The sequence below is a fragment of the Acomys minous genome (assembly GCF_964271855.1).
Source record: "Acomys minous genome assembly, chromosome: 16".
NCBI lineage: Eukaryota > Metazoa > Chordata > Mammalia > Rodentia > Muridae > Acomys > Acomys minous.
Genome location: NC_140498.1, coordinates 36,932,633 through 37,054,528, shown reverse-complemented (window position 1 = coordinate 37,054,528; position 121,896 = coordinate 36,932,633). Strand labels below are relative to the sequence as shown.

The window sequence follows — 121,896 nt, the reverse complement described above, 5'->3', positions numbered from 1 at the left end:
AGAGGAAAAACAAACAAACAAACAAACTTGGAATAAACTTAACCAAGGAAGTGAAAGACCTCTGTAATAAAACTTCGGTTAGCGGAAAAAAAACCAACAACAAACAAACCTAGAGGGGAAAAAATTGAAAAACACATTGAAAGACAGACCTCCTGTTCCATGAACACTGATTAGAATTATTAATATTTTGAAACCAGGAGAGGCAGAGGCAGAGGCAGGTGGATCTCTGTGAGTTTGAGGCTGGCCTGGTCTACAAAGTGAGTCCTGGGACAGCCAGGGTAACACAGAGAAACCCTGTCTTGAAAAACAAACAAACAAACAAACAAACAAACAAACAAACCCAAAAAAGTGTTTCCTGTTGTGCTTTGTGATCTTTGTATTTTACTTTGCTATGTAAGTACAGATTCTTGTTGGTATGTACCTTTCCCCCGCCCCCGCCCCCTAGACATGGTTTCTCCAGAGCGCTGGGATCACAGACGTGTGCCACAACACCCGGCTCTTCTGAGAGCTCTTACTCTCAAGTTTACTTCCCGCAGAGTCCAGCACACTGTGTCTGCCATCTTCCATTCCTCTGTGAGATAATCTCTCCTTTATTTCTTCTACTTTTGGCCTAGAGACTACATTAATCAGACACAACCATAGCCACCCATGCTTGCTTTTGTCTTCCATACGTATGTGAATTTCAAAATTACATTTATTTATCTGTGTGTGTGTTCCAGTGTGCGTTTCTCTTGTGATAAAGCATTTGGACCTGAATCAACTTGATGAAGAAAGTGTTTATTCCACTTACAGATTACAGTCCGTCATCAAAGAAGGCCCAGGTGGGAACTCAAAGCAGGAACCTGCAGGCAGGAACTGAAGGAGAAGCCATGGAAAAACACTGCTTACTGGCTTGCTCTTCGTGGCGTGTTTAGCCCACTTCTTTTTAAAAAATATGTATGTATGTATGTATGTATGTATGTATGTATGTATGTATGTATGATGTATACAGTGCTCTGCCTGCATGGCAGAAGAGGGCATTAGATCACATTATAGATGGTTGTGAGGCACCATGTAGTTGCTGAGAATTGAACTCGGGACCTCTGGAAGAACAATCAGTGCTCTTAACTGCTGAGCCATCTCTCCAGCCTCTTAGCCCACGGCCCACTTTCTTATTCAATCCAGAACCAGTGCCATCCAGGACCTGAGATGGCACTGCCCACAGTGGGCTGCACCTGCCCACATCAACTATTCATTAAGAAAATACCCCCCATAGACTTGCCTACGTGCCAATCTGATGGAGGCAGATCTTCTATTGCGGTTCCCTTTCCCTAGGTGACTATAGTTTGTGTTAACAAAACTGTCACTGTGTGTGTGTGTGTGTGTGTGTGTGTGTGCGCGCGCGCGCGTGTTACAGCTCAGATGTTGAGGTCAGAGGACAGTTTTCAGGAGTAGATTCTCTCCTTCTATTATGTGGGTCCCAAGGATTGAACTCAGGTCATCAATCTTGGTTGCAAGTGCTTTTACACACTGAGTCATCTTGCCAGGTCTGAATTGATAATTATTATTTTTTAAAAGCCATTGATGACTTAGAGGTAGGTCTTGCCAGGTCTGAATTGATAATTATTATTTTTTAAAAGCCATTGATGACTTAGAGGTAGGTTTGCAAATCTCTGTTGGGACTTTGGTCATCTCCGTATTCTCAGAGTTGGTAGCTGCTCAGTTACCATGTCTGGGAGGTGGCATTGTGTGGTCTCTTTCTGGTGTCCGTGTTCATTCTGTGTTCTGTTGTTTTGGGAATCTCCCTCCATTGTATCTGGTGACCTCACTGAAAAGCCTTCTTTTGAGGGGGCTAAATCTCCAGGAACAGTCAGAGAAGGAAAAGCAAACTACTCTAACAGCAATAACACCCAACACAATCAGCTACAGAAATGCAAGCAATTGTTGTCAGTTGACGACAATGAATGATTGTAGGTCAGAAAATGGCAAAAAGAATGTGGTGTGTGCTACAGACACACACACACACACACACACACACACACACACACACACACACACTGCTAGTTATCAGAATCAAGTTTACAGCCAGGCATGGTGGTGCACGCCTTTAATCCCAGCACTTGGGAGGCAGAGGCAGGTGGATAGCTGTGAGTTAGAGGCCAGCCTGGTCTACAAAGCAAGTCCAGGACAGCCAAGGCTACACAGAGAAACCCTATCTCAAACAAAAACAACACAACAAAAAGAAAGAAAATCAATCTAGTTACTAGAATAAAATATAGAAAAATACTACTATATAAAAAAGGAAAGAAGCTGGGCATGGTGTGGCACGCCTTTAATCCCAGAACTCCGGAGGCAGAGGCAGGTGGATCTCTGTGAGTTCAAGGCCAGCCTGGTCTACAAAGCGAGTCTAGGACAGCCAAGGCTACACAGAGAAACCCTATCTCAAACAAAAACAACACAACAAAAAGAAAGAAAATCAATCTAGTTACTAGAATAAAATATAGAAAAATACTACTATATAAAAAAGGAAAGAAGCTGGGCATGGTGTGGCACGCCTTTAATCCCAGAACTCCGGAGGCAGAGGCAGGTGGATCTCTGTGAGTTCAAGGCCAGCCTGGTCTACAAAGCGAGTCTAGGACAGCCAGGGCTACACAGAGAAACCCTGTCTGGGAAAAAAAAAAAAGACAAAAAAGGAAAGAAAAAAAGAGAAGGGGAATGAAAAAAATCCAATTAGAGATTTAAAAAGCAGATGAGAAAGAGTAAGAGAAAGTGGCTGGAAGGTTAGCTCAGCGGTGAAGAGCACAGGCTGCCTGGCTACTCTTACAGAAGACCTGGCTTTGTTTCTGGCACTCTCAGCTTCTCACAATCATCTGTAGCTCCTGTTCCAGAGGATCTGGCATTCTCTTTTGGCCTCTGGGGGCACTCCACATACCATACGTAGATGCAGGGAAACACTTATGCACATAAATCATCCCTCCCTCCTCCAACAGGGTTTCTCTGTGTAGCCTTGGCTGTTCTGGACTCACTTTGTAGACCAGGCTGGCCTCAAACTCACAGCAATTCACCAGCCTCTGCCTCCCTGAGTGCTGGGATTACAGGCATGGGCCACTGTGCCCAGCTAATTAATCTTAAAAAAGAAATGGAGAAAAAGGTTCAGTGAAAGATTTTAAAAAGAGAAGTTGAGAGATTGGAGAGATGGCTCAGTGGTTAAGAGCACTGTCTGCTCTTCTAGAGGTCCTGAGTTCAATTCCCAGCAACCACATGGTGGCTCACAGCCATCTATAATGTGATCTGATGCCCTTTTCTAGCCTGCAGGTGTATATGCAGGCAGAGCATTTGTATACATAATAAATAAAAAGAGAAATTCAGAGGATTAAAAATTAAACATTAAAAGATGAGGCAATCCAGGACAGCCAGGGCTACACAGAGAGAAGCCCTGTCCAAAAAACAAAGATGTAAAAGAAAAAAAAAAGTCTAATTATTTAACCAAACAGGTGTAGCATTTTTGTTGGTTTGTTTTCAAGACAGGCTTTCTGTGTAGCCTCAACCGTCTTGGATTTGCTTTGTAAGCCAGGCTGGCCTTGAGTGTTCAGGAATCCACGCACTTCTCCTCCCCAAGTGTTGGGCCTACAGATGTGCTCGACCATGCCTGGCTGAGGAATGGTCTTTTATTATTATTTTTTTGACATGATTCAAATCCTTTTATTATTTATTTATTAATTAAATTTTATTAATTTATTCGGATTACATCTCAGTTGTTATCCCATCCCTTGTATCCTCCCATTCCTCCCTCCCTCCCGCTTTCACCCTACTCCCCTCCCCTAGGTCTATGACCGAGGGGGACCTCCTCCCCCACTTTATGATCATAGGCTCTCAAGTCTCCTCTTGGTAGTCTGCTTATCCTTTCTCTGAGTGCCATCAGGCCTCCCCACCACAGGGAAGTGGTCAAATATGGGGCACCAGAATTCATGTCAGAGTCAGTCCTTGCTCTCTACTTGACTGTGGAGAATGTCCTGTCCATTGGCTAGATCTGGGTAGGGGTTCAATGTTTACTGCATGTGTTGTCCTTGGTTGGTGCAGTAGTTTGAGGGGAAGCCCTGGGCCCAGATCTACCTGTTATGATGTTCTTCTTGTAGGTTTCTAGGACCCTCTGGATCCTTCTATTTCCCCATTCTCCCATACTTCTCTCACCTAGAGTCCCAGTAGGATGTCCTCACATCTATCCCAATCTTCTGGTAAGTAAAGACTTTCATGGGACATCCCTTTTGGGCTAGTGCCCAATTGTGAGTATATACCATGTGAGTCTTTCTGCTTCTGGGTTAACTCACTCAGTATGATGATTTCTAGTTCCATCCGTTCCTCATTTTTAATAGCTGAGTAGTATTCCATAGTGTAAATGTACCACAGTTTCTTTATCCATTTTTCAACTGAGGGACACCTAGGCTGTTTCCAGGTTCTGGCTATTATGAATAAGGTCGATATGAACATGGTTGAGCATATGTCCTTGTTGTGTGCTGGAGCATCTTCTGGGTATATTCCAAGGAGTGGAATAGCTGGGTCTTGAGGAAGCCCTATTCCCAGGTTTCTGAGATACGCCAGATAGATTTCCAAAGTGGTTGTACAAGTTTGCAAGGAAAGGGCTTTTTAAGATGGCTCCTGGACACTACACTTGGTTACTTACTTGCTGGGAAGAGCAAACGTCCCTGGCACCGCGAACTGTGCAGATTCGGGGCCCTTGTCTCGTTAGGCTGCATTTCAGCGTGGTGCTGAGACTTGTGCTGTTCTGTCTCTCCCCATTCCTTTTGCTTGCACTGCTGAGCTGTGCTGCGCCATGCTGTGTGCTTGGCACTGGCTCACTCGCTTACACTCCGTTCCTTTCACCAAAGGCTTTTGAGTTTTTCTCAGGTCTGTTTTTACAAGTAAACTTCAGTACCTACTCATCTCATCTATCTAAATCTTTTTGCGTGCGTGTGTGCATGAGTGTGTGTGCATGTGTGTGTGTGTGCATGGTGTGTGCATGCATATGTGTGTGTGCATGGTGTGTGTGTGTGCATGCATATATGTGTGTGTGTGACAGAATCTCTCTACGTAACCCTGGCAGTCCTAGAACTTGTTAAATAGACCAGGCTTGCCTGGGGCTTACAGAGATCTATCTGCTTCTGCCTTCTAAGCGCTGCAATTAAAGGTGTGTACAACCACACCTGGCTAAATCATTTTTTTCTCCAACTCCGTATTTTTCTGCAAAGAATTTCATCCTATTTTTTTTCTTACATCAAGTACACTGAGACAAAACTATTATATATTTCTTGTTTCAAAGTCTTTTTTTTTTTGTTTTTTTTGAGACAGGGTTTCTCTGTGTAGCCTTGGCTATCCTGGACTCACTTTGTAGACCAGGCTGGCCTCGAACTCACAGCGATCCACCTGCCTCTGCCTCCCGAGTGCTGGGATTAAAGGTGTGCGCCACCACGCCTGGCTATGTCTTTTTTTTTTTTTTATTACCACCTCATCACACTTCTCTCCTGAGTGTTGCCATACTTCTTACCTTGTATATGATCATAGACTTTAAGAGAACCTTCTGGATTAAAGTGTGAATACAATTATTAAACACAATTGGTCAAATAAGCACATTAATATCTGAAGTACAGATTTTACTACAATTACATCTTTTAAATACATAATTTGTTAAGCTTATTTGCATAACATTTCTGCACATGAATGTCACTTGCTGCTGCTGCTAGAATTTACATTATTTTTTTTTCTGTTAATAGTAAGAAAACCTGTTCACACATGAGTGTAATTTGTCTCACAGCCATATTATGAGACCTCTTGGAATTTTTTTTTTTCTTTTTTCAGGCTGACACAGGTTTCTCTGTGTAACAGCCCTGCCTGACCTGTTCTCACTTTGTAGACCAGGCTGGCCTTGAACTCACAGAGAACTACCTGTCTCTGCCTCCCAAGTGCTGGGATTAAAGGCATGTGCCACCACGCCCACCTGTGTGTGATGATTTTGTGTGTGTGTGTGTGATGATTTTTAAAACAATGAAAATAGTGCTGTAGGCTAAAAAACCACATGGGAGGTTCATATTCATCATGTGACACCCTACACGCTATACCTATTTGACAGGGGCTGGGATCTTCCAGGTCTTAGCTGGCTGTTACACTGGGGAACTCCAATGAACTAGTAGTTCAGTATTCACAGAACTTCCCACACTCACTATGAGCTTTGACATATGACTTGCTTTGGCCAATGGGGCAATCAGAGCTTTTGCGAGCCACCCTCCAGAGGCTTGATAAGTAGCCAGTGGAAAAGGGAGGCCCCAGAGGATAAGAAATCATTATCATTCTGAATGTGTTCCCAGCTGATTACAGCCCCATGTGTAACCTCAGCTTAGCTTAGCTTACATCACATTAGTCTGGATGAACTTGGTTAACTTACACAATTGTAAAAACAAATACATAAATAATAAACCATTGTTATTTTACTCCACCAAGCTTTGGAACAGTTTGTTACGTTGCAATAGGTGACTGAAACAGAAGTTATTTAACCTAACCTCCTCAGTATATTACTGACTGGGAAGAGAGTCTGGCGAACCCCAGACAGCAAGGTGATGGCAGTAACTCTAATGCTGGGCTTTCCCCAGCTGCTCTTCTTTCAGTCTTTTGGTGAAAAGCCACCAGTTAAAGAACATAACATTTCAAACTCTAACTGCTGGGGATTTCTACTGTGATTTGGATGGCTACAGATTACTGTAACACGTTGATCTTTGGAAACGGAAAGAGTTCTAAGTCTTGGGACAGAGAATTGAAGAAGACCTGAGAAGCAGGCTCTGACACTGTGAAGGGAGCCATGTACAACCAGCCAGGCCCTTGAGATACTTGCTAATAGCCAGAGCCTGGCCCTCACAGCCAGGTGTCCCGTCAAACACAAACAGCTGCACAGGCCATCAACAGCCGACGAGGCCATTCTGGGGCAGTATCTTATGGATCAAGGAAAAAGCAAGTCCACCCCATAATCATTTGTGAACACAGATAAACACATGAGCACTGGCCAAGCCACACGCACAGCTACAAGACTAAAGGCTTGAAGCTGGCTAGGATGAGGGGCTGCCACTGAACAGTGCATTAGCTGCAATCCGATACAACTTCCTAGAGTTAAGTCCGAGGCGTTCGACCTTATTACTCCCCCACTTCCTGACAGTACCCGCTCCACAGCCTCTTCAAATCCTTTTCTACATTATCTACAAGGTCTCTTACTGAGATGCCCATGATTCGTCATGATGTATGTTCTCTTCCGCTTCAGCTAGAAATAAACGCATCTTGTTCAACTATCAGCGTGTTCCTGGGGGATTTTGGTTGGAGGGTACTGACAGCCTCGGAGGTCACAGAGGCGGAATTCACTGGAAGTCTCCAGGTGTGTTCCTTCATAGTATCTCTAACTCTCGGTTAATGTCTGCGGTCTTTCCATTAGAATTAAGCTTCACGAGAACAGAAATCTCGCCTGTCATGTTCGAAGTTGATTCCCAGTGCTTAGGGGCAGTACTTAGTAAAAAACTGAATGCTTAAAAAAAAATGTCCTCAGAATGAACAGCTTCTTTGGCTCGGCTCCTCCCAGTCAGTGTAGCAGATCTCCATCCTCCTGTTTCCAACTCAGTCTCCAAACTCTTCCTCTTGAGATGTCCATCTTTCCTTGGCTGGGTCCTGGGGCTCGCGGGGCCCCCCTCCCACACCTGCCAGTGCACTTGGGACCCATCTGTCTCAACCGTTCGTCCCTACCAAACGCAACACACACGGAGGAGCGGCTCAGCCACCTAGCCGACAAGTGGGCACTGCAGACACCCACTGCGCATGTGCGGAAGTCGGTCGTACCCGCAAAGATCTCAGAGGAGTGAGGAGTTGCCTCGGAGTTTCCGTCCGGGTCTGGGAAGCCCCGGGCTGCCAGGAAGTCAGGAACGACTAGCCGGAAAGAGACCTCGCGCGCGAGGATTTCTGGGACAAGTAGTCGCGGCACTCTCTAGGCTCTGCTCCGAGCAAGCCCTAGATTCTCCAGGTCTGCACGTCCCGCACGCCCAGCCCTGCGCTCCTCTAGGCGCACTGTCCAGCGGCGGGCCCCAGACAGGAGTGGGCCGGGTGGCTTCTTGCTCCCACAAGGCCGAGCGGGCCGCGGCGGCTACCGGGAGTTGTAGTTCCCGCTGTGCGTCCTGCGTCCGCCGTGGGGGAGGGCGGAGCTGCCGGCGGCCCGGGCGGGCTGGCAGCTAGAGTGGGTGCGAGAGCTGCCTCCACCGCCGCCGCTGCCACCGCCTCCTCCGCCCGGGCCGTTCGCTGCTGTGCGGGGAGAGCGAGGCGGGGCCGCCGGGGCCGCCATGGAGCCCGACTCGGTGATTGAAGACAAGACCATCGAGCTTATGGTGAGTGAGGCCCGCTGGCTCTCGGTTCTTCCGGCCGGCCGGTGGCCCGGGGGCCTGCCCACCTCGGCGTCCGCGCCAGGCCGGCCCTTGCTCCCCGCCGCCCGAGCCCGGCCGGTCCCCTGCTATGGCTCGTTGCTGACGCCTCGCGCTCTTGGACCGGCCCGGCCTCCGCTCCACCTCCCCCCCCCCCATCTTAACCCCCCCTCCCCGAGGTCCGGCCAGTCTCCGGCGCCCCTGCCTCGCTCCTCCCGGAGCCTCTGCTCACTCTCGCCTTGCCTTCGCACTCTCATTTTGGAAAGGGATTTCTTTTCACTTCCCTGGATTCCTCTGGCCAGGGCCGCAACGCGCTTCCCAGCCGCGCTCGAGCTGAGGCTGATGGTGGTGGGAGGGAGTCCGAGACCAGTTGGGGCTTCTTCGGCCTCCGTAACCTGGCGCGGGGGAGTGGGGGTGGGTCTCAGCACCCTCTACCCAAGCCATGGCTGTGTGGATTGCCGGATAGGCCCCACAGGGCTGGCATGTTGGGGGTGCCCTCGAGTCTGAGGCTGTGCGGGATAAGGGGCCTCTTTTCCGGGCCCCTGTGGTGTCAGGCTTCTTGGACAAAGGGTTTCCTACCCTGCAGTGAAGGATGTTTGTATACCAAGGCCCTAGGTACTCTGAATTCCATCCCCCAGGAGAGGGAAACCATAACTTTATCATTTGGGAAATGAGAAGGGAGGGGGAAAAGGTCGCCCTCATCACTGCCACCGCTCTTTTAGTAATAATAATAATGATAATAATGATGATGATGATGATAGTAATAATAATAGTTTGTGCGTAAGGGGAATTCTTTGCTCACGGAGAAGTAGCGATCCCTTTACTGTTAAAAACCATTGGTAGGTTTCCCCGGACACCCCTAACCCGTTTCTGACCTTCGATTTGGTGCTAGAAGGGTTTTTGGGAACGAGACTGTGAGTGAGTGGCTGGGAAAGTGAAGACTTTGCTCATTGGTGGAAGAAATAAGATATGGTTGGTATTACCTACCTGCCAGTGCAAACGTGAGGCAAATCTAGCTGGGCCTAGGAGAGTTCGGAGGAAATCAGCCTCTGCGAATGGACATAGAAAGGGCTTCTTCCTGTGAAAACCTTGACAGTTTCTTTGTATCTCTGCTTATACAGTAACAACTAGTATCTGCTCCACCGTATGGAGGCAACTACCTGACTTAGCTAAGCGTTTTCCTCGTCAGATTTTCTCCAGTGTGAAGTGCTTAATTGAGTCAGTGATTCCGCTGGGTAGGGTTGGTGACATCAGAGCCGCTTCCCCCATTTAATGCTATAAATAATAAATGGTGATACTGAAAGTCTGTTGGATAGTCTCATGGTTTCTGTGGATGATGTTATCCAGGGAGTTGAGGTCCATGTCTTCAGATGGAAGTATACTAGCATCAAACAGATACAGAGTAGTCTCATGTCTGCTGGCCTCTGACTGGACTTGTTGAAAATTAGTGGCAAAAACCTTCTGGTAGAGAGAGAGAGAGTGTGTGTGTGTGTGTGTGTGTGTGTGTTTTCAAAGGATTCTGTCATTTGATCTTGAGGTACTGAGGCATTTTTCCTTTTCAGCATTAAATTGTTGGCTATGATAGTTTGGGAAACTTCCATAGTGGTTTATTTTAACAAGCTATCTTTAAACAATTGTTATTTATGTATTATTCTGAATGAGCACAAGCACCACAGTGGGCATGTGGAGGTCAGAGGACGACTTTGTAGAGTCATTTCTCTCTTGTCTTTACCGGGGTTCTGGGAGTTGAACTCATGTTGTCAGGCTTATAAAGTCAAGTGCTTTTGGCTGAGCCATCTTGCTCTGTTTTGATAGTGTCTTCATATAAGGTCCATCTTCTTAAAGATAAACAATGTGTCTGCTTTCATTGTGACTAGTGCTTCATACTGAAACACATTCATTTAAAACAACCAAAATGTCTTCTTTTTCAAAAGAGAAGAAATTCAGTGTAACTAACCCCAGGCTGGTCTTTTATTATATGACTAAGGAAAGATTCTGGCCCACATTTACTGGTTTTCTAAGCTTATTACTAAAAAAAGTTTTGTTTTGAGTGCTGGGGTGCACCTCAGCGGGAGAGCACATGAAGAGCACTTGTGCTCTTTAGACTCTGTGTGATAGTGTTTGCTATTAAGCTGAAGAGATGTCAGTCAACTAAAACATAAGTTGGGGTTTAATGTAGGATTCTTTGTTTTTTGTTTCTTTCTTTGATTTTTGTTTTGTTTGTTTGTTTTTTTGAGACAGGGTTTCTCTGTGTAACCTTCGCTGTCTTGGACTCTCTTTGTAGACCAGCCTGGTCTTGAACTCTCAGAGATTCACTTGCCTCTGCCCCCCAAGTGCTGGGATTAAAGATGTGCACCACCATGCTCGGCTAATGTAGGATTCTTAGAAATGTAATAATAAAGGGCTGGAGAAGTGTTTGCCTTGCATATGTGAGGCCATAGGTTCAATCCCCAGCAGTGTTAAAAAAAAAAAAATTACCAAGACATACATTTTTGCTGGGTGAGGTGGCACATGCCTTTAATCCCAGCACTTGGGAGGCAGAGGCAGGTGGATCTCTGAATTCAAGCCCATCTTGGCCTACAAAGTGAGTCCAGGACAGCCAAGGCTACACAGAGAAACCCTATCTTGAAAAACCAAAACCAAAACCAAACCAAACCAAAAAGTAATAATAAAAAAAATGGCAGTCATGGTGGCACATGCCTTTTATCCCAGTACTTGGGAAGCAGAGACAGGTGAATCTCTGTAAGCTTGAGGCCAGCCTGGTCTACAAAATGAGTTCTAAGGCCAGCTAGGGCTCCACAGAAAAAACCCTGTCTCAAAAAAACCTAAAAAACAAACAAACGAACAAACAAATTATAGTGATTAGTCTTGTATTCTAGATCTGATTTATGTGTCTGTGCCTAGATCCTGTTACTTGAGACATTTATAAACTCTGTAGCTACAGTTTTTCCAAATAGTTGATATCTGCTTTTCTTTTCTTTTTTTTTCTGAGACAGGGTCTCTCTGTGTAGCCTTGGCTGTCCTAGACTCACTTTGTAGACCAGGCAGGCCTGGAACTCACAGCAGTCCACCCGCCTCCGCCTCTCGAGTGCTGGGATTAAAGGCATGCGCCACCACGCCCGACTGATATCTGCTTTTCTTTATGATCTGTTTCATTTATAATCAAGATACCTCTTTGTTGCATATTTTCTGTTTTGTTTTTTGTTTTTGTTTTTTTGAGACAGGGTTTCTCCATGGAATAGCCCTGGCTGTTCTGGAACTTGCTCTGTAGACCAGGCAGGCCTGGAACTCACAGTGATCCACCTGCCTCTGCCTCCTGAGTGCTGGGATTAAAGGCGTGTGCCACCATTGCCCCTATTGTTGCACATTTTAAAATACTACTTTGAGAATGACTTTGTATTTGTTGTGGAATACCAATAGTGGAGACCACACCTGTAGTTCATTACAGCACGCACTTTGCTTGAGTTCGTCCCACCTGACCTGGGGGATGATGGTTGGAGGAGGAAGATGGTGGTAGCAGAATAGTTAAGGTTTAAGATTCAGATCCCTCCTGTGTGGCTAACTGAGGCCCAGGTGAGCCACAGGTCCTTCGTGGGACTCTGACTTTCCTAGAGACCTCATAAGTACTCTCCCCCGCCCCCCCTCCACTCTCTTCTCTTTTCTCTCTCTCTCCTCACTCCTCTCTTTACTCCTCCCTCTTCTTACCCATCTCCCTCCTCTCTTCTTAATGCACTCTCCCTTTCTCCAGATCCCTATCATTTTCTAGGGTCTCATGGAACCCAGGCTGGCCTAGAACTTTGTAGCTGAAGGTGGCCTTGAACTCCCAATCTTCTTGTTTCTACCTTGCAAGTGTTGGGGTTATGGGCTTGTGGCACCATCCTTGACAAGGTGGTAAATGAACTTTTTGTTTTTCAAGACTGGATTTGTAGACCAGGCTGGCCTCAAACTCACAGTGATCCACCTGCTTCTGCCTCCCAAGTGCTGGGATTAAAGGTGTTCGCCACCACACCCGGCTGGTAAATGAACTCTTGATTGAGACAATGATTTTATATCTGCTGATAGTGAACAATTTAATTGCCATGTGACTTTCATGGCTTTATATTGGCACAGTGCTAGGCCAGCTTTATGGACCTGTTTTCTAGACTTCTTTGTAACAATCAGCTTTATTATGATGAGATATAACAGCAGTGATCCATTTTAGAAACATTCAGAGTTCACCATGCTGTGTGTCTGGTTTGGTGGATTTCACTGGAAAGAAAGCAAACTGCATTATGCATCACACTGAGTTGGTAGTATGAGGTGATGATGTGAAGGCATTCCTTAGGAAGCACTCAAGAGCTGCAGATTGACGGATGGCTGTTCCTCCCGTGAAAAGATAGCAAAATGCTGCTAACACTTTAAGGATACAGGCCAACAGGCAAGGAAACCAGCCACCAAGACTGACTACCTAAACTTCATTCCCTAGGACTCACATAGATGAAGAAGAGAAGAAATCTCTGGAAATTCCTCCCACCCTTACCTTGGCATGCACTTTTTTTTTCTTTCTTTCTCTCTTTCTTTTTTTTTTTTTTTCAAGACAGGGTTTCTCTGTGTAACAGCCTTGGCTGTCCTAGACTCACTTTGCAGACCAGGCTGGTCTTGATCTCACAGCAATCCGTCTGCCTCCACCTCCCAAGTGCTGGAATTAAAGGCATGTGCCACCATGCCCAGCTAGCATGTAATTTTAAAGAAGTTTAAGGATGCCAGGCTGTTCGTGGTGGCACGCTCCTTTAATCCCAGCACTCAGGAGATAGAGGCAGGTGGATTGCTGTGAGTTTGAGGCCAGCCTCGTCTACAAAGTGAGTCAAGGACAGCCAAGGCTACACAGAGAAACCCTGTTTAAGGATGATAATTCTGTCTCATGGGTGTGAACAAAACTAGCTAGTTACACTTCTACTGAGTTATTAGTTCCTGAAAGATTCCCCTCTGCTAAATGACCTTAAGTGAGTCATTTCCTTTAATCTCTTAAGTGGATGAAGTAATAAAGACTAAAATATAGTGGTCCTTATTAAGGAGGTGCAATATAAATGTTATTTTTAGAGCTATTGAGGTATAGGCAGGCTGCGGAACTAAGGAGATGAAAGAAACTGTTAAGGTAAATGATTGGTTTCCCCTCCTCCCTTCCTGTCTTTGGCTTAGAGAAGCAAGTAGGATTGTGTAGTGAATCTGTCAAGAAGTTGATGTCTGCACCCATCCCCTCATCGCTCTCTGGTGGCTCTAACTCACTAACTGTGCATAAATAGATGCGGGTTTCAGCAGGGCCCAAATAAAATAAACCACATGTGTTTATAGACTCTGACCTGTTTAAAGAGGCCATGGCTCAAATATGTAATCTGTGTGAGAATTTGCAGTAGGCTGGATGTCCTTCAGATTGGACAAGGATGGCCCTGACTGCTCTGGACTGTCCATTAAGTAGAGAACTAACTCAGAATACTCACCAGGTCAGTGACCCAGAGTCTTAGACCCACACATGCATGTTTTTTGGCTGTGCTGTGGGAGCTGTGAGGTGCAGTGCTCTTCGTACGCACCCTGCCATCCTGGGGAGGAAGCGTGTCCCGGCCTTCTGGCTCTGCGTCCCATTCCTCTTCAGTCTCTTTCTGCCCTGCACTTCTTTGTCCCTTTTGAATCTGCCTTTCTTTGCCCTCTGCTCCTGCTTTCTTCTCTTGTGTCCTCCAGTGGAGTTGGGGATCATGGGCCTGCATGCTTTGCTCACACTGTTCCCGGTGTCAGCAGGGGTATAAACTGCCTCGAGGACATTTATTGGAGACGGCTGTTTACTAAAGGTCTTCATCCGTGAGCAGCCTCTGGCTACATTGGCCTTCATTGCCTCCCAGCAATCTTCTCTTTCTCTTCTGCCCAGGAAACATAATAGAGGCCACGTGTTTGCTGTCAGTTTGGGTGGTGGTGGTGGATATCTTCTTTACTTGCATAGCACTACCTCTGTGAACAACCCTTAAATGAATCCCGACATTTGAATTATCTAGTACTTAGCAGAGTCTGTGCTTATGCTGTAGTTACCTGTTTGTGCCCCCCATTAAGGGCGAAGGTCTTCATAGGAGTCTTCACCTTCTTCCCTTCCTCTGGCCACAGCTCCTTCACACAGCAAGTGGCTCCTGTAATAGCGCTTTACTTAGTGGTGGACTACTCTCTGTATCTCAGCCATCTTCTTGTCTGGGAAACTTTACCTGTTCCCGAGTCTCATAGTCGTAACTTTATGGAGTCTTAGCGTCATTGCAGAGTTGCAGTTGTGTCTAAACACCTGCACCAGAAGCTGCAGCTAGTGCTCTGTTTACTGCTTCACCATGTGCGAAGTGTGTGGTAGCCCTGGCTGGCCTGGAATTCGCTCCGTAGATGGCCAGGCTGGCCTTGAACTCAGAGATCTGCCTGCTTCTGCTTCCAAGTGCTGGGATTAAAGGCACGCACCACTTCTGCCTGAGATTGTTTTTTAAAACTGCCGTGATACCTTTTAAGTCTTTTTTTTTTTTTTTTTTGGTTTTTCGAGACAGGGTCTCTCTGTGTAGCTTTACTGCCCTGGACTCACTTTGTAGACCAGGCTGGCCTCGACCTCACAGCGATCCACCAGCCTCTGCCTCCGAGTGCTGGGATTAAAGGTGTGCGCCACCACACCCGGCCTTTTAAATAACTTTAACACAAAGGTGTATATAGAAGAAAAAGACTGATGAGAGAAAATGGAAGGTGGTGTGTGGCACTCATGCTATGCATAGACATGTAACCATCTTTACAGATGTGCATAGGTACAGAGTGATTTATGCATCCTAGACCATCCATTAGCCAAGAACTGAGGAAGCCCCTTTCCTTTTATATCTGTTGCTGAGAATAGTTAGTTAAGCTGCAAGCATTTAGGGAGTGTGACTTAACTAGCAGAAAGGGCGTGGGCTGGAGGGCAAAACACCTGGTTTTTATCAAAGCTCTGCAACTCTGCAATGATGCTAAGACTCCATAAAGTTACGATTATGAGACTCGGGAACAGGTGAAGTTTCCCAGACAGGAAGATGGCTGAGATACAGAGAGTAGTCCACCACTAAGTAAAGCGCTATTACAGGAGCCACTTGCTGTGTGACCTTAAAGGAAGCCTAATAAGGCATGTAGAAACCTGGTTATCCTTCTGAGTTAATGGGAAGGTTTCAAGAGACATGTACTTGAAAGGGCTTTACAGAGGGGGCAGCCTTACTAATGGTACCCGAAAGCCAGGCACCCCTTTTTTATTTTAATGTTTGAGACCGTTGCTAAGTTGTCCAGGCTGTGTCAGTCTCCCCGCCTCCGTGCTAGAGTTACAGGCATAAACAGGCATGGCTGATGCTTTTTTAAAGAAAACACTTTATTATTGTGTGTGCATGTGCGTGACTTGTGTGTATGTGAGTGTTTGTGTTTGTGTGTTGTGAGTGCCATGGGTGTTCATGTGGACTGGTCAAGTTGTGGAGACAATCTGTTCACACTTCGTGGGTTCCAGGAGCTGACCTTGCATTGCATGGCAATCTTATTTACCCTCGGGGCCATCTTGCAGACCTAGCTCTTTTTTGTTTAACTTTAGAAACATTTAAAGTGGTTTAAAAATTTTGAGACAGGTTTCACTTCGTAACCCAGGTTAGCCTTGAACTTGTTAGCTTAGGCTGGCCTTAAACTCATGTCTTCTTGCCTCACCCTCCCATGTGGCTAGGACAGGTGTGTGCTACCATGACAAGCCTTTGGGGGCCTGCATTTCTTTATTGTTATTATTTATTTATTTGGTTTTCTTGAGGCAGAGTTTCTCTCTGTAGCCTTTGCTGTCCTGGGCTTGCTTTGTAGACCAGGCTGGCCTTGAACTCACACATCGATCTGCTTCCCCAAGTGCTGGGATTACAGGCATGTGCCACTGCTCCCAGCTCTAGACCTGCGTTTTATAAAGCAAAATCAGGACAGATGGTGTGGGAAAAGTTAAACTTTTTTCCCCCATGAGTTGTGCATGTGTTTATTTGTAAAGCTATTTGCATGTATATGCATTTATTTTTAGAGGCCTAACATTTAGTTGCTTTTAGTCCATAGATATAGTGAGTCATTCTGAGGGAAATGATACATTTACAGTATCCACAATGGTTTGGAAAATATGGGAGGTACATGATGTTTAGTGGGAACTATCAGTTATTCTGATCAGACCTGTGTAGCGCAGAGAGAAACGCCTACCTCCACCCCTGCTTGTGTTGGGCAGGAGACTGGCCATTAGTGTGTGTGAGCATTGACTGTGCTGACTAAGGTTTCACTGGTTTAGGGTGTTCTGTGCAGTGAAGGTTTTTGATTCTTGGCAGAGCTGGTGATTCTGGCCACTATTTGAATAAGCTGCGTTTCCTTCCAGGTTGAATTGTTGTTAATTGAATTAGTTGACAATAGGGGAAAACCTGTTGGTCAAGAAGAGCTCCCTTCTGTTAAGTTTCTGCTTGATCACAATTGCTTAACAGGAAGTTTGTCTTTCTAGGCAAATGAGAGACAGACTGGGAGGACCTGACAATCCAGTTGCTGTGTCTAACCTTGGCCTTACTGTTTTAGCAAATGTTAACTTTTTTTTTTTAAAGATTTATTTATTTATTTATTTAGCTTGGCAGTGGTGGCGCACGCCTTTAATCCCAGCACTCGGGAGGCAGAGGCAGGCAATCTCTATAAATTCTAGGCCAGCCTGGTCTACAAAGTGAGTCCAGGACAGCTGCAGTTACACAGAGAAACCCTGTTTTGAAAAACAAAAAACAAACAAATAAACGAAACCTCCAAAAAACCAAAACAAAAAAAGAGATTTATTTATTTGTTATTATTATACAGTGCTCTGCCTGTGTGCACATCTGCAGGCCAGAAGGGGGCATGAGATCACTTTGTAGATGGTTGTGAGCCACCATGTGGCTGCTGAGAATTGAACTCAGGACCTCCGGAAGAGCATACAGTGCTCTCAACCTCTGAGCCATCTCTCCAGCCCCAAATGTTAACTTTTGTATAGAGTTTTGTGATGTCAGCAGGAAAATTGTTTAGAAAATTCCTTCTTATGGTTAGGCAACATAAAAGCCTTCACAGGCCAGAGTGCTGTGAGGTAGAAATTAATAAGACATTAACAAGAAAAATGGAGGAGAAAAGGGAAAATGCTCGCTTGTGAGTAGAGAAGTGAGCAGATATAATGTGGGAACTGGTTTCCAGGAGAAAGACCCTGCTTTACAGAAGGGAAAGCCAAGTGTGGGCTCTACACAACACCTTTTTAACTTTTTAGAAATTAAGCCGAGAACTTTTAGCAACTTGAAAGAACTGACTGCTCTTTTCAAAGGACCTGAGTTCACTTCCCACAACCACATGGTGGCTCACAACCATCTATAATGTGATCTGGGGTCCTCTTCTGTCTTGTAGGTGCACATGCAGGCAGACTACTGTATACATAATAATAAATAATAAATCTTAAAAAAAAAAAAGAAATGATAATACAACTAGGCATGGTGGAGCACACCTATAATCCCAGCACTCAGGGAGGCAGAGGCAGGTGGATCTCTGTGAGTTCGAGGCCAACTTGGTCTACAAGTGAGTCCAGGACAGCCAAGGCCACACAGAGAAACCCTGTTTTGAAAAACCAGAATAAAGGGCTGGAGAGATGGCTCAGAGGTTAAGAGCACTGGTTGCTCTTCCAGAGGTCCTGAGTTAATTGAGTTCAATTCCCAGCACCACATGGTGGCTCATAACTATAGTGGGATCTGGTGCCCTCTTCTGATGGGCAAGCACATGTGCAGGCAGAATATTGTATACATAATAAATAAATCTTTAAAAAAAAAAGTGATAATACCTGAGAGGCAGAAGCTGGTGGATCTCTATGAGTTTGAGGCCAACCTGGTCTACTGTGCAAGTTCCAGGACAGCCAAGGCTACACAGAGAAAACCCTGTCTCAATGCCCCCCACCTTCACCCCACCCCCAAATGATAAAATATACTTTGGTTGTCTGCAAAGAGACAAGGATAACTCAGTCCTCACTCTCTTAGCCGTCACTTGTTAATCTTCTGCAGAGCTCGCCACCAGTTAGGCATTGTCCAGAGACTTCTTTGAAGGAAGGGTGAAAAATTAACTCACCAGGACAGGCAAAGGCCAGAGAGGATTCGGCAGTATGAGAATAGAGTTGGCTGTTTGCTGTGTCCTGTCTTGCAGTTTGGTTGTAAGTTGAACTTTGAAAAAGCAGAGTATGTTCTTTTAGCAACTAGCTACAGTGTCGTTCACTGGATACTTTGTCACACCTGGATTTCCAGTCTAATTAATTAATTAAGACAGGTTTCATGTATCCTAGGCTGGCTTTGAATTTGCTGTGTAGCCACAGATGCCCTTGAACTTCTGATCCTCCTGCTCCCACCTCCAGAGTCCTGGGCTTACAAGGATCTGCACCTGGTTAATGCAGTGCCAAGGACAGACCCTGGGACTTTGAATTCTAGGCAAACCCTCTGCAACTGAGCCACATCCTCAGTTGGCATTCTGACTTAGTGACATCAGCTAGTGAGGAACAGCTTGGCCTTTTTTTCTTTTGCTGTGGTGCTTTACTTGCATGCTTTCTTCAAGTTGTGAGGACTGTGGTGTTTGCATCTGGTCAACTGTGGTACAGTTACTCAGAGACAGGGCATTCAGTGCCCAGAGTGTGAAAATCAGTACATCCGTCATCATCACCGGCACTGTTGCTGCATCTGAGAAGTTAGGTCACTTGAGTTGAGAAGGGAACGTAATTTGCTACTAGCACAGAAGAGGACTCCGCTCTGCTATGACATTAGTGCTTGGGACCTTGGAAGTGCATGTCTCTTTGGTAATGGGGTGCCTTTTAATGTGGAATAATTTGTGGAGTTTGCACTCTTTCTGTCACCAGGCTGAAATTCTCACCCTTGTGTAATTTTGTAGTTCTTATTAACTTAGGGCCTTTTGAAATTATTTATTTCTTCTGTCCTGAGAATAATGCGTTTTCTGACCCTTGTACTTAAGAAGCAGCTGTGCTTTGAAAACGGTGTGAGCTTTACCTCCTTTAGATGGGGGACTTGAGAAGTTCTTGTGAATTAGTATGGGTTCTCGTGCGTGTGCCCCTTCCCTCCCTCCCTCCCTCCCTCCCTCCCTCCCTCCCTCCCTCCCTCCCTCTCTCTCTCTCTCTCTCTCTCTCTCTCTCTCTCTCTCTCTCTCGTTTCTCTGTGTAGCCCTGGCTGTCCTGGAACTCATTCTGTAGATCAGGCTGGCTTGAGCTCAGATCTACCTGCCTCTACCTCTGAGCTGGGATCAAAGGCGTGCGCCACTACCTGTTTTAAAAATGGTCATTAATGTACAAGGCTTGGCTCATCAGCAGCCTTAGGTATTTAATACTGCAGGAACACTTTGGCAGTAGTGTGACAAGTAAATTCAGTCTTCATTTTCTTGCTGGTCGTCTGTCCTATTTAGTGTCTTTTCTCTTTTTCTTATAGTTTGTTAGAATTTGCAGTCTATGTTAATAGGATTTGTATTGACTGTAATGTTTATAAATTTACAAATTTAAGTTTGTAAATTATTGATTTAGTGTTCTTTATTGTTTCTTTGGTTTACTTGATTAGCTATTGTGGGGTATTGGCCTTTTTGAACTGTAAATTCACACTTATATTGTCATATATTTAAGAATGTTCTGTTTTTCAGCTGAACATCAATGTTTGAGTAACATAATATAGGTTTGATGTCTTTTCAGCAGCAAACCAAATGATTTCCTTGCTAGATATGTCAGTAAATATTGGGAGATATTTAAACCCTCCCTTATTTTCATTTTGGCTGGCAAAATGCTTTTGTAATGGCGGAAGAGCTGTCCTAGAAACCTGACAGGAGGTTCATTGTATTGAATGATCAGGGACAGTTTATGTGGACCGTTGAGTGAGTTTTTAGTTGCTCTCATTTGTAGATTGTTTGGTATTTATCATGAGTAAATACTAACATTAGCCGCATTCGTTATTTGTCATGTAGAGTCCTTCTGTCTGCTGAGGTGAGGGGTACTGCTCCAGGCCCTCATGTCCTTCTGTCTGCTGAGGTGAGGGGTACTGCTCCAGGCCCCTCATGTCCTTCTGTCTGCTGAGGTGAGGGGTACTGTTCCAGGCCCCTCATGTCCTTCTGTCTGCTGAGGTGAGGGGTACTGCTCCAGGCCCTCATGTCCTTCTGTCTGCTGAGGTGAGGGGTACTGTTCCAGGCCCCTCATGTCCTTCTGTCTGCTGAGGTGAGGGGTACTGCTCCAGGCCCTCATGTCCTTCTGTCTGCTGAGGTGAGGGGTACTGCTCCAGGCCCTCATGTCCTTCTGTCTGCTGAGGTGAGGGGTACTGCTCCAGGCCCTCATGTCCTTCTGTCTGCTGAGGTGAGGGGTACTGCTCCAGGCCCTCATGTCCTTCTGTCTGCTGAGGTGAGGGGTACTGCTCCAGGCCCTCATGTCCTTCTGTCTGCTGAGGTGAGGGGTACTGCTCCAGGCCCCTCATGTCCTTCTGTCTGCTGAGGTGAGGGGTACTGCTCCAGGCCCCTCATGTCCTTCTGTCTGCTGAGGTGAGGGGTACTGCTCCAGGCCCCTCATGTCCTTCTGTCTGCTGAGGTGAGGGGTACTGTTCCAGGCCCCTCATGTCCTTCTGTCTGCTGAGGTGAGGGGTACTGCTCCAGGCCCTCATGTCCTTCTGTCTGCTGAGGTGAGGGGTACTGCTCCAGGCCCCTCATGTCCGAGGCCCGGGCCTCAGATCCACCATCCCATCGGCCCATGTTTCCATTCTTGGTGGCTGTCATTTGCCGCTGGTGCCATGGTGGGTGTATGGATTGCTCTCTGTCTTCCAACAGTTGCCGAAGTGCATGTTTGGGATTTTGTTGAAGAAAGCTGGATACAATAAACGGAAAGGATCTTGGAAGATGCTTGACTGCTGTCTTTTCTCAGACTAGTCTGAAAGGGAGTGCCCCATTCATTCAGTGGTGGATCTGAAGTGCAAAATGCTTCCCAGGTAAGCCATTGCCCGTGTTGCTTTGTTTTGTGGAACTCACCTCACTGAAAGAAACTTTAAAAAAATATTTTCAAAGGTGGATATTGTGGCTCACACCTGTAATCCCAGTCTTTGGGGGGGTCAGGCAGGAGGAGGATTGCTATAGGTTGGAGGCCAGCCTGGGCTACAGAGTGAGACTGGTGTTTCAAACAACAACAAACCTTTTCTTTTCCCCCATTGCTAGGAAAGACATATTGGATATCCTAGAAAGACATTGGATATTTGTGCTTAGTGTCGTGTGTGTGTGTGTGTGTGTGTGTGTGTGTGTGTGTATGTATGTATGTGAGTGTGTGTGTGTGTATGTGAGTGTGTGTGTGTGTGTGAGTGTGTGTGTGAATGTGAGTGTGTGTATGTGAGTGTGTGTGTGTGTGTTTGTGTGTGTGTGTGTGTGTGTGTGAGAGAGAGAGAGAGAGAGAGAGAGAGAGAGAGAGAGAGAGAGAGAGAGAAGGCACTATGGCAGAATTACCCAAAAAAACCCAAAAAAACAAAAACCCTGCATAAATGTAAGAAGTACAGTTATGGGCTTAAATATCTTCTAGTCAGAATCTCAAGAGAGACTATTGTAAAGAGGACTTTGGGGTATCAGAGAGGGTAGCGTCTAAAACAGTGGCCGTTTTCCTGAGTGATTAATTGTTGCTACCGAGCCAGATTATTTTTGTAGATGCCATGTGAAGTGGTGGTCTGTCGTGAGGACTCCTGCTCTAGAGGGTCTTGTCAGGAGCAGGCACTCTCTGCAGCAGCTGTTGAGAGCATTGCTAACCTGGCACGTTTATTTAGACTGGATTTCACACAGTGGGGTGACATGCAGATGTTCTGAGGAAGGAAGAGCAGGCTACCTAGTGCATACACTAGTAAATGGCAGAGCCACATTCTGCCCTGGATCTTTATGTTCAGTGAAGTTTGTACATAAGCCTTTTGGATTTTCATTTTTCTTTTTCTTTTCTTTTTTTGTTTTTTTTTAAAACAAATGTGTGTGTGTGTGTGTGTGTGTGTGTGTGTGTGTGTGTAGGTGCTCATTGTGTCTTTTTCTGGGGTGAGGGTTGAATATGAAGGCCAGGTTGATGGCAATTGTCTTTCTCCTTTTTTGTTTTGTTTTGTTTGTGTTGTTTTTCAAGACAGGGTTTCTCTGTGTAGCCTTGGTTGTCCTGGTCTCCCTTTGTAGACCAGGCTAGCCTCGAACTCACAGAGATCTGCTTGCCTCTGCCTCCCTGAGTGCTGGGATTACAGGCGTGCACCACCACATCTGGCTCTCTTCATTTTTTTTTCTTTTTAAAATTATTTTTATGTGCATTGGTGTTTATCCACATGTTTGTGTGATACAGTATGTCTGTGTGCAGGTGTCAGATCCCATGGAACTGGAGTTACAACCAGTTGTAAGCTGCCATGTGGGTGCTAGGAATTGGATCTGGGTCCTCTGGAAGAACAGCCAGTGTTCTTAACCACTGCTCCAGCCCCGAGTGTCTTTCTCAATAGCTCTTTTTCTCCCTTGAGACAGATTTCTCTGTGTAGCCTTGACTGTCCTGGACTGGCTTTGTAGACCAGGCTGGCCTCCAACTCACAAGACCCACCTACCTCTGCCTCCCGAGTGCTGGGATTACAGGAGTGCATGGCTGTGCCTGGCTGGTCTCAATAGCTCTTCTACCTTAGTTTTGAGATAGGGTCTCCTGATGAACCCAAGCTCACTGGTTTTGCTATGCTGGTCAGGAGACCAGTGCTCAGATAGTATGTGTCACCGCGGGCTTTGAGGTGATTTTTATTTATTTTTGTTGTTTTAATTTATGTGGGTAAGGATCAAATCAGGTCCTCATGCTTGTGCCACAAGTACTCTATTGACTGGGTCATCTCCAGCCCCTCACAGTGGGTTTTCACTTGGAGAACACATGCTAGCTCATTGTCTGGCATGATATTTGTCCTAGTCAGGGTTACCATTGCTATGATGAAACATCATGACCAAAAGCTATTTGCTTTCACACCACTGTTCATCATTGAAGGAAACAAGACAGGATCTCAAACAGGGTAGGAGCCTGTGCAGAGGCCACGGAGGAGTGCTGCTTACTGACTTGCTGCTCATGGCTTGCTCACCCTGCTTTATTATAGAACCCAGGACCACCAGGGTGGCCCCACTTACAAAGGGCCAAGCCCTCCACCATCAGTCACTAATTAAGAAAATGCCTTCCTTATCGGCTTGCCTATAGCCCAATCTTCTGGATGCATTTTCTCAGTGGAACCTCTCTCCTGTCTAGTGACTCCAACTTGTGTCAAGTTGACATAAACCTAGCAACACAGTATTTTGGTAAGTTCTGGTGTTCTGCTTCCTTTGTGAAAATTCAGCAGATCTTAAGTCAGTTCTTCGGGTGAATATGAAAGTAATTAAGGAACACAAGAGAGGCACAGTACATTAAAATGCAGTGTGTTACGTACAGGGAACTCCAGTGAATTCAACTCATTCCTTTTTGGTATTTATTGCTTTACTCAGTTTACAGCTCACATGCATACACTTCTTTTGACCTGTCATCTGTCAGCCTGACAGGATAGGTCAAGTGATTCTTGAAAACACAACTTTTTCATTATTTAACATTCCTTCTAGATTGTTCACACCCTATACTGTTTTAAAACTTTCTGTTATAGACTGACATTCTGACTTCTTTGAATTGGATTTCTTTTCATTTGGTAATATTCTAGGTAAGCATTTCCCATCCCACCTTAAGAGCTGTGGTTGTCGGCTGGTGTAGTGGAGAGAAGAGCAGGTAATAGTCACTGGGCACTTATTCTCTATAAAGATTAGTCTAGTAGTTTTTTTTTCCTGCACACTCCCCCCCTTTTGTTTTAGTCTAGTTACTTTTTACATATAAACTCATTGTATCTTTACAATAACCTGGTAAGGTAAGAGCCCTTGGTGTTTCATTGCTGAGGGAACCAGTGGATAGAGTGGTTAAATACTGTGCTCAAGAGCAGAGGTGAGAGAGGAATCCAGGCAGCATGATTCAGAGAATGCACCGCTATCCTCTGTGCTCTTGTTTAGAGCATTAGCTCGTCATGAGTACACAGGCCAAAATCTTGTCTAACACTGTATACAGTTTTCTTACTTTTAGAAATAATTGAAGCTGGGTGTGGCAGCTCCTGCACCTGTAATCCCAGATGGGAGGCTGGTTGTGAGTTCCTAAGCCAGCCTGGGCTATAGAGAATGATACTGTCTCAATAAAAAACAAGAGGAGACAGCTGGTAAATGTTTTACCCTTGGAAAAGTTTAGCTCTCAGGTTCCATTAACCATCTAGGCTCTCAAGTCTTTCCCAAGAAAACCCTAATAGTGTGAGTTTGAGATCGTTTTTCAGAACAGTGCTGTGTCGTTAACCGTCTGCCATGATCAAGATGTTTGAAATCTGTGCTGGCAATTAGCAATTGTCAAAGTGTTTGCTTTCTGCTTTTTGTTTTTGAGACTGGGTCTTGCCTCATAGCCCTGGCTACATTGAGCTTGTGATCCTTCTGTGTAGTCATCTGGAGTGCTAGAATTACAGGTGTGTGTCAGCGTGTTGGCATATGTAACAATTTTGAAATGTAACTAAATTTATGTTTAAATAGCCACATGTAAATTTAGAATTTGTCGTCATTCAAGATGATGTCTTTAGCACCCTCTGATCCTGTTAGTGTGCTCAAAGTGTGTCTTTATCCTAGGGATGGGTAACAGCAGCAGCTTTACAACACTGTGTAAGGCCAGAACTAACTTACAAGTTCACAGTGATTGCATGTATGTTGGCATGATCAGTATATTCTTTTCTTTCCTCTTTTGAGACAGAGTCTCATGCAGCTAGCTCTCAGGCTGGCTTTGCACCCACCACATAGCTGAGGACGGCCTTGAGCTTGTTTGTGATGTTTCTGCATCCACTTGCAAGTGCTGAGAATTACTGGCTTGTACAACTGTACGGTTTTATGTGATGGTGGGCACCAAACCCAGGGCTTCTGTACATGCTAGGCAAGCACTCTACCATTAGCCCAAGTATTCTCTCAAGAAAGATTTGCTTGATGCTAATTTATATGCTAATTTAATTCTGAGGGGCCTATAGACTGCACCCAATATGACTACAGCATTCTCTTTCTGTAGGTAAACTACCTAGCACAATGGTTCTCAGCTATGAGTCTCAGCCCTTTGGTGCGGGTGGTGAACAGCCTTTTCACAGGGTTCCTGTGGCAGCTGTCCTGCATATCAGACAGTTCCTTTGCCATTCATAACAGTAGCAAAATTGCAGTTATGAAGTAGCAACAAAAATAATTTTATGGTTGGAGTTTACCACAACATTAGAATCTGTATTAAAGGGTCACAGCAGTAGGAAAGTTGAGAATCACTGGCCTAGCAGGCCATATCATGGGCCCAATCTGTTAGTCTGCTAAGGAAGATATCTGCTGGATGGGTAGAGACAACCTCCCCCCCCCCCTTTTCCACTTTCCAAATTACTTTCTAATTAAGGCATTCAGGGTTTTGCGTTTTCCTCCCCTCCCCCACCTTAATTTTTGGTTTTGGTTAGGATTTTGTATGTAACCCAGGCTGGGCAGGAACTCCTTCACCATCCTCGGTGCTGCATTTAAGCTGCTACAGAGCAACTGGGGCTTTTAACATATTCGGCTTGAATGTACTTTTTGACTTAGAAGTCTTAGAAGTCCTCTCTCTCTCTCTCTCTCTCTCTCTCTCTCTCTCTTTCTTTCTTTCTTTCTTTCTTTCATGTGTATGTGTGTTAAACATTCACATGTATATCCGTGTATATCTGTGTGTGTGTGTGTGTGTGTGTGTGCGCGCGTGCGCGCATGTGTGTTCATGCAGAGGCCGGAAGTTGATGTCAGATGTCTTTCTCTGTTACTTTCCACTTTATATACTTAAGTTCTCATTACTGTAAGTTTCTCTGAATCCAGAATGCATGGATTGGCTAGTCTAGTTAGCTAGCTTGTTCCAGGGACCTGGTTTCCATTCACCCGTGCTGGGATGCAGACTCCTCTCTTCCAGCTTGGAGGAAAAGAGGTGCCCCCCACCCCCAGCCATTTTTCCGCCTCTGGCCCCTGATTTTGCATCGAGTTCCTTTGTCACTGCTGTGACCCATTTTCTGTCCACTTTCCACTCGTACGGAGATCGTTGACTTACTAAGCTTATGTAACTTGGTCCTATAGTGTGCTGTAAATAGGAACATACTCAGAGGACCACACACCCAGTGGTACGTTCTCTCTGCATTACAGCGGACTGTTCAGTGCAGCTTGCTTTCAGCCTACTGAGTCATTACTTTTCATTTTTTCCCCTTCTGTTCTTGAAGTGGAAAAGGTAACACAGTGAATTGGTATTTCAGGAAGTTACCTTGGCAAGTGGATGCAGGATGAGAGACTAAAAGCCAAGACTTGGGCTTAGTGAGCCGTGCTAAAAGTGAGCCGGAGGGCTTATATACAGGCTGTGGCTTTGTGAAAATTGTAGGCGACGGGTCTACAGAGGGGTCGGTTGTTGTTGTTTTAATGTATTTTTACTTCATGTGCACTGGTGTTCTGCCTGCATGTGTGTGTGTGTGTGTGTGTGTGAGAGAGAGAGAGAGAGGGTGTCGGAGCCTCTGGAACTAGACTTACAGACAGCTGTGAGCTGACGTGTGGGTCTGAGAATTGAACCCAGGGCCTCTAGAAGAGCGGCCAGTGCTCTCAGCCACTAAGCCATCTCCAGCCCAGGGATTGGTTTTAGTAGCAGGGCAACTGAGAAGGAATATCATGAGTTTTTTCTTTTGCCTTGAGCCCTTGGATAGATGTTTGCTTTCTTCCTCAGGATGGGTAATACTGTAATAAAATATGAGATTAGGGGAGAAGAAAGAATGAGTTTATGTTGGGCAAGATTACTAATGAGTTGGATTCACCCATAGCGGTATGTATGCAATATTGGTCTGAGCTCACCATATAGTGAAATTTCAGAGCCTTTGCCTTCATGTAGTAACTTTTTTATTTGTTTTTTTTGTTTGTTTGTTTGTTTTTTTGTTTTTTTGAGACAGAGTTTCTCTATGTAGCCTTGGTTATCCTAGACTCGCTTTGTAGACCAGACTGGCCTTCAGCTCACGGCGATCTTCCTGCCTCTGCCTCCCAAGTGTTGGGATTAAAGGCGTGTGCCACCACAGGGTTTTCTCTTTGTAACCTTGGCTGTCCTGTACTTGCTTTGTAGACTAGGTTGGCCTCGAACTCACAGCGATCCACCAGCCTCTGCCTCCCTAGTGCTGGGATTAAAGGCGTGCGCCACCACCACTCGGCCAACTTTTTAAGTAGAATTATGAGGTTACTCAAACACAGCATACAGGAATGGGCTGTGATGTTGACCAGCAGGTGTGGTCACACTTCTCTCTCATCCGGATTTCCCAACAGCCCTCTCATTCCTGTTTCCAGTTCACTGATGAGATCATCACACTTAGTTGGGACTTTCTCACGCCAACTGGCTAATCAATAGAGGCTCAGTTTTTTTTTTTTTAAAAGATTTATTTATTATGTATACAGTGCTCATCAGATCATATTATAGGTGGTTGTGAGACACCATGTGGTTGCTGGGAATTGAACTCAGGACCTCAATTTTATTTTATTTTATTTTTTGGTTTTTCAAGACAGGGGTTTTCTGTGTAACAGCTCTGGCTGTCCTGAAACTGGCTCTGTAGACCAGGCTGGCCTCGAACTCACAGAGAGCCACCTGCCTCTCCCTCCCAAGTGCTGAGATTAAAGACATGCGCCACCACTGCCCGGCTCATTCACTCAATTTTAATTCTGTATCTGGTTACTAAAACAAGAGAAAAATAACCTGAGAAAAGATGGCAAAGAGATATCTGCCCTCCTAGATAGCCTCAATTCTGAGTGTTTTTCACCTAGCTCTGGTGAGTGCAACTATAGTATTTTAAAAGACATTTTAAACATCACAACATGAAGCCTAAATACAAGTCAGCTATTTTATCTACTTGTCAGTTAAAGAAACAGCTGTTCGAGTTCTGGAGCCAAAATTAGCTGTGTGGGACTAACTGAGAAGCTATGTTGGCCTCTGGTGTAGCACTTCCTTCAGGGAGTTAATTTTGAGACACAGTCTCCCTGTGTAGTTCATGCTGACCTCACATTTCACCACTAAGTGGTGGTTTTCAACCTTCCTAATGCAGTGACGCTTCAATACAGTTCCTTATGGTGAGGTGACCCCGCCACCATTACATCGTTCTGTTGCCACTTCATGTCCATAATTGGGCTACTGTAATAAAGGGCGATGGAAATATCTGATGTGCAGCCCCTTGATCCACAAGTTGAGAACCACTGCTTTAGGGGATTAAAAAAAAAAAAGGAGAGATTTATTTGTTTTTATGTTATGTGTATGGGTGTTTTTGCCTGTATGTATGTGTACCACATGTGTGCAGTGCCCACAGAGGCCAGAAGAGGAGGTAGAGATGGTTATGAGCTGCCATGTGGGATCTGGGAACTGAACCTGGGTAAGAGCATCAAGTGCTCCCAACTGCTGAGTTCTCACACCCTCCTTAAGGGACTCCTCCCACCCCCCAGACAGGGTCTCTCTGCGTAGCCTTGGCTGTTCCTGCACTTGCTTTGTAGACCCGGCTGGCCTTGAACTCACAGAGATCCCCCTACCTCTGCCTCCCAGAGTGCTGGGACTACAGACGTGTGCTACCACACCCGGCTCTCCTTAAGGGACTTTAAAAAATTATTATTATAGTTCTTTTTTTAAGACATGCACATTTATTTTATTACACATAAATAAAATAAACTACATACAGCAGAAAGAACCACAAAGCAATCAGGAATTATATACATGTTACTTTTATAGTGATTTAGCTATTTGTATTTGGCAAACTTGAAATAAACATTTCCTATCTTGATGAGTTTAAAATTCTGGATGAAAATCACTATCTACTATATCTCATCTCTATCAACTTAAAACAGCTATCTAGACCTAAAAACATCTTAACCCCTAAGCAACTAAGCTTAATTGTAAGACTAAACTATCTGGTCTTCAACCCCATCAGAGACTTAAGAAGGAATAAAACTTAATTAGCTGAGTGAACTGGAAGTTCAGGTTAGCAGCTTCCAAATTGAAAAAAATGACAGATACAATTTACTGCCTGAAAAGCCACCCAAAACTCTCTATTACATTGGAGCATCCTCTTCTGCCTTGGGGCCCAGTATATCTGACAGACATATTTGGGAGGCAGGCACTATTGAGTATTGAGGACTTGCTTACCCTGTCTTGGCAGACTTTCGCCGCCAACTCTACCTGCATCCAAGCTTGCCCATTTTTAGGCAGAATTCTGTCAGTGGCAGAAACAAGGACATTTTTCCTAGTGGCTGGTTTGCCACATTTGAAGCCATCTCCATAAGGAGGTTCTTTGATGCTCATCATCTTCTTTGAGGAAGGCTAAGTGTTGCCAGGAGTTAACCTGTCTTGTCAAAGAATTTTTAGAATAATAAAAACATCTTTAAATGTCATATTCTGTAGGTCTCTGAAGGTTTTGAAGACCTTTCCTTAAGGGACTTTAACACAATTCTTTTTACTACATGTTAATTCTACCTTAATCCTTAAGACTGTTGGAGATGGCCATCAATACTTGACACATTTTAAAGTAAATTATATATATCTGTGGCATGAGCCATAAAGTACACAATGTAAAAGAAAATGCAAGGCTCTTATTCTGTACTCACATATAACCTGTTTCTATATATGTATGTATACTTTTTATTAGTAGTAATGTTTTTATTATTGTTGTTATTTTGAGATGAAGGTCTCATTATGCAGTCCTGGCTAGCTTGCAACTTGCCATGTAGGCCAGGCTGGCCTTGAACACTAAGCTCTGCCTGCTCTTGCCTCTTGAGTGCTAGGATTAAAGGCATGCTCTGTCATGCATGGCCTGAACCTTATTGTTTGTTTGCCTGCACACATTTCTGTGTACCACGCTTATGTGCATGGTAATTGAGGTCAGAAGAGGGCATTAGATTCCCCCAGAAGTGTAGTTGCAGACAGTTGTCAGTCACTATGGAGGTGCTGGGAATTGAACCCAGGTCCCTGTGAGCCATCTGTTCAGCCCCTGAATCTTACCTATTTTAATGTAAAATATGATGTGATCATCTTACCTATCAATTCCCAAAGGGCTCTCGTTATCACATAAATAAGCTGTAATTTGTGTAACTAGTCTGGACTGATGGATGGTATGTGGATCATTTTCAGTCTTTTGCTATAACTTAGAGTGCTGTAAGATAACTTTGTACATATGCCATTTCACATATGAAGTAGTATATCTTTAGGGCAGATTCTGAGGAGGGGTGGGGTAAATAGGCACACTGAGAGGTGTGGCCTTGGGCCAGGGTTTATCTCAGTGGCTTGCCTAACGTGTACAGGGACTTGTGTTTGATCCTCAGTGTTGTACCTCACACAGGCTTTGCCTCGGACTGCATTTATTTCCTGTTCTCTAATGGTGTTAAGTGAACTTCAAACTGGAAGTTAAAAAAGTTGTTGTCCTCCTGTCCAGCCCCCAAGCCCAGGGCCTTCTGCTTTTTGGGTAGTTGGTCTAGCACCAAGGTGAAGCCCCTTGACTTTGCCTGAAGACAGCTTATGTACATAGAGCTGGGGCTCAAACAGGCAGAAGGAAGCATTCTTTTCACCTGGGCTTATCAATTGTCATGGGCCACTTTGGCATCTCCTCTGTGTTATTTCTCTCCCTTATTTTCCTCCCTACCCTAACCCCTCCCTTTTTTTCTTACCCTGATAACAAATCTTTTCTTTGTTGCAAAAATTTTTGAAAGTCCATTGCAAACATTTTGATATTGTTTCCCTTAAATTTGTACTTCTCTGTCTCTCTGCTGTTTTAGTTTAGAACAAGCTATTTATCTTTTCTTCTTTTCCCCCACTGATTTCTCGGAAGAGCCCAGTTTAGTTAGTTGCCTTATACATGTGCAGTGGTGTGTGACATTCCACATTCATTTGAGTATTTCCTGAAGCTTTGGTGAGCTGCATCCAAGTTCAGCTTTCTGGTAGGAATGCTTCATCATAGGAGAAATGTTCCTCACACTGAATCACAGCACGAGGCATCAGGAACTGTGCTACCATGTCCCTTGGTTATGCTGACAGTAGCCAGATCTCTGTTAGAATTGCAGTTTTCACCTCTGCTCTTGGCAAGGTTGTCTGCAGGGCACTGTTTGACACCTTGTAACAGTCTGTTACAACTCCTCACCTGCAGGCTCAGAGCTTCCCAACCCTGAGGTCTTATTATATAGTATGGTTACAAAATTGTGGTCTAGTTGTCATTCTCCTGTTTATTAGCTAGTACTCACAGAGCTAGCTTGTTTCTCCACCTCTCTATCTGTGCCACTGTACTCTCATGGGCTTTTGTTTATTTGGCATGTTAACAGTCAATTACCATCCTTACTGATTCTCAGTGTCCCAGATTTGGCTAATGAGAGCCTCTTCCAGTAGCTCTCACTTTCTTTTGATGTGTCTTCACCAGTCTTTGTGTGTTTCCTGGCTTTGGGGATCAGATTCTCCCAGGTCTATGTTGTGTGACACTATGGCTTTTTATGAGGGGCATTTCTAGAAACTATTTGTTGTCATTGTTGTAGGTCCTTGTGGCAGACAGGGTTAAGAAATATCTTTAAAAGGAACCATGAGTTCATCTTATTTTTGATTCAAATTTAATATTACAGTTTTTCCTGTCTGATCTTGGTAATCTTAATGTTGCAAAAATCTAAGGGATCTTGTTAACATAATGACCATCAAATTGGGGTGCACATTGCTACATAAGTAGGTAAGTAGTGTATTCATTCATTATTGAGCATGTCCTCTTTGGTATTATGGGGAATAAAGAATAGAATCAGATGTGTATGTTGTTTCCAGTAGTTTGCAGTCTTATATGGAAATTAATTTTGTTTGGTGTTGCAAGAGTTAGAAAGGAGACAGTTTTATAAGGAATACTTTATTTGCTTATTTTGTTTGTGAGTATTGTTTATATGTATGGGGTGTGTACATCCATATATATATGTGTGTACAGGAGGTCTGAGGAAGGTGATGGGTGTCTTTCTCTTCACTCTCCACCTTGCTGCTTTAAGGCAGGGTCTCTCAGTGGGCCTGGAGCCTGTTCCCTTTGGGCTATGTTATGCTGTGGTTAAAAGCACATGCAGGGCACACCCAGTTTTTATATGGTTGCTGGAATCTGAACTCCCAACTTTATGCTTACACAACAAGACTGAGCCATCCCTCCAGCTCCATAAGGCACACTTTAAAAGCTCTTCTTTGAGGCTTGGTATAAATTAGAAATGGACATAGATGGACTGGGAAGGTGGGGGCGGGGGTGTGTGTGTCCTGACATAGCACAATGGCTGAAATGATGTCTATCTTTTTTTTTTTAATAATATTTTTTTTTTTTAGATTTTATATATTTATTTTATGTGTATAAGTGTTTTGTCTGCATGCGTGCATGTGCGCCTGGTGCCCATGAAGGTCAGAAAATGGCTTCTGATTGCCTAGAACTGGAGTTACAGATGGATGTGAAGCACCGTGTGGGTGCTGGGATCTGAACCTGGTCCTCTGCAAGAGCAGCAAGTACTCTTAAACACTGAGCTGTTTCTCCATCCCCCTTTAATTTTCAATTATGTGCCTGTGAATGCAGGTGCATGCTGTCTCTCAACATTCTTATGAGGCAGAGTCTAGCTATGTAGCCTGGGCTGGCCTTGAACGTAGGACAGTCTTCTGTCTTGGCCTTGAGGTGTGGGATTACAGGTGTGTGTCACCCATGCCTGGCAAAGGGTGTGTGGTTTCTGTCAGGAGGGAGGAGTAAGGAGTCCCATGGATTGCTTAATACAGCTTGACTGAACAACCGAGGTATATGAATTTGCAAAGGTATATAACTAAATTTTGGACTTTATTAGGTCACAAGGTACAGGCTAATTTACATATAGGCAGGAACCCCACAGATAGTTTTATTTCCTCTGCATAGTTTTTTTTTTTTTCAAAGGATTGGGACCTTGCATATCAAAACCCCCATTTCTGGTTTTGTGTGAAAACTGGAATGTGGTGGTTACTGGCCTTTTGAAGCAGAGCTGTGCTTCCTGCCTACCCTTGCCCGTCTTGCACACTTCATGTTACCTGCTGATGCATTTGAGCTTGCGATTCTTGTGACTAGAAGATGAGTGCAGCGGATGTGCATTATGGAAGTTTTAGCAGCATGTGTGCTTTACAAAGATGATTTTTGGCAGTCAGTTTGGAGGCTGCATTGAAACAAGAGAAATTGGAGCAGTTAATAGACAAACTAGTAACAGATGGTGGAAGAGGAGGACATGAGTCATGTTAGCTATAGAGTGGATAGAGTGTACTGTAGATGTGAGCATGATGTGCCTAGGGATTGACAGCAGAATGTCATTCTTATGGAAAAAGAAAAAGGCTTACTGTTTGTGTCTGTGCGAGCAGAAGTGCATATCCATGCTGTGGCCGGAAGTCAGGCTGACGCTCATCTCACCACAGGAGTGATGGGATTGCAACTATAGATTTCCACTTTTCTGTGTTCTTTCTTTTTTTTTTAAACATAGTTTCAAGGATTGAACTTGGGCCCTCAGGGTCACATGGGAAGTGCAAGTGCTTTTTACCCACTGAGCCATCTTGCCAGACCTGTAAGTCCTTTTTTTCTTTTTGATTTTTTGATTTTTTTTTTTTTTTGAGACAGGGTTTCTTTGTATAACAGCCCTCACTGTCTTAGACTTGCTTTCTAGACTAGGCTGGCCTTGAACACACAGAGGACGTCTAAGTTCTTAAAACTTTAAAACACAAAGTCCTAAGGATGAAGATTTAGCTCAATAGTAGTGCCAGCCCTTGACACTAAGTGGATAAGGTTCTGAGTTTGGTTCTCAGGACTGCAAACAAAATGAAAACAGCTTAAAAATGCTTTTAAAAGCTAAGATACTTATATTCACCAACCACATTCTCAAAATTGGTTATTTGCTATTTCTAGTGTGTTGGTTGATTTGTTGTCACTGTGTAAAGTTAATTGTGTTACTAGGTGGCAAAATACATAGCTTCATCAATGCCGAGGCCTGTAGTTCAGTGGTAGCTATCGTGCCTAGAATGCCCATGGCCTTGCATTTGAGTTCTAACACTGCATTAGGAAAAATGTAATTTTTACATGGTTTGTACTTTTGAAAGTTGTACATACATATTTATCTTTTTATTGTTTTATGTGACATCCCTTTAACTGTGTTAAAATTTTAAACAAATATCCTAGTAGTTCTGTGTAGCTCTTAAAAAATAACTTATCTATATTTAAATTTCTTAAGTCTGTTACATATACTAAAAAAAAAACCCCAAAACATCTTAAGACTATTTGTATTGTTAGTATTTGTCAGAAGTCCTCCCTGTTGGCTTGGGGTCAGACTGGAGCCAACTCACTGCCATTTCAGACACTCTGAGGCACAGCCTTGGGAAACACAGTTGCAGGAAGTGACAATAGTAGATAAAAGCATTTGTGTGTGTGCATGTGTGTGATTACTAACACTGAGAGTATATAGCTTTTATACGATAAATAACAACTATACAGCTCAGTGACTTCTCATTAAGTGTATAACACATAGTATGGCTGCTACTCAGGACATGACTCAGACCAAATCTCTTGAAGAGTTGCCACTGCCAGCCCACTCTCCCAAAGATATTTATAGGTTAGCTGTGTTTCTTTTACAATTATATGTTCATGTCCTCTGCCCATACTTATGTCTGTGAAGCTCTCACTTTGTGCATCTGTAGTGCTTGCCCCGCTGCATTTTCCATTTCTAGTTCATTGCTCTTTTTACTAGGTGGCTTGAATGGCCTGAACAACTGGGTTGCTGAGTACCTGGCTGCTGGTGTTAACTAATGGAGTTGCTTCCAATTTTTGGCTGGTCCTGTGGATAACGCTTGCTTCTTTGTTTGCTTGTTTTTTTAAGATGACTTCTCTGGGTTGACCTGGCTGTCCTCGAACTCAGAGCTTCACCTGCCTCAGCCTCCAGAGTACTGGGATTAAAGGCTTGTGCCACCATACCCGGCCTGATGACACTTCTAAGTAGACAGAATCCCATGTTTCTGTTGGGTATACAGCTCTGAGATGGAAGAGATGGGCTGGGTGGGCATATTGGGAACTTAGACAAGACAGCTCCAATGTCCTCTGAGCTGATTGCAGGGGCTAGTCAGTTTATGCTTCCGTTGCTAAGGTAGAGTTCCATGTAATCCATCATCTGATGGCTTACCAGTCCTTGTCAGTCAGTTTAATGGGTGTGTGCTGGTATTTTTATTGTAGCCTTTATTTTCTTTTTATTTAATTATCTTAGTAGAGTTGATGTTCAGTTAAATGTACTACTTATCTTTAGTGTAGTGTTTGCATTTTCAGAAATACATCTGCTCATATAACCACCACCATCATCAACACATGGTTCATTTTTTATGCTTTCAAAAAGCCTTCCTCACTTCCCTTTGCAGTCATTATCCTTTTCCCACACTGTCCCCAGTGTCCTGCTTTCCGTAACTGTTGGTTAGTTCAGTCTCTTCTGGAATTTCACATGGATAGAGTCATATAACATTGTATACACTGTATACTCAGCTATGTTCGGTTTGGTTTGCTCAGCATGGTTTTAAGACTCATTCATTCTTAAGAAGAAGAAAAAAAGTAGTGTATGTTTGTTGTGTTGTGTGCATATCTGCACATGTACAGATGTGTACCTGGAGGCTAGAAGGAGGAGTTTGATCACTTGGTGTTGGAGTTATGGGCATTTGTGGGTTGCCGGGTTTATTATGTGGGTGCTGAAAGTGGAGCTCTGGTCCTCATGGTTATGCAGTCAGTGCATTTTCCCTATTGAGAGCCATCTCTCCAGCTCCAAGACTTGTTCTTGTTCTAATCCTTTTTATTGCTACATTGTTTGTATTATTTGCTTTTTGGGAATAAAGAGAGAAAGCTTGTATATAGATTTTTGAGCACATTTGTTTTCAGGTGGATTTACTAAGAGTGGAATTATCGGCACAGTGCAAATTCAAAGAGGAAAAAAAAAGTTTCAACACTGGCAAGGAGTGGTGGTGCACGCCTTTAATCCCAGCACTTGGGAGGCAGAGGCTGGCAGATCGCTGTGAGTTTGAGGCCAGCCTGGTCTACAAAGTGCGTCTAGGACAGCCAAGACTACAGAGAGAAACCCTGTCTTGAAAAACCAATTATGACGGGTGGATCTGGGTCCCAGGGTCCTGCTCAAACTATGGCCAAGGAAAATACAGGCAGTAAACTTCGAACCCCTACCCAGACCTAGCCGATAGACAGGACATTCTCCACCGTTGAGTGGAGAGTGAGGTCTGGCTTTCATACAAACTCGTTGATTTATTTTTGACCACATCCCCTTGATGGAGAGGCCTGGTGGTACTCAGAGGAAGGATAATAGGTCACCAAGAAGAGACTCTATGCGCATATATAGGGGGAGGAGGTCCCCCTCAGTCACAGACATAGGGGAGGGGAGTAGGGGGGAAGTGGGAGGGATGAATGGGAGGATACAAGGGATGGGCTAACAATTGAGATGTAATATGATTAAATTAATAAAATATTAAAAAAAAAAAAAGAAAACCCAACCCCCCCCTCAAAAAAAAAAGCCGTGACACTGACTGTTTGGGCTCTCTATAGCAGCTCTCCAGTTCTTTGCATATTCCTGCTGGACATCCTGGCATTAGTTCCAGTGATACCTGGGATTTGTGTTAGATCCCAGATTGCCCCTACTTCAGGCAGCCATTACCAGTCCTGTGTTGTGACCTACTTACATCATGGGAGTTTCCATGACACTCTTCCTCATGGATAGTAATGTGCTACAATGCAGCAGAGAATTCAGGGAGTACTTTACTTAGGGTTACTAGTTTTATGAAAGGATATTATAGGATTTATTTTTATTTATCAAGTATTGAGTGTTCTGCCTGCATGTGTGTAGTGCCTGAGGTGGCCAGAAGAGGGTATGAGATCCCTGAGGCTGGAGGTAACAGACAGCAGTGGGCTGCTATGTGAGTGCTGGAGACTGCAGCTGCTGCCCTCAACCCCTGAGCCATAGCTTCAGCCCTTGCATGGATCTTATAAAGATACAAAAGAACTATCAGACCAAGAGGTGCCACATGTGGCTGTTCTGGCAACTCCTGTGTCCTTCCTAAGAGTTACCTTACATAAGCTCAGGTCTGGTTCAGAGGGCTGCTTAGAGATAGCCCTTGCACTCAAGGAGTCCCAAGTTTTAGAAACCATTGTTCTTGGAAGGGGGCAGAGGGCACAGCAGAGAATCAGGGATGAAATGTGTATTTATTATACCACAAGGGGTACCTGTAGCTAGAAAAATAAATCTTGACTCTTCTCTAAAGCAGTAAGATGCTTTTATTTTCGCTGGCAATATATGAACATTTCATTTGCTTTGCATTCATGTGAGAATTTGCTGTTGTCCTCTTTCATTTTGGTTTAACCTTGTGGTTTCACCTACAGAGTGACTGTTGATGTCACTTGGCTTCTCTGCTTGCTGGCTACTCATACCTGTAAGGGATGTGCCAGTTTCCATCTTTAATGCTAGTGTTTGGGAGCCAGAAGCAGGTGGTTTCTAAGTTCCAGGACAGCCTGGTCTACAGAGATAATTCCACAACAGCCTGGGCTATGTAGTGAGACCCTGTCTTGAAAAACTAAACAAACCTTGAGTGTGTGAAAGGGCAAAGTTCCACCAGCCTAACTCTGTGTTTCTAGAACCAGGTGTCTCTTTGCTGCACCCGTTGCACACATTGCAGACTCATAGTATGGAGTGAAAGGGGAGGAGGTTTGTTTCATTGTGAGAAGGCTGAAACAATTGATTGTGTCAGAGTTGCTTCCTTGTGGGCAGCGAGATGAATAATAGAAAAACAACTGGTGTGTTAATGCCAGGTCATTTCAAGTTACATTAGGGATAGAGGATTAACGATTGGACCAGAGGGACCTTCTTTGTCATGGCATTTGGCCTATTTGGGAAGCTTGTCTGTTGCTTTCCCCACAACCTGGGAAGGTAAGATAGCATAATTTGGTGACATGGAATGCTAGCATGGGTAACTCCATATTGACTTTAGTCTGATCTGATGTGGCGCAGTGCAGGAGTTTAGTTCCTTAAACATACTGTAGCCCAGGCTGGTCCGGAAAGTATGGTGATCCTGTCTTCTGAGTGTTGGGGTTAGAGGTGTGAGCCCCAAGCCCATTTCAGCTTTCCTTTTTAAGCACTAATTCATTGCTTGTAGAGTCAGGAGTCTTGTTAGATGTTGTAAGTGAGCGGCAGTTTTCCAGTGGATCTACAAAAGATTTTTCAAATACCAACTAATTTTAGTACTATGGAGACAGTGATGGGGTTTGTGTACAGCATTTTGCACTGTAGGAATTAGCCACATGTCTTCCTTTAGTAAACTGAGAAATTATATAGCTTTATCTACAGAAATAATTTCTGATATCAGAATATTTGGTTTTGCAGTTTCTTAAAATATTTGCTGAAGCATTTGCACCTTTAGCCTATACAGCAAATATTTTTGAATAAATAACAGCTTAAACTGAAAAAGTTAATTGTTCTCAGGCTATATTCCTGAAATAGTTATCTCTTCCTAGAAAAAAATGAGAATATTTATCATATGTGAAAAAGGTTTTGACTAACCATATGTTCTGTTGTTCTATATAAAACATGATAAAATTGCACTCTCTTGCATGAAAACTTGGTATGCTAAAAGGCAGTAGAATTTTACGCACACATTTTCAAAGACTAGTGAAGTTTTTTGGCTTGTGAGGTAAAAGGACCTGGAGTGGATGAAGCTGCACCTGTGCCTGTGATGGTATATTAATCCATTTTCTGTTGTGAGAAAGATATATAACACTGGTAGGTAGGCATCTTACAAAGAGGAGAGGTTTATGTAGGATAACAGTGTTGGAGGCTGACAGTGCAGGATCTGCTGCTCTATCTGTTTGGTTGCTGATGAGGATCTTGTGACAGGACAGATGTGGCTATAAAGCAAGAATGCATTCAGAAGAGATCACATAGACTAGGATAACATCCTGTCTTGGGAACTCGACTACATGGGAACCCCAGAAACTACATTATTCTCAGTGTGACAGTGTTCCCATGACCTAACCACCTTCTGGGCCCCACTTAAAGGCCCAGCACCTCACAGTGCTGCCAGGCTGGTTAGCAAGCCTTCAGCACACAGGAACCCTGAGGGCACAAGCCCATGGAGCTATAACCAGTGGGAAGAAAGGAAGCACGCAGCCAATGAGGGCTTGTCTCTGCTGCTTGTCCTATCATGTGGAAGTCCTTCTGGTGTAGTGCATGGTAGGGTGTGGGTGTGGGCTGCCGCAGTCAAGTTCACTTCAGTAAGGTTCCTCTTAGATGGCAAGTCACTGGCTTTCTGACCGAACTCAGCTATCTGGTAGCCATAGAAGTGGAAATGAAGCTACAGTAAGTAGTGTCTTGACCAAACTCTGATGGCTGTTTTGGCCCCATTTGCTTCATTGAAGGTCAGGGGACAAGTTGCTATGATCAGATCCCTGAGTAAGGATACAAAGACCAATGTTTTATATGAAGTGTTCTCAGGACGTAGGATCCAGAAGCCTGGATATTGTATGTCCAGCTGTATGTGGCCGACTGAGAGATTCAAATAGAAATAATTGCATCATATTCTGGGTATTTTATATGTATTAAAATGGAGCCGTAACTGCAGCCCTGATTTATTGCCTTTATTCAGTTAAAGCTTCTTGAATTACTTCAGTGTGTTGGATTTTTTTTTTTTTATGTCTATCTAGGTTATGAATAGGCTCTACTGGATAGTCCTATGTGCCAGGCACATCATGCTTTTCCTGTGGGTAGTCCATAACTTACTGTTTGGTCCTTGTTGCGTGGGTTTCTTTGCTATTGTGAATAATGATCTGATCTGATGAATGCCTTTGCTTTTCCTCTTACTATAATATTTTCCTTGTAAATTGAGTCAATGATACACAAGCTTTTCAACCTTTGAATCCATGTGTGTTGTTGCACCTCAGGCTATGTCTGCTTCCCAGTTACACTCCATCAGGACTGTGATTTGAGCAATAGGCTGATAAAATTTGAATTAACCAGGCAGATGCACCACTTAGGAGAGTTTAATTTTAAACAGAATAATAGATGATGTAAATTAGAAAAGGAAGCAGGGACTTTGGAGTCCGATAGAATTATAATTCCACTTTTTTTTTTTTAAAGAGGCTTTTACATACCCGAGGCTGGACTAGAACTCACTCCATAGTAGAGGATGGCCCTCATCCTCTTGCTTCTACTGCATTAATGTAGTTCATGGTTGTGGGGGTAGGGGGTACAGGGGGTGCAGGCAAGAGACATTTTCTTTTTTGCTTTCTAGAGAGGGTTTCTCTGTATCCTTGGCTGTCCTGGGCTCACTTTGTAGACCAGCCTGGCCTCGAACTCACAAAGATTGCCTGCTCTGCTTCCCAAGTGCTGCTGTTAAAGGTGTGCACCACTACACCTGGCTCAGGAGATATTTTCTTTCTTTCTTTCTTTCTTTCTTTCTTTCTTTCTTTTCTTATTATTTATTTAATATATAGAATGCTTTGTCTGCATGTATACCTGCATGCCAGAAGAGGGCACCAGACCACATTATAGATGGTTGTGAGCCACCATGTGGTTGCTGGGAATTGAACTCACGACCTCTGGAAGAGCAGCCAGTGCTCTTAACCTCTGAGCCATCTTTCCAACCCCAAGACATTTTCTTTTTTTTAATGTAATTTTATTAATTTATTCATATTACATCTCAGTGGTTATCCCCAAGACATTTTATTAAGTGGTGTAGCCACAGACAGTTTAGTTGCACATGCTCCTGTAGCAACCTTAGCTAAACTGTGTGCTACTCATGATACATAAAGAAAGGCTGGGACTTTGCTGGCACGTGTAAGGCTTGGATTCACATTCTAGCACCATAAAGTGAACAAACAAACAAATAACAGAGAAAAGGGGGAATGGAAACGAAATTATCCTTTATCCTTCTTCTGGAGGTGCCCATGCAGATCATGACGGCTTGCTGAGGTTCTGGATCATCACTCAAGATAAAGTCACTGAACAGTAAAGAACTGAGAGGACAGTGTATAAGGATAAGTTGGGCTCTGACTTTCAGCTCTGATTCTATCAAGTTGCTATCATTGTTTGGCCTTGTTTGAGTCTCTGAAACTCAGCAGATCATAAATTTCCTTTTTCTGCCCACTTTTTCCTCTTGCCCTTTTCTTCTCTTATTGAGTATCTCAGCCAGAGAATGTTCTGCTATAATATCACTGACAAGTAAGTATGCACTTCTAAAGTACAATTGCTAAGAATTAAATAGGAACTGTCATGGTCATATGACACGTGTTTATTGTCCAATTCTGTCTTAACAAAGTGCCATTCTGTTTGAAAGATTGTTACACATGAAGGTATGGATCAGTATTGTATTTTTTTAAAAATATGTATGTAAAATGTAATTAAATTGTGAATTAACTTGAGAGAGACAGAGAGAGAGACACACAGAGAGGGACAGAGAGAGAGACAGAGAGAGAGACAGAGACGGAAACATGATGTGACTGGTAGGTAGTCAAAAGACAGCTTTGGCGGGAGTGGGTTCTCTCCTTCCCCTTGTGCAGCCTGGGTTTGAACTCAGGTATTATTTTAAAACTAAGAGTTGCTTTGTTGATGTTTGCTGTGTCTTACAGATCACTATTTAACATTAGAGGTCTAGGTTCTAAGTCTTCCCAGATTTGGAACAGCATTATGTTTTTTTGCCATCACAGACACTGTTGCTTCTTGACAAGTGACAGGTCAGGTAATTAGACACAATAGCATGGTTCCTAATTTTGATTAATTTTAATGCTTGTTCTGCTTATTTGAGGTGAGTGCAGTCTTACAGAGAGATTTCTGTGGGTCCTGCTAGATCTTACACCTAGGTTTAGAGAGCTGACCGCTGGCTGAAGGTTTTCAGTGGAGAGCATGTTACCAGCCACATGCCAGTTACTCCTGTGTCTAGTGTCCCCAGTACGTTACCACGCCACCCTTGGCTTTCCATCTCATAAGGAGGGCATAATGGTGGAAGTCTTATGGGGAAGAAAAGGCCTCGGACTATGAGTGTTGGTAAGTTCTGGCTCCTCATGCACTGAGCGAAGTTTGCAGTGTGTAAGCCAAAACTAAAAGTGGCTTGAAGATGCCTGAGACAGCCTTTTTGCTTTTCCTCACACTGTGCTTTTTCTCTAGCTGCCGAGACTCATTTCTCTGCTTAAACTAGTTGAATACCTCCTATCATTTCTCACCAATGGTTTGTTAAATTAAAACTCTTGTATATACAGTATGTATGGGTGTCTGTATGTGGAGGCAGTATCATCCTCCGTGCTCTCTACCTCAGCTTTTGAGACAGTCTGCCATCAAACTTGGAGCTCAGTGATGAGCTAGATGTGCTGACCAAGGAGAACTCCAGGGCTCCCCTGCTGCCTCCCCAGGTGTGTACCACCACATTCAGCTTTTATACATGCTGGGGATCTGAGCATGGATCTTTATGTATACTTGCTCTGTTGAGCCGTCTTTCCCTGCCCCTGGTTATTAAGTTTTGTAAATTCTTCCTTAACAGAACTAAATGATCTGAGCACTCATATTTATTGAGCTTTAACAAAACTTACAGTAATCTATTAAAGACACCTATGGTTTTGTACTATTTACCTGTTATCCTGTTCTTTTTGAATAGATTTTCATCTTATGTGTTTACTACATATTCTAGAACACAGGCCTTTCTTTGAAGCTGGCTATGGATTGATAGTGTACTCCATCTCCTAATTGTTGGGCTTCGAATCCATGGCCTGGGCTGGAGAGATGGCTCAGAGGTTAAGAGCACATGGCTCACAACCATCTAGAATGAGATCTGGTGCCCTCTTGTGGTGTTCAGGCACACATGTGGGCAGAACACCATATTTAAAAAAAAAAAAAAAAAAGAACCCATGACCCATTAAAATTTTTTTTTTATTATTTTAGATCGTGTGTGTGTGTGTGTGTGTGTGTGTGTGTGTGTGTGTGTGTTGTGATGGGGGTGGGGGGGTGCTATGTGCACAAAAGTGTCAGTGCCCATGGAGGCCAGAGGTATCAGATCTCTCTGGAGTTGGAGTTAACTGGTGATTATGGGCCCTAATATGGGTGCTGGGAATTGAACTCCGATGCTGAGTCTTCTCTGTGACCTTACATATAAGGGTTAATACCCAGCTAGCTTTTGCCCTTACTGTGCTATTTCAGCATTGCTTATGCTTTTTATTCTGCTTGAAATTCATCTTTTCTTTCCTCCTAGCTGCCCCCTGCTCATCATTTTAGCCTTAGTTGCCTCCTCCTTTGGATAGGTTGTCTATTTGGTATATATGTGTATTTATACATTGTCCAGATATCTTCCTGTGTCTAGGGGAAAGTATTTTGTTCTTTATTTTAATTTTTTCTGTGCAGATATATATATAAGTTCAGATACTTTTTTATTGGATGAGATGGGGTTGGTCACCTCAGCCATCATGGTGGAAATTAGATGAAGGTAATGATTTGATTTGGTGGGAAGTGGTTTAAAGAAAACTACTTGAGAGGGGATTATAGGAAACTTGTAATAATGCAGATTTCTAGATCAGGAAACATTAGAGGGATGACAGAACATACCTTTGTGTGCTGCTTTAAAAGAATTGCCTCTTTGAGAAGGAATCAGGGCAGGAGATTCAAAGCAGTCCCGTCTAGAAACAGCCCAGTGGCAGCCTTTGTGAGACTGCAAGCTGGCCAGTGAGAAGACAAGGTGGCAGCAGGTGCTTTTTCATTTGATTTGTGGTTCCTATGGTAATAGAAAGAAAACCTAGGATATTTCTCTTTTACTCCTTTTAATAAACTCTCAGCTTTTGAAATATGCCAGAAAGCTATTATTCTTGTCTTTTATCAACCTCAAGTTTTCCCAGCTGGTGATGAATGTGGCAGAATCAGTAAGCATAGTTGGCTTCCTTGGCCAGTGTTTTATTTGACTTTAGAGTTGAAAAAGTATTCATCCTGACTGTATATTTTCCCTTAATACTAGAAACCTCATATGAATAATTTCATGTTTTCTATGAATATGAATAAATATGAGATTATAACATGTATATTGGAGATTTTATGACCTCTGGAATGGTCCTTGTGAAAGTCTTTGGGGCTTGAAACTGAGGTTGCAAGAAGAGCAAAAGCTTGCTGGTGTTACTGGTGGCTTGGTGACTAAGTAGGTTGTACATACTGTTGAGATTCATAAATATGCTATTCAGGGTAAATTCCTTAGACCTTTTATAACAGGAAATAAGAATATTTCACCATTACTGTAAAAGTGTACCAGGAGGGAGGGAGTAGTCTCATTGTAAACATAGCTGACAAAAAGATAGTTTTCATTTAAAAAACAACAGGCTGGACAGTGGTGGCGCATGCCTTTAATCCCAGCCCTTGGGAGGCAGAGGCAGGTGGATCGCTGTGAGTTCGAGGACAGTCAAGGCTACACAGAGAAACCATGTCTCGAAAAACCAGAGAACCAAACCAAACCAAACCAAACAACAACAAAAACCAGTTTAGCCAGGCATGGTGGCACACACCTTTAATCCCAGGATTTGGGAGGCAGAGGGAGGCAGATCTCTGAGTTTGAGGACAGCCTGGTCTATAAAGTGAGTTCCAGGATAGCCAGGGCTACACAAAAAACCCTGTCCTGAGAAACAAAAAGAAACACAAACAAACAAACACGATACCTTCAGTTTCCAACCAAGTCTTGAAATTTAAATTAGAAGCGTCATGGATCAATTACTGTTAAAGTTCTAGATGCATTTTATTTGATCTTCTTAGATTAATGAGTATAGTGTTGATTTTAAATTACCAATAGGCATAATAATAATTATTAGGCCTATACTTATAACTATTATGGCAGTATAACCCGCTAGCAATCAATCAAGACACAGACTTGTTATATTTAAAATAGCCTCAGTTAACCTGGGCAGGGCAGACATTAATCCTCTATACTACTTCTCATAGTGGGACAGGGATCCTATACCTGCCCCAATCCCATGTCATCTGCTTCTAATAATTTCTGTCAAGCTACCTCCCATCCATAATCCCATATACTTGTTAATCTTCTTCATCTGGGCCAAGTCTCCATGCCGGCCACGTGCTTCTCCTCCACCCAACCCACCATGGCCTTCTTCTCTTTTCTCCTCGGGTCTCTCCTTCTTCCCAAGATTCTGTCTCTCCAAGCCCAGGAACCTTAGCCACACCTGTCTCATTTGCCCTGCCCAGGTGTGATGGCTTTTTATTAATTAGCATCAGAATACATCAGACCAACCCCAACAGTATAGAACTTTTTGTTCGTGTCAAGTTGGACCCTTGCCTTCCTGGTTTGTTTTTGTTTTTGTTTTTTTAGACAAAAGGATCTGTGCTTAGGGCAGCGTGTGTGGACTTCCCTATTACAAGGTACATGGGTTTCCTACAGTGGCCTTTTCTGTTGAGTAAAGACCGTTTCCAGTGGTGTGGTAGGTTATCTGCGAATAGCAGTGTGGGGACGGAGCACGCCTAATGCCTGTTAACTACACTGTCTTACCCCATCCTGACCTGGAGGGTCGCAGGCCTGGGGAATGGAGGTTTCTGACTGGCAGGCTTTGGCAGTTGCTTTACAGCCACAGGTAGGTGGGCAGTGCCTGGAGCATGCTGTCTCCACAGCCCCAGTTCTCAAGCAGATCTGTCAGCTGTGGGGCTGGCATTCTAATTTAAGATTACTAGGACCAGCGCCAGCTTAGACCTAGCTCTGGGTGGTTTTTAGATAAGAAATTGCATCTCTTCAAAACCATTTTCTTATTCTGAATATTGGAAAAGTAAGGTGTGTAAGATGGAAATGGTGGCGAGTTGTGTTTAGCATGGCGAGACATGGTCGCCTCTGAGGGAGCATGGATCATTCTAGGCATCTACTGCGGGTGGTAGGAAAAGAAACTCTTGAAATTAGACCATTAAAGATCCTTCAAAGCCCCCCTCCCCTCAATAGAGTTGGACATGGTGGCGAACACCTGTAGTTCTGCACTGGGAAGGCTCAGGTTAGAGGCTCATGAGGTTGAGCCAACCAGCCTCATAGTGAGAATCTGTCTCAAAAGGAAACGGCAAGTTGGTGAATTCTATCCTGGGAACTTTTCCACCACTTGGAAGATAAGAGAAGAGAATAGACTATTCTAAGCCGTCCCTTGCCTCCCCCTGCCCCCCCCCCAATTATAATAAAGAAGCCAAAGCAAGCAAACAAAAATCTCTGGAATATGCAAATTCACACCAAAGTTTTAAAAGTTGTGAAGCAGGTTTGTGGGTGTAGCTCAGTAGCAGGATGCTTTCATGGAACTTGTAAGTTTACAGAGGATCTCAACTGTTTACCGAATAACTGGAAATTGATTGCAAGTGAGCTTTGCTAATTTGGTATTAGAAAATACTGATGTGATTCTTCCTCTCTTGGTTAAGATCTGAGTGATTTTTGTGAGTCAGTAAGCTGAACAGTCCAGAAAGAACCCTAAATTTCTGGCTGTGGAGTCTACTTATAGATCACGTGCTTAGCATGTTCAAAGGTCCTGGGGGTCAATCCCCAGAATTGCCAAAAGGAGGGACAACAAAAATACCGAGAGAATCTTAAACTGAGCTATGAGGATCTAGGGAGTTTATTTAACCTAAATAATCCATGTAATGAACATGTGATGTAGATCTTTTCTCTGGCCACACTCTGTGACACAGACTGACAGAACTGCTGTCCCAGTTAGTGTGTGTAACAAGGCCTCAGGGTATAGAACTCGCTGTAGTCAGGATCAGCCGGCATTGCTGCAGACCTCAGACACGCTGGTGTTTTTAACAGAACGTCTGTAGACCAAGATACTAACTGCCTTTCAGGAGTTACTATGACAGTTGTCCTAATAGGAACTAGTCAGAGGCGCTCAATAAATGGCAGCTACTCTCATTGTATTTTATAAAAATGTGGTCAGGCCTTTCTGTGGTTGCTTCTTTACGTTGTGAAACTGCTGGGTGACAGTCTGTCCTGAACAGCAGACACTTTACCACTGTCTTGTCCATGCTAAACCTTCAGTGAGCACTCAGGTTGGAAATGTGTGATGTTTCTCATTGCTTAGAGAGTTGTGCCCTGACTTATCCCATTTGCTTCCTCTGATTTTGTGTGCTCTTCTAAGTAACCTCAGCATTCTCTCCATCACAAGTGAGCTGCAATAGGAAGCAGGGAATGCAGGGTAGGACCAGGTCTATCTGAGTTCCAGCAAGGCCTTTTGTTTATAGTGCACGTGTACTGATTGTAGAGCATTTCCTAGTGAAAACCAAGGAGCCAGGGGAACAAACACATGGCTTGAGTCTTAAGATTTGTGGAGTGTTGCAGTAGAACTGAAGCACCTGCCTTCAGGGTTGGTTTGTTTTAATTTTTCTTTTATTGTAATTATTGGTTTTTGCCTCTGTAAACTAATTGATCTTAGAATAAAACTATTTATTAGATATCATAGTCTGATGGTTACTGTATGTTAGCTATAATATATGCTCATTTTTATGTTACATTTAAAAATTCCTTCAAAAGCAACAAGTTTCTTTTTAAGGGTGGAGTGGAGTCAATCAATTAAGCTTTTAATTCTTTTTATTTTGTTTGTTTTTTTTCGAGACAGGATTTCTCTGGGTAGCTTGGTTATCCTGGAATTTGCTCTGTAGACCAGGGTGGTCTTGAACTCACAGAGATCCACCTGCCTCTGCTTCCTGAGTGCTGGGATCAAAGGTGTGTGCCACCACCGCCTGGCAGGCTTTTAATTCTTAGTCTTTCCACCAAATTTGTACATAAAGTCCAGAATGAAAAGTCACAGGTCATAGTACTCCAGCTTTTTCTCTGAGCATGCGGAGATGTTGATGACAGTGAAAACAGTGTCTTTCAAGCAGTTTCAATTACCTGTATCTGTTACTTATCTCTCTTTTCCTTTCCCTCATTCTCTTTAAGTGTCCTGCAATTTTACTTTAGAGAAATGCAAAACTGTATTCACATGGTGACTGTTGGGTCACCAAAGCTTTTCAGTAGAGGAGGCTTGTGGGACTTGGTAGCCTGAGGCTAAACCATGCTGTGTGTCCTTGTGCAAATTATTCAACAACTGCGTCTCACCTTTTTATAGTGTGGTGTGGGGGCTAGGGCCTGCTGTAGTAGTTTCTTAAGCAATGCAGACTGCGTGGGTAGACCAGAATCCCTTAGCTTCTGTGGAATTGTCACGCACTCTCAGTGCTCTTGCTTTCCACGCAGACTCACAGTTCCCTCTAGGGGGTTGTCATTTAAGCAGTCTCTCCCTCTTGATTCTGTTTACCGTATCCTGTGAAATGAGTGCTTGGCTGCACCAAATCCCTGTCCATAAGACAGAAAGGGGGCCTGCTCCCCAGGGTTCAGGAAACCGAGGCCTCTCCCTGCCCTCTAAACTGCATGGGTGCGCCCCGCCCCGACTAACATTCCAGCTGCCTGTGTGAAGGAGTGACTTGTTGCGGCCTCTAACTGCTTCTTCTCTTCCTTCCTTTTTGTCATCCTGCAGTGTTCTGTGCCAAGGTCTTTGTGGCTAGGCTGCGCCAACCTGGTAGAGAGCATGTGCGCACTGAGTTGCCTGCAGAGCATGCCCAGTGTCAGATGTCTCCAGGTGCCTCTCTTCTTTCTTGTTGTAAATGTGTTTTTACGTATGCCATGAACATTTGTTGAAACTTGCAGTAGTGTGTTTAATCCAATGTTAAGTCTGCTAAATGTTCTGTGTAACCCTCTGCTTTCCTCCAGCCTGGACGCCCCCTGGGAGGAGGAGTCCAAGGAGGGGCCCTTCTGAGCAAACAGGTCTTGAAGGGTCCTTTCTTGCTCCCCTTTTCTGCTCCTACCTTTTAATTCTCCCCCTTACTTCAAAGTTGTGATTCTCATGTTTAATAGTTAAACCTTTGAAAAACAACACAAAATACTCTGATATTTCCCATTTGGCTACCTTTAACAGTTTTGAGTTGAGAGGGTTTCATAATTAAAATAATTTTTCTATTTTGAAACATCTTTTGGTTTACCTTTTCTCTTCCATTCAAAAAAGAAAAAAAAAAAAGAGGGGGAGGGAATCAGTTAAGATTCTATTACAAACCTCAAATTGAAGTTTATAAAGGCCATAGCTTTATGCTGCTGGGAACCATCAGTTTGAGCCAATTCGAAAAAAGGCCAGATCCGATACCTGTCCTTAGGGTCTACCCAGTTTTCCAGGCCAAGGCCAGCAGAGAATTCCACAAATAAAAGTAATATTGGGAGGGGATTTCGGGTGGGTAGGGGTGGGGGTTGCTCAGGATAAAACTGATGGCAGCATAGTTGGTGTCCTCTTCTGTGATGGCTTCTGATAAAACCAAGGCCAAAATCATTATGGCCGTACATGGGAAGCTCTATTTAGAGAGTGTGTTTAATTAAATGTGTCAGTAGCAGTATCAGCTTTTATTACTGTAAAGCTCATACAAGTTGGTCTTGTAAAGGCAATATTAAATGCCTGGTGTCCTGTGGATCCCACCCAGATCTTAGGAAATGAATCAGAGGGATATTGATGCCATGGGTGATTTCACTGCTCTGTCGCAAGGCTTTCTATTCATATGCACAGTTTTAAAATGGTGCTAGGTGTTTGGAAGGAAGAAGTTTCTTTTATATTGATGTTGAGCCCTTTATTTGCTTATTGGCCAGCCTCTGAGTAGCACTGGTGTGGTTACTGATGGAAATTGCTATCTTTAGAAAATTGCGCGGGTACCCATTAACAGTTAGCTGGAGTTTAGATTCTGCATGCCGCCCACTTCTTAGGTCTGTGGAAGAAGATAGGTCCCCATTCTGGGATACAGAATTGAGTGTTTGATTTTGGCTCCTTGCCTTGAAAGGGCAGCCAAGTGTTGCAGTGCTCCCTCTCTTCTTGGTACTAGGCAATGGCCATTTACATTATAAAAGTCTGTCTTTTCAATGTGTCTTGTGAGTTGCCTTTGATTTGTCATGGGCTGGCCCAGTTTTAGCCAGAGCTGGCAGTACAAGTAGGGAAAGAATTGTAGTTATGAGATTCTCTTTGCTGTGTTCAGTTAAGTAATCAGGCAATATAAGGCACCAGGCAGCATGCTGGTACTGGCTGTGGATCTCTGCAGGTGCTGGGGGTAGGAGAAAGTACAGGTTTCCCCTGAAATGGGGACATGCCTCCAAAGTTCCTCAGTCACCTTCCTCTGAGGAAAAATGATGAAATGTTGCCTTCCTAGGGGCCTGTTTCAATGAATGGGAGCAGGACTTCAGATGTATGCAGGGAGTTTTGATTATTAAGCCTTTACTTTGAGTAGCCTAAAATCGAAGGCATGGAGCTTTGTAAAATGAACTAAGGGCTGAGGTGATTGGAGTTGCCAAATCATTATTTTGTTCTGTGTGAAAAATGAACCTGGAAGATTTCTTTGCTTTCCACTCATTTGTTTTATATAAATATTACTGTTGGTTGCTATTTTAAACAAAAATGTATATGTGGAGTTTTAATTCTTACTTTTCTCTTAAAATTTAATTACTGTTTTGACTTCTGGTGCTGGGGATTGAACCTAGATCTTGTGTAAGTGCTGTGTCATTGAGCTGCATTCCTGCCCTTCCTTCTCCTCCTCTTCTGTGTTGGGCACAGAAGTCTCCAGGCAGTGCTAAAGCACCTGTTGACATGCTCTATTTTTTTTTTTTTTTAATTACAAAAATGGCTCTCCTAGATGTTGGATGCCTCAACACAGTCATTTAAAAAGACTAGAAGGAAATAGCACCTTAGTTGACTCTGCTTGGGCTGTTCAGGTCTGAAATTGACACATTGGGCCCCATAATAACCTCAGCTTTCAGCCTATTGTCCTATGTGGCTGTCTGTGTAGTTTTTGAAAAAGCAAGAGTGGAGGTAGTAATTGCATTTAGGCTTAGTTTAGCTCTTGCAGGTTTGCCAACAGAGAAGAGTCTTTTAGCAGCTGTGCTGAATGTTTCACATCTATCAGGTTTATGACAGCCCATGCGATGCAGTTCCTGTCCCCATTTTCCTCATGCGGCAACTGAGGCAGATGATGTAGCCTCCAGACTGGGATGATGTGTGCGGACTGGCTTAGGGTTATGCGGCTGTTAAGTGCTGGAGCAGGTGTTCGAGATCCAAGTCCGCCTTGGGCAGACTCTCTTCCCCCATACTGGGCTTTAAATTTCTTCCTTTCTGGGTTTTTTGTTTTTTGTTTTTAGCATAGCTGTACTTGTAGAAATTGTACTAGTGATAGCTAATGTATGGTTCCTTTAGTCATTATGTATTTGAATATAAAAGAAGAAAAGCCCGCCAAATTCAGATATCCCTTTTGCCAAAATGAGTGCTTCCCAGTCTTAGAGCTAGGAAACCTGGGTGGATTTCTGAAAATTTAGTGCCATGAGTATGTCCCTGGTATGCTATGTATGGGCCTTCCCCTAGTGTGTGGATGCAAGGCACAGATTTGTTTCCTGTTGTCAGGGAGCTTTCTGTAGAAAGCAGTACCATGAATGAAAATCCAGACTGCACTGTGAATGGAGTGTGTGTGTGTGTGTGCGTGTGTGTGCGTGTGTGTGTGTGTGTGTGTGTGTGCGTGTGTGTACGTACGTGTACACCTGTGGACAATAAAGCTCCAAAGTTAGCTAAACCCCCATATGCTTTTAGACTCTTGTTAACCAGTTTAAACTTGCTCCACTCTCCACATGTTTTACAACAGTTGGGTAGAAATGTTTGAATGTCTTAGAGTCTCGCTGAGCTGAGCCAAGGTAGGTTGTTTCACAAGCCCAGATTTGACTGGTTGGTTCTTAGATCAGATAATCCAAGAACACTGATTTGACAGGACACTGATGGCTGTACTTTTATTTTCTACCTCCTAAGTGTTTGTGGCCTAGGGTTCTCTGACGATTGAATCCAGGCCCTACATGTGCAGGCAGGCATTCTCCCACTGAGTCATGCCTCTGCCTTCGCTGGATCCTCTGTAGAAACTACCTGGTTTTTCTTTGTGTATGAAGTTAGAGAATTGGATTGACTTGCCGAGGCTGCATGTTTACTAACAACTGGGCTCTGAACCTGGACCTGCACAGCTGCCCCAGACTGAAGTGACCACTGCTTCTGCAACTTGATTGACATCATTTGAGAATTGAAACAAATTCCTCCTTTTGGTATTTTTGAGACAAAGTTTTTCTTCTATGTAGCCTTGGCTGTCCTGATCTTGCTTTGTAGACCAGGCTTGCCTCCCTCTGCCTGCCTGCTGTCTCGCTGCATGCTAGGATTAAAGGCATGCCCCATAAGCATAGTCAGTTCCTCTTGTTTTTAATGTCAAAACTGAAAAACTACAAATGGAGTACAGAGGCTCAGCACAGTAGACTGACAAGTGACAGTGTTCCTTAGGGGTTAGGAATGCTTGCTTGTTGGAAACAACAGCAAGGATCATGGGACCCTGCTTTCGGGGCCTTCCTCCTAGTGCCTTTGTCTTTTGTTGGGCTGTGAAAACTCAGCTGTGAGCCTGAGGGCTGGGAGCACTATACAGGATGTAGCTACTGATGGGGTGGGACTGTAGGGGCGAGGTGGCTCAGTAGCTAGAGTTGGGCTCCAAGCTGGTAAACCCAGATTCACCTTCTGGCTGCTTGAGCTGGGAGCTCGGTCCTCCCTTTAAGAATGGTAGTTTCCTACCTTGCAGGGTTTTTACCAACTAAAGGACAATACCAAATGCCTCCTGCTGATGGCCTTCTTCTAAGGGGATGGGAATCCATTTCTTTCTTTGCTTGCAAGGAGTTTTCTGTTGAAGAATAGGCCATCTTATTTGTAGTTGTAGGGTGTGTTAAAGAGAAGATAGAAGACAAGGCAGGTGAGGTGGCCCTGTTTTCTCCTGGTGTTTAGGGCATGTGCTTCTGGCTCAACAGTGGGCTCTCTTGACCACCTTAGTCTTTTTTTTTTTTTTTTTTTGGCTAAATGCTGCGGACTTGTTGTTTTGCAAAGATTATTCCATTGCACTTCAAGTCTAAAAGTATGAAGGCCTAGGATGACCTTTGGGATTCCTCAGGGTTAGAGACTTTAGTGTTTTCTGAATATTAAAAACAAACAAACAAAACCTCACACCTTTCCTTTCCGTAGAAAAGATTGCAGCATACACTGACCAGACTAGAGATATAGCTTAGTGGAGAGCACTGGCCTAGCAAGCTTAGCATGAGTCACGCATAGAGCCTTGAGTTCAATTCCTAGTAGGTCACAACAACATCAACAACAACAAAAACCGGATACCTTCTCCTCTCAAATCTGTCAGCAACCTTATTACCAGTCAAACACCCAGGGGCTTTATTTCAACCTGCAGCAGGGCAGTTCTGATGGTAATGGGAGTGTTTTTGTTTTTGTTTGTTTGTTTTGCTTTGGAGACAGGGTTTCTCTGTGTAGCCTTGGGTGTTGTGGGCTTTGTAGACCAGGCTGGCCTTGAACTCACAGTGATCTGCCTGCCTTTGCCTCCCGAGTGCTGGGATTAAAGGTGTGTATGGCAGTGTTTGAATTGTCCCACGAGGCTCAGTTTGGTTTTGGAGTCAGCAGAGGCATAGAAGAGCCTGGGCATTGTGTTCCTTGATTTCTGCCTTACCCAGAATACCTCTGGGTTGATCTTTTCTCTGAAATATTTTAATTGAAAACTTTATTTGACATGAGAAGCACTTAGCTTAATCTCGAGCCGTCTTCATACCTTCAACTTATGTTTACTAGGACATTTTAAAACAAACTGGAAAACCAATTAAGGTTGACAAATCACTGATTTCTGTCAGCATTTAAGGATTTAAAACTACAGTTAGAAATGAAAAGGAGCGGGTGGCACTGAAGGCTATAAAGTAGTGCGTAGTGTGGTAGTGTGTGTTTATATTCCCAGCACCCCGGAGGGAGAAGTGTAAAAACTTTTGGGAGGTGTGGAAGATCTTGTTTTCCTTTCTTTTTCCTAACTGGTGTGAGGATTGAAACAAGGGCCCTGCCAGTGCTTAGCGTAAGTGCTATCCTGCCTACCTACAGGGAACCAGCAGGTAGGGAGTTTGAGGCGAGCCTGGACTACCTAGACTGTAGCTCAGAAAACCAGAAGTACTGCTGGCAAGATGGCTCTGGGGGTAAAGTTGGCTGTTGCCTGCTGCCAAGCTTGATGACCTGAGTTCAGTCCCTGGGATCGAAAGGGGAGGGAACTATCTCTCCGCTCAAACAAATACATAAGTGCTGAACACTTTGCTTGACCTCCAAGTTTTCCTTGAGGACTTGTCATTTGTCACATGCTGGCTCCCATTTTACTTTCAGGTTAAATGCAGAGAGCCATAGTATGTACATACACCCTTCAGCTAGCTCAGTGCTGTTTCTTCACGTCAGTACAGGAGGTGATGAGCCAGGAGCACTGCACCTTACTTTTTTTAGTTACAACTGACAGATTCTAGAGCAAAACACTTGGTGGATATGGTTTTACAGTGTAATTTTAGGGAAAGGAAATAAATAAATGGGTTTTAGACTGCATTAAAATTTTTTTCCTTTTTGAATAAAAATTGTGCATTATACCTTACACTGCAACCACTTGTTGCTGGTAAAAATGCTGATTTTATTTCTCCTGTTGGTTTATAATTGTGTATTTTGTTATGAAGTAACATCTTTTCTCTGTCAAAATTTAGATAGTAGGTAAGTATAAAAGAACATCTTAGCTATAATATAAACTTTGTTCATTTTGTGATAATTTGTGACATTTTATGTCATATGTATTTTGTTTTATAAAGGCTCTTGCTTCTTATTGCATTCTCAATTATAAACCACTTTAAAATATTGTTAATGGAACAATATGGTGCATATTAGTGAATGTAAGTCCCTCTATATATTTTGTTTGTTTTTTGAGACAGGATCTCACTGAGTATGTAGCTTAGGATGTCTGTGAACTCATCCTTGACTGCTGGGATTACAGGAATGACTCATCAGCCTCATATTTTAAATAACTTTGGCTTATTACTGTGGTTTAAATAACTATTTGTCTTCATTACCTAAGAGGGTATATTAAGTTAATCAGTCTCTTATCAGTGAATGTTGAGGTCGTTAAACTTTAATGTGTATTCATGATTAATTCCTAAGGATACATTATTCACTGGGAAAATTTGAGTTGTCCTGAAGTTCATGTCTGCAGGTTTAAAGTTCAGCAGAAAGGTTGTCTGATGATTGTACAGAAATAATGCCCAATGTGAACTACTAGGAACCAGGAACACATGAAGAAGAAATTTAAAAGTACCCTTTGTTGGAAGCTAGAAAGATGTCTCAGTGGCTAAGAGCCCTTGCTGTTCTTCCAGAGAAGCCGAGTTGAGTTCTCATCACCCACAGTAGGTGGCTCACAAGTGTGTCGCTCTAGGACCCGACACACCGCCTGGCTCCTGTGGGCATGTAGACACAGACATGCACACATACAATAGAAAGCCATGAACTCCACCTGTCGTTTGTTTTCCCCTCCCCCAGCAGTAAATATTTACGATACTCCTACTATGTGCAGCTTATAGGGTGTGAGAAAATAGAAGAGCCGAGGCTTCCTTCCCAGCTGCTAGCAAGTATTCTCCCAGCCAGGAACTCACCTTCATTTTAACGTGAAAGAAACCAGATGATGTAAACAATAGGGTTCGGTGGGAGGGATGCTAAGGAGAAGCGAGCCTAGAGGAGCCTGAGCTTTGGGAAATGGTTTCTGCTTTACACGGGCTGAGGAAAAGCCCCCCCCCCCCCCCCCAGAAGGTGATTGAATGAATTCCTGGAGGAAATAAGTGAACAGGCTCATAGCAAGGGCAAAGGTGCAAAAAATCCCAGACTGCGGGAACAGTGAGTGAAGAGCCCAAGTGGGAGCATGTGTGGTGCAGAACAGCAGCGGCCGACCTCTGCTGGAACGTGGAGGGAGGGAGTAGGAGGTGAACCGCGGATGGACAGCGAGGTACATCCTGTCTGCTGTCAGCTATCACTGCGCCACGCAGGGGATCGCTGGAGCATCTACAGCAAGGTGCCTAACATTCCACCAGGCAGGCCCTGGCTGCTGGGTCACCGTGAGATGAAAAGAAGGAATCAGGGAGACCAGTTACAGCATGCCAGGCAGCTTTTCTCCAGAGCCTCGGAATCCAGGGTAGACAGACAGGAAGGAAAGCGTGAAGAACCAGTTCACTCTGTTGTGGGGACTGACAAGTTGGAGCTTTGTAATGTAGGCAGGCAGGCTTTCTCTGTTGCTCTCAGGAAGCAAATTTCCCCTGAAAACCTTAGCCTTAACTCTAAGGGTTCCCATTGATTGGATGAGGTTCCCTTACATTGTGGATTGTATAGGGTTTATTGGAAGCGTACTGCTTGTGTGTGTCAGTCATATCTGAGAAAGTGTTTCCCAGAAGCATCTGGGTTAGTGTTAGAACAAATGGCTGGCCATCATAGGCAAGAAGATACGTAAAGCTGGCAGTCACAGAACCAGGCCTGGGGTAGCGTGCCAGGCTGGACTAAGGGATTAGTGTAGAGAGAGACAGTCGTGACATGGTAAGAAGAGAAAAGGACAGAGTAACATTAATAGACATGCTGTCAGTCTGGTCAAGCAAGTGTCGTTTATAGTGCCCATATCTGATGAGAATTTAGAGCTGACTGGGTGCGGGGTCTGGTTGGCTCTGAAGGTGAAACTGCTCACAGAAGTGTGACAGTACTTCACGAAGAATCCTTCAGGGTATAATCTAGTTCATTGGTGGAAAACCTGGTCAGTGAACTCAGCGGTCAGTGAACATGTGACTGCTTACGTGTTCCTGGGCTGTCCCCTTGGATCTTCTGCACAACTTTGTAAAGCAGGCACTGTTAGGTCTATTTTACATTGCAGCCAAGAGGAGGGAGGGAGGCTCCAGGACTGAAGGAAGGCTAGTCTCTGCCCTTAGGAACCTCATTGGTTCTTACAGTACAGTCACTGCAGCGCTTGCCTGTGTTTTAGGCTGTAAACAAGCGTTTCAAAGTCTGAGGGTAGTCATGCATGAGCAGTGCTATTACGTCACTGTTGGCCACTCGCAGAGCCCAGTGTCTGTTCAGGGGCCTTTCTGAGTGTCTGTTCTGATGTCCTGCTGGCCACTGCTCCTTCATGGTTTAATTTTTTTCTTCATAGCACTTAGCAGTGGCTGAAATTGGATTGTAGGTTTGTTTTTTTCTGTCTCTTGCCACACCCACCCTACCCGGATCCAAGTTCTGAGAAAAACAGGTCATGTTTTCTGCTCACTGCTTGGTAAACACACTTGTTTCTAGACTGGCAGGTAGTAGGTTCTGAGTAATTATTCACTGACTGCAGAGTGGGTGCAGTCGGCTGGAAGAAGAGGGCCAGGCCAGGCTCTGTGCTCTGCTTTTCCCTGGATTGCATAGGCAGGGCCACTTTGGACTTGGTTTTCAGAGTTCTGTGAGTTTAAATATTTCTGCGAGTTGGAAAATGACTTTGGAAGAAAGTTGATTTTGCTTTAAAGCCAGCTAGTTGTAATTTTGTTTTGCTTTAAAAATTAATCTTTCAGCTAGGCAGTGGTGGCACACACCTTTAGTCCTAGCACTTGGGAGAAGGCGGCTCTCCGAGTTCCAGGTCTACAGAGTGAGTGCCAAGACAGCCAGGGCTACACAGAGAAACCCTGTCTTAAACACCCTCCCCCCCCCCCACAAAGTAATAAGTTAATAACAGAGAATTGGGGTAAAAATGGAAAGTGAGAGATAATCCTCACCTTAAGAGGGGGCATCCTTCATATTTTTGCCCTTTTTGTTTTAGTTTTGAATACATGCTTTACACGTAGTTGAGACTTTTTGTGAGTATAATTTGACATGCTTCATTTTTCTCTTTATGCCTTGCACATTTGTTGTTCTTTCGAGACAGAGTCTATGTAGCCTGACTGTCCTGGACCTCACTATGTAGACCATGTGGGCTCTGTCCTCACAGAGGTCTACCTGCCCTTGCCTCCAAGCACTGAGAGTAAAGGTGTGTGCCATCACTCTAGGCCTATTCAGGGTATTTATACTAACCTTTTCCTATAATTTCTCATAACACAATTTAAACGCATCCCACAATTCACTACTTATCAAGGCACTCAGAATCTTCGCTTAGGTATTACAAAATGCGTTATCTCCCTGCCCTTGCCTTCATTTGAGCTGCTGAGGGGCTAGGTGGGCAGAGCCTGTCACATGGCATTCATTGCAAGCACAGCTCACCAAACCCTCACATTATTATTTTGAGAAGTTTGGAAATCTGTTGCCCTTGGCATCAAAGTAGACGGACATCATGACACATGGCAGCTCTTCACTCAGAGCGACTTGAGTCTGTATGAAGTCATAGCGTACGGACACACTGGGCCATGAGAAAGAGCCCCAGGGACAGTGTCAAGCACGCAGCTATGCCAGCGACAGCTCAGACCTTCTGACCGAGCTCCTTGGACACCATGTCTCGAGTTTCTGTTGAGACGATTCAGTTAGAATGGCATTATTCACAAATACTTAAGTTATGCACTCTCATACTTCATGCTATGCCCAGCTAATGCAAAGAACAAGCTCGCAGTCCTAGACAGATTGTATGTAAACACGTACTCCCTTATATAAGGAAGCTTCCTACCCCTTGAGAAAACAAGGTGTCTTTACTGAAGTCTGTAAAATTGTTTTTATTCTAAGATACTGTTAGTTGCTTAATATGAAATAAGGAGCAAAACAAAAATTTAAATCTTTCATCTTTAAAAACAACAGAAACAAGTAATTAAGAGCTACAGTGATAGTATCTGCTGACAGGTAGGAATCATGTAATAATCACGGGGAAAGATCAAGGGCGCACTCCTTACTATCATGGGTGGTTTGGGAGATACATGACCCCAGTGCCCTCAGTCAGTGCTAGCTCTGGGTACTTTTTTGTTGTGTGCCTGTGTGTGTGCATGTGCTTTTGTGCATGAGCATGTGACTGCTTATGTGTGTGCACACATGCATGTGCGTTGAAGTCAGAGGACACTTGCAGAGTTCTCTCCTTCCACCTTTACATAGTTTGCACTCAGCTCACCAGGCTTGCAGAGCAAGTGCCGTTAACCTGCTGAGCTACCTTGCTGGCCCAAGATGCTTTTAAAGATCATCTGACAGTAATGGTTTAAGGCAGGGAGGTGGTCAGGCTTAGCCAGTTACTCTCCAGCTGGATTTGAGGCTGGCAGTACTGGAGGGAATTCACCCTCCACCCCTGTAAACCTGGACAGAAACCCGTGACTGGGGAGGCCACTGCTGTGGCTTTTCTACCTGGGCATGATGCACCTTCAAAATAGTTTTGTCTTTGTCCATGGAGCAGAGCTCTCATCAGATTTAGTCACAGAAACATCTTTTTTTCAAGTGGGCATTGGTAATTGCAGAGGTTCATAACTGGTCAAACTGCTGAAAATAACTGACTCTTGAAAAGTTGAGCTCCAAATGAGACACCTGTGTCACTCCTTCCAGGGTTCAGGGGCCATCATAGACGAGGGGCTTGAAGACACTGTGGGACGGGACAGAGGGTAGAATCTGTGGAGCACTGTCTTCTGACATGGCCGTATAGAGTCCTGAACTCAGCACGAGACCTGCACAGCACTGGGCCCTTAGCTTCTGTCAGTGCGAGCCAGAGGCGGCCTCGGGAGGCTCTGTTTCTCCCTGCAGAGACGAGTACAGTTAATGGTTCTTGAGAAAGAGAGACGTTTTCTTCAGTGTAGCCACTGGTAGGGTGTCCATGTGCGGGTAAGTAGCCGTAGTTAGTCTCAGCGGGTACCAAAGACAAAATGAAAGAAAAAGATGTGATGGGGCAGAAACTGGTTGAGAAGAGGAAGAGGATGATGGGGCAAGAAAGGACTCCTGGGGTTAAAAAAGAAAAAAAAGAAAAGAAAAAAAGAAGTTGTAGGAAGGATTTGAGTGTGTATGCACACCTCTTTATGAGTGTTCACATGTGTATGGATATGCTGTGGAAGCCCTGGGTTCATGTGTTCACATGTGTATGGACATGCTGTGGAAGCCCTGGGTTCATGTGTTCACATGTGTGTGGATATGCTGTGGAAGCCCTGGGTTCATGTGTTCACATGTGTGTGGATATGCTGTGGAAGCCCTGGGTTCATGTGTTCACATGTGTGTGGACATGCTGTGGAAGCCCTGGGTTCATGTGTTCACATGTGTATGGACATGCTGTGGAAGCCCTGGGTTCATGTGTTCACATGTGTATGGACATGCTGTGGAAGCCCTGGGTTCATGTGTTCACATGTGTGTGGATATGCTGTGGAAGCCCTGGGTTCATGTTGAGCGTCTTTGCATTCTATTGAGGCCGGGTCTCTTGTGAGTCTGATGCTCCCTGATTTTGGGTAGTTTAGCTATTTCTTACCCAGGGATTGCTGGGATTGCAAATGGTCACCACACCTGCCTGGCTTTTCACATGGGTTCCAGTAAAACACTTTATCTACTGAACTGTCTCCCTAGTCCCAGGATTTAATTTTTTAAAAACAAAAATAAAAATTGTTTTTATACTAGCAATAAAAAGAAAAAAGCTTAGGGCTGGGCATATAATGATAGCTTGCCAACCATGTGCAAGGCCTGACTTCAACCTCAGCACTGCAAAAATAAACAAGTAGCTAAATAGACAGACAAACCTGAGTCTATTTAAACTGAAAGGAGGAAGGGTGTTTTAAATATTCTATCATATCCTTTCTTAGCCATTGCTAAGAAGGCCGCTGCTTTCCCATTTGAGCTGGTCCCAGGCTTATAGAAAAGTTGCAGGTGTGTCACAAAAAGGTGTTTGTAAAAGCTTGAGAGAAGCTGGCTGCTGTCTTGCTCCAGCATTATAGTGCACGGAGACTGCTGACGACTCCTGCAGTCTGGTGGACCTCCGCAGTGCGTTAACACTGACGCGTTGCTGACGTCAGTCCTCAGGCCCTACCTGAGTTTCACCAAAGCTCTTTGTGTCCTTTGAGGCTGGACCATGCATGTAGGAGTGGTGCGCTGACTTCAGCTGTACCCTTGCAGTCTTTTCAGCTTTTCTATCTTTGTTGGACTTAGGTGACTTTGCTACTTATTTGAGTTGCAGACTAGCTGCTATGTGGTGTCTTCAGTGTAGGTTTCCGTTGGCCTCTTTGGTAGGAGTAGCACAAGGGTTTGCTCTACCTTCAAGGCAGAGCATGATTTTGATTTGTCCTTTATAATCTGATTGCTTGGTTTAAGTAGAGCCCAGCAAGCTTCCTTCATTTTAAAGTTCTTTATCCCTCTGTAAGTCAGTGTTTTGTAGAGGGGTCCTATGGAACTATGTAAGTATGTGGTTTCACTGGCATTTCACTTTCATTTATTGTGTCAGCATAGATGGCTTTCCCGTTTCCTCCGTAGGCTGTAGTCTGTTAGTCACTACTGTGATGGTCAGATGTCTCAGTTTGGCTAGAGGCTGCTTCAAGATCAGCTGGTGGGAGTGCTTTGGACATTTAGTTGCAACACATTGCAGGCTCTTGGGTTTCCCCATACTCGGTCCAAGTGTGGGTGCTTAGTGTTGCTGGGATGTCATTGCTGTCAGGCCCATCAAGTATGCTAGGAGTTTTCATTTGTTTCTCTCTGAAACCTCCTTTTTTATTGCACGGAAAACCCCAAGAATTCAAACCTTTAGCTGCAGTGCAGTTCCATTCCTCCATTCAGCCTTCAGTGAGGCCTTCCTGCCTCAGCCTTCCAGGGGAGGAGTTACTATCACGGCCACCACGGTAGCTTTACAGTTGCTTGCATATTAGTTTCCAAATGTATGTGAGGACTGAGTTTTAGCAAACTTTCTTTTTTCTTTGTACAGAATATTTGTGGTAATAATGCAGTAAGAAAAGTTGGTGTCTTAATTTATATCTCTTTAAAGAATTGAATGCTTATTTTCTCAAAAAATTTTTTGGAGCTGGGTGGTAGTGGCAATGCCTTAATCCCAGCAATCAAGAGACAGAAGCAGGCAGATCTCTGACTTCAAGCCAGCCTGGTCTATAGAGCGTTTCAGGCCAGCCAGGGCTATACAGAAAAATCTTGTCTCGAAAAACAAAAAACTCAAAACATGCGTGTGTGTGTGTGTGTGTGTGTGTGTGTGTGTGTGTGTGTGTGTACGTACATACATACATACACACACATATATAATTAATATTATATATATTTATTTAAGCCAGGCATAGCGGTATGCACCTTTAATCCCAGCACTCAGGAAGCAGAGGCAGGAGGATCTTTGAGTTTGAAGCCAGCCTGACCTATATAGTGAGTTCCAGGACATCCAGGGCTACATAGTGAGAAGTAAATACCAAATGAATACTTCTTTACTTTTAAAAACAAACACACCTGAACTCATGAGTAGCAGACCACCATGGTAAAAGTGCCAGTCATGTAACCCTGATGCTCAGAAGCAGTGACAGTCAGCAGCCCTTGTACACAAGCGGTTTTTTTTTTTTATTGTGATTAAATTTTAGTTTTTCTTTAGGGAAAATTCCTAGTGGCAAAGTTGCTAGATGGAGAGGTATAGCCATATTTCATTAGAAATTGCCAAGATGAGCATGCCTGCCTGCTGACCACCATGCTTCTATCCTGCTGGGTAGCTGCTGGTAAGTTCAGAGGGAATGTGTGGCTTCAGTTTGCACCCATCTAATGATAAGGAAGCCTTAGCATGTTCCTGTCATTAAGGATCATATTTGTGCCTTTACAAATACTTTTGTGTCAAGGTGAGTTGTGACCATGGATGAGATGTTAGAACGAAGCCCACTCTTTAGTGTAATTGCTATGAAATAATGAAGCCCCTGTTGAGGTCTTTCCCATTTCTTCACTTTTCTATGGAAAGTTTAGCATGTTCCTGTCCCCTCTGATTTTTTTTTCCTGTTCCCTCTGATTTAAAAGGAACTTTAGTGCTTTTTATCTGTGGTCTTAATTGTCCTCCCCCCCCCCCCCCTCCTCTGTGGTTTCATTGCCACATGACTTTTAGCTACACTAGGCTGTAACAGTTTCATCGAGTTTCCCCTCTCCAGGTTTCCCTCTCCAGGTTTCTGGTCTTTGTGAAGTCTATTGTGTAGGCTCTGCAAAGTGTGGATCTGATTTTATGCCCCCAAGTTGCTGACGTTGTCCTCACAGTACTCACTGAGCGCTTCTCCAGTCACTGGGATGCTGCTATGAGCCCGGTCAGGTCTCACATGCCCTCGGGCTGCTTCCCTGCTCACTCTTTTGGCACACTGACCCATTGGCAGATCCAGCCCTGTATGTAAACACAGTCCGTGCTCACTCAGCCACTGGTATCTCTGTCCTTGATGCCTTTGCTCCTTTCATGCTGAAGCAGAGAAATTGAGTGCTTGGACCTGCAGAGGCTGAAGCTTTGGCATCTGCCCGAGTGCTCCCCAGGCTCCTCCCTCTCCTGAGTCCTTGCACAGAGTTATTTCCACATGAGTTTGCCCCACGAGGAGTTTTGGTGTCAGTTTTGGAAGTGTGCTGACCTATAAATCGGGGAAGCATCTTCAGTAGTTTCCAACAGCAAGTTATAAAGCAAAAACCAGAGAGTCCACAGAGCACCCCGTCCACAGACACACACGTTCCTGAACGTCATGTAGTTCTCTCTGTAGATTGGTTCTTTTGAAGACTTACTCTTTATGGGAATTATTTCCAGTTTTAGGTTGTTTTAAATCACACACTATTTTCTAATCTTCCTTGTTTATGAAGGTTATTTCTTTAGATTTGGCATGGTCAGCTTTTGACAATTTTAGGCACATTTAAAAAGCAGATTACTTCAAACCTCTTTTTAGTAGTCAGTGTTAAATTTGATACCTACTTCTTAGATTTGCCCCCCTCATCACTTACACTTTATTTTGACCTCTTGAGCTGTCTAGTACCAAGAAAAATGTGTGTAGAATATTTTCAGCATTCCTTCCTTCTTTCTTTCTTTTCTTCCACCCCACCCCCACCTCTCCTCCCACTGTGGTTGGGATTGAATCTAGTCCTCATTGCATGCTGTGCAAGCATTCTGCCACTGAGCTATACCATACCCAGATACTTTGATTCTAGGACTCTCTCTTTGTTTCTTAGTTTCTACCCATGATGCATTGCTTTTACTCTTAGAGGGTTTGTTTGTTTGTTTTTGGTTTTTTCCCCTTCTTTGAGACAGAGTTTCTCTGTGTAGCTTTGGCTGTCCTGGGCTCACTTTATAGACCAGGTTGGCCTAGAACTCTTAAGAGATTGGCCTGCCTCTTGCCTTGCTGAATGCTGGGATTGTAGGTGTGCACTGCCACGCCTTGTGTTCTTGTGTTCTCTCTCTCTCCCTCCCTCCCTCTCTCTCTCTCGGGATGGGGTGGGCTAAAGTTAGGTTAATTTGTATTTATTTATAATATTGGAATACTTATAGCTCTCGATGAAGCATCATTGCAGTCACTTTTAGGCTATTTTCCCTGTCACCATGTGTAAACTACTTTTGGGCATGTAATAATGCTTTCAGGGGCTGGGAAGGGAGGCTCACTCAGTTAAGTCCCTGCTGTCCAAGCATGAGGACCCCAGCCAGGGGCAGTGGTCCATGTCTGTAGCCACAGCCCTGGAGAGACAGACAGGGGGATCCTTGGAGTGCACTGCTCAGCCAGCCCCACGGAATCTATGAGCTCCAGACTAGTGACTGTTTTTATTTAAAAAATAAATTACATAGGGATCAAGGAAGACATCTGACTCTGATTTCTGGTCTCTATACATAGTACAAATATACACACAATACTTTTAATGAACAGAATTACTTAACTGTAGTGTAATTTATCACACTTATTCTAACAGTAAATAATGCGTTCTATTTAAGAAAACTTGCCCAATAAGAATGTATTGGGGATACATAATAATAGTTTTCTTATTTATCATTTACATTTAAGTCCCTAATGTAGAGTAGGTTGTGTAGAGGGACTAGGAGCAGGCTTAAGGTATGTTAAAATATCAATTGATATGGTATTTTTAAAGACTACTTTCTTCCTATTGCACTGAAAGGTCAGCGTTTAGTCAGGTAAACTTAGTTTGTAGATTTGTGTTTGCATCTGTCCCTCTGTTGATCATTTATTTAAACGTTGCCTGCATGGCTGTCCTTTACTAAAGTTATATGCTAATGCTTAGTATTCTGCGGTGTGTATCCCCTAGCTGAGTTCTCTAGATTGCTTTGATTGTGTGTGATTATGTAGCAGGTGGGTGGCAGTGGGGGCGTTAGGGCAGCCGGTAGGGGTTTGCCCTGGGAAGCCTAGTGATACTCTGACTGCAGTTGTGTTGAATCTGTTATCTCTTTGTTCTTTGACAGTTTTGGTGGACTTAGGTTTTTTGTTTTTATTTTCCTTTTATTTCTTCAGTTTTTGTTACTTACCAAACGGTGGCATTGTAACTGTCATGATGCAGTCTGTGTAGTTGCTTTGATGTTATGGTTTAGTCTTAGCTGGATTTGACCAGCTGTACTTGGACAGTAATGTAAGTAGCGATTGTGATATGCTATAGTATTTCTAGCTTTGACAGGTGTTGCTGGTAGATGTTTTTTTGTTTTCTTTTACAGTGCCTGTTAGTAGAAGCGAAACAAGATAAAGAGTATTTTGCAAGCTTTGGATGATTTTGACTCATTAGCAGCATTGTAGGTGTTTTCATGTTATTTCTATGCTAGCAGCAAGGCAGGCGGTCCTCCTTGTTTAATAAAGATTTTGTTTCTAGCATGTTGAGGGTCAGAAATGGCGTGCATGTTTTTCTTCCTGTGTGTTTTGTAAAGGACATGAGAAATATAGAAAAGGACCAAGGACAACGAAATCACACTTCTGTCAGTGTACTAGCTCATTGTGTAATTCAAATGCTGACTTCTGTACCCCCCTCCCCCATATCTGGTTGCAATCCTTGTTCTGAGAATCTCCTGTCTCAATGTTGTTATAAACACTGCTCCCCAGTTGTCCCTTGAGAAGCCAGTAAAGCAGCTTACAGCGGATTGCTGAGCAGGGGAGAAAATAGGGCTGGACTTCCTGCCAGCCAGGGGAGGGGGAGTGAGAAGAAGAAGGGTTTTGAGCCATGGCAGAGGCCCAGGAGACATCAGGAGAGCGGAGGTGGAATAGGAAGAGCTACAAAGTGCTGGTATCTCTGGGATGCACACTGGGAGGAAGCCACATTAGTTTAGAGGGCTAAGAATAGAACAATAACTGCTCAGTTCCTAATGCTGTGAAGCTTGTTTAAAAAAAAAAAAAAGAATAAAATAATAACTGCTCAGTTCCTGTGCTGTGAAGCTTGTTAAAATAATATAAGAGTCTCAATTATTTGTGTGGTAGCTAGGTTACGAGAAAAACTGAGAAACAAACACAATTTTATAAAAATAACTTTGGAACTAGGAAGATGGGGTGGTGGCAGGCTGGTGTGTACTCTGCACACACGTTTGCTTCTCCATTTGCAGATGTCGAGAGGCTCCCTAAGTGTTAAGGTGGCAGAATGACAAACTCAACTGCATGAACTCTGTGCTGGTTGCAGTGGTTAAAGGAACCCTTCTGAGTGCTAGGGCTACCTTTGGTCATTTTCTCGCAGTAAGATCCTTTGCGAGGTCCTTGTCACCTGTTTTGTGGACCTTTTGGAAAGTTAGGTAGTTGGCTACTGTTTCCCTGAGAGTAGAGCGTGTGTGTCAGTGTTCTGTGTATGGATCCTCTTACTTTTGCTGATGGTTGGTTTTTAAGGGAGACACTTTTCTAAATAAATATTTAAGTAAAAAACAAAGAGAGCAAACTAACCAAAAACATACATACATACATTTACCTTTAAAGTCTATTTTATTTGCATGGTGAGATTCCCATCCAGTGTGATTCATACCCTTTTTATTGCCGAATTAGTCTCTCCAGGGACTAGAGAGATGTCTCGGTGGTTAAGAACACTTGCTACTCTTGTGGAGGACTTGGGTTCAGTCCCCAGAACCTACATGGCAACACACAACTGTTTACATAGCAGTTCCAGGGCTTCCAGAGCTCTCTTCTGACCACTATAGGGACAGTCACACACATGGTGCAAGTACGTACATGTAGGTGAACACTCACACAATAAAATCTTCAAAAGTAAAGTCTCACCATTTGGCAATAGTTGTGCATGTCTTCACAATTTGTGGTATACAGATGGCTGTCCAGCTGCACCAGGAGATTTCACCAACCTAGGGTAAAAATACTGAAAACAAACAATAGGAAAAACCCCACTATATTTGTAATGGTCGTTTACGTGATTTTCCTGTCCTCATTATCCACTGAGCAGTACAGTTTGACAGCTGCTTGCTCACATAGCATTTTATGGACAGGATTGTGAGGAGTCTGGAGGTGACTTAAAGAACATATATGCAGCTTAAGTGCAGACACGAAGTTGTCCTTCCATTTTGGTTTCTGAGGCGGTTCCTGAGATCAAGTCTGAATGGATCCTGAGAGACAGCTGTGTATCTGTATACTGTAATTTGTGCTTCTACACATTTTTAAGTTACACTTAAGTCAGAAAGGGAGCTATATATAACCTTATGACTGGAAAAATCAGTGGTGCTGTAGAAATAAGCTATGGAAAAAGTAAATACTATGAAAACAAGACCCCGATGAAATCATAGCCAGGTACACACTTTGGGAGAATATTAGTGTATGCTGCAGTGGTCCAGTTGTACTTGTAAATAGACCTGATAGCATCACACATGCGCACACCAGAAGGCATGGCAGAGCTATTTTTAAACGCTGAAAATGCGTTGGGATGTGGCCCAGCAGTGCTTGGCTTGTTTGCGTGAAGCCCTAGGTGGAACCCTTAGCACCAAATAAAAAAGGAGAAGCGAGGGGAGAAGCAACTGTGTGCCTGACCAGCTAAATTTTGGAGTTTTGAGGATTGAACCTAGGGCCTTATGTAAGCAAACAGTCTGCTTTTGAGTGGTAAATAATTCCCAGAATAGTATACAGAAATGAAAAAGAACGAACTGTTGTTGTATTTAAGAATTTCAATGATACAGTGTTAACACAAAGGAAGCCAGACTCAGAAAAGTTAATATAGCCATCTGAGTCCTGTCTTAGACCACACAGAACTTGGCAGTGACCTAAAGCCTGTCCCCTCAGAGGTAGAGAAATGTCTGGAAAAACACATTAATAACTTTTTGGTGTCCTTTGTGTGTGGATGTTTTGTTTTGTTTTGTTTTGTTTTTTCCAGGCAGGGTTTCTCTGTGTAGCCTTGGCTCTCCTGGACTCACTTTGTAGACCAGGCTGGCCTCAAACTCACAGAGATCCACCTGCCTCTGCCTCCCGAATGCTGGCATTTAAAGGCATGCACTACCACACCTGGCTGTGAAATTTTATTCAGTATATAAAAGTACATTCCTTCCTGTTTGTAACCTTTGCTTTCCAGAGACAGGGACACTGTTTTTGTGGGGAAAGTTTTTTGTTGTCAGATAGAATGTCTTAGTAATTCACAACCTCTTACCACAGAATTTGCAGTTTTAAAAATAAGAATTGTTTCTTTTAGATGATTCTCAAAATGGGGAGTTTTCAAAGTGAAATTTATTCTGTGTTGGTTGGTGGCACCTTCCAGCAAAGAAACTTCACTGCTCAGCTGCAAGGTAAAAGAAAATGGAGATGAGATATTTTGGAGCCAGACTGGCGGTTCCGTTGTTTGTCATGACAGTGTGAGAAGGCAGAGAACACTGTACACAGGCTGTGGTAGCTGCCACTTGTTTTCTCCATTCCAGTCTGGGAGAAATGTTAACAAAGTCACGGGGGAGAAGACAGCTACTTCCACTGAGCTTTTGTCAGACTACACTTTTAAATATTAGCTTAAATTTTTTAAAAAAATTCTTTTATTTTTGATTAATGGAGATCCTACTAAGTGATCCAACTGAGGAAGCCAGTTTCTCCTCCTCAGCATGAAAACCTGTGCTGCTTGCTCTAGATTTGGGATGCTGCCTGGGGCTTCCTTGTGGGTGAAGCCAGGCAAGCGCTCTACTACCCAGCTGTACCAGCCTCTTTTTACTTGTAGCTCTGAGACACATGGTCTGGCTAAGCTATCCATAACGGCTTGCACTCACCGTGTAGTCTAAGCTGGCTCCTGACCTTGTCTCCACCTCCCAAGAACCTGGGATTACAGGCCCTTCCCCTGGGGCCTAGTGCAGAATGGTTTTTGAAAGCCTCATCCTCGGTGCCTGTAGTTTCCTTGTGATGGTAGAAAAGGTGTCTTTAAAACAAGATTGGGGTCTTCCTAGGGCTCCAGCTAGCTGTGTGTGCCTGTTACTGAGGCACACGTGCATGGAGGAAGAGGCTGGCTCTGAAACCTGACACTGGTGTGACACATCAGGCCACTTGTATACTTCTGAGTATTGGTAAAACAGAATTTGTGCACTTGTTGTAAGGAATAGAAGGAATTCATATAAAATTTTACAAGTTTCAAAGCTGATTATTGTGGGCAAGCATTAAATGGTAACTTTTTGGCTGTTGTGATGGCTTGGTAGGAAAGGTAAAGCTGGGTGTTTGGTCCCTGGGACCCACATGGTAGGCAGAAATAGAGAACCAACTGCAAATGCCCTCTGACCTCCATATGTGGGCCGTGGCTCTTGAACATGCATCGTCATCAAAATGGCAACTGTTGTCATTTCTTTTATGGTGGAACTGCTACGTAAGGTGTGGAGTGGTTGTTTTTGTTTTGTTTTGTTTTGTTTTGTCTTTTTCATGTAATTGAATGTTACTTGAGAGCGTACCAGCAGTTCTGGACTCTTGCATTTGGGTTGGGTCCATTGTCGAATCAGTGGGGCTTTCTTCCTTTAGGTTACTGATGCCACGAGCCACACCATTTTGCCATAGCAGTGAGGTTTAAAAAGAGACATAAATCACAATTACTCAAAGAAATTATAAAAATTTTGTTAAAGCCCGTGGTCCTCTAGTAAGAACTCCTGCGATTAAAGTTTCTCAGATAACTGTTTTGATGGTAAGCAGCTTACCTCAGGAGGTAGTAGCTGCACATAGCTACCTGTTTGACTGGAGGCATGCACTACTCACTCTGTAGTCTAAGCTGGCTTCTGCCCCACTGATCTTGTCTTAGCCTTCCAAGAACCTGGGGTTACAGGCTTTTCCACAGCGGACTAGTGTAGGAGGGACATGTGCGGTTGTGCTACAGGCATACTGTGTGTGAAGAGCCTCAATACTGTTCTGGGGCCACGCTGAAGGGACTGCAGTGTCATCTGAAGGCCACCGCACAGCATAAACTCCTGGAGTACTGCCTTTCACACGGCACAGACAGTTCTCTGAGGAGAAGTTCCCATCACCACTTAACCAACAACACTGTATAGATTGAGAAAGGTAACGGAGAAATGGCTTCTGCTTGTGATTGTCAAAGTGGCCCTTTCCCTTGTGCCAGAGCTACTTGTGGAAATGGGAGGAGTAAGACTGTTGCCATAGTCCAGTGTTTGCAGATCTGTGCCAAGCTATGAGCAGATATTGCTACCGCTCATGTCCAACTGCCTTGAGGGAGGTAGTGTAAACTGTCTTGGTCTGACTCGGAGTTCTGGTTTGTTACAGAATTTACAGTAGTCTAGTCACTTACTGCGCGAGCAGGTGACTGTGTGTGCTCTTGTGCATAGGCAGTGTTTCCCAGACTTAATGAGACCACGGGTCCTTTTTCTTCTCAGCGTCTCTCATGCCATGTAGGAAATGATTCACTGGGAATGCGGTCCACTGTTAAGGTCCTTCCCAGCAAAATGAGGGCCCATGTTTGAGTTGTAGAAGTGAGAAGAAAGTGATGCAAACCAGCCCTCTCAGTACAGCTCGTGTGGTCTTGTATGAGGAGCTGGGGAAATGTGTAGGAGGGGAGTTAGCCTGGCCCTCAGAGGGTGTCATTGAGGTGTATACAGTTAGCCTCTGCAGCCCAGCCTGAAGGGGATAGTTGGCATTTCTTCACAAGAATGGCCATCCTCTCAGCTGGATAAATGCTGCTTTTTGCTATTGTGGAACAGGTGAGTTAAAACTCACTGTGGTGATGCTGTTACTGGTGTAGTCTGCAGGACTCCTGACATTGTTGCTTCTTTCTTGAGTGAAGAAAAGCATCTTGTTGTCAAAACCACTCTTTCTAACTGCCAAATCAGGCTGTGAGGAACCAAGACACTGTTCGAATTCCCGAAGGTTTAAGCTAGACTGTGTCCCAGGCCTTGTGAGATACGAGGGCCCTGGCTCTCATTACCTTCCTTCCTCCCATGCTTTCCTCGTGTTTCCAGACGTGCTGTTGTCCTCTTGCCAGTCTTTTTTTTTTAATTGATCCTTTGTGAATTTCACATCACATACCCCAGTCTCCCCATCCCCCCATCCCTTCCTAGCCACCCTTTGCCCTTGCAATGCCCCTCCCCCCTCTGCACATCTCATCATGGAAGCTGTAGTGTATCACAGTATGTCACACTATGTACCCTTTGTCCATACATCTTTATTTGCAAATGTTCATTGCAGTGAGTGGTTGGCCGGGTTCTGGCTTCTGCTACACTATCAATACTGGATCCTCACTGGGACTCTCTTCGGATATTCTGTTGTTGCCCTGTGTCATGGATATGCTGCAGCTTTGAATCTGCAGGGCCGGCCCCTTCTTGTGCCCCAGCAGATCACACAGATGGAGTGGATGTTGGGGTGGGCCAACTCAAAGCCCTGGCTCTGGGCGTGAGTGGTAGCTGAGCTCTCCATCACTGCCCCAGGTAGCTCACCCAATGCTGCATCTAGCAAGGGGCAGGGCCAGCTCTCCTGCATCTACACCATCAGGGTGAGCTCTTCATCACTGCCCTAGCTAGTTCACCCAATGCTGCATCTAGTAAGGGGCAGGACCAGCTCTCCTGCATCCACACCATCAGGGTGAGCTCTCCATCACTGTCCTAGCTAGTTCACCCAATGCTGCATCTCGCAAGGGGCAGGACCAGCTCTCCCACCTGCTGCAGGTGGCTAGGGGTAGGGAGGGGATGCATATCTCCCTCACTCATGGTCACTACAAGCTGCAACATGGCAGGTAAGATATGGTGGGGCCAGTTGTCCTGAGCTTACACCCTTGAAGCCATCTAACCCATGCTCACACCACTAGGGCCAGCCCTGCTGTGCTGCCCAGGCAAGGGGCATGGACACTCTCCCACTTGCATGCTCTCTGTACCAACTCTGCCACACTGTCCAGGCTAGGAATGGGACCAGCTCTCCTTACCTAGTGCTGTAGCTATTGAGGAATGGGGCTAGTTCTGCACAGCCCTCAGGCATCAATATGGCCCCAGGTGGCACCCAGAACAGAGACCTTTGTGGTAATAGACCCCCACTGCTGCAGCGCCACAGACCCAGAAAAGGCTCTCAGCGGCAGCATGGGCAAGGACCTCACCATGGCCTCAGGTGGCATCACTGCCTGTTTCTCTGGTTCTGCATCTCTTCGTTGTGCACACACTGTTCTGCTTCTCTTTCTCTTCCGTTTCTCCACCACTTGCTTGTTCATCTTATTGGTGCCGGGGGTTCCTGGGTGTCTGGGGTCGTCTAGGTCCTTCTCTGCCTGCCCAAGCCCTTGCCATTCTTGGACGCCACTGTGACATACCACTTTGTAACTTCATGCACAGGGCGCGAGGTACTGAGGCTCATTCTCATGTTGCCTAGTTTTGTAATGAAGCCGGTTGGACTCAATAGTCTCCAAGGCCATTCTAGGTAGCTGTAAAGGACAGTGACGTGAGGAGACCTTCATAAGCACAGCATTGGTCAGCTTCTCCCTCTCCTTTAGGATTGTCTACTGCTGCCCCTGGTTTTGAACACTAGGACACACTGCCTCTGCCACCCCCTCCACCCCCTGCACTCTGTTATTAGCCTTGACGTTCCAGGACTTTTAAGATATATTTAGGAAGATTTGCCCTTTAGAGCCATTATGCTTTGTCCAGGTCACTGAAGTTGGACATGTGTGCCAAGGAAACGTTGGGAGAGTAGTGTCCTCAAAGCAGGGAAGGAGGGCGTCTTTGACAGAGGTGCAGGGTTAGTGGTCTCATCACACCCCGTGGCTCTGTTTGATGAGTGACTTCAGTTGCCCAAGGTCCCACACTGAGTCCAGTGTCTGGCTTTGGCTCTTCTATTATATGCCACTGACACAGGCAGCAGTGACTCATGCTCAGTGGTGACTCCTGTCAACTGTTGGGGGATTTCCCATTGCTCTGTTAGGAAGTACTCTGGGTTGGGTCCAAATATGTTAGGACTTAAAGGAAAAGAAGGGGGGATTTGAGAAAGAAGTTTGTCCCTGAAGATGTAAACAGAGATTCCAGAATGCTGGCAACTTTAATAGATCTGTAATGAACCTTCCAGAAACACTGCAGGGCAGCTGCTGGAGTTTAAGATTTGTGTTCAGACCTTAGAGTTCTAGGTTCGGGACAGAACCCTGGAGTGCCCTGGCTGCGAGTGAGCTGTCACTCCTTTCAGACCACAACCCTTCTCCTGTCCCATCTCATTAAGGCTCCCTTGGCTGCTAGTTAGGTAGGACCTTCAAAAGGGAAAACCCAGTCATGTATTCGCTCCAGTTAATGGGCAGCTGTTGAGCCAGTAGGTCACCACAGGGATAATTGCACAGTGCTTCTTTGTAAACACAAGAGGGAAAGGAAATGTGTTCCAAAGGCAAGTCAGCCTGTTCGTGACTAACAACATCCTTTTCTTGAGGGAGAAGGTTGGGGCACTCCTCCGTTTTTGCTGGGCGAGATAGCGAGGCCATTCTCCAGAACAGCTGTGGAGGGAGAGGAGGGGAGGGAGGTGTGGTGTGTGCAGGGTCTGTCACTCGTCATTGCTGGCGGATGGGATGTATTACCAAACAGCAGGCATTTCTAGGACACATTTTGTGCAACCATAGGGGACTTGCCACAAGCCATAGCACAACGATGATGATGAAGGTGCACTTCAACCCTTCCCCACAAGTTAGCTGGTTTCCAGTCATGCCCAGCATCCATAAGTGAAAGCTGTATGCTTTCTATTGATTTATGAAAGCTGAATATAGGTTCCTGACCCAAAATGGCACGTGTTACCACCAGCCATATGTAAAGTTTGGGATCTCAAAGTTTATGTCTTGTAGTCACTTAGGTTTTGCAGAAGTTGGCATAATTCAAATAACCTGTTTTTCCCCCTTTAGAACACTTCAGTTATGGAAGATCAAAATGAAGATGAGTCCCCAAAGAAAAGTGCTCTTTGGCAGGTAGGCACGATAAGCTGGCAGATGACTGTAGATAAGCTCCGCCCTTGCTCGAGTCCTCACCGAGACCAGAGCCTAGCCTTTGCTTTGCGAAGGGTTGCTAGATTCAGGAGCCATCCTATTTGTCCATCATTTCCTCAGGGAAGTGTCCTTACTAGTAGTAAATACCTTTGGAGTTTTCTGAAAGATGCCAAAAGGGCAGTGTCCTGAAATACTGACTTTCTGACCCAAGACAGAGCGTGTGGAAATCCTCCTTCCCAGGAATGGGATGCTTTTAGCTCAGAGCCAAGTGCAAACCTTATGCCAGTGCCAGGCCTGCAGGCTGCTGCTTTTCTTCGTTGGTGCCACGCTCCTCCTGCCCTGCTCTTCCTGTGGGGTTCTCTCCCCTTCTCAGTCTCCTTTCGTGGCTTTCTTACTTTCCTGTTAAGTCTCTCAGGCTTTGTTGTTGGGTTCTGGGGAACCCGCAGCCAGCCCTTCATGGTTTAGTGTTTTCATTAATTATTCTGGTGAACATTTTTTTCTCCTTTGTGAGGACATGAGTAAAGGCACAGCATATATAGAATACAGCAAAACAAAAACAAATATACAAACCAAAAACCAACCTGGTTTCATTTGAAAACTGCAAAGGTAGGCTAGTTAGTTAGAATAACGTATGCCCAGCAAATTCAGCACGAAGTGAAACATGGTAAATAATGCCAGTAGGGTGTGTCTGGACCCACCAGGGAGCTGGAACTAGGAGCTGAAACTGTGCTCCCAAACATTGAATGCATGTGTGCTCATCTTTTTGAACATTATATGTAAAACGAACAGGTCGGCTCTCCAGTCTGCAGTGGTTCCCAGAGCTGTAGCACCCAGGTTTCTTCATCCATGCACCTCCTAGTTGGTCACTCAATGGGAAACTTGATGGTAAATGAAATAACAGTCCTGTTGCCTATTAAATGAGAAACTGGGTATGAAAGCCCTGTGAGTTAGGAAGCAGTGTGCAGATGCGAAGTGTTGACACAATTCTGTTTAACCTGTTGTGAAAGCAGATGTTGTGGAAAACTGTCACCCGGATGTTAAGTAAAAGAGGAACACATGCAGTCTGTAGGACTCCACAGCTGGCATTTTGACGAGCAGCCTGAGTTTGTCTTGGTGCGCTCCCCTTCCACAGATGAGCGTGTTTCTAGCATCACAAGATTCTGCACCTCACCTTTGTTCCTTTCCATCATTTTAAGAGCTGCCTCTGGTCAGTCCAGTCTTAACTTTATTTAAAGCTGGATTGTAACAGCCACACTGGAGCCCTTCTGTGTAGAGAATTGTGTTATAATTTGCTTTACCAATTGCTTGTAATTAGGCAGTTCTATTTTTTTCCTGTTAAACATTGGGATACTGTTACACTTAAAATATGATGGGCATCTCCTTTTATATTTATACTTTTATATTGGTGACTTTATGTAATATATCTTTACATGTCTCCTTTTATATTTGCTATTGATATTTATCACAGCAAAGAATTTTCACATTATCTTCTATTGGGAACTTTTAAAATGCTGTTCAATGCTGCCCTCTGGTGGTAGCAGGTGCCTATTGAATTATTCAGGATTTGTGTGGGTGTGGAGGACTGGAAGCAGACAGCTAATGTAAATTAAGTGGAAGATAAATGCTTTCTGACCTTGCCTGTAAGTGCAGACATAAAATAACTTGAGATATGAAACTGAAAAGATCTTTGTCAAGGAAGATTAGAAGTGTCCTGTGAGCATTTTCAGAGGCTCTCTTCCTGCTTAGATGAGTTAGTCTAGTTTAATGAGAGCACGCTATCAACAGAGCTCTTCATTCCACATAAGACTTTGGAAGCGAGTTCATAATGTAACTAATGGACATTTGCAAGTCAACTCTTTATCTCTGAAAATCTTCTAGTGTCTTCTTGTTGGTATACGCAAGTATTCGATTCGAGGACAAATGGCTTGGGAAGTACCAGATGGTGGTGGCACGTGCCTTTAGTCCCAGCACTCAGGAGGCAGAGGCAGGTGGATCTCTGACCACTCTGGTCTGCAGAGTGAGTTCCAAGACAGCCAGGGCCACACAGAGACACCGTGTCTCAAAAACTAAACAAAAGCAGGCCACTGTGATGCTTTTTGTAAAGAGGAAGGTACTGTCCTCCCTAGTGTTAGTAGTGGTTGTGGCTTCAATCTAGGGATGTAGGCTGCTGTTGCTATGGTGACGGGAGAGGGTGTGTATGTGAGTATGCAGATGTGTTTGGGTATTGAGTGTCTTCTTTTGTTGTTCTCAGCCACATTACCTTGAACAGGGTCTCTTGCTGAACTGAAAGCTTGCACTTTCAGCTCTCCTGGTTGACCAGCCAGCAGTGTGAGGCGTCTGCTTGTTTACATGTCCCGTGCTAGCGTTACAGGCATGTGCAACCATGTCTGGATGTTTTGTTTGTTTGTTTGTTTGTTTGTTTATGTGGTTTTTTTTCAAGACAGGGTTTCTCTGTGTAGTTCTCTGTGTAGATCCACCTGCCTGACTCCCAAATGTGGGGATTAAATGCGTGCTGCCACACCTGGCCTATGTCTGGATTTTCACATGGGTGCTGCAGACTTGAACTCAAAGCCTCATGCTTGCAGTGACAGTGCTCTTACCTGCTGAGCCATCTTTCAGCCTCTGGATTGCTGGATGCTGTCATTCAGAAGTAGTTTATATGGCTTGTTTAGGGGAAGGGTGTTGAAATTGGACCTTCCTCTGGACTGTACCCAGCATCCTATGGTTTTAATTTAAAATTTTAATTAACTAATTAACACACATTTTATAGTGTAAGTCTGGAGGCCACAGGACAACTTGCTGCAGTCAATGCTCTCTTTCCACTATGTGGGTTCCTGGGATCGGTCTCAGGCTGAGCTATCTCATTGGCCATCAGGTTAGATGATGCTACTGTTCAGGGAAAGGCAGGTGGAAGAAGTGGTGAGAAGGCATTGCTGTAATCATAACACTGGTCATATAGAAGCCGCCCAGGATGAATACCTTTCCAGGTATACAGGAGTTACTTTGGGTTATTTTCTGAGAAGTAGGGCAAAAGAAGGGATGGAAAGCCTAAGCTTTTTGGCCAGCAGTTATTAGCCACAAGAACTAATGTGGAGGGGCCAAAACTATTAGGAGAAAATGAAGCTTTATAGATTGATTTACTTTCAGGCTCTTTTCTACTGAAATTGATTGAGAATATCAGAGAGACATTAACTTTTAATTTTGAGGAAGTGAGATAGACGACTACTAGCCAGTCAGATGCTAGCTTGTCAGGCTGGGCAGTTAGTACCGCCAAGATGCTCATCTCCAAGTGAGTCACCTAATGACGGGTGGGGTTGTGTAGGGTTAGGGAATGGAGGGCTAAGACACCAGTCAGCTTCAGAAGCAGCTGCAACTCCAGGAATTACTGTGGTCATTAATTTGAGGATGCATGGGCCTTGAATACATTTTAATTATATCATGAATGAATGCACAAAGAAATGAAATTGGTTTAGGATAAAACTGCCATTTTTGGGTTAAATCTATAGGACAAAAGGTATTTCTAATAAAACTGATTAAATACCTTTCTAGCTAATTTTTGCTTCTTTGTTTTTCCAAAACAGATAAGTAACGGAACGCCATCTGTGATTGTCTCCAGAAAGAGACCCTCAGAGGGAAACTACCAGAAGGAAAAGGACCTGTGCATTAAGTACTTTGACCAGTGGTCTGAGTCAGATCAGGTGGAATTTGTGGAGCATCTTATCTCACGGATGTGTCATTATCAGCATGGACATATTAACTCGTACCTGAAGCCCATGTTGCAGCGGGACTTTATCACCGCGTTACCAGGTAACCTCTACTGACAATTGTTGGGCAGCACAAGACCCCAGTCCTTGATCATGGGTAGAGCTGAGTGTGGGTCTGTGAAGTGAATGGCAGAGTGCCTGCACTGTGAGCCATTTCTGGGGCCATCTGTGCTATTTGTAGTCATTTTAGCCTTCCTGCAGGGCCGTCTATTAAAATAGAGTGGGTAGATGGATACCTGTCTGTCTGTCTTTCTTTCTAGATGTATTTCTAGGAAACACAGGCTACCTCTGCATCAGTGCTATTGCTTTACTTATTTGCTTTTTTTGTTTTTAAAGATACACTTAAATTTTGTATTATATATACAGTTTTAATTACATATACATTCTGTACTTTACATATAATTGCAAACATGTACAGAGCTAGACATGGCAGCTCATGCCTGTTCTCCTAAAATTCATTAGGCTAAGACAGGAGGATTATTTCGAGGCCAGCCAGGGCAAAGCAGACAAAAGACATACGTGTCTATTTTTCCTTAAGTCTGCATCTCGGCAAGCCTCACAGAGTTCAGATTGTTCCCTTGTGTCTGCAGTGATACTTAGGAAATGGCCAAGAGACTGAGAAAACTGGTAGTATCTTTGTTAACATTTTGTTTGTTTAGATTTCTTTGTTTTCTCCTAGGTGTATGAGTGTTGTCTACATATATTCTATGCACTGTGTGGGCACCTTGTGCCCATGGAGGCCGGGAGAGTTCTGGGTTTCCTGGAATTGGAGTTAGAGGTGGCTATAAGCTGCTGTGTGGTGCTAGGGACCCAGCCTGGCTCCTTTGTAAGAGCAGCAAGCGCTCTTAACCCTTGGGCTACCTTTCCAGCCTGTTAACATTTTTTGAAACTTGCTTCTCTACCCACTCCTTGTAGTCCCACAGTCTCTCACACATGTGTATGTGCACCCATGGGTACAATTTTCTGTGTTTAAACCACACACACACACACACACACACACACACACACACACACACACACACACACACACACACACAAGCTTTGTACAGTTTTAGTCCTGTATGTGCACCCATGGGTACAATTTTCTGTGTTTAAACCACACACACACACACACACACACACACACACACACACACAAGCTTTGTACAGTTTTAGTCCTGAGCAAAATCTGATGAAAAGTACAGAGAACTCGTGCCTACCTTTGCCCCCCTCCCACAGGCACACTCCCTTGCATTGTCGATGTCCTGCTGCGTTTGTGTTCTTGGGTGAACCTATTGCTGCATCATCATCCCCTAAATCTGCATTAGACATTAGAATTCACTTTAGGGCACGTCATCATGGGTCTGAGTGATATGTAAACCTGGACCCACCACTTCCACTTAGGCTCTTTTTTCATTCTGCTTTGGGCTTTGACAGCTTATTCTTTTCTCTCTTTTACTTTGAACTGTTTCATCTTCAATTTGGCTAAATAGGATGTAGAGCTCTGACTTCTAAAGGGAATGATGGCTCTCCTTTGACAGTCAGTGCCTACTGCAGCAGCCCTACCTCAGGAACAGCAGCTTTTCTGCTGCCAGCACTTTTGTAGCACACAGGACCTAAGCTGTGGTCCTAGGCCTAGACCACTCAAGTGACAGGGATGCTTCTGATGTCTTTGTGCTCTTCTCCCAGAGCTCTTGTGTTTGCTCCTGAGGGTGAAGAGTATTTGAGAGTTATTTTGCTGCTGTTCTTGGGATGCCAGAGTGTTGTCTTATCTTCCCTATGTGTCTCTAGAAAAGCAAACAGAACTCTTTCCATCCAGAATTGTAGCACTTAACTGCTTAGCCCAACTTGTCGTTAGGTAGATTAGAATGACTAGAGTCAGAGAGAGAAACACTATGAAATGCCCTTTCACATTGTCACAGGGCAAAATGATGGTGGCCACACATTGGTTCAAAGTTAGCACAAAGGATGAAATCACTCAGAGTTGAGATTTTTCTTGGAAAGTCCTTAGCTTGCTCCTGAGTGTTAAATAAATATATCATAACTGTGTTAGTTTGCTACCTGGTACTGTGATCAAGCATCATGATCAGAAGCAACTTGGAAAGGAAAGGGTTTGTTTCCTTGCAGCTTACAGTCCTCCAGTGAGGGAAGCCAGGACCGGAACTGAAGCAGAGACCATGAAGGGGTGCTGCTTACTGGCCCGTTCTCCTGGCATGTGCAGTTTGCTTTCCTACGTAACTCTAGGCTGTGTCAAGTTGACAAAAAACTAATGAGAACAATAACTCAGTTCATAAAATTCATGTCTAGTTTTGGAGCATGAGAAAAGGGGCCTTTCATTGTGAGAGAGAAAGGTATAGGTGAGTGGATTCTTGGGTGTATCTGCACGTAGCACTGGAACTGCAGGGCCCTGGCATTGAGCTGCACCGAAAGAGTCAGGGAAGTCTTTCACGTTGATGATTGTGTTGTTCTAATGAGGCTGCCAACTAATGAGGCCAAGCCTCCATTTTCACAAGCAAATCTATTTATTGTTTGGCTTTTATTTTGTTTTTTTTTTTTTTCTTCTAATTTTCTTTCCAAATGGTTTAGATGTGGGTGATTGGCCCTTATGTTTACAGAATAGCCACAAGGTGGCGCTGTTGAAGTTCCCCTGATAGTTCCCAGCAGCTCCTTCTGGGGAGTGCACAGCCTTGGAGAAGAGGCAGAACAGATGAACATGTGTTATGTATATAAATATGGTTAGCATAATTGCATACAATTCAGTTTTCATTACAGCGAATTTTAAGGCATTGTCCATATCTCTGTTAAAGTGGAATTTTGTGGTATTGAATGTTACATGAAATGAATGGACTGTTGGCTGGAACATGGAAATATTTCTGTTAAAATGCTATTTGTTTTAACAGGATTTGATCTGAACATATATACAAATGTCAGTATATTTCGTACATGAGAGTCTAATAGCCAGGGACAAGCTGGCCTAGTTGATTGTGTTTGTGACTAGCAGACTTGGATTAAACCTGGCATCAGTTGTGTTCCCAGACCTATGTGGGTAGAGCGTTGTGAGGAAGACAAGTTTTTGTGCACTTACATAGGTTTAGTAAGACATAGAACAACCTTTAATCATCCTCCAGTTAGTGTTTAGCTTTAAGTCTCTTGAGTTTGAATTTTTACTGTTAAGATTGACACTCATTTTAAACCTTTGATTGTGAAAAAGATTAGTTCCAAAAAATTGTCTATAGTTTTGGCTTTTTTTTTTCTTTCTTTCAATGCTTACTGTGAACATTGTACCTGTCAGTATAGGAAAAGTGGAAAATGTTTGTGGTCTCTGGCTCCTTTTGGTTCAGTGGAAAAAGTGATAATTATGATACGCTTTTCTAAAAATCATAGTAAATGTTTAGTCTGCAATGTCAATTTCTGCAGGCTAAGTTTGTGGTTTGTAAGAACTGTTGTTAAAGGGAAAATTTATACTATTTAAAATAGAGGCAGATTGTACTTCAAAAGGGATGATAAGTCTTGCTGATCAGTTTGTGAGGTATCTGTGCAATTAAAAATGTTGAAATACTTAGCTTCCTGACCATGGTTTATTCATTTGTCTAGCCCCCAAGTAAGGACAGAAAACCATTATAGACTGTAAATGTGATAGGCTTGCTAGATCAAAGGTCACGGGAGATGGGCAGGAATAAGCCAAGACTTCAGGCTGGGTGCAGGGCCAAAGACCCAGCACTGCTGAGTGGAGAGTGAGTGCTGGAATTAGAGACTCTGCACACAGTAGCCCTATCCTCATCTGTATGGGGGCAACAGTAACCGCTCGTGTGTGGGAGGGTTAAAGACAGGGTGTTCATAATATGCTGGCACCTAGTGGGTGATCGTGTAACTGTTTCCACTTTGTCATTTGGGGCTCTGGCAATGTAACGGGAAATCCTTGGCTTTGTGACCTGCGCTTCTTTTCACTTCTCTTCTCGCCCTTAGAGTTACATGTTCCCGGGAAAGGCTTCACCGTACTGATTGTAGGTGGTTGTCTTGTTGTAAAAGGTTTCTAACTTCAGAAAACCAAATCTGTGACTCAGGAAGCAAGCAGCAACAGAGGCTTGGGAGGAAGGTGGGATCTGGAGAAAGGAAGTTTCTTTACAGCTGCTCTTTGAGAGGTTTCTAAAATAATGGAAGTTTTTATATCACCTAAACAGCTGTGTTAAACTGGTCTTCACCAAGGGCGTTGAACTGACATCACACAGTTTAGGTTCATTTTGATATGATAGTTTTTACACACTGAACTTTAGAATCGGTGCCTTTTTATTGTTTGAATTTATTGCTGACATTTTTCTGCATTGTCATGAGGTGACTGTAATTAGCACCGGCAGTGCTTTCAGAATTGTGCGTGCACTATGAGGCTGCATTCTTTGGAGGCAGTAGTGTGGCCTCGCGTTGCCTTAGGAGGGGAGGGTGGGAGCTGCACTCCTTCAGCATGATAGAGTAATAAGAGCCAGACACACTGGTTAGGAAAGTACCCGGTTTAACACCTCAGATCACTTCAGTCCTGGCTAAAAGATTGCCTTGTGCTCCATAACCTTTTCCCTCAGTGGACTTGAAACCAGAAAGTTGCGGGGTTTCTATGGCTCCTCAGGGTGGCTCTTAAGGAGCCCTCTATTCCGGGAGTGCCCCAGCACTTGATTCCTACTCGTCTCAGCACGGTTTGGGATGTGGGGCATAGATTAATAGACGGCAAGCTAGATGGTTTTGCCAGCAGGCATAGCATTGTTTTCTTTGTGGGTGAAGACTGAGACAGCCTCCTTGAGCACTCAGATCAGCTGAGGAGATTTGGGGGAGGTTAAGGACATTTATATCTCTTATCAGCCTTCCCGCTGGACTTGAGAGATTCCTCCCCTGTAGAACGAGGATAGTTAGAACACTTCTCTTGCAGAGCTCCTTTCCAGACTGTGTGAGATAACTCCTGTGCCTGTGCTATGGACTGTTGATATCCAAAAGGATAAGATGTTTGCTTACGGCCACTCGCATAGCAATCGACTGAAACAAACTGTAAGCCAGTTCTTTGGTGTGACAGCCATTGCGTTTTCCGTAAGACTGAAGCATGTTGCCTCCTGTCAGGATGATGGAAAGTTAAAGTAGTAACTAAAGGAAACGTAAGGAGTCCAACCTCAGATGTCACCAGGGTGTAGTTTAAATGAGCTGGTGGCATTTGGAAGAGGAAAATTTGTAAGGGATTTGCTTGTACAAAAACTTACTGGTGGCTTAGTTGTAAGCAGTCAGTGAGGAGGAAAGATCCAAGACCACAAGGTACCCTTGCTATGAACCAGAAGTCCCTAAAGTGTTAGAATTAGGTGGCACTTCCAACAAGTAGATTCCTAGGCTGCCTCCTCCAGAGGTTGATTCAGTAGAAAGTCTGAGGGGTCTGTTTTGTTGCTGTGCTTTTCAAAGTCAGTGACCCCAACCGTTTCCAGTGCAGCACACCCTTTAGCACCTCATGGTTGCAGGCTCTGGCTTGTCAGAGGTGGCAGTTTGAATTCTGTTCTCCTGGTTCTTCACAGGTCACGGGAACCATGCCATTGAGACTTGGAAAGGCAGCTGCCTTTCTAATGCTCGCTTGCCTTGCTATTTGTTTCATCTCTCCAAGAATAGAGGATCGGAAAGGGGAATTGGTTAGGGCATGTTTATCATAGGAGGATCCAGCCAGTGGGTTGGGAGTCATGGGAGTCATGTAGAGTGACTGTTAATATCCTGTGTGGGAGGAAGTCCAGTGAGCCCCCAGATTTAGAGAAACCCAAGAAGAGCTAAGTGGGTTTCCTTGTGGCTAGAGAAATGTGATTAAGCGTGATTTCAATGCAGTTATAGTTGGGATAAGTATAGACTCAGCTTATGACATATGAAATTTGAATCCATAGTTTCAGCTGTGGTGTGGAGAGAGAGGGCCACCTGTGTGACTACACATAGAAGATGTAGGAGAGGACACCTGAACATGTGGCTCACTGAAGGTATTTGAACTTTGGAGAATGGTACCAAGAACACTGAGTTTCACATCATGTCAGATTGACCAGATAGGGAATCCAGAGACTAAGTATCCAGCCATTTGGAGGGGAATTACAACAAATAAGTGGACAGTGTATTTGAAGTGGATGGCATAGTGGTAATGGAAATAGATAGGTCTATTTTCAATCCTGTTTAACTTAGTTCTTTCCTGTCCCTAAGAACAATGCCCTTAATCAGTAATGGAAAGAAAAAGATGTGGCCAGAAAGGTATGAATATATTTAGAAATCCTGCAGGTACATTTGTGAGGTAGCAACAGAGCCTGGGACAGATGTTCAGTCAGAACTGGAGAGTTCTGAGCAATGCCTGAGTGTCAGTGCACCTGGGTCATAGTCCTGCCTGATGGTGCCCAGAGGAGACTGTGGGACAAGCCTCTGAGAGGGGTTAGCAACTGGGGAGGTGTTTGTGGGATATCAGCTGTTATATTGGATGCTACTCTTCAGTCCATCTCAATTAAAAAGCTAATTGGCACCTGAAAAGATTAGGAAGGGCGTGTAAACCTCAAGAGGGTAAATGCAGGATTTGGAAGATCTCATGGATATGGGTTTTAGAACTGGCAGTTAATTTGGTTATGTGTGTTTTGTTGTTTTTCTCCAATGAGTATAGATTGTATATGTTAAGAAGGGACTCAAAGCAACTGGTGCCAACCTACAAATGAAAGATTGCAAAGCTAGTAAGTACCAGCGGGAGAGTGAGTGAGCAAGTGAGCCAGATTCAGCTCATTCCTCTTCTGGGTGCTCTTACCAGAGTAAGGTTGGAAGAGTGCTCTAAAGTGCTCTAAAGATGGCAGTGTCTTCATGAGAGCCTCTCCAGACGTCCCTGGGGACAGAGCCTCTCCAGACGTCCCTGGGGACTGAGTGGACAGATCTGGACTAGATATATTTAGAAGACTTAGAGAGCTGGCCGCTGAGTGATGACACCACCAGACTCATCAGTAACAGCCTGCAGGGGAAGAGCGACTGTCCTGGGTGCTGTCCTTGGTTCTGACCCGTTTTCTCTGTGTGTTCTCAGCTGGGGGTAAAGACAATCTGCTTGCTCATTATGCAGGTCTGCTGAGGGATACCCCCTTTCTGAATGCCAAAACCAGCATTCTAGAGACTGCAGTGACTGGGTCACACGGGCCTTTTGAAGTTGAGTTATAGTAAGGATAAGCATAAAGCGCTGCTGACTCTATCCTACTGGCGGCCAGACACAGAATTAAAGGGAATTCTTTTAATAGCTATTGGGAGAGGGGTGTAAGATTTTACTTTAACTTGAAAGCCATCTCAGGAGACAGCTGTGATACACATCCGTTAGGGGAAGGAGGTCAGTCTTTTATTATGTGACTCTAAGGTAATTTTGGTAACAGGATAGCAATAGTGCCATGTCAGGGTGGAGGATGGGCCTTAGAGTTAGTCCAGGATGGAATTAGTATATGAAAGCCTGGAAACTGTCATCAGCTATGCAACATGTCATTCTGAGACATGCAGGTAACCTCCGTTTATAAAGCAAACCTGTTGTCCTTCCTTCAGTGGAAATATCAGGCCTGGACCCTCACCACATCTGGCTTCAAAAGCATTGTTTGGTCTGTGCCGTAGAACCAGCAGTACACAGTGAACTTAGGCCATGAAAATGGAATGTTTTGTGCTGCGGATGAGTTGTATTTTCTGTAGCTACAGAAGACATACCTAGAACTACAGGAAGGAATAGGCCAGACGGTGACCGTGCTGCCCATTGCCATCTTCTGTGGCAAAGCTCAAACACAGCTGGAACCTCCATGAATTTCTTTCCAGGGCCCTTGCATTTTTAGTGTGTGTGTGTGTGTCTGTGTGTGTGTGTGTCTGTGTGTGTGTGTACACATGTACGTGTACATGTACACGCATGTGCTACAGCACTCCTGACTCCTTTGGTGGTCAGGAATAACTTGGGAATTGGGTATCTCCTTCCACTGTGGGTTCCTCAGGGTCACAAATTCAGCAGGCTCGTGGCTGACCTTCAGTGGACTGTTTAATTCAATCCTCAGAGTCACAAAGTGAGTAGGCATGCAGCTGTTGCCTTTGAGGGTTCTTGCCCATCTGCTCAGAACAGAAAGTAGTTCTCCATCAGAGGGAGATGAGAAGAGTGCCATGAACACTTTTAATTCTTTAAATGCCTTTAAAAATGGGTCAGGCTTCCCTTTAGGCCTCTGTGGCTATCAAGGATTCACGATGGAGTGCAGTTTATTGCAAAAGACTGTGAACATGAGCAACAAAGGTTTTGCAGTAAGAAGTCTTGAGGTCCCATCTGGCTTCACTACAGAGTACAGCCCAAGAGCTTTGCCCTCTTGAGTCTCACCTGTAACTTTAGGGAACTATTATATTAGCCTGTGAGGTTTGGTGGGAAAAAAGAGTCTCAAAATTTCGAGAAAGACAGAGCTGTCCCAGGGCAGCTTTTGTACCAAGGGCAGCTGCTGTCTATGCACCTGTTTATGAGCCTGTCTATGTCTTGCTCTTGGGGGTTTCACCTGCCTCATCAGGGCTTACTCATTTCTTTTAAAAAAGGGCCAGTCCGTGTCCACAGCCCTCCCCTTTCCTTCCACTGCTTTTCTGTTTTGTAGAGCAAGGCTTAGATCATATAGCAGAAAACATTCTTTCCTACCTGGATGCCCGGTCCCTGTGTGCAGCAGAGCTGGTGTGTAAAGAATGGCAACGAGTGATCTCAGAAGGGATGCTCTGGAAGAAGCTCATCGAGAGGATGGTGCGCACCGACCCCCTCTGGAAGGGGCTCTCAGAAAGAAGAGGCTGGTGAGTACGGGGGGCTTGTTTAGGAAGGGTTCCTTGGTGTACTGTCAGCTTGATTATTCAAGGCAGTTATATTTGTGAATGCACCAGTCTGTTTAAACAAGAAGGAAAAAATGATTGGTCAGGCTGGTTAAAGCTCTTAGAATTTCCCCTTCTGGTAGGTTTTTGTTATTATAAAGTTTTGAATACCTCAAATGGTGAACCATTCATCTTTTTAAACCTATACATTTATACTTTTTCAAAAGTTAAGCATGATCCCATCACAAAAATATAAGAAAGAGAAGTGTGAGAGCTGGACTGGAGTGCTGGTGAAGAACACTGGCTGCTTTCTCAGAGGGCCTTGGTTTAGTTCCAGCACCTAGTTGCGAGCTCTCGGCTACTCGGTGCTCCATTTCTAGAGGACCTGATGCCCTCTTCTGGCTTCCATGGGCACCAGGCACACACCTGGTGCACAGACATACACGCAAGCTCAACCTCCATACACAAAGCAGGTTTTAAGGAACATGTGAGCATCTAGTAATGTTATTTACTTGCTTTTGTGATTGCTGCGGATCGAGCCTGGGGGTGCATTCATGGTGGGCAGCTGCTTTGCCACTGAGCTGTGCCCCAGGCTGAGTCTGTCATTTCTCCATTTATTACTGCTCATGGGGAAGAATGGAAACACAGCACAGGATTTTTAGGAAAGCTCGTGAGCTTAAATGAAGTTCAATAGTTCTTTGTAGTCAGTGACCCTGCTCAGTCAGCATAGAGAAAGTTATAGACGGGACACAAGGCTGGGAGGACGATGGAGGGCGAGGCTGCATTTTCTCTAGGGGAGGAAGTTTAGTGCTCCTGTGTGGGTGCAGCACAGCACATAGAACAGGGAGGAGAAAGTACTAGGGATGGAGAAGGACAGCTAGTGGGCATGCAGAGTGACGAGGGGATAAGCTAATTGGTTTCCTGAGTCAACTCTGCCATGAAAATTTCATTTTTCTAGTGGATAAGAGCATAAAAATATGTTTGATAGTGAAAGTGTAAATATCCAGTGTGAAGGTCCACAGCTTCAGAATGTCTATTCTAAATTTTTTTAGCGGCTCATTAAAATGTATAGACTTTGTGACTGGTTCATTTCAACGTGTCCTGTTTTTTATTTGCAAGTTTTTACTAATAAAATTTATAGAGGAAAAAAAAAACCAGCTCTAGAATGAGAGCTTAATTATTTGTGTGACAGTACTCAGAAAACAAAAGACCAGTGTCACGCCAGAACTAAGCTGTCTGCCATGGAGACTGCAGTCTGTCAGAAGCCCTGCTTTTGAACTGTTAGCATTCAGTGCAAGCAAAGACATGAAACATGGGCTGTTCTTGTGAGCGTGCTTACAGAAAAGCCCTTCTTTTATGTGCAAAAATGTAACATCTGTTTGTTTTCATTTGCCAGGGATCAGTACCTGTTTAAAAACAGACCTACAGATGGCCCTCCCAATTCATTTTACAGATCATTATACCCAAAGATTATCCAGGACATAGAGGTAACTATTTCACCTAATTGTTTTGCACCCTCTGGGGTCTTGTTCTTTACTTTTTATATTGTTTTAAAAGTCCTTTTGTCCTAAATCACGGAAGTCATAATTTTTAAAAGTTGAGTTTTGAAAATAAATATCACAATGTGTAATCTGTATCTGTACTTTAAACCTGATGATGCCTTTTTATAGAAATAGAACTTTTCCTAAAACATGCAATGCTTCTATAAGGCTGCTAGTTAATTAAAACCTTAATCCAAGATAAACTGTACCCTAATTTGATAAGCTTTTCACAATCCGAGGCCTGGTTTTTTAGGTAAACATACTTTTATATTTTTGGCTATCTTTGTAGAAGGCATGTTTGTAGTCTTCTGTCTTAAGTCATGCATGATTTTTTATAAAAATGGCTCAGGTTATTCTGAGGTATTGTGAAGCAGGCCATGCTTTGGGGCCGTTGTGGAGTTGTGGAGTAACTCAGCGGCCAGCAGAGCTCTGTGCACGCGCTCAGGACAGTTAGCAGTGCTCCGTCCTGCTGCTGTGCTCTGCTCTGTCGGTTTAGCTATTTAGCCCTTTCCTTGAACCAGGAAAGACAGGCACAGGTATGCTGTCATTAACTCTTTCCCACATGTGTCCTCGCCTGTTCTTGGTTACGTCACTGTTTTCTCTTTGGCAAAAAAGTTTACCTTTCGCTGGCTAATGCTGTCTGTATCTCCCAGAGCCAGTTTCCAAAATGTGAAGTCATCCCCTTTCCCAGGTGAGGAATGCAAACATTATTGTGCCAGAATTCGTTAATGGAGAAACATGTGTCTTTGCGTAGTTGATCCCGAGCCCCTTCTCAGGCAGACGTGAACTGACGGATCCATCCTGGTACTAGTGCATCTGTGACTGACTAGGTGTCATTATTTAAAAGAGAAACTTTTGTCTTGAGTGTATGCTCTCTAAAACACTGAAAACTAACCTTTTAGGCAAGGCTCAATAGTTTTAAACTATTGTCACAGAGTTTAAGAATCAATTGACTTGTTGTTCAAAAGTTGTACTAATGTCCTGCATTGCTTAGTGGGTGACATAAGTGGACAGGCATCATGGGTTAGTGTTTGCGCATTGCAGGAGGGCAGGGCCTGCTCTAGCTTGGTGCATGACGCTGTGGGTATACATATCTTGGAAGTGCCTTTTGGCAGGGGGTAGCTGTTGATAGAGACTCTGACTTTCCTTGAGTGGTCCCAAGAAGGCATTCCTTTTGAGGGGATGTTGTTTAAAGCCAACCATTAATAAACAGGAACTCTGGAGAACCTTTATCAGATTGAGGCTTGGTGATGTAAATTATTTTATTTAGTTGCTATGACTGCTGTTATAATTGACAGTAAGACAGCACTTACCATAGCCATTTCCTCAGGCTGAAATAATACTTTTGAGCTAGCAAAGGAGGCAGATGTGATGGGAAATGGAACCGTTGGGAAATGCTGTTCGACACAAAACCTCTGCATCATGGTGGTCTTCCCAGTGCCTCTTAAAGTGTGGTTTGGGAAAACCCACTGCCTGGCCACAAGAGTTTCCTCAGATTTTTGTAGCTAAGTTTCTTAATATGAGGGATGACGATTATGCTTTGGTGTACTCACTAATAGTAGTAGTGACAGAAACAGTGCATCACTAATAAGAGCCCTTATAAGTACCAGATATTTTGTTTAGAATTTTATAGCATATTTCCTCATTCAGTAGCCTGGAGATCCTGAAAAGTAGGTCAAATCCATGTTGAGCATTAAGAATTATGAGCTGACAAGGTAAACTCTTACCCTGGATCACAGAGAGTGGTATAGTCCATAGTCAACCACGTGCTCTTGCGTACACAGTGAGTGCACAGCTACCCACACACTCTACATACATAGTTACTGAGTGGTGGAGCCCACAGCCAACCATGTACTCTCTGGCCCTTCATACAGCACTTGCAGCATGGATCAGCGGCACCACCTCTGAATAGATTGTGCTGTGTTCCGTCAGGGCAGACGTGTGTGGAAGTTCTTCTCTCTTGTGAGCCATAGATCAGAGTGTGAGGCACACAGATGAGCTTGACCTTGTCCGCAACGCCTGCTGTGAGTGCCTTACCTGCAGCGCACTATGATAGTGCCCCTGTGGTCTGCCATGAACTGTTCTAGGGGACCTACGTAGATAATTGCAGTAATATTACAGGGTCCATACATACATCATACCATATCATATCATTTATCATACATCATATAAAAAGGGAAATTGAGACTAAAAGAAATGTTAGAATATGTTACATAGAAGTAGGCATTTTAGCTGAGGTCTGTCTAGCCTCAGGCTTACAGTTAGTTGTTTGCTGTTTCCAAAGTAGACAGTCCAGGAAGTGAAGGAGAAAGGCATATTTATTCTTGTGGACTTCTCTTCTGCTGAGTGTGTGGAGAGTCATCATCACCTTGGCTGTTGGGATGAGACCCTTTGCCTTGCTTTAGTTCTGCTAGGGAGAAGGTAGGATGGAAAGGTAGCACACTGCCCAAAAGGTAAAGGAACATGAGCCTGTCGGGCGAGTATTCAGGCCTCCCCTGCCTGTTCTGTCCCCTCCACCCCACAGAGCGGGCACTTCCTTGGTACCACTTGTGCTTTCCTCTCCTCTGTCTTGACAGTTGGCTGACTCCTGAAATACATCCACTCTCAGCTTGGGTTCTCATGAGCGAAGAGAAAAATGGTCCCCTCTGAATTTTGCCTTAACACGTAAAACCACCAGAAATTGGCTGTATTTTAATAAGAAATAGCCTGGCTTTGTGTGGCTAGCTCTTGCTGGTCAGAAAACGGGGAGTGAGAGTCGGAGTCTGCGAGGACAGTTCACATTCTTCCCTTTCTGCCAAGGCCCCTCTCTCCTGGGTGTCCTTGCCACACAGATGTCTGAGGGCCTCTACTGGCAAACCTGAGGCTTGTCCTGCCAAGAGGCAGCCACACCCTCCCGTACTATCTAGAGCCCTTGTCAGTGCTGTTTTCAAGGCAGCGAGTGCACTGTGCACGGCAAGGTACTTGGCTGAACCTAACTCTCAGAACTGGGATGCTGACTCCTCAGACTCTCCCCGCCCCGCACTCCCAAGCCAACATGCTAGTGTCCTGAACTTGATTTTTCTTTTGGATTTGTCTTTTCTGCCATTTTAGAGTAGTGACTCTTTATATTTACTGGGTAAGTGGCTTTGAAGTACTCTCTTTGGAGCTGACCGTGGGGAAAATGACGATGTGTTGTATCACACCTTTTAATAAACCACATTTCATTCAGGGAAAGTGGAAAGCTTTTTTGTGGTTTGCAAGTTTGATATTAACATTGTCCCGACTAGAAAATGCTGAAGCTTGCCCACCCACCCAGTTATGTTTAGGCTTCTAAAAATAATGTTATTCCTCTATACCCAGACATCTGTTTTCACTCTATTGCCAATTTAAATGCCGCTGTGTACTCTGTATATCATGGCTACTTTCCCAGTATTTTGAAATTTTGCGCAGGGTAAGGGGATTTTACAAGTTCTCTAACACATGAAATACTCTTGTACAGTAGCTGTACCACCTGATGGCTCATGGTAGGGCAGGCATCGGCGAGGGCACCTGCGTGTGACTGGCCTTACTGCTGCTGCTGGGTTAGAGCTGGGTTCCATTGGAAGAAGACTGAGCACCTTGCTGGGCCTACTACAAATGCAGGCCACCAGCGATGGATAGCAGCCTAGACCAACAAAGCCATTCCTGCGATTTGAAGAGACCCCTCCTTTTTAAAAACAGCACACTGCTTTTGGCAGCATTCCTGATACGTGGTGATGAGCACATGCTTTATCTTACGTGGTCCCTTGGTAGTTAGGGAACAGATTCTACTGATCTGCTTCCCAGAGGTGGAAGCTGCTGTTCAGTCTGCACCACTGGCAAGGCTGCCTGCCAGGCGTGAAGGTCTAGTTTTTGTGAAAGCCTGGTTTAAAAGAATTGGAGTGAAAGTTGAGGTGGTCAGACATGGTGGTAGTGCTCTTGGTAGGCGCAGTCATCAGCAAGGGCTGCTTTGCGTGTGGGTGGCCTGGAGAACTGCAGAGAGGCAGCCTCAGGACTGCCTTTGGTGGCTGCACGGCTGTCAGAGACTTCCTGTTGGGTTCCAGTGCGCTATACTTACTTGGATTCAAGAACCTAAAGATATAAAAACCTGCTCTAACTGGGGACTTCCCAGTGTGACTCACCAAGAGTCTTCTAAACTTTTCCTTAAAATTTAAAAGTATCTTAGAAAGTTAGGAATCTTGTGTGCATGGAAAAACTCAGCTATACACTGATTCCCTTTTGACTTAGAGGGAACATGGGATATCTAGTGGCACTAATGTAAAGACCCGTCCTCTCACAGCTATCCAAGGGACAGCTGATAGGACAACTCAGCTTTCATATTGGACTGTTCTTTGCCGAGGTGTTTCAGGAAGTGATTTTGCCACCATAGGCGACCATGTGGTATCATCTTGTCTCCTTTCCCTCATCCATTCTCTTGTTTCCTCTGTGTGTTAGGTACAGTTGAAGGTCATGGCTGGCTCACTCTGTTCGAGAAAATACCTTGAAGAGTGGCAGGAAAGTGTATAAGAAATCCTCTTGTTTCCTCTGTTTGAATGAAAAGCATTTTTCTCCCTTCAAACTCTCATGAGATGTAAACGTGCCTTCTCTGTTCATTGAAGTGCACAGGAAAGCACACCTTAGACCCACACTTTAAAGCCCAAAGGTAGCCATGCAGTTTTAAAGCAATGTCTGGTCTATGAGGAGGCATGCTTTGTATTCGATGCTTTGGCTTCAGATGGAATCACACACTCTCTATCAGCTCTTGTTCCTCTCGAAGGATGGCTGGCACCTGAACATGGGTGACTACTACTCAAGGTCACTGTTAGGCTAGGAATAGACTCCTTACCCGTAGATGTGGCTTCCCAAGTCAACATTTCCCTGGAATGTTTAGCATGCTGAGATGGCTCAGTCACCATCCAACAATACACTGTTTCTCTGGATGTGTCTAAACAATTGGTTTGTTTGAATCAGTTTTTATGCTCTGGAGAGACCTGTCTTGAAAGATGTTTGCAGGTGGGGTGACTTAGTTTGCCTGGTTTTGACAGAGACAACACCTCGCCGAAGATGTCCTGATGGTAGCAGGTGGGCAGAAGGCTTCTCCAGTCTGTTGTTGACTCCAGGGCTTGAACATGCTGTCCTGCTTGTTGAGTGCTGGCTCAGATATTCCTGGGGCCCTTGCTGAGCATGAGGGTAACAAATGACAGTCACTTGCCCTTTCAAGTATACACGTATATGTATTAGTGGCTCCAGCGCTCCATTTCTTTCTCTGTAAAAATGTGGGCATTGATTTTTGCCTCAGTGTAAGATGATGAACTGGCTAGAAATACATCTGGTCCTGTATATGACTGTGCTCCACAGAGGCACCTGGTCCTGTATATGACTGTGCTCCCCAGAGGCAGCTGGTCCTGTATATGACTGTGCTCCCCAGAGGCAGCTGGTCCTGTATATGACTGTGCTCCCCAGAGGCAGCTGGTCCTGTATATGACTGTGCTCCACAGAGGTACCTGGTCCTGTATATGACTGTGCTCCACAGAGGCACCTGGTCCTGTATATGACTGTGCTCCCCAGAGGCACCTGGTCCTGTATATGACTGTGCTCCACAGAGGCACCTGGTCCTGTATATGACTGTGCTCCACAGAGGCAGCTGGTCCTGTATATGACTGTGCTCCCCAGAGGCAGCTGGTCCTGTATATGACTGTGCTCCACAGAGGCAGCTGGTCCTGTATATGACTGTGCTCCCCAGAGGCACCTGGTCCTGTATATGACTGTGCTCCCCAGAGGCAGCTGGTCCTGTATATGACTGTGCTCCCCAGAGGCACCTGGTCCTGTATATGACTGTGCTCCCCAGAGGCACCTGGTCCTGTATATGACTGTGCTCCACAGAGGCACCTGGTCCTGTATATAACTGTGCTCCACAGAGGCACCTGGTCCTGTATATGACTGTGCTCCACAGAGGCACCTGTTATAATGGGAAAGAAGTAGAAAAATTGCATTTGTCCTTAACATGTGCAAGATTTTTTACCCCCTTTGGTTGTGATTCCTTAAATATTTTAGTATCATAACCATTTATATAACATTTATATTGAACTGGATGTGGTGCGCACCTTTAATCCCAGCACTTGGGAGGCAGAGGCAGGTGGATTTTGGGGCTAGCCTAGTGTAGTTCCAGGACAGCCAGAGCTACACAGAGAAACCCTGTCTTGAAAACAACAACAAAACCACAAAAATCCCTCAATGCTTATGGTCTGTTTGGGTTCTATGTTCTCTACCTAAGAGCTGGGACTATCCTTTACACCAGAGAATATGTTCCTAGCAGAATCCTGGCTCATCAGGACTGAGGATGATTTCTAGCTAGTCCAGTTACTATTTTTGCAGCCTTAGGCAGATTAAACTGTTTCCTTATTTATAAAAGGATTTTATAAATCCTTATTTATAAAAACAATGAGAAATCCTACCAGGATTATAGGCTTAATCTTTAGCCAAGTGAATTTAGCCCAAAGTCTAGATGTTCCTTAGTGTACTATGAGGTTACAGCCGATAAACCCATGGCAAGTTGAAACTAGTGTAAACTGAGATGTTACATGACATATGTAACCCGCTGAGCAGCCTAACTCAGTAATACATTGCACTGTCATCCAGCATCCAAGTGGCAAGCCAGGGAAAGGATCATTATTCAAAATACAGTTTCTGTTGAATGTGTATTGCTTTTGCATTTTAAGGCCAAGAATAAAAGTTAAGCCTAACCATTAAAAGTGAAGAGCAAGTGTGTGGGCCTTGAACTTGACATCCTGTGCCTCAGCTTCCCGAGTCCTGGATTCCAAGTGTTTGCCCTCAAACTGGCTCGATGCCTCCTTGGAATGCAGCATGCATGCTGTTGCTCTTTTGCCCCCAGGACTGGGGCTACGCTAACAGCCTATCAAACAGTGCATGATGATGAGCGATTGGACACCCCCAACCCAGCGTTTCTCTGTGTAGTCTTGGCTGTCCTGGAGCTTGTTCTGTGTACCAGGCTGACCTTAAACTCAGGTCCCCCGCCTCTGCTGGCATTAAAGGCATGCACCACCCCAGGCAAAGTATTCCATTCTTATTTCAAGTGCTTTCAGTCTGGCGGGGGCTTAAAAATGACAGTGCAGTTCTCTATGTAGCTGGCAGGCACTAGCACAGTGCCTTCAGTTAGATGTGTGGGTTGTTAGCACAGCGCTTCGTCATGGGGCAGTCTTTTGCCAAGTATCTTAATTGGCACTAGGGAGTGACACAGTGAGTTACTATATATTTGTATTTTGGGGGGCAAGTGATGTTCTTTAAAAGTACTGAATTCTGTCTAGGCTGTTTCAGATCAAACCCAGAGCTCACTGAAAATCCCATGACAGCTGCCAGTAGGCAGGGAAGGAAGGGTTGAGAAGAAACCTTGTTGGCCAGTGTGTCACTAGGAAAGAGCGAAGTTGGGGTCTCTGGTATTTTGCTTCTGGAAGCAAGAGAAGATTGTGAAACCTAACAGAATAGTTGACTCAAAAACCCCACCTCTTGCCTCCTTTCTCCAGACCATAGAGTCAAACTGGCGGTGTGGAAGACACAACTTGCAGAGGATCCAGTGCCGCTCTGAGAACAGCAAGGGTGTCTACTGCTTGCAGTATGATGACGACAAAATCATCAGTGGCCTCCGAGACAACTCTATCAAGGTGAGCTACTGACTGTGTGTGTGATTTTAGGGCGAGGCTCCGGAGTGAGGTGCTGCTGCGTGGTGGTCTCTGCCACTGCCGATAGGTTCTTATCTGCTCTCAGCCTCAGCAGCTCTCGAGTGGTTCAGAAGACACAGAACCAGCATTTCCTCTTCTCACCGCATCATCCCCCTCAGCTTCCCTTGTCCTGCCCCCTGAGATAACCCTTTCACATCTTCATGCCCTGGAACCCAGTGGTCTTCCTACCCGCTTCCCTTACCTCTATATAAAACCTAGCATTTCCTATCAGTGTGTCCATGTAACATGAACAGACTCTTGAAACTGGCGTCTTGTTCTCAGGACAGGTGGGTGTAATTTCACTCTCTTGCTTTGTTTCGCGATAGTTCATTACTTCTTGCTGTGGCATAGCATTCCGTGTTACTGGGTGCATCGTAGTGTGCTAATCCATGTGGCTCTCAGGGATGGTTATGCTATTTGTGGCTTCTCAGAATTGTGAATGCAGCCTTTGGAAATACATGCATGCAAGTCTTTATGGGAATATAGGTTCAGTTCACTTGAGTGAGTGAAAACCTGGGAGCTGAATTGCTGCCTCATGGAGTAAAATGATCTTGGCTTTGAGGATGACATTGTAGATGTAATACCAGAGCACAGTCTGTGAAAGAAGAATTGCTGGGCTAGGCTCCGTTAGCATGATGGTCTTTGCTCTGTGAGAAAATCCAGGCTTCAGACCGCCAGCATATGCATGTAAAAGACACAGCTGATAAGGCAGTAGTAGCTACAGTGTGCAGAAGCTGTAAAAAACCAACAATAAGGAAATAAAACACATTTTTAAAAACAGGCAGAGACCTTAATAGATATCTCTCCAAAGAGTATGCCTAGCCAGCAAAGCAGCATTTGCAAAGGTGGCCAAGTCGTCAGTACTCAAGGACGGGGAAAGCAACAGTGAGAGGCATCATGCTCCATCAGTGTGGCAAGAACCGTAGCACTTGCAGCACTGGGTGAAGGTGAGGAAGCAAGCAGAGCCTTCATCCATTGCTTGTGAAAAAGTGAAATGGTCCAGCTACTTTGGAAGGCGGTTTGGCAGTTTCTTAGAAAACACTCTTATACAACCCAATGCGTGTATTAGTTAGTATTTGCTCAAAGGAGTTGAGAACTTAGTCCACTCCAATACTTGCACACATTGGCAGAGCTTTATTCATAATTGCCAAGCCTTGGATATAAGCACGTGTCCTGTGCTGCTGATTAGATAAGCTGCAGTGCGACCAATTAGTGGGATAATTTTTCAGCATTGAAAAGAATTTGCCTAACAAGTCTTAGAAAGACGTGGACAGCTTTAAATGCATGTTAATAAGTTAAAGAAACAAAGTTGAAAAGGCTGCATGATGCAAGATTCAGTATGTGATGTTTTGGAAAGGGAAAACTGAAGACTAGTCAAAGAAGAGGGAAAAGCTCAGGATGTAAAAGTAACTACGACTCCTGTTTCACTTCTTTTCATCTTCAGAAACTAGGACCATTATGTCATCATATAAATAACTTTTGTTTTGATTCTTAAGTGCTTAACTTTTTAATAAAACACCGTATTTTCTTATTAAGAACTCTGACTGCCAGGTATGGTGGCGCACGCCTTTAATCCCAGCACTCGGGAGGCAGAGGCAGGTGGATCACTGTGAGTTCGAGGCCAGCCTGGACTACAAAGTGAGTCCAGGACAGTCAAGGCTACACAGAGAAACCCTGTCTCGAAAAACCAAAAAAAAAGAACTCTGGGTAGTTTGTTTGGGGTTTTCAGGGAACAAACACTCCATATTTGTAAAGTTTTGATGCTATAAAAGTATGCGTTTTTAGCCGGTCCTTGTAGAAACTGTGATGTTATTTACCCGAGAGTAAGCTGGCTCTTCCCAGGTTCTGTTAAAACCCCCTATCTCAAGCTGCTGAAGGGCTCACATTAAGTGACTCCTGTGGGTCTGTTCTGGAAGCTGGTCAGTATTGCACAGTTCTGGTTCCTCTTGTCATTTCCTACCTGTTTGATACTTATCTTGTATCCTATACCCTGTGTGTTTTCTTGTGTGATTCAGAGTGTGGGGTGCATGAGAGCCTTTGTCTAAGTGGATGCACTAAATTACTGCTCTGGTTGATTTTTGTCTCAATAGATCTGGGATAAAACTAGCCTGGAATGTTTGAAAGTGCTAACAGGGCACACGGGCTCTGTCCTCTGCCTCCAGTATGACGAGCGAGTCATTGTAACTGGTTCTTCAGATTCCACAGTGAGGTGAGTGGTCTGGCTGAGTTCTCTGATCTCAGAGAACTTTTGTGAGGTGACAGAGATGCATACGTTCTTCAGGGATTTGCACACACACAGATCCACATGCACGCGTACATGCTATTCTGTACATATTTTAACTTACTGTATCTCGAGGCTCTTTTTGATGGAGTTTTGTTAAGCAAATAGACTAGAAGGGTGAGTTTTAGGTGTGTCTTGTTCCTCGTGCCACGTTTTGCAGAGGTGGCAGTGTGCTCTCCTAAAAACCCACGCTGCTTTATATTAGCTTTCCCCTGCCATCCAGAGTTAGTTGTTTTTGAAACGTGAAGGGTGCTGGAAGTGAAAGAACTGGGCTGTTTGCAGGCCCTTGGAAAAGTGAGACCCCAGAGCCAGAGATGATATGTTTTGATTACGGACATCTGCTTGAGTTCTTTTAGGCATTGTCTTTATCTTTGTAGGTACATTAGAAAGCAGAGGTTAAATAGTTTCTTTGGAGTCACATGACTAGTACATTTTTTAACCCTGAGTTTAGGTCACTCATGATTGTATTTAGTCACTGCAATGATAGAAGCTTTAGTTTTTAGTTGCCACCCCAGGGCAGAGTGGAGAAGGCATTATAGAAGGAAAGCAGTGACTGGTGGCTGCGCATCAAGAATGAAAAGGGAGCATTACTGAGACATGCTCCTGTGTGCCTGGGAAAGCACGCCTCCCCATACCTGATGGACTTGCAGGTGGGCTGTAGCGAAGTCCGGCTAGACTGAGGCAGACTGCGAGGAGAGAGGATAGTGGCTCAGTCTACCCTGGGTTCTGCCATGTCCCCTCTTGGTTACTTGTCTTGCCACACCGTCAGACGCTTTATTCAACCCTGCCCACAGCACAGCTACTGCCCGTGCCCTGGCTTGGCCCTTAGGCCACTTCTGCCAGATGTCACTGTGTGGCCTGAGGCCATCTGTTCTATGTTGAGGCATTCTTTGGGATGTTGGGGTTTCCTGGAGGTGCTGCACCTATGCACTCCATGTCTTCAGTGTCAGACAGAAGGTGCTCTGATGAGATGCCCCAGCTTAGTTTGCAGATATAAGCAATAGATTGATTCCTCAGCATGCCAGAGGCCAGTGGAAACCTTAAGCTTGAGGTCACCTGGGCTCAGCTGTCAAACTCCTCCTGTCAGCACAGACTCACTGAAAGCCTACTGTCTTGAAGGATTATCTTTGTCGCCTGTACAAACCTGAAGATGTCCTTGAGTTAATTACTTTGAGTGTGAGGTAAACCTGCTCGTAGCCAGATTTTGCTGCCTTTTTAAAGAAATCTTGGCTTTGTCAGCATTGACGAGGTTGCCGCCTGGATTCTGCTGGCATCGTGTACCTGGTATAAGAGTGACACTGAGGTCAGACTTCACCTTTCCCTGGGTTTCCCTGTCACACCTTTCTGTTCTCTTGCAGAGTCTGGGATGTGAACACTGGTGAAGTTCTCAACACACTCATCCATCACAATGAAGCTGTACTGCACTTACGCTTCAGCAATGGACTGATGGTGACTTGTTCCAAGGACCGGTCTATTGCCGTGTGGGACATGGCTTCTGCCACTGATATCACTTTACGGCGTGTCCTGGTTGGCCACCGTGCTGCTGTCAATGTAGTAGACTTTGATGATAAGTACATCGTGTCTGCCTCTGGAGACAGGACCATTAAAGTGAGTGTGTCTGTGGTCTTCACCCTGACTGTCTTGTCCCTATACCACAGAGAAAACACAGATGTACTCACACTAGGTGGCAAGGTCTGTCCTTCATGCATTCCTGTGAGACCGTTCCATTGCACATGCTTCTGGAGCCACAGGCAAGGCCCGGGGGAGGGGGAAGGCCATTTCCCAAGAGAGAACAGTTGCCAATTTTGAGATGACATTGTCACCCTGAGCGTGCTGTGTGGAGGAAGTTTACGTTTGTCACCTCACTCCCCCCACGCTCCCCCAAACCCCGTACACTTTAGGGTAGGTGTGTCTGTTTCACAAACATGGCTCAAGCTAGTCATGTGGAGCTTAGATTTGGTTTATGCACTTCTGAGAGCTTGCTGTTGTATAGCCCCTGGCTAGATGCTGGAGAAAGGCTGAATAAGGCACACCCCTGCCTTCAAGAAGCTGGGTTGGGGTAGAAGGAAAGTAAATGTGTGACCAGCAATTGTAGACTTAAGGTAGCCCACAGGGTGTAAGAAATTCAGTTCTGATTCTTGTATCTTTGTTAACTTATATAAACTTTAGCACTGCTCCCCCTATGTCTGTCTGTATGTACACATAACTCATTTTTTTCTAAAGTTGACTCACAATTTCACACACAAACATGCACTCATTTTTTTCTTAATTAAATTGATTCATTGACAGTTTTCACACATTGTCCCTACTGACCATTTTCAAGGAGCTCCCACTTTCCTCTTTCTCCATTTCCCCACAGATCTCTTTCCCATGTTCACCTGTTTATTTTGTTCTGTGATACATTGAATTTGACCTGTGTTGCTTGGGTGACATGGGTTTGGAGTTATCTGTTGGCGCCTAAGTGGCTCAGAGATGGAGTGCACAGCTGAAGAGAGGACACCCCTGTCTCAGAATCTTATCAGTAGCTAGTAGTTGCTCAGTAAGGGGTTAGGCTCCATGAGATCCTTCTAGTTTTTAAAATGTATTTATTAACAGCTTTATTGATTTATAATTTCCATACCTGAAGATTTGGTTTTGTAAATGTACAATTAATTTAGTACATTTACAGCTTTGCATAACATTACCCCAGCCTAGTCTGTAAACATTTTACCTATAACACTGAATGTGCAGTAGAGCCAACCTCTGCTCTCTCCACAAGCTCCTGTCATCCTCCTGTCACGGTCCTGCCAGCAGAAGGCTCTGTGCTGGCCTCAAAGCCTTTAATCACTGGACAGAGCTCTGTTCTCTCTCAGCTTGCCCCACAAATCATGAGCTGTGTTACAGTAAACCTTAGGGTTCTTGAAGCTGAACACGTGGTTTTTGTGTGCATTAACTTAGACACATCACAGTAGTCAGGACAAGAGGAGCCCTGATAGCCAGTAGCACTTGGGCCTGATTAGAAGACACCTCTGTGGGGAGATTGCTCCCCACACTTGCCAACACTTGTCACTATCTTGTTTTGAGCTGTAGCTGTCCTGGGCTGTGTGAGAATCTGGAGTTTTGCTTGCACTCTGCAGTGACTAGTGGTGTCTTGCTTGCTTATTGGTATTGGTTACTATGGTACCTGCTCTGGATAAAAATATTTTAGCCCATTTAATAGCTTAGTTTTCTTTTGCTGGTTGGGTTATAATTTTTTAAAAAACATTTTTAATACATTTTGGAGATGAGCCCCGTAATTGGATAAATGATTTTTCTCTCATTCTTTCACTCTGTTGATGTCACCTTGGGAACACAAATAACTTTTAATTTTGATGACAACCAGCTTACCAGTTTATCTTTTGTGTTGCGTGTACTTTCCTTATACATAAGAACCCATTGCTTGACACTAGAGTTTACTCCTTTGTTCCTCCTGACGGTTATATTATTTCAGCTCTTCCATTTAGATCTTTGATCTATTTTGAATTAAATGTTCATATATGGCATGGGGTTCAGGGCCTAACTCCATTTGGTGAGGGTGCAGCTCATTCTGCTGAGCGGCAAACGGCAGCTGTCACATTAACTCCGGGGCTCCAGCTACTGTCTTCTCCCTTATTTGACTCATTACACAGTATGTGTGTCTGGGAGCATCTGCATCTTAAGACAGATCCACAGAGGGGATTATTTACATCATGTATGGAATATTAGGAGTCATGTGGCAAAATAAATGATACTACTCAAAACCAGGTGAGAAGAGAGGGATGTGGAAGGTGAAGACTGGCATGTCAGATGCGTAAGTGTGATGTGTGAGCTAGCATGCAAACACAAAGAAAGGCCTGAGCCTTCCAGGACAGTCTGTCTTTGTGAAGATCTCAAACTTTAGACTTTTTAACTCCCTTCAGTGCCACTCTAGTTTTATTACCCTCAGTCCAGGAAAACTCACCCTGTCCAGTTTCTATTCCAATCCATCGTTAACAGAGAAGCAAGTTTATGGCTGAGCATTTGGGATCATTCTTGGAGTGGGCCTCTTCTCCCTACTATGTAGCCACACTATCTTTAAGCTTGCCATCCTCCTGCCTTGGCCTCCTGAATGCTAGGATCATAGCGGTAATCCCCTGCCAGCTCTCCCTGAAGGTTTTTCGTGGCAGGACGTGGTGTCATCCTAGTGCTGCTATCTGTCTGTCTGCAGGTGTGGAGCACGAGCACCTGTGAGTTTGTTCGCACTCTGAATGGGCATAAGCGAGGCATCGCCTGCCTACAGTACCGGGACCGGCTGGTTGTTAGTGGATCATCAGATAATACCATCCGGTGAGTAGAAATTGCTTGGTTCATATACAAAAACCGTCTGTAAAACCCAAAAAGTCTCTCCCTCCAGAATTAGAATACACAGGAGTTTGTCCCTGTGAATCATGTAGAGGAGAAGGCTTAATATGGCCAGCAGCTCTGCATTTTAAGACCCTAGAGTCCAAGACCCACTCCTTAGGGACCAAGTGATCCTGGTGTCTAGTACACACAAGGCAGCACTGAGCTTTGTCAAGATTGGGAGACCACCAGGACTGAAGTCCCTGGCCAAGTGTGATCTCCCTTCCTTCCTTCCTGGACATGCTTTTTTCCTTCCCTGACTCAAGTCCACATCTCCTCCGAGGCCATGGGGCTCTGTGGGTTTATCAGATGGGATGTCAAGAGAACTCCCAGGAACTAAGCATAATTGAAATGCTCTTGTTGATGATTTGACTTAAATAGAAAATGTCTTTTAAAAGTTTCAAATTGTGTGTGTGAATGTGTATATACACATGTGTATATGCATACACACACACACACACACACACACACATAGAAAGAGGAGGGGGAGGTTTCTGTCTAAATTAGTGCTAAAAGCCCAAATGTTAGATTTAGAGGTGCATATGCATGTGAGCCAGGAGTGAGATGGGACTATGGAATTCAAGGAGAATGAAAAGTCTTCTCTGCACGGAACAGGTGTACAGGACTTGAGGAGGGTGGGAGTCATGTGTGAGAATTTGTTTCATAGATGACTGCTTCTTGTTCAAGGCTATGGGATATTGAATGTGGTGCCTGTTTAAGAGTCCTAGAGGGGCACGAAGAATTGGTGCGATGCATCCGTTTTGATAACAAGAGGATTGTCAGTGGCGCCTACGATGGGTATGTATTTACTCTGCACATGCATGGCTGTAGCCTTGTCAAGAACAAAAGCTCTGTGCATGCTGGACTCTGTAGGTTTAGTTATTTTATTATAACTTATTAACTGAGTATACGTCACTTATAACCCGACTAACCAAAACAATAGGAAATGAGGATTAAGGAACACACTAACAAAACTGTAAGGATATCAGTTCCGAGCAGCGATTCTCCTGGCGTGATCAGCAGGATTTCCTCTGCTGGAACCTGGAGTAACCAGAACCCAGAACCTCAGCTGGGTCCAGAGCCCCGAAGCCTTCCCTCTAGCAATTCTCTCTAGGAGTGTCTCAAAGTGCAGCGATGAACAGCCAAAACTATCCCAAATCTCCAAAGGCCCCGCCTCCAGTTCTGGGCTCATTTATATATCTCTTCCCAGAGTCTGTTCACGGGATCTTTCCAGCTGGCAACAATCAAACTCCTGCAAGAGGTGGTTGGTCTTCTAGTGGATTAACCTCACCTGTTCTCTCACAAGACCGTTTTGATCCTGCACTTGGGATCTTAAAAAACAGGTTTATCTCTCCTTCAGGACTCGGTGTGAGGAAGAGCAGTGGGTCAGATGAGGATGCTCAGGGAAGATGAAGTAAAGCTTGCCTCAGTCACACCGCAGCCAGGCGCTTGACTTCCAGCTATGTTCTTGTATTAGCCGAGGTATAGGAGTAAGACCTGCCTTGTGTATACTTGGTTAGTGGTCAGCAGGGCTCTGAGCATTTCCTCCTGTGGAGAAAGGCAGCCTGGGAATCTTGCACTCAGTCCAAATAATGAGTTGGGTAACGTAGATGTCAAGTCAGGACGTGAATTTAGGTAACCTCAAGTCTCCTGCCTGTTTGTCTCCTTAACAACAACATCCTGTCAAAGTTTCAGGGATTCTAAGAAGGTTTAGATTCTTTTTCTAAAACCTAAGTTCAAAAACTGAGAAACAGCAGCATATTGCCCACTGGCTTTGGTGGTAGAGCTTTCAAGTGCACTCTGCTTTTTTATGGATGGTGTAGACGGTGTTAACTCTTTTATTAACCCCAGTCTCATTTTCCCTCATAGGAAGATTAAAGTCTGGGACTTGCAAGCTGCTCTTGACCCTCGGGCCCCAGCAAGCACATTGTGTCTGCGCACCTTGGTGGTACGTGATGAGTTGGGGTGGCAAGGGTGCCCAGGAAAGCTTGCGTCTTGTACCATGCTTTCAGAGATTCATGGGTAATTTTGGCCAGCCAGAGCATAGTACCTTTACACTATGTAGGATCCTCTGTAGGTGGGCAGGTGTCCTCATAGATTATACTGCATTCCACCTGCACCTTAGGGGAGTCTGTAATGTCTGACCGTGGTATGTTTTATAACTGTGCATTTGTGTATCATTGAGGTAGAATTTCCCTTCAGTCTCTAGTATATGGATTATTTCTTTGACATATAAGAATACTTTAATTTTTAGGTTTTATTTTAATTTTAAAAATAATGTACATTATAGAAAATTGTCAATCAATTAATGAATCCATCAGTTTTCATTTCTTTGTGATAGAATTATTAAAAAATCTGTTTTTAACACTGAGTGTGGTAGTTCAGACCTATAATCTCAGCACTTGGGATCAGGGTTCTAAGGCCATCCTTGGCTACGTAGTGGGTTTAAGGCCAGCCTGGGATGCAGAAGACTCTGTCTCCCACCTGTAACAAACAAACAAACAAAAACCTACTCTGAAAAAATCTTGAAATATATACTACACTTTGCCTTTTACTGTGGGCACTCTGTAGTGCAGTGGGACCCCCCCCCCCTTTCTGCCTCATCTTTGTGGGATTCCACAGTCTGTGGGATCATTGTCTTTCTGTGTCTGGCTTATCTCACTTACTAAATGACTTCTGGGTGGTTGGTATCCATGTCAGTATAAGTGGCAGAATGTCTTGATTGTCTTGAGACCAGATAAACACTTTATTTTGATATGTAAACCTTTTTGAGTATTACCAAAGCTGTTGATTTCTAATACTGTGGCTGAATCTGTTGGGGTTTTTTGTTCTTGTTTTTGTTTTTCTAAGAAAACAATCTGGATACAGTGATAGGCTTTTCTTGAAAATTTTCAGCCATTTTGTTCCTTTTTTAAAAATTATTTTTAAGGCCATGCTAGTGAATCACGCCTTTAATCCTATCCCCTGAGAGGCTGAGGCAGGTGGACCTTTTGAGTTTGAGGCCAGCCGGGTCTACAGAGTGAGTTTTAGGGCAGCCAGAGCTACACACAGAGAAACTGTTTCAAAATACATCTATCTAGCTTTATGTGTATGATGATTTCCCTGTTGTGCGTGTTTGCCTACCTTGTGTACACCTCTTAGATCCCCTGAAACTAGTTATGCAGGGTTGTGAGCCACCATGCTGGTGCTGGGAATGGAGCCTGGGTCTTCTGCAAGTGTGACTCATGCTCTTAACTGCTGAGTGTTCTCTCCACTGCCAGTAGTTGGGTTTGCATGTCCTTACCCCGCACGCTGACTAGACCAGGCAGGACTGTAGTGAGGCCACTCTTGCTTTCAGCATGAATTGTGATGTCTGCTGTGATTTAGCATAGATGTTCTTGATCATCTTTGAAAAAAAAAGTTATAGCAACTTTGTCCTTCTCATCCTGGTTTTGCAGTGTGTCTTGAGTGGGTATTAACTCTGATGGTCTCTGTGAGGTGATCACATAGTTTTTCTTCTGTGACATATCACCAGGTCATGGTTTAGAACGTAATATTTAACTAAAAATGAAAAAGAAAAGTCTAGAAGGCAAAGCAGAGTTTTTGTTCTCAGAGAAAGGTCACAGTTCAGTGGCTGGGAGGCCATGCAGGAAGCTCTGAGGTGCACAGACCTTCCCACCTGAGTTGAGTTCCAGCTCCGGAGGCCGGGGCTGCCAAGACGGTACTGCTAACCAACTGCTCTTTCCTAGGAACACTCTGGACGTGTGTTTCGGCTGCAGTTTGATGAGTTTCAGATCATCAGCAGCTCCCATGATGACACTATTTTGATTTGGGATTTTTTAAACGTGCCTCCCAGTGCCCAGAATGAGACACGCTCTCCCTCCAGAACCTACACCTACATCTCCAGATAGCGGTCTGCACTTTGGCCCAACCTGGTGAGTGTGTTCAGACTCTGGTCCTGCCTGCGCTCTTCCAAGCCTTCTTTCTGGGCTTTACCTTCCCTCTGGGAATTAGGAGAGTGGGGTTCCTTGGTGATGCGAGCAAAAGCTCTACTAGAGCTAACAGGCGAGGTCTTGACAGTCTCCCGATAGAATCCTGCACACCGTGGGCTTTCATGTCCTCACTGACAGGTGATGATGGATGTGGTTGCTCTTTTTATAACAGTGGTTTCCTAAATGGTTTTCTAAATGGTCATAGGCATTTAGCACCAGGATAGTTTTTCAGGTTTGATTTTGGAGTGCAGAACTCAACCTTTTTTCCTGGTCCCTTGGTTCTGTGGCTGGCAGTCAGAAGATGCATGCGTGCGTGCGCGCGCACACACACACACACACACACCACAAAATCCAAAATCTTCTTACCGGCACCTTAGTCCACTCTGCATTGCCAGCTCCACACGTAGCTGTCACTGAAGTATGCTGTGAGCCTTGAAGGCCACACTTCATGGTGAAGGGTGCAGGCGCTTTCTAGGTGCAGAGCCATCACACCACTGGGGATAGATGTTCAGCTTGAACTCACAGAAATCTGCCTGCTTCTGCCTCCTGAGTGCTGGGATTAAAGGCGTGCACCAGCACTGCCTGGCTCAGATTTTTTTAGTCAAGATCCTGAGTCCCATAAGTGACTGTCAAAAAGTTTATTTTGCTCAGGGTTAACACACTGTAGCTGAGTGTCAAATTTGACACTTTGTTTTTCTGCCACGGCAGGCCAAAAATAGTTCTTATATTTTAAACACTTGAAAAATATTAAAAAGATATTTTCATGCCATGTAAAAAGTATATATTAAAATTCCAGCCTTCATAAAGTCAGTTTGATTGGAGCTTAACTGCGCTCATGTATTTACATGTCACTGTGGCTGCTTCTGTGCCTCAGTGGCAGAACTGAGTAGTTGGGACAAAGATCACACAGCCTATAACATGGCAACCATTCTCTTTAAGAATCAGAGATCTGCATCAATAATGGCCGATCTGTGCTGCCTTGGAGATCTCGGTTTGACCAGTAGTGCTGCTTGGGGGCTGCCTTTAGAATGGCTCTGCAACCCCAGGAGACTGCAAGGCAAGATGGGCTGGTAACAGCTGCTCTGTGTGTCTGAGGCCATCAGCAGGCACCTGAAAGGCACTCATTACTGTACCTGGTCTCCCGTGTGTTCGCACCATCTCTGCCTACACAGTCATCTTCCTCCCTACTTTCTCTTGGAAGGTTGTTTATAAGTCTATTGACAAAGCCACCTGTCAGACTCTTGTGTTCATTGATGAAGTCTTTGGAGTACAGCACACGAGAGGTTTACAGAGGTAGAGGACAGGAGCACAGGGAAGGCATGGAGGAGGTCTGGCCTTCCCCCTGGTCTTCCCTTCTTCTTGAGCCTGCCCCTGTGCCCCTTCTGTGTCCTGTGCAGTTACAGTAATGCCTGCTTTCCATCCTTCTCCAGGGTTTTCTGGTCTTGAACTACTGGCTACGTGGCTACCATATGCCTAAGGGAGTTCGTTCGCAGCTGAGTTCTGGGGCTAGACTTGGTTCTAGATGCTGGGTAGACACAAAGCAGCCCCACTCTTCAAGCCCCGACATTTCTCACCGCGCCCCAGCTCTACTTGGAGAAGGACAGCTTAGCTCACCGCTGCAAGTAGAGCAGCAGCTCACGCCCCTCCCTTCCGTGAAGACCCCAGCGCTCCCGATGCACGTGTTCTCGTGAAGGACACATGGCCTGTACGTTCTCCAGAAGCAAAGACCGTCGGGGGAAGCCCTGCCTCTAATTTACGTCGCTTTGCGCCTCTGTTTGGTACTAAAAGCAGCATTGCATTTCTTGGTGAAGTGCTGGGTGCCAAACGCCGACCCAGAGTTTTCAGGGCTTTTCTGTCCAGCAGCAGCTTCTCCTGAGACCACTGGCCATGGTTGTTCTGAAGGGCGGAGGGATGTGCCGGACAGTGGGCAGATCTGGGTTATCGTAGTGTTTTTGGATTACATTTCCTTTCTGTACCAGTTTCTTTTAATTTAAAGAATAAGCAAGTTATATTACCTCTCCATAGGTAGTATAGCTGTTTTCTTTTATTAACTGTTCTCTGTTCCCCGTCATCTCCTGATATTTGGTAGAGTAACACCTTTATCTGAGTGCTTGCCTCCTAATTTAAAATACTGTATCCGCATGTAGATAGAATGTACATAACAATTCAGGCTCAAGGTTGCCGCCCGGCCCCCTGCGCCTGAGACACTACCGTGGAGCGTGTCACACTTAGCCGCAGGTGGGCCGAGTGCCTGACTCCAGGGTTGCTGTGATTGCCTAGAACCTTCCTGCAGTATTCATTCGGGTTTTATTTGTCACTGTCTTCGTGTGTGCTGTGTGTTTTCAGATGGAACTTGAGAAGTTTAACATGTTTATTTGTTGTGTGGCATCTGCAGGGGACAGGTATCTTCACAGGCTCCATGACGCTCTTCTTTTCCTCATGAGCCCAACAGCTTTCTTCTTGGCAGTGACCCTGAGACAGGGAGATGGCAGCTCCGTTGACGGGGCTCTAGGCTCTGGGCTCCCTGTACTCTGATGGGGTGCTGGGGCCTGCCGAGTTAGAACCTTTGGGGCAGGTTAACTTCAGAGCATGGCGCTCCTGTGTGGAGCAGTGCCTCAGGCGCTGTCAGCCCGGTGTGAGAATGGCATACAGACAGGACATTGGTCAACATTATTTCCCTCTTTCAAGATTTGGCTTTGATTTGCCCCTCACCATTGTTTGCAAAGATGAAGGAATATCAGTATGGTTTTAAAGGACCAAGCAGCCCCTGCCTGTGAATGAAAGCTCTTCCCATGGAAGCACATTCCAGGAGAGCAGGCCCCTGGGCTCCGCTTGTCCTGGCATTGCGAACCCTGGGGCTCAGCCTGTCGGGGATTTGTTTCCTGGGTTGGCTTTGGTTTTGTTTTGATACATCATTCTCACTTGCTTCTGTGTTTGTTTCTGAGTGGTGGGGGCTCAGAGATATAGAAGGTAGGCCCCGCTCCATAATGGTGTGAACACACCACCTCACAGCTCAGCACCCATTTGACAGGAACGCCCAGGGGAGGGGGGAGGGGAGGAGGTGAGATTTGAACAATTGGACTTTTCTGTTGTTTTTGCATGTTTAATATAGAAGTTCCTGTCGCTCCTTGGGAGATCATCGCCTTCAAATATGCACACAACCTTTAAATTGTGCCTACTAAATTATAGCAGGGGACTTGGGTACCCAAGGAATTCCAATTTCTGGGATTACAGTAGTAGTTCCCAGCTGTACTCTGGACTTTATTTTGCTAACCGTAATTGAGCAACTGTAAATTACTGCTATATTAATGTGTTAAAGCACTGGGGTAGTCTAATTCTAACTGGTAATTAATTATGTTTGCCAATTATCTGTTTGAAATAAATATGTGTCTGAACAGCTATTGAAACTGTTAAATTGTACAGATATTATCATGACGGCTTTGTACTGTGGAATGTGCTTAATAAAAACAAAAGTTTGACCTTTGTCCAACAAATTGCTAAGTAATGTCAATAAATGGAGATGAGTATTACGCAGTACACCTGACCTGGCTTTAATGGCGATTGTTACTTCAGCTACTACTTCAAAGCCAATACTCTAAATAAAGTGTTGCAGTACTCTGCTGGTCGGTTACATTTTTCAGAAAAATAGTTTTGTGCTACCAGGAATTAACTGACATACCATTAAAGGTAGATTTTCAGGAGCATCTGGTCTATAAGGTGACGCTGAAGGCAGTGTTTCTGGCCTGTGAAATTCCTCACCTTTGGTTTTCCCAGAAAGCTTCAAGAGCTCAGGGATTCTTGCTTAGAGCCATCCGCAGCAGCTCTGCGTCTCCGGGGTGTGCATGGTCACTTCATGAGGTCCGCAAGATAGAAGAGCAGCCACCAGAACTTCCAGGTGAGAGAACCCTTCCTCTTGAGATGGTGTGAGTGGGTGTGAGCTACAGGTGCAGGAAGTGAGCCCGCCATGGGCATGGGCTTTTTGGATGAAATTAAACGGTATTTTGACAAGACTTGTCTCCTTAAAATAAGTAGTAGCATGAATATGGGTAAGAAAACCAGTTTGCAGCTCCTAAGAGAGTGCAGAGTGCGGCCTCCCCTGCTCCGTTTCCCTTTTCCCTCTCCTGTCCTCCCCCATGTCTGCTGGGTACCAGTCTATACCGTGTGTGTGGTGTGTGGCGGCGGTGGTGGTGATGGTGGTTGTTAGTCCTTAGGAACAGCAAGGGAAAGCCCAGAGGGAAGGATAGCAGCTTGGATCCTGTGCTGGATAGTTTTATGTCAAGTTGACACAGCTAAAGTCATCTGAGAGGCGGGAGCTTCAGTAAAACCCTCAAGATCAGGCTGTAGGCAAACCTGTAGGGCATTTTCTTAATTAGTGATTGGTAGGGGAGGGTCCAACCCACGGTGGGTGGACTGATGAGCCTCAATTCTATATGAAAGCCAGCTGAGCAAGCCAGTAAGCAGCTCCCCTCCATGGCCTCCACATCAGCTCCTGCCTCCAGGTTCCTGCCCTGTTTGAATTCCTGGCCTGACTTAATATGGTGATGAACAGCAATGTTGCAGTGTTGGCCAAATAAACCCTTTCTTCCTCAACTTGCTTTTTGGTTATGGTGTTTCATCGCAGCAATAGAAACCCTGACTAAGAGGTCACTTCCTGACCTCTTCTGTAGCTGGTAGACTCCCTCCTGCCCTCCTTCCTTTCTGTTTTTCCTTCCTGGATGCTGGGACATACCCGCCAGTGCTGGAGAGCCGAGGTCCTATAGTGCTTGACCACCATCAGCGATGAGCTCCTGCCATCCCAGACTGATTGTCTTCTATTTAATAAAGACATAGTTCTCTTCCCAGTTAGCTGCCTGGGGTCTTTGCTCCCTGTTTGCCTTTATTCAAGAAGGCATGGCAAGCTTAGCTGACTGTACAAGAGCACAGAGCCAGTGATGCCAGGGCTGACTTCAGTGTAACCTGGATTATGCACTCACATAACTTGTAGAAGTTGGCACTTTTTCATTAAGACATATTTCTGTGTATGCATTTTGTCTGTGTCTGGAGGCAGGAGTTGAACAGAAGCCATGGAGGGCTGCTGTTCTTGGCTTCCTCCTCCTGGCCTGGTTCTGTTTGTTTTCTTATACCAGGACCATCTGCCTAGAGTGGCCCCTCCATGATGGTCTGGGCACTCCCCAGCACTCGGAAGGCAGAGGCAGGCAGACCGCTGTGAGTTCAAGGCCAGCCTGGTCTACAAAGAGTCCAGGACAGCCAGGGCTGCACAGAGAAACCCTGTCTCAGAAAACCAAAAAGAAAAAAAAAAAAAAGAAAAAAGAAAAGAAGAAGAAGAAAAAAGTGCCCTACCGGCTTGCCTACAAGCAGGTTTTATAGAGGCATCTTCTCAAATGAGGTTCCCTCCTCAGATGACTCCTGCTTGTGTCAAGTTGATAAACCTAGCCAGTACTGCCTGCCTATGTGTACGTATGTACACCAGCTTGTGTAGTGCCTACAGAGGCTGTTAGGAAGGCATTAGGTGCCCTTGAACTGGAAGTACAGACAGTTGTAAGCCACCATGTGGGTGCTGGGAACTAAACCCAAGTCCCCTGCTGAGCCATCTCTCCAGCCTCTGATGACATTTACTTACGTACTTATTTATTTATTCATTATCAACCCCATCACCAGCTTGCATCTCTGAACAGTGTGATATTAAGCATTTCTAGTGACCTGCGTATTTATTGTATCAGTGAAGGGCTTAGGAAGGGGACAAGATAGGGGTGTGTGCATGTGTGTGTGCGCGCGCGCCCCCGCGTGCATGTGCATATATATATATATATATATATATATATATATATATATATATATATATGTATGTATATATGTCTTGTAGCATTGTATATAGTGTACAGTACAGTAGTCACTCAACGTGTTGGTTTCTGAAGCGGTATTACACAAGACCAGAGGAGGAAGGAGCCAAGATCCGTGTTTCCCGTCTCCCATTGCTGGGTGAGTGTTCAGGTCAGCTGCCTGCTTTGGGTTGCCCTCATAGCAGAGCACGGTTGAGGTGTGGGGTTGGCTTGGTCTCCATCAGGAGATTATAAACTTGTCTCTGCAGAGCTCCAAGGTCTCTGGGCTCCTGCAGGCTCCTTGCATTAAGCTGGTGGGTATCCAGCTACCGTGGAACATGTGGCTGGTTAGGGTACCATCATTTGCCTGAGGACGGGGCAGTGGGCCCTTGATTGTGGTGTTTTGTTTTTTGAAATGGCCTCTGTAGCCTAACCTGTCCTTGAACTGGCAGCAGTTCTCCTGCCTCTGCTCCCAGGTGCCTGGATCGCAGTGCCTGGCCTGGGTCTCTGATACTCTAGTTCGTGGATCTAGGAACATGGCTGCTTAGGCAGAGCTGTGAGGAAGGGATAGGGCAGGCAGTGTAACTCTCCTCTGGTGGAGTCACAGCTGCGAGAGGTGAGCGAGTGGATTCATGGTGCTTCCTTGCTTCCTGCTCTGTCTCCACTCACTTCTAATCCCCTCCAGGAGCCTTAGCGTTTTGTCGATGACTCTGGAACTCTGGAACCTCTTCTTGGGCTGGGCTGGGAGGAGACCGGGGTTGGGGGCCTTAGGAACAGCTCAGCCTGGTGTCCTGGGGAGGCCCTTTGCCCAACCTCAACGCCCTTGGTGCCTGTTGACCTCTCTTGCAGGGTGTATTTGTACTCCCAAATCCCAACAGTCACCACAGTCTTTAGGTCTTGCTGGAGAGCATTCTCCAGGTGGCAGAGGAAAGGGCAGCTTTGGGCCCAGGCTCCTCCCCCAGGACTGATGAGCTCTGTCATCTGTGTAGCAGGCAGGACAGTGGGCAAAGACATCCATTGCTTAGAACCTGAACTTCCACAACTGGAAAGCATAGACAGCGTTTCCAAGAGCGCTGTGGGGGATTTAGTGGTACAACCTAAAAATTAGCTAGAGTTTTCTAAGATAGTCAAAGACTGTGCAGGCGTCTCAGAAGCAGCTGCCTTGCATTGTGCCTGGTAGCGCCACTGGTGACACTTAAATAGATAGGACTGTGCTTAGTCAGGGCATGGTGGTGTCTGGGTTGGCATGAAAATGGACACGTACAGCAGCCAGCCCTGGACCATGAGCTGATGGATCCAGTCAGAGCTGTGCCCCAACAGTGGAGCCCCGGCTTTGCACGCAGGGTCTGGGCTGTGCATTGTGTCCTAAGGTAGAATACTTTGCCTAGACTAGCTTCTGGTCCACATTGGTAGCCATAGCTGACCTCTCTGTAGGTGGCTCTTCTCTCTCCTGGCTCTGAGTGCCATGATGCCGGCAGAGCCCCACCTCCACCCCCTGCAGAGAAACCAGGCCTCAAGCGGTGTGGTCTCCTCAAGCTGACAGACTCTGCTCATCTCCCTTTCTTCCACATCCTTGACATCCTCCTCCTCCTCCTCTTCCTCCTCCTCCTCTTCCTCCTCCTGAGATAGAGTCTCACCGTGTAGCCCTGGCTAGCCTTGAACTCACAGAGATCCACCTGCCTCAGCCTCCTACGTCCTGAGGTTAAAGGGATACACCACCACATCTGGCTTCTGGCATGCATTCTTGATGAGTAATAATGTGTGTGATGTGCTTGGGCCAACACTGAAGGTGTGACTGAGTGCAAAGGGCATCAGGCTCTGTCCCAGGTTAGTGAGCTGGGTGTCTACTGTCCCAATCCAGACGGAGTCCGAGGTCTGGAATAAGAAAGAACACAGGACATGGCGGGGGTGGGGGTGGGGGGTGGGCCTCCGATGGGCATTAAGGACCTAGGAATTATGGGACTTGGCTGTGGTGGGAGGTAGAGCAGGTAGCAAAGCTCCCTTCCCTGTTTGGTGTGTGTCTCCCCTGCACCACTAAGTGGCACTGTGACAGAACGGGGGACACAGTCCCTGCTCTCAGGAAGCTTGTGTTCCAGAAGTAGTAGTCCCCTGTACCTGCCCTAGGGTACAGGGAATGTACACACGGAGTGACATGACAGAGTGAGATGAGTAAGGGCAGTGAAGGCGGCACACAGACAAGGGGTGGGGAGGTTTGGGACACTTGAGCCAAGACCTCAGTGGTAAGGAGGCAGACATGTTGAGTCAAGGAAAGATGTTTCTGAGGAGGCTGCGGAGATGCAAAGGCCCTGAGGTGGGAAACCCTTGGAGTGGGCATCCAGTCCCCTAGAGAGGAGAAAAGAGTACGGCGGGGGTGTGGAGGAGGGCGCAGGGACGGAGGGTTTAAACAACAGAAATGTCCAAGAGAGGCGCTGACCTGAGAGCTGCCCAGAAAGGGGGCTTTTGATGCCTTCTGAGTCTGGATGAACGCATGCGTGGGTTTAGGAGAAAGGAGGGTAAGCCGTGGTACAGACAGAACCAGAATGCAGGCGTCTCCCGGGAGCCGTGTCTGTCTGCTGCTTACACACTGGACACCTAATCCCGCCTCACACTCCTTCCAGCCTCCAGCCTTTCCCTGGCTCTTGTTTGCTGGCTCCCTCCTTGGGAATGTTCCTGAGGCCCCTCTGCACAAACAGCCCAGGGCCAGGTCTACACCTCAGGAATGGGAGATAAAAGGGGCCGTGGGGACTTTTCCACCAAAGGCAAGAGCAGTTTGTAGAATGGGCTGTGAGGTTTTGTTTCAGGAAATTTCATCATGTCTCCAAGAAGGAGATGGGGGGGGGGGGAGGGAAGAAGGGAGGGGTGAAAGAAAGGGAGAGAGAAAGGAAGGGAGGGAGGGACAGAATAAGGGGGGGGAACTGGTCTCAGACTTCCTTGCCCCTTTTCATGTTGGTAACACAGGTGGCCCAGGTCACCCTCAGGTCAGCGACAGTCGGCTCTTTAGTGCCCCTCTGTGAATACCTCATTTCTGTAATAGTTTTTCCTTTAAAAACAGCTCTGCCTTCTTTGGCAGATGGTGACATTCCATTAGCATATGGAATATTTTTCAAAACACATCCAAAAGTGTGTCTCTTATGGAGGAGCCTGGGTAAAAGCATGTGCATGCTTGAAAAGTGTGTTGGAGAACCTTGGCATGGAATGAAAGGCCACAGTCCCCTGCCTGGACACTGTCGTCTCTGGTCCTCACCTGAACTGAGCAGATGTCTGCCACTGAGGGTCACCTGCCAGCTCTGCAGAACAGGCGGAGCCACAGAGCAAAGCTAGAGAGCTGGCAGAGGACAAAGAGTGTAGCCGGTACCTGGCAGCATTGCTCGTGTGGCTTTAAGGACAGTGACCTGTCCTGGGGATGCTGTTGCCTTCCTGTTGAAACTCATCTGCCACACAAGGCTGACCAATCTCTTGCATATGCAGATGAGATCAGGCCAGTTTTCCTGCCAACACTGCAGTAGCAACCATTGCCCTCAAAATCTCACAGGAACTCCTTGCTGTGGGGCTCTTACTCCTGCTATTTTGGATCAGGGTTCTTTCTCTCCCCGAGGGCAGCTGGCTTCATGAGTATTCGCCATCTCTGTGCCTGCCTCAGGACTTTGGCATGTGCTGTTCCTCTGCCTCACACACATTTTTCTCGGCTGTGTGCACGGTTCCTCCTCATTCAAGTCTAGGCTTAAAAGCCTGTTCCTTACAGATGTGTCCCTGAGCAGGTAATTCACCAGTTCAGTGTGCCATCCACTGTGCCAGAGACACACCCAGCAAGCCATCTAAATGGCCCATGTCACCGTCTAGCACATTCTGTGGGACTTTAGGTTCAAGTCCTACTCAAGACTTCTTTCTTTCTTTTTGTAGTTTTGTTTTTTGTTTTAGGACAGGGTTTTCTCTGTGTAGCCCTGGCTGTCCTGGAACTTGATCTGTAAAGCAGAGTGGCCTTGAACTCACAGATCTGCCTGCCCATGCCTCCCAGTGCTGGGATTAAAAATGTATGCTGCTACCACCCGGCTTTAAGATGTATTTCTTGAAGGCCTACTATGTGCCACATATAAGCTGGGGAGGGTCAAAACAAGTGTCCCTGATCTTAGGACAAAGGAAGGCAGACAATGCATTAGGGTAGTCTCTCGTATCTTCAGGTGACAATTCTATGACCTCTCAGAAACCAAAATCCCGGCATACTCGGACTCATCCTGTAAAATGGCTTAGTGTTTGCACAGAACCCACGTATCATCCCAGGTGCCTCCTGATGAAAACACTGCACAGGTTGCTGTGGACTATACTGTACACAGTGACAAGGTGTCTGCACAGGCATGGAACAGACATCCTCCCTCCCACTCTGACATTTCTAGCCAAGGCGAGTGAACCTGTGGGTGCAGACCCTGTGACTTCAGAGGCCCGACTATTTGCAACTCTATATAACTGACTATCCTAGCCAGAAACATGACCTTGAGGGGCAAGACCCTCATTTGTTTTGTTCAGAGACAGAGCACAAGGCTATTGAAGTCCAGCTTGGACATCAACTAGGGAAAACTGAGGTGGGACATGAATCCTGTGGCTGGCTGGCTGGCTGGCTGGTGACCCTGCTGACTTTCTGTGAGGGCAACCTTCCAGGCTGGAACTGATTGTTACCGGCAATAGCTTCCATTGATGGTGGTAAGCTGGGGCTAGGGCTGATGGCTCCTAGCAGGGGCTTCCACTGACGGTGGCAAGCATCTAAAACAGAAGGGGAAAGAAGGAAAGGAAAGAAACACACGCATGCACGCACGCACACAGACATGCACGCATGCACATGCACACACTTGATAAAGACAGACTCCAGCAGGTAGCTTTCAACAAGCTTCTTCTTCTTTTCTTTCTTTCTTTCTTTCTTTCTTTCTTTCTTTCTTTCTTTCAAGTTCCTCTTACTTTACAATTTCACAATTGATATACATACATACATACATACATACATACATACATACATATACACACACACACACACACATCTTGGTGGATGGAACAAGATTCCAACCCAACCTTATACACATACACACATCTCTGTGGATTGAGAAAAGATTCCAGTGACTTTCTTATGTCTCCAACAGCTTATATAACCCAGCAAGATCTTTTGAGCAATTCAAAAATCACAATGTGTTTAGATTCTATTTTTCTATAAGTAAATGATGACAATGAATATATGTAAGAAAATCATGTTCCTTCACATGATCATATGTTTTATGTATTATGGATGAGAAACAAACATGAATAACAAGTTATTTCCAAGAACCCACATACATTTGTAACTAAGCAACTTGTCACATATTAACAGAGTATAAGCAAGCAAGGGAATTTCTCAGCTAGCTTTTCTTTCCTAGCAGGCTGCAATCTGCGGTTACAAAGAAGGAATCAATTATCTTAAGAAGTAATCTTATAAAGATCTTAAAAGAATCACAAATCTAAACTCCTATATAAAAATAATCAGCCATTTCTACTTTAAGTCCTAAAGGTGCTCGTCTACTCATTTTATGTTTTGTTAAATCATATCAGGAAGCTGAGGGCAGAAAATGGAATAAGGAAATCAATTGTCATCTTAGTCACCAGCCCAGCTTGAAAGAGTCACACCAGCCAATGGTGCTATGGGCCATTGTTCTTGCTCTGCCAACCTCAAAAAGTCCCTAGCTTTCCTAATAACAGTGTGCTTTCTCTAAACTTCAATTGTCCCCTAAGATTTCCTGCATCGGGGCCAACAGCAAAAACATCTTTTACCTCACTTTGCTGAACAGTCTATTTTTCCCTAAGACTTTCTATGTCAGAGCCACTAGCAAAAACATCTTTACCTAGCCTTGTTGAACACTCTAGTTTTTCCTAATTCTTTCTGAGGGTAATGATCATTGTCAGCAATCTACAACTGCAGATTGTTTTCAAAGGTGTAGGTTGAATCGTTAATCTGCTGTGGCAGCAGTGCCTAAAAGAGATGGAGCATCGTTGTTGTGTATGCCAGTGATCCTGCCCAGTGAGGGGCTGGAAGCACAATTCACGTATTAAGGGGATGATAAGGCCCTCAAAAGTATGCTATGCTCCATAACAACATGAAGTCCTGAGGACACGCAATTCTCGGGGTTATGCCGCGCTGAGACACACACATCGAGTTTGCTAACCCATAGGTTGCATTCTGTGAGTTCTAGAGCTGTTTTGCTGTTCATGACCCCCCAAACAAGGCATTGTGGTTAGCTGGAGGGCTGCACCCACATTGGATGGACAGCCTTGAGACATAATCATGGAGAATATTCTGCCAGTGGAACAGCAAGTGTCTGATTCTGGGCCAGTGTTGTGTAATCCCTCATCTGCTCCAGGATCCTCAGAGGCCACTGCCACCCACCCATTTTCCAGATGGGTAAGTGAAGTCTCAGAGAAAGGAGATGTGAGCTGACTGATCCCTTACTGTCTATGGCTGAGGCACAGGATCAGAGTTATCACTTCCCTCCTACTCCGCAGCTTTTCTGGGTTATTCGTTCCTGTTGCTGTGACATATGCCTGAGAGAAAGAAAATCTGTGTTTGGCCCCATCGTGGCACGAAGGGCATAGTGGCTCTTCTCAGAAAGCAGAGGGGGGCAAGAATGCCTGAGTCAGCAGCCTTCCCCCTTTACCCTCCTTTCTTCCACTGGGGTCCTGCCTGTTGGAATGTGCCACCCACATTCAAGGTAGGTCTTCTTCCCTCAGCTTACCTCTCCCCTGAGAAGGGCCTCGTAGACCCAGCCTAGTGTGCTTTACCAGTCTGAACCAGATGCACCACCATCGCATTTTCCAACTGTCCAGAAGGTTACACAAAGTCTCTTTGGGGATTTTTGTCTAAAATGGTGAAGCAGTAGTAGGGTTCAGCCTTCAGTCTAAACTGTCTAACCAGTTTAAGCACAATTTTGTCAATTTGGTGCCAGGTTATGGCACTATCCCCCTAAAGGGCTATTGTGACTCAGTGGGTAGGCAGTGCTGGATCTGCACCCCTCAGCTCAGCTCGGTGTGTCCTGCTCATTGGGCCCTGTGGTTCTGTCTCCCACAACCCTGGAGACCTCCAGGAGCTGCCTGAGTAACAGTTAATTCTGCATGGTTACTGCCAAGCATGCTATCAAGAAGATCCCATTGTAATAGCATCTCATTAAATCTTCTCACTCAAGATACATGTTTCAATGGAGCATCAGGTCCTGGAGAAAACCAGGGACTTGTCCAAGGACCGTCACCCGCAGATGGAACTGGGCCTGAGTCCAGGCCGATTTCATCCTTTATCACTTCCCCAAAGCTTTGGAAGCCTAGTGGATGTGCTAAGAGCTCAGCTTCCTTTTGGCTACCAGCTCTACCATGCCCACTACCAAACTTGGGATTGCAGGCTGTCGGAGGTAACTTTTGTGGCACTGTTTATCTTGAGTAAGTGACCATTTCCCTTTACCTCCTCAGCCCTCCTCGGGAGATGCTCATTAGATGGTCCTGAACACCTGACCACGTGAGCACAAGGCTTACCTTTTCCAAGCCAACTTTCAGGTCATTTCTGCTGGCTCTGGGGCCTTTGGGCTAGGCCATGAGGGTTGAAGTCTGGCTCTGTTTCTGTGTAAGCTCCTTGCTGGAGTGCTAGCTCAGGGGCCGAGTTCACAGTGCCCTCAAGCAGATGGATGTCTGCTTGAGGGTTCCATTGCTGTGAAGAGACATCATGACCGTGGTTAAGTCTTATAAAGGGAAAAATTTACTTGGGGCCTGGCTTACAGTTTCGGAGCATTAGTCCATTCTTGAAGTAACAGGAAGTACGGCATCATGGTACTGAAGAAGCTGAGAGCGCACGTGTTAGCCCATAGGCAGTGAGGAGAGACTGTGAGCCCCACTGGGGGTAGCTTGAGCATAGGAGACCTCAAAGCCTGTCCCCACAGTGACACGCTCCCTCCAATGAGGCCACACCTACTCCAACAGGGTCACACCTCCTAATAGTGCCCCTCCCTATGGCCAAGCATTCAAACACATGAGTGCATGGGGCCATCCCTAGTCAAACAGTCGCATTCCACTCCCTGGCCCCCGTGGTTTGTAGCCGTAACATAGCCCAACCTCACAAGCCCCCATAGTCTATCATCACAGTCTTAAACTTGTTTAAAAGTCCAAAGTTCAAAGTCTCTTCTGAAACCTAACTGTAATCCCTGTGAAATCAAAGCCAAAAAGCAGACCTCGTTCTTTTAGCATATAACGTTATAGGATATGCATCACTGTCCAAAACGGAGGAAGAGGAGCATGGTGAGAAAACACTGGACCGAAGCAAAGCTGAAGGCCAGCTGGGCAAACTCCAAACTCTCCATCTCTGTATCTGCTGTCAGAGCGCTCTCTTCAAGATCTCCAACTCTTTTCAGCTCTGTTGACTGCAACACACTTCTTTCTCTTGGGCTAATTTCACTTCCTGTTAGCAGCTTTTCCTCAGCAGGTATCCCACAGCATTGGCATCTCTAACCTCTTGGGGTCTCCAAGACAACCCAGGGTTCACCTTCACCGCTTCCATGCAGGGACACCCCTGACCCAGGCCTGGCCTCAGTGGCTTTCCTTAGTCACAAAGGGAGATTCCATAGCCCCTTTTGTTCTACTCTTTATCCTAAAGCCAGAACCACGTGGCTGAGGCTGCCAAATTCTGCTGCTTGCTAGGCTGGGACATGCCCCCTTGTTCAGTGACATCTTCACCAACGTTCTATTTTCAATGGTTTCCTTCACTGCCTAAGCTTTGGCTATCCTGGAACTTGCTCTGTAGCCAAGACTGGCCTTGAACTCAGAGAACTGCAAGCCGCTGCTGTCTCATGAGTGCTGGTATTAAAGGTGTATACCACCACCCCTGGACCTAAGCTTTTCTTTAACTCCTTTTCACAAGATGGAAGCTTAGCTAGCTGTGATCTTACCTTAAGG

General features: G+C 44.8%; 1 protein-coding gene across 6 annotated transcripts; it reads left to right on the top strand.

Annotated features, from left to right (window-relative positions):
• The first annotated feature begins 5,444 nt into the window (after nucleotides 1-5,444).
• Nucleotides 5,445-110,754, top strand: FBXW11 (F-box and WD repeat domain containing 11). 6 transcript variants are annotated; one of them, XM_084763369.1, is made up of 14 exons: nucleotides 5,445-8,384; nucleotides 49,055-49,156; nucleotides 74,594-74,656; nucleotides 78,256-78,481; nucleotides 87,030-87,216; nucleotides 88,628-88,718; nucleotides 96,311-96,448; nucleotides 98,596-98,714; nucleotides 100,145-100,394; nucleotides 102,991-103,109; nucleotides 103,851-103,961; nucleotides 105,033-105,111; nucleotides 106,892-107,077; nucleotides 108,565-110,754. In XM_084763369.1, exons 1-13 carry the CDS (start codon nucleotides 8,340-8,342, stop codon nucleotides 107,051-107,053), a joined length of 1,692 nt encoding a protein of 563 aa, XP_084619495.1. In that variant the 5' UTR covers nucleotides 5,445-8,339; the 3' UTR covers nucleotides 107,054-107,077; nucleotides 108,565-110,754. The 6 variants fall into 6 exon arrangements, with proteins under 6 accessions (XP_084619495.1, XP_084619496.1, XP_084619497.1 ...); XM_084763372.1 differs by lacking the exon at nucleotides 49,055-49,156 and adding an exon at nucleotides 21,267-21,424 and having other exon boundaries at nucleotides 5,454-8,384; XM_084763370.1 differs by lacking the exon at nucleotides 74,594-74,656 and having other exon boundaries at nucleotides 5,447-8,384.
• The last annotated feature ends 11,142 nt before the right edge of the window (nucleotides 110,755-121,896 follow it).

What these genes read in the sequence shown, in the direction of transcription:
- FBXW11 (XM_084763369.1), top strand. Translation starts at nt 8,340, where the DNA reads ATGGAGCCCGACTCGGTGATTGAAGACAAGACCATCGAGCTTATG. An exon ending in AGAAAAGTGCTCTTTGGCAG is followed by an intron (nt 74,657 to 78,255) that starts GTAGGCACGATA and finishes TTTCCAAAACAG; the next exon opens with ATAAGTAACGGAACGCCATC. An exon ending in GTCAGTGGCGCCTACGATGG is followed by an intron (nt 103,962 to 105,032) that starts GTATGTATTTAC and finishes TTTCCCTCATAG; the next exon opens with GAAGATTAAAGTCTGGGACT.